Source organism: Aphelocoma coerulescens (genome assembly GCF_041296385.1).
Source record: "Aphelocoma coerulescens isolate FSJ_1873_10779 chromosome W unlocalized genomic scaffold, UR_Acoe_1.0 ChrW_unloc_scaf_1, whole genome shotgun sequence".
Lineage (NCBI taxonomy): Eukaryota > Metazoa > Chordata > Aves > Passeriformes > Corvidae > Aphelocoma > Aphelocoma coerulescens.
In genome coordinates this window covers 5,260,206-5,404,384 of record NW_027184080.1, presented here as the reverse complement: position 1 = coordinate 5,404,384, position 144,179 = coordinate 5,260,206, and the positions used below count along the sequence as shown (strand labels likewise).

At 46.5% G+C, this 144,179-nt stretch overlaps 1 long non-coding RNA gene across 1 annotated transcript; it reads right to left on the bottom strand.

Annotated features, from left to right (window-relative positions):
- Positions 1 to 43,726: 43,726 nt before the first annotated feature.
- LOC138102677 (uncharacterized) lies at positions 43,727 to 97,096 on the bottom strand. The gene is made up of 3 exons (XR_011147473.1): positions 96,899 to 97,096; positions 48,038 to 48,195; positions 43,727 to 45,616 (listed from the first exon to the last, which is right to left on the bottom strand). It is a non-coding gene; the product is annotated as an uncharacterized lncRNA (long non-coding RNA).
- Between the last annotated feature and the right edge of the window lie 47,083 nt (positions 97,097 to 144,179).

The following is a 144,179-nucleotide window of genomic DNA, read 5'->3' as shown; positions in this document are numbered from 1 at the left end:
TCGACCTGACCTACAGCGCCAGAGGCAGAACAGGCAACCACCAAATGATGACCAGAATGCCAATCATCCAAATGGCGACCAGGATGTCAACCATCAGGCAGATGGTCCTTCTACAAGCAGAGACTGAACTTTATATTTCTTGTTATGGAGACAGATAGTTAAAGCCTTAAGGACATATTAAGAATTAATAACTGATGGAGATTTCTATTTGGCATTAATAGTAGCGTTTTTATCTGATAAAACAAAAAGGGGGTATTGTAGATACAAAAATGCTGCTAGCAAGGATTTTCTTGCGATTTTCTTAGTCCGTGAGAGACTTTTCTCTCTCACAGAAGAGGTGGCAGGGAATGTAAACAACCAAGCCACCTGCAACCTTGAAAAGTCTTGTTTATGGTATAGTAGAAAAATATTTTGACAATGGATGTTTTAGGATTTTAGCCAATCACCCCCAAGGGGTGGCTGGTCCTTTGTCCAATTAGACTATGAAGAAAAAAGTCTATAAAAGAGTTTGTAAAATAATTAAAGAAATCAATCTTGCTGCACAAGTCCTGCCTGCTGGATCTTCTCCTCCTCCTCCTCCCTATGGCTGTGGGACATGGTGATATACCGTAGAAACCAGGCCTGCGGTAATAGGTACATAGCATGGCTCAATTTTGCCTCTTCAAAAACTTGGGGGAGCTTTGGTAAGTCGGCTGATAGAGAACTATGTCTGCTGGCATAGCCAGAGCATCAGCTCTACGATTACCTTCCGCAATAAATCCGGGCAGTTTTGTATGCGATCTCACATGCATAACAAAATAGGGATGCTCTCTGTGTGCTGAGTCTGTGACCAAATTAAAGGGTTCTTTGAACCTCTCAAAGGCTCTAATGACAGCTGCTAATTCAGTTACTTGTTTTGATCCCTGGATTACCTTGCTGTCAGATTCCCACTTTTGCATCTTTGGATTTTTCCATGTGACCACGGACTTCTTACTTTTCCCTGACGCATCAGTAAAAACGGTAATCGCATCGAGGGGTGTCCTGCTTTGAATCTCTCAAGGGATGAAAGAGAATGCCAGATTAAACATGCCATGTTTTGGGTAATGATTGGAGATTTGGCCTGAGTAACTATCTAATGCAAATTGTAAATTTATATTATTTTGGAGTAGGCGAACTAATGTGTCAGTTGTTACTGGTAAGTAGATGCATGCAAAGCCACATCCTGCCAGGGTGCGGAGCCTTGCTCTACCCTTCATGATAATTTTAGCCATTAGTTCTTGTGGCTGTCTGATGGTTTTAGGAGGTTGGAGTGGAAGGAAAACCCATTCAATTATGATGAGGGGTTCCTTCTGCTCCTTGTCCCACTGAAATATGAGGCCGTGAAAGCATGGTACCTTCTCTAGAATGACAAGCTTAAAGGGTAGGGAGGGCTGATACCTGTGTGCTTGTCTTGTGGAAATGAGCTCTTGTATCTTTTTGAGAGACTGCCTTGCCTCTTCTGTCAGGGATCATGGGGATGCTGGACCGCCTTCCCCTTTTACCAGGTTTGCAATAGGAGCTACATCCTCTGTGGTGAGTCCTAACAAGGACCTTAGATAGGTCAGTGTCCCACAGATTTGTTGCACTTCCTCTAATGTTTTTGGGTTATTGTTAATGGTGACAGGTGTTGGGGTGATAGAGGTTTCTGTGATTTTGAGTCCAAGGTATTTCCAAGGGCTTGTTCTCTGCATTTTTTCAGGTTGTAATTCAAAGCCCTTGGCCTCTAGGGCCTCAATCACCATGTTAAGTGTCTGCTCAAGATACTGATTATTGGGAGCACACACCAGCACATCATCCATGTAATGTAGGATGATGGCTTTCTCTGCTTTGGCACGGATGGGAGATTGAATTTTAGCAATATACTCTTGACAGAGTGTTGGGGAATTTTTCATACCTTGGGGAAGTACAAGCCAATGATAACGTTCCATGGGAGTTTCACGATTAAGAGATGGTACACTAAATGCAAATCAAGGGACATCTGCAGGGTGGAGTGGAATATGAAAGAAGCAGTCTTTAATGTCAAGAACAGCTAAATGCCAATGTTGTGGGAGCATTGAAGGTGATGGCATACCTGGTTGAAGGGGTCCCATGTCTTCAATAACCTTATTAACTTCTCTAAGATCTTGGAGTAGCCTATATTCGTTCTTTCCCGGTTTTTCTATTACAAACACGGGTGTGTTCCACGGGCTGTTAGTTGGAACTATATTTCCTTTAGATAACTGATTAGCTACTATTGTTTTGAGTGCCTCTATGTTTTTTTTTTTTAGCGACCACTGGTTAACCCACACTGTTTCATCTGTTTTCCAAGTAAATTTTCGTGGATGGCACTCAACTCCAGTGGCCGCAAGGGAAAATTTTGATGTCTAGGTGTGATATCAATTTTTGTTCCCCACTGAGACATGGCATCCCTTCCCCACAGGGTGAATTTTGTGTCTAGGACATATGGACGAAGTGTCACTATTTGTCCTTCAGGACCTTCAATTTGGATTGTGTGTTTGGATTGCTTTGCAATTTGGGTACCTCCAATCCCATGTATGATGCCCTGAGATTGCAACTCCTATTGCTCAGGCCACTTATCAAATGCAATGACAGACACATCAGCACCTGTGTCTATCATTCCCATGATACTGATTTTATGCTATTTGTGATGGAGCTTACATTCTATTACAGGTTTGTCGTTTCCCAAAACCTCAGTCCAACAGATGGCTGGGATATGACCATCTGTGGGCAGGTATTTGGGCAGTGGAATGGCCTGGGCAATGACTTGACCCTTTTGCATAAAGTACCGCAGATATATACATTGTACAATTAGGTTAGAACACCCCTTCTGATCCACTTTCATGAGTGTGGGTGTAACCTCTATCGCAGCAGGTGTTTCCCAAGTGTCCCCAATAACAAAAAGGTATGTAAAGTCTTGCATGTGGTCCGCATTCTGGAATGGGTATTACAGTCTGTTTGTTGTTGTTGAAATGGTGTGTTTCATCACAGGTTACCTTAAACCTGAGTCCAGAAGTCCAAGTTGCTCTGTCTGAAGTCCTATTTATGTGTGAACGCGGAGCTGTTAGGATGCGTTGGGTCGCAAGTTTCCCTGCTGTTGACCTGGGAAAACAGTCTTTGGAGAGTTTTTATCAGCAGTTATAATCGCTCTGCAATTGCCAGCTACATGTCCCATTTTCTGACAACGATAGCATATAAGGTTACCACGCGATTGAGTTTCCCCTGTACCCGTAGCATTCTCCACAACTTCCCCAACCATCCCCACTTTTCTCAAAAAGGGAGCAGCTGTGTTCAGCTGCACCTTCATTGTACAGACTTTGAGGATGGATTCGACAGTCGGAGGGGGATGAAGAGGAAGAGTGAGGATGACTTGTTTGCAAGCATCATTTGTATTAACTTGGAGAAGTTCGAGAAGGAGCGCTTGTTGGAGGTCAGGATTAGGGACCTGGGAAGAGAGAGCTTCGCACAAACGGTTATAAAAGTGAATAATATTTTCATTTGGCAATTTCTTGATGGTGGTATAATGAGAGTTAGGAGTCTGAGATGGTAGTAATGTTAAGGCCCTTTCCTCAGCACGTGTGATTTCAGTAAGATCTGGACAAGGGATAAGCATTGCTTGTTTTTGAGGATTTTCCATATTATTGTCACCAGATAAAAGGTCTAATGTGATATAATTATTCTCAAAGTCCAGGTAATTATCTGGAGTTTGCCACAAAATTTTTAATAAATCAGATAAAATTATTTTCCATTGCTTTTTCCACATCATAAAATCACCAGGTGTGAGAAGAGTTTGCATCAATGTAAGTAAACCATGAGGTACAAGTAAGTGAGTTGCAAAAGTAGCACTTAAAAGGCTCTTAAAATAATTACTATGCATCCCAAACTCCTTAATTGCCTTGCACAAATCCTTAATATTAGAATAAGGAAAGGGTTTCCAATCAGGGTTTGCTCCATTGCTAGTACGGGAAAGTGTATTAGAAGCAGTTGGAGTTACTTCCTGGTAGCCCTGGGTTCCCGGATTTAGAGAGGTATTTCACAGGATTGTGGGAACCTGGGGCAGGACAATGGGAAGCAGGGGCGGGGAGTGGAGGGGCAGGGGCGGTGAGTGGAGGCGGGGACATGGCTGGAGGAGGGGAGGGGTTGGGGGCGGGGTTGTGGGAGGCAAGGGCGGTACTTGAGTCATGGGCGGGAACAGAGGGAGGGGTGAAACACGACGCTGTGGGGGCGGGGTGGGAGGCGGGGTCAGGTTGTAACACAGGAGTGGGAGGGGATGGGGACAAGAAGGGATTTCTGGGGTGGGGGAGACAGGGATTGTGGGAGGTGTAGTTTGGAGAGGAAGGAACATTGCGTCCGCCATTATTGGAGGCAAACAAACTGGGAGAAAAGGGGTTGGGGGGAGGGGGTTTTTCCCGGGCTGCGAGCACATGGCAATGGCTGTCCCTGGGAACAAAGAGATCAGGGGAGAAGGGGTTTTTACGCGCGCTTTAAACATGAGGGCTAGAAACGGGGGACAAGGGAGTGGAGAAAAGGAGTTGGGAAGGTCCTGGGATGGGCTCCAGATTCCCGTCCAAGGCAGGGTGCTGAGGAAACACGGGTGAACCAGGAGGACGATAGCTCTCCTGTGCTAAAAAGCAATCTGCTCTAGCTATGTTTTCCAGGGTAGGGGAAGAGGGGTCTGGGACACAGGGGTTGGAAGAGGGTATAAGGGAATTAACAGGGGGTTTTTGTAGAGGCTTTTCATGTACTGCTTTTTTCTCCTGCAAAGTGTAACTTAGTAACAGGAGAGGAAAGAATTTTGAAACTGTTTCATCTCCTGCACGCCTAAGAGAGGAGAGTTTCCTCCCCACCTTATCCCAAAATTCAGCAGATCTTATGTCCTCGGAGGTCAGATTAGAAAAGTACTGAAAAAGCCATTGTACAAAAGATTGAACTAGATTTTTAGGGCATTTATGCCCAGTTAAAGAAAGGTAGCTTTGAACTTGGTGGTATATTTCTCTATGGTGTGCAGAAACTTCAGATCCCATTATGAATGCACTACCACTTTAAACCTCAACCCCGACTCGCAAAAAAGGAGGAAAAAAAGAGAAAGTTTGAACCAGCACTAGCTTAAGACAGGAGCCCCTAAACCAGCAGGCAAATACTCACCAGAATTCTGGATTTATCACAGGAAAGCAGGTCGGGAGAAAAAAAACATGCGAGAAGGGTCTTCTGCTTTCCAGCCGTTCCCTCGCCACGTGGTGTGGGGGAGGGTACAGGCTGAGCCTCTGGGCTCACTGTTACGCAAAAAGTAACAGCTCGCTACACAGAGCTGGCACAGCAGGACGTGCAGAGCTAACTCCAGCAGACACACAGCTGCCGGGACACCCTGAAAGTCTCTCAGAACCGGAGTTCAGAGATAGCATGTTAGGCGCCAAATGTGGAAGGTATCTTTTCAGCTTTATACCAGCTAGCGCTTGTATTTCAATGCCTTAGAAAGCCTCGAGCAGCCTAGAGATGCAGCACGGGCGATCTGGCACTTTAGTAGCTCTAAAATCGGTACCTGTATCAGCTGCAAAGCAAATACCATCAGCAGAAGAAAAGAGGGAGAAATATAGCTCCCTGCCCGCTCAATTTCCTGCAGTTAGAAGCTTTCAAAAAAGAGACAGACAACCAGAGATGTTCACAGGAAGATAGCTGAGCTGAGAGAGAGAGCGGAGCCTCCCCTCGACCATCTTTTATTCGGAGAAGGGGAAAGGGGAGGACTGAGGGGCAGACCTGGGGTGACCTGCCAATCAGACACTGCTAAAGAGTCTGAGTTACATTTGGTTTTTCCTGCACTTAGAACAAAGGAGCTCGGAGCACATGGGCAGGAGCACGTGTCTTTGGGAGGGGAAGGGGAAGCTCAGAACAGGCAGCAACATCACTACACTTGCTGAAATCACTTGTTGCCCAGGAAAGCCGGCCACCGCCCCTGGAAGAGTTGTTCCTTGCAGGACACTCTTTCTAGGAAGGTCGTGGCATACCGGCTTGCCCTTCCTCCAGCTCCCTTTGGAAGTAACATAACATCACATTGATAATCAATTATTTAACAAATTAGAAGATCTCAAAAGGATGTCTGGCTACTCCAACTTGTTTACCTAATAGTACTGGGAATATTCGTCAGTACTATTAAAGTACTAAGTTCATTAGTAATTGTAACATTTCTAACTGTGGTTGTTACTATGTATATTTATAAAAATTTATATTTTTTTTTTTACTGGTTGCCACAATGAGTGAAAAAGTTCCTCCCTCAATTTAGTTTTGGGAGCTCATATTGTTGCCCACCGACCACAAACACAAACCAACAGAGAGTCAGTTTATGCGGTGCTTTATTCAGGGCCCGGGGACCTGGGGACTAGTGTCCCAAATCAGGCTTCCCAAAGGCCTATCGTTTCACTCAGCTCTTTATACAGTTTCAAACATTGGCACACATACAAGATTTAATCTTCAAAGTAAAACATACATCACAAGGATTAACAATTGATAATCATACCCTAAGCCATATATCTTCATGGTTGTCTAGTCTTAGATAATGCTCAACGAGCTCCTACCACTGAAATCCCCCTTGCATGCAACATATATCAACCCAGAACAATTTACTTTTAGACAGGTTCACCATGCCCAGCTAATTCACTAACGGGTTCACCATGCCCAGCTAATTCACTATTCCTAACCTCCCCACCCAGTACATTCCATTCCTGTTTCCTCAGAGAACTATTTCTACACCTGAGGCCTTACAGCCTAGCAGAGCCTTAGCCTTACTACTTCTAAAATCCAATATCCTATCCTTTTTGTAACAAGTCCCCCCTTTTGAGCATCCTTCGAGCTTCTTCTGGGTTCGCAAGGATGCTCAACAATTCATGTCGCTGTTTCGCGATAAGCAGGAGGTGGAACGGCTGGTTCTGCCAGGACTTCTCTTCGCATTATCGCCTTCATTATTCGCCGAGTATGTTGACCTTCTTTGACAATCATTCCTAAAAGACACTTATATACTATTAAGGCAACTAAAATGATTATAACAATCATGATTCCATATTGTACAATTGAGGATATCCATCTGGACATCCAAATTCCCAGGGAGCTGAACAGTTCTCCAACCCAATTGTGTTCTGCCTCTTTCTGAATATCATTCACCTTTCCTTCAATCCGTTCTAATTGACTTATATCCTTTTCTACTTCTTGTGTAACATTCGGGATGTGAATGCAGCAATGGTCGTCTCTACCATGCAGATATCCACATACGCCATGCTCCTTCAACAATATCATATCTAGAGCCATCCGATTTTGAATTGTCATTCTAGACGTAGCTTGTAACTGCAGATTTAAGTCCTTGAATCCCTTCTTAGTCACAGCCGCTAACCTTTCTGTTTGTCCCAACAATTTGTACAACATTTCCCTGTTTCGATATGACGATATTTGTGCAAAGAGAGATTCTAATACCCACCCAAATTTAATTCCTGAAGAAGGTTCATGCCAATCTTCCCCTTCTTCTAACCCTATGTCCCCAATTTCCTGACTTATATCTCGCTTATGTCTTATTTGTATTTCTGAGGCCGTCAATTTTGTCGATTTCCAGAAAGGACAAAGAGTTGGAACTCCTAAAGTAATTTGTGTAGTTGGACCATCTACCGGCATATGAGTGGTCCAATGTCCATGACCCATTACCCAAACTAAATTTCCTGGAGCTCGGATTGATGTAGTTTTACAGTTTAACTCTCCTTCTGTATTTTTGTCTTTTATCGTGTGGTTATATCCCCTACATTCACAGCCAAATCTCAAAAGTACCTTTACCGGCAGTAGACTCACAGACTCACTTGGGCTGTCACAAGTGAAGACCTCAGTGCAATTCCAATCGGTCATCCTAGGTGCATCTTTCCTCCAACTATCCTGTCCTTGATAGGTCTTTGAGTAAGTTTGATTTTTCCGTCCCTTCCAATGAATACGCCATTGAACTGTTCCTATATAACTATAAGTTTCCAACAAACTAGGTCCCCAGATTGTCTGCCATTGTTCCATGGTAGTTGTGTTTGTAACATTCTGGCATATTATTTCAAAATATTGTTCAGTTGCCGGGACTTCTCGTGTTTGCCTCTCATCGTATTCACACCATCCTACTCCCTGGAATCTTCCGATTCTGGTAAATACAGCATTCGGAAGCTTGTAACAATCTGCTCGGGTCCTCGGGGTTTTCCTCCTTATCACATTTGTCCGATTAACCAATTTAGTTCGGATCCTAGTCTCCTTGGTACAACTTAAGGTAACTGTTCGATTAGATGCAGGCATGTCTGGAGCTGGTATAATTCCCCATGGTATAGGATCTCCTGCCGCATGGGGCAAAGGCAGACATGCAGTGATTGCTGATACATTTTGTGTTTGCCCAAAATCCCTAATTAAACCCACAATCAGATTCTCTGGTTTGGTTTGGATTTCATCCTCTGGTACCTGCCGAGTCACCCTTGTTCTTTCAACATAAACACTAATCATCCCGGCTGCCCACCAATCATCTCGAGCAACCCAACACCAGTATTGTCCATTATCTTGCTGTTCTAGGACCTCTTTAATTACTAACACTATTTCTTGGGGTTTTCTTCTAATTTGATATTTCCCTTGAGCCACCAAGCTTTGTCCTCCAAACCACCATTCATACTCAGTGTAGCTTTCGGTTGGTATCCTACATCTTAAAACCAAATCCTGCCCTTCCTTTGCGTTATATATTTCCTGTTCAGGCTTGATTCCTCGCTCCTGTTGTAATACCACTTCTACCTTCCTGACCCCATAACCTCCACTATTACCACAAATGATAACACAAAGGTATTTACCCTCCGATCTACCAATCTCTGAGTTCGTTATATTCAACCATCCTCTGCTCTCATTTCCCAGCGTCCACCAACTTGTCCCTTGTACCTGTGGATTCCACATTCCCTGTGTCGTGTTCCATTTCCACCATTTCATTCTAATCTGTTTCTGACACCCTGTCTTAAATCTATGAGTACATTTTATTCTGAGGGGAGGTCCGTCCCACATATCTACTTTCCCATTTGGGAGATTCACCTGGACCTTATTTTCCGATTCTGTTTGGGAGATATTTAAAATGTCAAGATTTACGAATCCATAATCATAACTCCCTTTTATCCAAACCACACAAGCGTATTTTCCTGTTCTGGCCTTTGTTATATTGGATATCTGCAGGGTAATCCTACCTTTTTGCTGCTTCTCATCCCAGACCGTTTCTACTCCTTTATCTGGAATTTGATCCTTGGTGATCCATTTCCATTGTGCCCTGACTCTGTCCCATCCAGCTCCCTGATCATCGACAAACAAACATGTAAGATTTACATTTGAATTCTCCGGTACCCACACCCTCGATTCAGGTATTGTGATTTTAACAAAGGTTTCAACAATTATTATTTTACTCAAGAGTAACAACGACAGCATTAATTTTCGGCTTTGAACACCATTCTGGTGGGAGATAGGGGTTCCACCGACCATCGGGAGGGGACCTTTTTGACCCGTGTGTAATGGATCCAGCTGTTGATCCCGTCGACCTTGACGGCGGTGTAAGTTGTCATTATCACTTGATGGGGGCCGTCCCATGTTTCCTTCAGAGGCTCCACCGACCAGTTCTTCACGTAAACTTGATCTCCTGGGTGAATATCGTGAGCAGGAGTGTCCAGAGGTAACGGTCGATTCCACTCCAGCGTGGATCTCAGTGCTGCAAGGGTCTTATTTAAAGACAAAACATAATTTACAATCATCTGATCCCCGATTACATGTGGGTCCCCTTGATAGGTTACAGCATGATATGGTTTGCCGTACAAAATTTCATACGGACTTACCCCTATCCTTTCTCGTGGCTTAATCCTAATCCTCAGAAGGGCTAGAGGCAATGCTTGGGGCCACGGTATTTTAGCTTCTTGACAAATCTTTTTAATTTGATTTTTCAGAGTTTGATTCATTCCTTCCACCTGACCACTAGATTGAGGTCTCCAGGGGGTGTGTAAGTGCCACTGAATTCCCAGAATAGTAGAAACTTCCTGCACGATCCCTGCAGTAAAATGTGGTCCTCTATCTGATGATATTCCTAAAGGAACCCCAAACCTTGGAATAATTTCCTTGAGAAGGGTTTTCACTACCTCCTTGGCCTGGTTCGTCCTGCAAGGGAAAGCTTCGGGCCATCCCGAAAAGGTGCACACATAAACTAGTAAGTACTTGTATGCCTGAGATTTTGGTAACTCGGAAAAATCTATTTGCCAATAATCCCCTGGTTGTGGCCCTACACGTATTTTCCCCATTTGGACCTGTCTTCTAACCAACGGGTTATTTTTAATGCAAATCGGGCAGGTGGCATTTATTCTTTTGGCCATTGTTATCATCGAATTAGAGAGTACTATTTTCTTTAGATATTCTACCAATGCTTCTGCACCACAGTGGAGTTTGTTATGTTCAGTTTCCATGACTACTTTCATCAATCCTACTGGCAGTATAACTTGTCCGACCGGTGTTACATACCATCCTACAACATTCCTTCTTGCTCCAGTGAATTGTGCCAACCGTTCATCCTCCGGAGAGTAGCACGGTTTCTCTTCTAAATAAGGTGCAGCGGGATTTTCTCTTGTCGGTATCAGAGCCATTTGAGTCCAGACCAATCTGGCTGCCCTTTTTGCAGCTTCATCTGCCATCCGATTCCCCTGAAATTCTTTCCCGGAGTCTGCTTGATGACCTTGGACATGCATGATCGCTACTGCTGTAGGTAAGTGTACAGCTTCCAACAACTGAATTATTACTTCCTTATGTTTGATCTGTGAGCCTTGAGAGGTCAAAAGTCCTCTTTCTTTCCACAAAGCCCCATGGATGTGAACCACACCAAATGCATACTTTGAATCAGTCCAAATGTTCACTTTCCTGTCTCTACTAAGGACCAATGCCCTTACCAACGCCCATACTTCTGCTTTTTGCGCTGAAGTTTCCGGGGGCAGTGCTTTAGCTTCCACTATTTCTTGGAGTGTCACCACAGCATACCCTGCATACCTGGTTCCATGCTCCATAAAACTGGATCCGTCCGTGAACAGCTCCACATCGGGATCTGCCATCGGGACATCTTTCAGATCTTCACGGCTGGCATACACTTGTTCGATCACCTCCACGCAGTCATGCTCCAGTTCTCCTTCCTCTTGGGTGGACCTGAGGAATTCTGCTGGATTGAGATGGTTGGTTATTTTTAATTCAACATCATCTTGTTCCCGCAACTGAGCCTGGTACTGCATCATTCTGCTGGAGGAGAGCCAATGCCCCCCTTTTTGTTCCAAGACGGCTATGACCATGTGAGGTACATATACCGTGATGTGTTTTCCCAGTGTCAGTTTCCGTGCCTCCTGAATTAGGATTACCGTAGCAGCCACTGCTCGCAAGCACCCTGGCCACCCTCCGCTCACCATGTCCAGCTGTTTCGAGAAGTACCCCACGGGCCTCTTCCATGACCCCAATCGCTGTGTGAGTACTCCTAAAGCTAATCTCTGCCTTTCATGCACATACAATTGAAAGTCTTTTGTCAAGTCAGGCAGACCCAGGGCGGGGGCCTCTTTGAGTGCTTGCTTTAATTCCTGGAAGGCCTTGTGCTGTGTCTTACCCCACTTGAATTCGGGTTCCTTGATTGTTTCGTACAGTGGTTTGGCCATGAGTCCGAAATTCGGAATCCACAGGCGACACCAGCCGACCATTCCTAGGAAAGATCTTAATTCCTGATTATTTCGTGGTACAGGGATTGCACAGATGGCTTGTATGCGATTCACCCCTATTCTCCTGACTCCTTGTGATATTTCACATCCCAGATAAATTACCTTCTGTCGCACCAGCTGCGCTTTTTCCTTGGATACTCGGTATCCTGCCTGACCCAACATGTTTAATAGTTCAATTGTTAACTTTGAGCACAGTCCCCGCTCCTCTGTTCCCAGGAGTATGTCATCCACATATTGTAAAACAACATAAGAAAAAGGAGACTCTTTTACCTTGGTAGTTTTCCATTCCTCTAACTCCTTTGCTAGCTGGTTTCCAAAAATGGTGGGTGAACACTTAAATCCTTGTGGCAACCTGGTCCATGTTAACTGTCGCTTGCGGCGAGTGTCTGGGCTTTCCCATTCAAAGGCGAAAATGTATCGACTCTCAGGGGCCAGTGGGATGCAGAAGAAGGCGTCTTTTAGATCAATTACTGTGAACCACTGAAAATTCTCAGAAATCGATGTTAACAATGTATATGGATTGGCCACCACCGGGTGTATATCTTTGGCAATTGCATTTACTGCTCTCAGGTCCTGCACCAACCTGTATTTCCCATTTGGTTTCCTTACCGGAAAGATTGGAGTATTAAATTCCGATTCGCATTCTTGTAAAATCCCTAATGCTATAAATTGCGTGATCATTGGGGCAATTCCTTTCCTGGCTTCCAAACTAATAGGGTACTGTCGGACTCTTACCGGGTGTGCCCCTTCCTTTAATTCAATTTTTACAGGAACGGCTACTCTGGATCTGCCCGGGGTCCCTGTTTCCCATACCCACGGGACTACTGCCTGCTCTATTTCCTGGGGTATCTCCTCTGTCTTTGTCTCTTTAATCACAAAAAGTTTTGCCAGATTCCCCTCCGGGATTTCTAGTTTAGCACGCCCTTTCTCGAATATGATTTTTGCATCCAGTGCCGATAATAAATCTCGCCCCAACAAGCATTCCGGGCTGCTTGGCATATATAAAAACTGGTGATCCAATTCTTTGTTTCCAAATTTGATTTCCAGTGGCCGCAAGAATGACCTCTCCACCACCTCCCCCGACACCCCTACTACTTTCACAACTGAATCACTTAACGGTCCTATTTGTTCATTGATTGCAGAGAAAGTGGCTCCTGTATCTACCCTAAATTCCCTGGGCCCCCCGTCAACTTCCAGGACCACTTTTAGATCTTTATCTAGTCAGCTCTGATTTTGATAGTTCCCCATCATAAAGGCTTGAGCGACACCTTGTGGTCCTGGCGCGAAAGGGTTTAACCCATCATTCGCATTCATTCCCTGATTCATGGGATTCCTTCCTGGAAAGTTACTCATCGGTGTCCCCATCCCCAAATTGAGGGGGCACTCATTCTTCCAATGACCTTCGGCGAAGCATCGGGCGCACTGATTGGGCCCCAATTTACCTCTACCCCTACCCATCATCTGGTTCCCTACATTCTGATTCACAAAACCTCCGAAACCACCTCTTCCCATGCCCCCGTTTCCTCTGCCTCGTCCCCTCCCCCGGCCTCTCACATTCATCTGACTTGCCTGTTGTAACACTGCCAACATGCTTGCTTGTTGCTTCTTCACTGCCTCTTTCTCTCTATTATTATACACTTTCCACGCTACTTCAAGCATTTTCTCCAAGTCCCGAGTGTCATTCCCTTCTAGCTTTTGTAGCTTCCTCCTAATATCCTCCTGTGACTGTCCCATAAATATCAAGGCCATTTGTAGTTTTCCTGCCTCCGATTCCACGTCTAAGTCTGTATACCTCCGTGCTATTTCTTTCAGCCTCTCCAAGAACGCAGATGGTGACTCTGCCTTATCCTGTCTTACCGCATACAACTTAGACCAATTTAAAGTCTTTGGGATTCCCCTCTGAATTCCTTCCACCAACAGCTCCTGATAAACCTGCAACCTATGATACTCTTCTGCCAAATTAGGGTTCCATTCTGGATCTTCCCTTGGTACTATTTCATTCACATTCCCTATTCCTTGTAGTGCTGGTGCTTGCAACTGAATCATGTCCCTTGCCCGATTAGACATAGCTTTAAATACCATCTCCTTTTCCGTAGAATCCATTATCGAGTCTAGCAACACCTGTAGGTCATTCCAGTCCGGATTCTGTGTCTTTATTACCATTTTCACCACCCGAGCCACCTTTTCAGGATTTTCTCTATAAGCTCCCGCAGATTGCTTCCAAATTATTAAATCATTGGGGGAAAACGGAACTTTCACTCTGACCCGATCCCCTGTTGGTCCAACTGCTTCTCGCAATGGGGCCATTAGATGTGCTCGAGAAGCGCTTTTTCCCCTGTCCAGACGCCCTCTGCGAGTACGCTGGGAGAGCGGAGTTCGGGATTGTTCCCTCCCTCTCTCCCTGGGTTCGGGAGTTCGGGATCGTTCCCTCTCTCCTTCCTCGGAGTCAGATTCCTCTTCCGAAGAATCTGAGTCCGGGAGGGGGAGGTTGATTGGGTCGGATGGTGATACCAACAAAGACACATCCTCCTCAGGCTCAGAGAACCGTACCCTTCGTTCTTTACAACCCACGCATTCTTCTGGTTCCGTTTCTAACACCATCATTCCACATTTCCTCTGCCAATCCTTTTTTCCTATTAGCTGATAGAACAAATCCAAATAGGGTATCTCATCCCACTTCTCATTTTCCCGTAGGTACCGCATCATGGGGGTTATAATTTCAGAATTAATAGTGCCATTCCACGGCCACTGCATCCCCCCAGTTTCATATTCAGGCCATACCTTATTACAATAATCAATCAATTCTCTTTTCCGCAGCTCCCGTCCCAATTTACCCTCCTTCCAATGACTTAGCAAACACCCGAGGGGAGATTCCTCCGGAATATCCTTATCTGAACTTGACAAAGCCCGAAACACCCGCAACGGCATCATTCCAGAGATATGCAACCACACAATAACACACACACACAGTAACACACAGATTAATACCAATACTAATTACCACAATGTCCAATTCCCTCCTTGCTTATCTCGTCGCCGCGAGAAGCAAGGGCTGGCTCTGCAAAGCTTTCGCTCTGTCTGACGGCCAGCGCCTAGGCTTTATAATCCAAACCAATGCCCCAACCCTGCGAGTAGAGACTCGTCTTACCGGGCAGGCTACCACCACCGGTTTAAAAGGAATAAAGCACCTTGTGGGCTTACCTCACGGTTGTCCGTCGGACGCGGGATCGGGCACGGGCTGATGTCTCCCCAGAAATCACCTGGTGCCGGCACGGAGCAGATCACCCCGCGAACCGCCCCTACGACCCCCGGAGTCCCACCTGGGTCGCCAGAAAACTGTTGCCCACCGACCACAAACACAAACCAACAGAGAGTCAGTTTATGCGGTGCTTTATTCAGGGCCCGGGGACCTGGGGACTAGTGTCCCAAATCAGGCTTCCCAAAGGCCTATCGTTTCACTCAGCTCTTTATACAGTTTCAAACATTGGCACACATACAAGATTTAATCTTCAAAGTAAAACATACATCACAAGGATTAACAATTGATAATCATACCCTAAGCCATATATCTTCATGGTTGTCTAGTCTTAGATAATGCTCAACGAGCTCCTACCACTGAAATCCCCCTTGCATGCAACATATATCAACCCAGAACAATTTACTTTTAGACAGGTTCACCATGCCCAGCTAATTCACTAACGGGTTCACCATGCCCAGCTAATTCACTATTCCTAACCTCCCCACCCAGTACATTCCATTCCTGTTTCCTCAGAGAACTATTTCTACACCTGAGGCCTTACAGCCTAGCAGAGCCTTAGCCTTACTACTTCTAAAATCCAATATCCTATCCTTTTTGTAACAATATACTTATGGAAATTAATCTATATACCTCTTCCTATCTCCTCAGGGCAAAGCATAAAATTACCAAGGGAAGGGCATGTAATAATAGTAAGAAATATGTAATCGTACAAAAGTGGCAGCTGGAAAGTTCTCTCACACTGTGAAAGCGACTAAAAGAAAAATTTGGGGTTGGAGAATGACTGAAGGTTTTCATTAAGTTGGAAAAATTTTTAGTCCGAAATCAGGACCCTGAAAATAGTATGCTGAGGAGATCGGAATGAGTGAGTATTGTTATACCCCCAACCCTAAGGCAATCCAGACCATTTTGAATAACAGAATTATGCTGTATGTTGTTCCCCATGATTTCCACTGACCTCTTCTCTTTCCCTGAGTACAAGTTCTGGGAATCCCTCTGAAACCTGGTTGGTAGGAACAAGTTTAATTTACCATTTTAGATTCGAAGATGCCTTTTTCTGCCTGCCTCTGGCTCCTAACAGTCAAAAGCTTTTTTGCTTTTGAGTGAAAAAATCCTGAAACATGACAAAAATCCCAGCTAACCTGGACCATGTTACCACAAGAATTCAAAAACAGCCCAACCCTCTTGGGAAATTGTAGTGGTTTGGTCCAAAATACTCATTACTATTTACCTTCTGTGAGATAAGAATTAGGAGAAAAGCAAAGCAGACACAAAACCTGAAAAAATATAAAGAAATTTATTAACAGACCTAAAAGAAGGGAAAAAGAAAAAAAAAAATCATACCACACTTTCAGAACACTTCTCCTCCCCCCACCTTTCCCCCTTCTCCCACTAACAATGTAAAAAGACAACCCTTGAGATGTTCATTCTGTTTACCACTTCCATAATAACCTTGTTCAGTTCATTTAGGAAGAGAAGTCTCTCTTGCTCATACCATGGAGACATTGTCACAACGAGACAGCCGCCGGGGTTGGTTCTCTGCTCGTATCATGTGAGAGTCCCCTCCCACGACTTGCAGCTTTTCCCATGTGCTAGTTTGAAAACAAACCAGTGGGAGGCACCAAGTCAGAATAACAATTTAATGGAAATTAAAGAAAAGGAAAAGAAAGTAAAAGAAAACACTGACTGAGTCAAGATACAACCTGAGTCCCTGTTAGGCAGGGTGGTGGTAGCAGTCCTCTGAAGTGGTGATCCTGTAGTAGAAGGGGTCTGCTCTTCCTCAGAAAGTCCAGTGGTGGCTGTGGGGCTCCTGTCCTCTGGAAATCCAGTGGAAAGAGTGTCTCTGGTGTTTAGAGCCCCAGATTATATCCACGATGGGATGCTTGGTTCCTCCCTCTGGGTGGAGCATCTCACAATAGGGTAATGAGTCATGAGGCCAAGTGTTGATTAGGCTCATTAACAGCAGATGGTCCGGAGGGAGTTATCTCTGAGTCATGCAGCAGGACAATGATGGGCCATTAACAGCAAGATAGTCTGGGGGGAGGAGGCAAGGAAACACTGCCCCACCTGATTTCAACAGCTCATGAGGATGGTAATAGAATACACCTCAACCCAGGATATCCCACAACTGCTTTCGAGGGTCCAATCTTGAGCTACTGGGCTACCATTTTAAGGTTGAGCCGTTCAGAAACAAAAGTTCTCTTCACCCATCTCTGGGAGCATTTTCATTTCTGAGAATAGAGGCCCTCCCCCTTCCCTGGGAGAAAAAGGGTCCTCATCATCTTCATCTCTAGGACTATCTCTGGGAGCATCTCTAGGAACTGAGGTCTTCTCCTTCCAATTTGGAGCAAGAGTCCTCATCCCTTCCATCTCTCCCTGTTCAAACTTCTCATCAAATTACAGTTGCTTCAGCATTTGCTTATTCCAGCACCGGTGCTTTTGCTCACAAGTACAGTTTGAACGCTCCACCCCCCATGCTTTCATGAAATTACAACGAGTACTCTGATATATCATAGTCTATCACCACCCTAGCTTTACAACAGAATTTCAGCTTTAAGCATCTCCTCTTTCTCCTTCCTCAGGTTTTCAGCTCTTCACAGCACTAAAAGGGTTAATCTCACCCAGGCCTTGCAGCTGGAATTTTGCTTATCACTGTTGGTCACATGATCTTTGCCAGGCATCGTTGGGCAGCTTCAGCTGAATTAGTCGACCGCATTGGAGAGGGGGGCCGCACCGTCTGCACGTAGGAGGACTGGGGGGACGTGGGTGGAACAGGGCTGCACGGCTCCAGGATGGCTGTAGCCCCACCTGGCCCGAGCAGGGCCTGGCCCAGGCCCTGTGGGCCTCATACAGGCCCTGCAGCTACATGTCCCAGCACCAGAAATGAGACAGAGCTCCCCCTAGCTTTGTCCATTCTTAAATGTGGACCACAGAGGCGGTCAAAATTTTAAGTGGCTTCAAAAATTGTCCATATTCAAACTAGCCAGCTGAACTAGCCAGCTGACAGGCTCTGTCAGGTCATAGAGAAGGTGTAAGCGCCCTTTTGCAAGAACATTACTTCCGGGACTATGCTTGCTAACCCATGACAACTAGCAAAAAATTTGGAAAAATGGACCTCACCAACAGAAACCAGATGAGACTCAACTACGTAGATGACCTTTTGATCACAGCAGAAACTGAAGAGGAGTGCAATGAATAGGCAGCAAGTTTACTCAATTTCTTAGGATTCAACAGATATAAAGTTTCTCAACAGAAAGTCCAAATCACAAGAAAGCAAGTGATATATCTAAGATATGTGATTTCAGGAGGGCAATGCGAGCTGGGACAAGACCAAAAAGAAACCATTTGTCGAACTCCTCAACCACAGACAGTGAAGGCACTTTGAACCTTTTTAGGTATAACAAGATGGTGTCGACTGTGGATTTATAACTTTGGACTGCTGGTAAGACCTTTATATAATACACTAAAAACTGAAAGTAAACATTTGGTCTGGACTGGAGAGGCCAAGAGAGCATTTACTCAACTTAAATATGAACTAATGAGGGCACCAGCTTTAGGCCTTCCAGATGTGACAAAGCCCTTCTGGTTGTTTTCTCATGAATGCCAAGGCATAGGTCTAGGGGTATTGGCCCAACAAATAGGTCCATACCTGAGAGCAGTAGCCTATTTCTCAAAACAACTGGGTGAGGTAAGCAAGGGTTGACCAGGGTGCCTCAGGGAAGTTGCTGCTCTAGTACTCAACATACCAGAAGCCTGAAAATTCAAGATGGGTCAAAAGATAACCATCTTAGTCTCACATACGGTATTGGAAGTGCTGAAGCAGAAAGGGGGACACTGGTTGTCTCCTTCTCGGTTCCTTAAGTACCAAGCCATACTGGTGGAACATGATGATGTGAACATCATCACAACTAACATTGTGAATCCAGCTTCTTTTCTTAGCGAAACATCAGCAACCTGGAACCCAGTGGTTCATGAACCATTTATTCCAGCCGACCAGACCTGAAAGAAACACCTCTGGAAGATGCTGAGGATACATGGTATACAGTTGGAAGCAGTTTCATTAAAAACGGGACCCAGAGGGCTGGATATGCAATCATTGCTACTAAAAAGGTAATTGAAGTTCATCCCCACCCAGCAGGAACCTCAGCTGAGAAAGCAGAAATCATAGCTCTGATCCAAGCACTAGAACTGGCAAAAGGGAAGATTATCAATATTTGGACTGATTTGAAATATGCATTCAGTGTGGTGCATGCTCATGGAGATGTGTGGAAAGAAAGAGGACTTCTGACAACACACAGAAAACAAATCAAACATGCGGAAGAAATTCTATGACTACTGGAGGCCATCAATCTACCCTTATGAGTGGCGATCATGCATTGTAAAGGGCATCGAAAGGGTAACATGGAACAGGAGATGGGAAACAGATTGGCAGATTCAGAAGCCAAAAAGGTGGCAGAAAAGGGACAGGTACAGCCATTGGCTCTGATACCAGATGGTAAGCCCATAACTTGGGACAAACTTATCTAGATGCTCAGTTGAAAAACAACTTTTACATTTTTTCTAGTAGGAAAACTGTAGTAGTGTTGAAGGTTAGGTTTTTTCCTTTTTTTTCTTTCTCTCAGCAAATTTCTCTCCCATTTGTTGCCTAAGAGATGGTGAATGACCATACTTAAGAGACAGAAGATGTGGCCGGAATGGGGAGGAAGAGGGAAGGGGTGCAGTTTGCTGCAGTCTCTTAGCTGGGGAGTGAGCTCGCTGGCTGAGGGGTTTTCTCTTGGGAAGTGCAGAGATACCACGATAGGTGGGGAGGTGGGGGCTGACCAAGACTTGGCTGGGGGTCAGGGGCTGGGCTCAGCCCTCTCTCTCTCTCTCAGATTGGAGGGGAGACAGTTGTGGTTTTGGTTTTGGACTGCTGCTGCAGAGAGGGTTCACTGCTACTGTGGAGTTTTGTCCTTCGCCGCTTCTCCTTTCTGTGGATGAGCCTCTGCTCACAAGACCAGCTGTTGAACTGGGACCTTTCAACACCTGACCTCACTGGGAGGATGCCCCATTCCACTATAAAAGAGGAAGCCGGGAAAGCTGCAGTACCGTCCCGAGCTAGTGCGTTGTCCTGGTACCAAGCAAACTGCTGCCTGCCTCGAGTGGGACAGATGGAGTCCGATCACGGCATGGAGGAAGCCGGTGAAGCACCTGCTTGTGTTTGCCTGGCCCCCCGATGGCTAGGTGCGCGAAGGAGGTAGGATAAAGCAGAGGGACTCCATGTGGGGGAAGAGAGATTATTGCAGGGTAAAAACCCACAAGGAGAGACAAACCAGGTGGCCGGGCAGGGTGGTTTTGTACCCTGACAAACAGGCATGGAAAACAGACAGTAACCAATGATATATCCAGGGCAGGGAGAAGGGGTTACAGCAAATGGGAAACGGGGTAGGCGGGGAGGAATAACAGAGACCAATCAGCTACCGAAGAACCTAGAGAAGAACCTAGATCACTCTGGGGAAGCGGCTGGATATGAGAAATATGAGGGAAGGCAGATCTGGGGCTAAAAGGTGTGGTGGTTTGGGCAGATTTGGAAATATATATCCTCTGAGAGAAGGCAGGTTACAACCAGCCCACCCCCACGAGGTTCGGGAAAAAATTAATTTTCCTCAAAGGAAAGTGAAAGAGATAAAAACGATTTATTTAACAAACACACAGGAAAAGGATAATGCTAAAAAATAAAACCTCTCGCTCTGCTGAGAGAAACCTGGGAAAATTTCAGAGTCCTTCCATAGTCTCTGTCTCCCCCTCCTTGGAGCTGGGATGGGGCAGTGGGCCCACCTCCAGGGCCAAGGCCTCGGTGGAAAGTCCTTCTGATGTATTCTGATGTTGAAACCGTCCAGCAGAGAAGAAGGGAAAAAATCGGAGTCCCAGGAAAACAAAGTTCAACTCTCCGGAGGAAAAGGAGCTGAAAAAATGGCCGAAAGCTGGCTGGAAAGAAGCAAGCTGGGTGCTTCCCTCCACTCTTGCTCTCCTGCTGCAGCTGAATGTAGAGAGCCATCTCTATCTCTGTGTGACCTTGAACAAGCTGCAAACTGCTTTGAGGAAGTTTTGCTCAGTTTTTCCTCCCCCCTCTCAGGCTCAGTTTAAAGGCATAGAAAGGCAAAAAATTAATTTCTGGGCATGGGGCAGTGATATGGGATACACATCACAAAGTCACGCCAAGACAAAAGGTAAGTCACAGATTTATGTATTTTTCACAGCCTTATGAATGCTCAAGGCTTTTGGGGCTGGTCCTGGGGTTAGTCATGGTTCACTGCAACACGGGAAGGATTCTTTTGATAGATTTTTCTGATGAAAAATCAAGCACAAACACGGCAATATTATATCTGAGAACCGTTTATTGAAAAAGAAAAAGACAAACAAAAAAACAAATAAGTAAGTGTTCTTATTAAAAAAGGGGGGGGGGGGGGAACAGAAAAAAGGAGCAGAGAGAGAGAAAAGAGCAAGAGTAGGAAAGAAACAGAAGACAGGGGACAGCGTTACCACAGAACCCTGGCTATCTGTCAGCATCGGTTTGGCAGATGGAGCATGCGTGTTGCAAACCGCGGGGCGTTTGCGTAGCTTCCGTGGCAGGCTGGATGCGATTTCCAAGTGGCGGTGGCAGCGTGCCTCCGACAATGGCTGCAGATTGCGGCTAGAAGCTGGGTGAGGGCAGTGGCTGCGGACGGAGGCCATGAGCAGCAGATGGCGGCTGCGGATGGCGGCTACGAGCTGTGGACGGCAGCTGCGGACGGCGGGCAAAAAACACAATGGCAACAGCAGTCACAGTCAAATGCCGAATGCAGGCAGCGGCGACTGCGGAGCACGAGATCGTCACGGCGACAAGCTAGTTCCCGGAATTGGCACAGCAGGGCAAAGCAGGCACGGGCAGGGAAATAGGACCACAGGGAAGAGGGCATGAAGGCGGGAGCAGAAGGGGCCAAGCTGACCCTCCAAGCAACCCAAAGCAAAAAGACCTTGTGGTGTTGCGGCTAGCTGCTTTTATGTGCCCCCAAACTCCTACCCCAACTCGGCTTCGCGGGCCCGTTTTTGGTGGGGATATTTTGCGGGCATTGTTTGCGGGCATCTGGGTACTTGCCTTCACCAGCAAGTGGAGGGCGGGAAGCTGCTTGCAGTCTAATCATGGAAGTTTTCTCTGCCCTGATTGGCTGCCAGATGAAGCCTCTCTGGGGACAGGGCAACACAGTTTTTTTTATAGGACTTTTCTTCACCTCATTTGTGACATATGTTGAGGCATATATATTGGTCCCGTTCACCACCCCGTGACTCAACATTGTTCACAATAACAGAGGTGGAAAAAATAGAAAGCTACTGAGAGAGAGAAAAAGAGACAGAGAGGGTAGGGGTATCTAATAACTTGGATATAACAACAGAATTATACAATTCACAGGTGAATTCAAGTTTTTGCACCGTTATTTAGGAAACTTGCTGGGCTTATGTGCCAAGTCTGAGTGCGTATTGTCCAAAAAGTTGTCTTACTTCCAAAACATAACAATAACAACAACAATAATAACTGTTATTAACTCTGCATACAGTTATCTTGTGATATAAGCAACCGGGTCCTCAATTCCTTCAAAGCCAGGATATAACTATAACTTCAGAACGAAGGAATAATCCACCTAGAGTTAATTTTATGTTCTTTCCAGTGGGCATCTTTTGCTTTCCAGGTGTATTCGTTTAAAGGGGTATCAAGAACTAATAGCACTTTCCCAATAGTTGGGAGTTCTACTAGCACCAGCTGTCCAGGGGAAAAAGTTGGATTAGTAGAGTGTTCTGGGCTGGTATAGACAGGCAGAGTTGTGGGTGCCTGGGGGCAAAAGGCAGTTACCTTGGGGCAACCATTCGCCCCCCACCTATTGTTCACAAACGCCACTGCCTCTCCAGTTGCGTTGCCCATTCTGATTTCTGGGGTTTCAGGTACCTTTTCAGTAGCCCATTTGTTCTTTCAACTACCCCATTGGCTTGGGGGTAAGAGGGTGTGTGAAACACCCACTTTATTCCTTCCTCAGTAGCCCACTCTTGTACTACTTTTGCTGCAAAGTGGGTACCATTGTCGGACTGGATAGTTTGGGGTTTGGGAAAGGTCCCAAACCACTCTTTCAGGGCTTTAACAGAGTTTTCATCTGTAGCTTGGGCAAAGGCCTTGGCTTGGGTGAGTCCTGAAACTATTTCCACTCCCACTAGTACATACTGTTTCCCTTCTGATTTCTTAAAGGGTCCAATATAATCAACTTGCCACGCCTCCCATAGACCTCGTCCTTCTCTTAGACATAACGGAGGTCCTTCTAAGGGGGGGGTCTCTCAAGTTGGACTCGACATTCTTCGCAAGCTGAAATGCATGTTTTGCAATTTTCTTTTGTTACAGGCCAGCCTCAGGCATGACCTTCTAGGTACAAGTCCTTTGCATCCCAAATACGGACCATCCAACTTATTATGGATTCGTCGGACCGTCGGGTGTAATCCTTTCTTAGGCTGTGAAGGTCCTTTATGGACATGGACTCAGTAATGGTTTCTGTGCCTGAGTCCGTTGGTGGTTTTGAGGTTCCTTCCCCTGCATCTTTTGAGGTCCCTTCCCCTGCATCATCATCATCTTTCACTGGGCGATCAGTTTTGGTGGTGTGCTTCTTCCTCGTGACAGGAGCCACTGTCAGTGGCTTAGACTCTCCATCTGGTGGAGAGTCTTGTGGCCTTGGTTTATATGCAGCCACTCTAGGAGATGCTGCCAGTCATCAGTTACTGCCTCTTGGTTTGATGGGGCAAGTCTGGTCAGTTCATCTACCTTGTTGTTCCATTTGGCTGTTGGATCATTCCCTGTCTGGTGAGCAGCTATCCATGCCACCGCAAAGTCATCCTTTTTCGCAAATGCTAAGATGTCTTGCCACTTCCCCTGCCAAACAGGAATCCCATTTACCTTCTGTGGGAGACAGGGGAGTAGAAACTCCTCTGAATTAAAGAAGGCTTTGATTTACAACCCTGGAAGAGACTAGGTCTGGCTTAATTGACAGAGATTTATAGATCTTAAGTAAAAGGATCACAAGCCTGTGTTCCTATAGTTATAAGTAAAAATGTGCACTGGGTGTTCTGGTGGAGGATTTTGAATATAATAGTGCGATTTTATATAGTTTAAGTTAAGAATGTAGATGATACAATAGAGACATCTGTGTGTATGTGACATGAGAAGTTATTGGTCAAGACATAGCTGCATTGCAGTGAGAAGTGCCACAGGTGATAGGTCATAAATCCAAAACAAAGTGTCGTTTTAAGTGTCTATTGGATTAGAAAGTTATAAATTATGATGTAACTCTAAATCTTGTGACTAGTCACCATTATTCGGAGGTATTGTAACATCTCACGCCTCGACTGATGTGTTTTGTTATTTTAAACAATAAATTTGTGTAATTGCATAGTCCCATTATTACCGCAGGCCTGGTTCCTACGGTATAGCACCGTGTCCCGCAGCCATAGGGAGGAGGAGGAGGAGAAGATCCAGCAGGCAGGACTTGTGCAGCAAGATTGATTTCTTTAATTATTTTACAAACTCTTTTATAGACTTTTTTCTTCATAGCCTAATTGGACAAAGGGCCAGCCACCCCTTGGGGGTGATTGGCTAAAATCCTAAAACATCCATTGTCAAAATATTTTTCTACTATACCATAAACAAGACTTTTCAAGGTTGCAGGTGGGTTGGTTGTTTACATTCCCTGCCACCTCTTCTGTGAGAGAGAAAAGTCTCTCACAGACTTAGAAAATAACAAGAAAATCCTCGCTAGCAGCATTTTTGTATCTACATCCCATCCCTGAAAGTTATTTCCTCTGACAAGTGAACACGTGGGAAATTTGACACCTAGAAATTGTACTTCTTCTGAGGGGGTTTGGATTTTCTCTGGAGGGACCTCTAGCCCTGAACTTTTGAGGTGAGTAATGATGTTGTCCTGGGTAGTCCCAACATCTTCCTTCTGATTGCCCCCTATAAGGATATCATCAATGTACTGATAAACTTTCACTCCCTCTTGTACCGGTATTTTCTCTAATTTTTTCCAGAGCATGGTGAGCTAAGGTAGGTGAATGCTTGTATCCCTGGGGAAGCCTAGTAAAGGTATGTTGTTGCCCCCCCCCCCCCCCCCCCCCCCCCCATGTAAAGGCTAACTGATCTTGATCTTCTGGCTGCAACAGCACCATAAAAAACGTCTTTAACATCAATAGTGGCCATGATCCTGTGTGCCTGTTCCTGGATGGTGGCTGTGAGTTCAGCAATGTTTGGTACAGCTGCTGTTAAAGGGTCTGTATTAGCATTGAGGCGGTGGTAGTCTACAGTGAATCGCCATTTGCCGTTCGGCTTTCGCACAGGCCATACTGGAGAATTGAAAGCTGAATGGGTAGGTGTCGCGGGTTGGGTTTGTAACCGGGCGGAAACACCAATTTAGTGTAGTGGTTTGGTCTAAAATACTCATTACTGTTTATCTTCTGTGAGATAAGAATTAGGAGAAATGCAAAGCAGGCCCCAACTTGAAAAGAGTATAAAGAAGTTTATTAACAGACCTAAAAGAGGAAAAGAGAAAAAAAAATTATACCACCTTCAGAACTCTCCTCCTCCCCCCACCTTCCTCCCTTCTCCCACTGACAATGTAAAAAGACAACCCTTAAGATGTTCAGTCTGTTTACCACTTCCATAATAACCTTGTTCAGTCCATTTAGAAAGAGAAGTCTCTTCTTGCTCGTGCTATGAAAAACAGTATCCACAACAAGACAGCCACCCACTTCCAAATATTGTTCAGTCCATTTAGGAAGGGGAGTCTCTCTGCTTGCAATGTGAGTCCCTTCCCCCGACTTGCAGCTTTTCCCGCAACTGCTTTTGAGGGTCCACTCTTGAAGTCTTTTGGGGTACAATTTTAAGGTTGAGCCGTTCAGAAACAAAAAAAAACAGAGGCCCTTCTCCTTCCCTGGGAGCAAAGGGTCTTCCTCATCTTCATCTTTAAGACTATCTCTGGGAGCATCTCTAGGAATTGAGGTTTTTCTCCTTTCCCATTTGGAGCAAAAGTCCTCATCTGGTTCATCTGGTTCATCTCTCTCTGTCCAAACTTCTCATGAAATTACAGCTGCGTCAGCATCTGCCTACTGCTTACGAGTTGAACACTCCACCCCCCATATCTCCATGAAATTACAACGGGATACTCTGATATATCATAGCTTCACAACAGAATTTCAGCTTTAAGCATCTCCTCTCTCTCTTCCCTCAGGTTTTCAGCTCTTCACAGCAATAAAAGGGTTAATTTCACCTCGGCCTTGCAGCTGGAATGTGGCTTATCGCTGTTGGTCACCTGACCTCTGCCGGACAGAGGTGCCGCTTTGCTGAAATCTTGGCCGCAGTGGAGGGGGGGGTTCCGAGCCGCCCTGGCCACCCACCGCAAGGCAATGGCGGGGGGGTTCCATGGCTGGAACAGGCTCATGGCTCCAGGCTGGCCATGGCCCGGCCCGGCCTGGCCCAAGCAGGGCCTGGCCGGGCCCGCTGGCCCCCGCACGGGGCCTGCAGCCACCTGTCCCAGCGCCGGAAACGAGAGAGAGCTTGGGGCGGAGTTTGTCTATTCTTAAGTGTGTATCACAGAGGCGGTCACAACTTTAAGTGGCTTAAAGAATTGTCCATATTCAAACTGGCCAGCTGATAGGTTCTATCAGGTCCCAGAGGAAGCTGTAAGCACCCCTTAGCAAGGATATCCCTTCCGGGACTATGCTTGCTAACCTATGACAGTAGGGATGACAATTTCCCGTTTTTTCAAATCCTCTAGGACCGAGGCAATTCCCTCCCGGGCCCCCAAGGGCAGTGAGTAGGGTTTGACATTTGTTAGTTTTGAAGGGGGAAGGTTTGGGGCCATCTGCAACAGTCTAATTTGGTGGTGGGTGGTTCCAAAGGAACACTGTCGCCCGAGATTGTCATGCCAAGTCCTCCCCTTCAAAACATCCAGTCCCAGCAAGCTCAAAGGGAAGTCCCCTATTGCCATATTAACAATTATGTTGCTCTCCTCACCTGGTAATATAAGACTAACTGCAGCAGTAGTCACTGGTTGTGACATGCCTAATGCATTTACTACAAGCAAGGGCCATGTGGATGGGACAACCCTCACAAGCGGCGGCATCTTGTTTAGTCAGAGCCGATATCTGAGCTCCAGTGTCCACCAAAAATGTTAGTAACTCTTTTTTAGGTCCGGCCACTACCGTCAGTAAGATAGTTCCATGTCCATTATCAGTGAGCTGTCTAACATAAATCCAGCCTCCACTTTCCCACCCACTCAGGGAAAGCGGAGCTTTTAGTTTCCCTGCTCAGGCTTGTTCATCATACTGTATTTCCCCATGCCTGTGCCCTTGGATGTTTTGTCTGGCCATTCTAGCACTATTTGTTCTAGTTTATCTGTGGGGACACCATCCATTAGGCTCTTTGGGATTCCCTTCTGACAACCTTGTGACCAAAGTGCCTGTCTTGTGAATGGACGGTGTTGCCCATTCTGATTGGAACACGGGGGAAATCTTGGGTGATGTTCCTGGACTAAGATACGTATGTCTCACCCGGCGAGTCTCTGACTTGCTCACTACTGGCTTTACTGGACCATACTTCTATCCAAAATTAATCAATTCCTGAGCTACGTCCCCCCAGGTCCATACTTTGCCTCCCCGGATAGTGGTATCTCCTGTGGGAGAGGGGGTGGTGTTGTCCAAGGCAGCAGCAACTCTCTCAAGTGGGGCAAATCTTGTATTTTTCCTTGTAATTGTATTGCCACCCGCTTTAGGGAGTCAGGGAGTTCTCTTATTAACGGGGTAATTCGGACAGGATCTACTTTTAACATCATAGGTGACTCTTGCAAAGGGGGACAGCTTACACTTGTACATCATCTGAATGCATGCCCCCTTCTGGACACTTTCTACTAACTCATCTGAGATGCTTTCTATGGCTAGAGGGTCACCTCTCTCTAAAGGGTTTAAACTTCCAGCCCAGAAGGCTGTTGTCTGGGTTAAGGATCACAGGGCTTGGTGGTTCCCAGTAGTAAGGAAAACTCTGGGACCCCAGTAACCCTCAGCCTCCTTTTCACTTAGAAGGATTTGGTCCCCCCCAGTCAAAGAAACTCTCCAAACAAATTCTGTTTCAGATTCTCAAGGATTACAGCTGAAATCCTTTTTTAATTTGGACAATTCAGTAGCAGTAAAGGGCACCTCTTTAGTTGTAATCACAAGGGCCTGATCTTGGTCATTTTCATATAAAAACTCAGTTTTCATTAGTGGGCAGAGATGGACAGCACTGTCAGCCCAGCTCTGTGAGCCTGTCAGCTCCCTTCTAGGTTCTGTGAGAGTGACTGCTCTGCCTGTGACATCATCCAGCTGTGCCCCAGCAGTAGCCAGTGTTCCGGGCTCCCGGACTAGTTCCTTTTGTAACACTTGAATTAGATTGCTGTTCTGTTTTTTTTCTTTTCTAACTGTCCTTCCAGGTCTGCCACTTGGGCTTGCAGGGACTGAACCATTGTCTGCAAAGATTTAATTGTGGCTGTCTCCTGATGTCTGCGGGCTGCTCTTTCTCACACAGCTGAAGCAAGTGCTGCTCCTAAGACTGCACAGACCACGGCCTCACCTTTCTTTGGTTTAAATTTCGCTTTCAATCGCATAACCATGGTATCATCTATCAGGCTTTGCATGCTGTGCCAGTGTTCTGCCACCCACTCTAGACCAGGCAAAGAGGGTCTAGCTTCAAAAGTTTCTAGAAATTCAAGTAAGGGGGCAGATGGATCCTCACTCTGCTTTTCTTGCTGGGCAACGATATTGATTGCTATGGCTTACTAATTCTCGGGCAGGCAACCTTTAGGGGAGGGTCACACTTTATTTCAATGCTCAAACCAAGCACTCCCCAAACACACACAGAGGTTTTCACTTAAGAGCACACCACGTCTGGGAAAAGGTAACACTGTTGCACCTTCTGGGATAAACACTGCAAGAGACCTCCTGACACACTGCAAAAAGGGGCAAAAAGGCTTCTCGAGTGGGGTCCCACTGTAAGATTTCCAAGTACCCCAAAAAGCACCACCCAAGAGAACACACCTTCAGGCACAATGGCAATTACACAAATAGCTACGGAAAGGGGGCAAGATACTTCTCAGAAAAGGCCACACTGTAACATGTTCAAAATTGCCCCTAGAGAAAGAACACTTTCTGAGAGGACACACCTTAAGTCAGTTGAGGGCCTCAAGTTTCAGGGAGGGCCACACAGGTTTATTTTCTTTCAAAGCCCAAGTACATCTCTCCCTAAAACACACACACTAAACAGTTGAAAGCAGATATAATATTTTTTTAGTCAGAAATAGCCACTTCTGACACCAATTTATGGTCCCATTCCACTATAAAAGGGGGAGCTGGGAAGGATTCTTTTGATAGATTTTTTCTGATGAAAAATCAAGCACAAACACAGCAATAGTATATCTGAAAACCGTTTATTGAAATAAAATAATAATAATTTAAAAAGACAAACAAACAAGCAAGTGTTCTTATTAAAAAGGGGGGGGGGGGGGGGGGGTGATGCCTTTTCCAGTCTTAAAATCAAGAGTCATACACGGTTAGAAGGGGAAAAGGGATTTTACCTTGGTGTTTATTTTAAGGATCCTTAGGTGTACACATCCAGGTCATATGCATCAAGATGCACCCTGCCGAGTCTATCTCTGTGTCTCCGTTTCTCATGAAGCTGCTCCCATCAGTGTACAATTCCCAGTCTGGATCTTTCAAAGGAACATCTTTCAGGTCTGGTCTGCTGGAATAAGTTTCCTCTATTGTCTGCAAACAATCATGCTCAGGCACACTGTCAAGTAATGTGGATGATAAAAACATTGCAGGGTTTATCACAGAAGTTGTCTTTAGAGTAACATCATCCTGTTCTAACAACACAGACTGGTATTTGAGCATCCTTCTAGGGGAGAGCCAGTGTCCCCCCTTTTGCTCCAGCACATTTATCACTGCATGGGGTACATACACAACAATGTGCTGCCCAAGGGTGAATTTACGGGCCTCTTGTATCAGAAGGACTGTTGCTGCCACAGCTTTCAAGCATCCTGGCCAACCCTGGGCTACATTGTCTAGTTGTTTTGAGAAATAGGCCACAGCTCTTCGCTGGTCTCCAAGGTGCTGTGCCAGTACCCCCAGAGCAACATTCACACACTCATGTGTAAAGATTTCAAAAGGTTTAGTCAAGTCCGGCAGCCCCAAAGCTGGGGCTGACATCAAGGAATGTTTCAGCTGTTTAAATGCAGCCCTGGCATTCTCTGTCCACATAATTGTCCCCTTTTCTGCTGCTTTAAGGACCTCATACAGAGGTCTTACCAAGAATCCATAGTTTGATATCCATAGGCGACACCAACCTACCATTCCCAGGAAGGCCTGCATCTCCCTTACGGTATGGGGCTCTGGAAGTCGGCAGATGGCTTCCTTCCGCTCTCTGCTGAGTTGTCAATGTCCACGGAAAATTTCCAGGCCCAGGTATACTACTGTTTCCCTGGCAATCTGTGCCTTCTCTTTCGAGACCCGATACCCACTTTGGCCTAAAAAGTTCAACAGACTTACAGTGAGCTGTATGCAGTCATTTTGTGTCTTGGCCACTATCAAGATGTCATCAACATACTGGAGAACCGATCCTCCTGGTTCTTGTTTCCTCCAGTCCTCAAGCTCCTTTGCCAGCTGTTTTCCGAATATGGTCGGGCTGTTTTTGAATCCTTGTGGTAAAACTGTCCAGGTGAGCTGGGTCTTCCTCCCTGTTTCTGGATTCTCCCACTCAAAAGCAAAGAGTTCTTGGCTATTCTTATGCACAGGAATGCAGAAAAAGGCATCCTTGAGATCTAAAACAGTGAACCACCCTAATTCATTTGTTAGTGTTGTCAAAAGTGTGTAAGGATTCGCTACCACTGGGTGTATGTCCTCTGTTATCTTGTTGATTTCTCTCAAATCCTGTACCAACCTGTAGCTTTTACCATCAGCTTTCTTTACTGGCAAGACTGGTGTGTTGTACCTGGATTCACATTCTACTAACAACCCAAATTTGAGAAACTTTTTAATCACAGGTACTAATCCCTTGCAAGCTTCTAATTTCAGAGGATATTGTCTTTGCCTTACTGGTGTAGCCCCTGCTTTGAGTGTGATACTCACAGGTTCAGCTTTTTTGGATCTACCAGGAGAATCATTGGCCCATACTATTTGAATGACAGCCTCTTCAACTTCTTTGGGAATTTTTCCATGGCATTCCTGTACAAGTATAGCAGCTGCTTCGATAATTTTAGATTCTGGAATTATAACTTTCACTCCCCCTTCCTTTGAAAACTTAATTTCTGCTTCCAATTTTTCCAATAAATCTCTGCCTAACAATGGCATTGGGAAATTTGGCATATACAGGAACTGGTGAGTGATCCAGATTTTTCCCAATTTAAATTTTAAAGGTGGGAAAAAAGGCCTTGTTTCACTTACCCCTGTAGCTCTGATCACATCCACTGTGTCTTGACTCAGTTTACCTTTTAAAGTATTTAACACAGAATATGTTGCCCCTGTATCAACCAAAAATTCAACATCATGATTCCCCAGCTTAGCTACAACCGAAAGCTCTGCTGGGGTAGTTACCTTCGGTCCCCATCAGTCATTTCCAGTGTTTTATTATCAGCTCTAATGGGCTGTTAGGAGGGATTTTTTCATTCACACCACCCATGTTTTCTCACAGACAGGAAAACTCTGCCAGAGGAAAGCTCTTAACTCCGGAATTCAGCCTGCAATCTGGCCTTGGAATTCTGATTTCCCAGGCAGTTTATCTAGGTTACTACACAAACACTTCAGAACAGCACTTTAAAACACTAAAAAGCAACTAGTTTCAGCAAGCAGTAAATGCGCGCGCGCGAAAATCTGGTCTCTACAGGATTCGAACCCTCAACTTCCCGTCGTCCCAACCAACCAACCAACCAACCTCTGAGCCACTCCTGCGGCTGCGTAGGGTGCAGCCTCTGGGCTCCTGTGGATTCCATGGAGGGCGTCCCCTCCTTTCCACAGTTCGCAGGTGAAAAGTTTAAGCTTTCCCCTTTTGTGGGCTTTTTTGCCCCCAGCCTTTCCAACCCCCTTGGAGATCTCCTCCCCTAGTGCTAGCACCGTCTCAGTAGTACTGATCCCCTTTTCACGCACCTCTTTCCGTGCTTCTGCCTTTCCGTGCTGGATCCTAAAGTCCTGGTCACAGTCTTAGATTGTTGCTCCGGCCCCTCTGTAATTTGCCGGCAGAGAGAGGGGCAAAGCAAGATGTGTTCCAACCCAAGACTGTGAGTTTCAAGGTCTTTAGGGTCCCTTCGTGGTCGCCAGCAACTGATGCCTTATCCTGGTCTTAAAATCCCTTTTCCCCCTCTAACCGTGTGTGACTCTTGACTTTAAGACCAGGATAAGGCATCAGGGGGAAACAGGAAAAAGGAGCAGAGAGAGAGAAAAGAGCAAGAGCGGGAAAGAAACAGAAGACAGGGGACAGCGTTACCACAGAACCCTGGCTATCTGTCAGCATCGGTTTGGCAGATGGAGCATGCGTGTTGCAAACCGCGGGGCGTTTGCGTAGCTTCCGTGGCAGGCTGGATGCGATTTCCAAGTGGCGGTGGCAGCGTGCCTCCGACAATGGCTGCAGATTGCGGCTAGAAGCTGGGTGAGGGCAGTGGCTGCGGACGGGGGCCATGAGCAGCAGATGGCGGCTGCGGATGGCGGCTACGAGCTGTGGACGGCAGCTGCGGACGGCGGGCAAAAAACACAATGGCAACAGCAGTCACAGTCAAATGCCGAATGCAGGCAGCGGCGACTGCGGAGCACGAGATCGTCACGGCGACAAGCTAGTTCCCGGAATTGGCACAGCAGGGCAAAGCAGGCACGGGCAGGGAAATAGGACCACAGGGAAGAGGGCATGAAGGCGGGAGCAGAAGGGGCCAAGCTGACCCTCCAAGCAACCCAAAGCAAAAAGACCTTGTGGTGTTGCGGCTAGCTGCTTTTATGTGCCCCCAAACTCCTACCCCAACTCGGCTTCGCGGGCCCGTTTTTGGTGGGGATATTTTGCGGGCATTGTTTGCGGGCATCTGGGTACTTGCCTTCACCAGCAAGTGGAGGGCGGGAAGCTGCTTGCAGTCTAATCATGGAAGTTTTCTCTGCCCTGATTGGCTGCCAGATGAAGCCTCTCTGGGGACAGGGCAACACAGTTTTTTTTATAGGACTTTTCTTCACCTCATTTGTGACATATGTTGAGGCATATATATTGGTCCCTTTCAGAGGGCCCCTCACCATCTGCTTGAGTGCCTCAGGGGAAACCCGGGACCCCCATCTCCTCTCTCTCTCTAGAGGGAGTACCTCCCAGCTGCTTGCAGGAGCCTGGCTGCTGCTGCCATCACCAGGACATCACACGGGACACATGAGAGCAAGGGGAAAACCTGAAACAACCACCCCCTCCACCTTCTCTGTCCTCCTGGGGCCACCCAGCCCCTGCTGTTTTCTGCCGCTGTTTTGGGGGTTTTTGCTACACTTTAACTCAACACCTTGGGTCCGCCCAGACCCCCTGCTGCTCCTGCCACCCCTTTGGGGTTTTTGCTACACTTTTTTTGCCACCCCGACTGTGCTTTCCTCTGCTGTTCCAGCCTGCCACTCCGAGGTTCCTGCTACAGTCCAGCTGGCCACCCAGAGTGGCAGTGAGACCCTCTGCTCCCTGTGAGTTTTGGAAGGGGAGCCATCTCCTCTCTCTTCCCGGTGGCCTGAGCCGCCATTGTCACATGTTGAGGCTCCTGAGCTCACGCCACAGCCCCCCCTGCAGCCGCGGGGGAATCATCGCACCTGCCCTGCCTGGCCAGGAGCCAACAGCACCCTCTGCCAGCTGTGGTCATAACTACACCTAAGGGGAGGTTGCTTGACAGCCAAGAGAAGGCTGTTATTGGGTTTCTGGTTTTGTTGTTGATGCTGTCGTTGTTTGTTTGTCTTGTTATATATATATTCTAGTAAAGAACTGTTATTCCTTTCCCTATATCTTTGTCTGAAAGACACATAATTTCAAAGTTATAATAATTTGAAGAGAAGGGGGTCATATCTTCCATTCCAGGACGGTCCCCACATTCCTTGGCAGATACCTGTCTTTTAAGCCAAGACAAGTACCAAGCAGAATATTGTGGAAAATTGCACAAGGGAAACACAACAAAACTCACTGGAGGTCAAATGCCTTATATAGTGACCTAACAAAAAGTGACAACAACAAAAAAATAGTAGGAAGATATTTATACACTACAGTACATCAGGTCACTAAGCAGTACAAAGTGTGTTTGCGAAACAGCCCGCAGACCACTAAAAAGGTACAGTTAGGAGCTATAGGAAAAGGTACACTCCCAAGACAACAGTGGCAAATTGATTTTTCAGAATTGCCTAGAAAATGGGAGTACTGCTACCTTTTGGTACTAACTGACACTTTCTCTGGTTGGGCAGAAGCTTTTCTGTGTTGAACCAATAAAGCAAGGGAAGTTACTAAAGTTTTACTAGACCAAATCATTCCTTGATTTGGAGTGCCTGCGACCATATCCTCTAATAGAGGATCACACTTTTGTGCAGTTGTCGTAAAAGAAATCAGTAATGTGCTTGGCATAGATTGGCAACTACACACCCCTTATAGACCACAAGCAAGTGGACAGTGTTATGAATGGAGACGAGAGCTTAGACAAGTCCTGCCTTTGACTCAGATTTATGGCAGTAGTTCTGTTTGAGGTGGCCTGCACCCCAAATGTCTCCTTGTTCCCAAATTCTTAATAATGGCCGATCAGTCTATTACAACATGAATTATTTATTGAACAGACACAAGGAAAAAACAGACATAAGACTTTAACAGACTTCTTACTACAGGGAATAAACAAAAGAAACACTACTAGTAGGTATATAAGACAGTGCATGAAAAAAAAGGTACCTATATTACAGCTAGGGAAGAAATAGTATAAGTTAGGAGCCAATGTAACTTACCAATGGATGATAGTGGTGTACAGCAGTCTCCTTTCACTCAACTTCCAGAAGAGTAACTCGAGGCTGACATCTCGACTTCGAGGAGAACTCCCCCCCACACAGTGTGAAAGAGATTTCTGATTTTATGAAAATTATAGTGGTCTTTTATAGTTTGTAAAAGTACTGTGTCTGTCAGTCACAAATTTTTGCTTATCCTTTCCCATGCATTGAGGGCAGGATGTTTATTGCTGGCTAAGGATGTTTTTCAGTCAAGATAATTCACCACAAGGCAAGCTTATTCCAGCTTGACTGAGTCATGGGGGGAAACCGATAAGCTTCTGCTGTATCGGGGTGAAAGGTCCTGTCACAGACAGGCAGAAAAGATGAATCATTTAATCAAATAACAACTGTATAAGATATGCCAAGAAACCAATTTATATTGGTACCAAGCTCTACCCCTTGCTGTATTGAGAATAAGAACTTGTACTAGTTTGAAAACAAACCAGTGGGAGGCACCAAGTCAGAATAACAATTTAATAGGGAAATAAAAGGAAAAGAAATAAAAATAAAGGCAGAAAAACACTGGGTTAAACTGACAGTCAGGATACAACCTGACACCCTGTTAGTCAGGGTGGCGGTGGCAGTCCGATAAAATGGTGGCTGCAGTCCTCCTGAAGTGATGGATGTGGTTCTGTTGAAGCAGTGATCCTGTAGAAAGGGCCTGCTCTTCCTCGGAAGGTCCAGTGGTGGCTATGTAGCTCTTGTCCTCTGGGAATCCAGTGGAAAGGGTGTCTGTAGTGTTCGGAATCTCAGATTATATCCAGGATGGAATGCGTGGTTGGAGCCTTTTGGGTGGAGCATCTCACAATTGGATGATGAGTCATGAGGGCAGGCGTTGATTGGGCTCATTAACAGAAGATAATCCGGAGGGAGTTATCTATGAGTCATGCGGCAGGGCATTGATGGGCTCATTAACAGAAAGATAGTCCAGGGGGAGGAGGCAAGGAAACACTGCCCCACCTGGTTTTTTACAGCTCATGAGGATGGTAATAGAATACACTGCAACCCAGGACAGAACTAAACCATGACAGAAAGAAGGATTCAGTCCCTTTACAATTCTGTACAGAAGGCCCTATTAAACTCAGTATTATGGTAAGAACCTTCACCAAATAGGGGAATGTAGGAACCCAGAGTGCAGGGAATATTTCTCTGCCTGTTTTGAAGGGTTCTACCCCCCTGGACAACACCTTTTTGGACCTTCATCCTTGGAGAAAATTGCCTACCCTCTGGGAAGAATTAGAATCTACACTGGTGTGAACTAGGTGATAGAATATTATGTGAGATTGTCACAGGGTGAAAAATTTAGAGGATTTGGGTTTGCTAATATAGTAAATAGATAAAAGCAAAAACCTTCAAAATGGAGGACTGTTGTTCTCCAGACCTTCTTCTTCTTTTCCTACTACTCCATATTCTGCAGTAGAAGTAGTTTGGGATGATTGGATAAAGAATTCTGCAGTTCCTGTCTATGTGACCAGACAATTTACTAGACATTGGAAGAAAAGTGAAAATATCTTTCGTTTTAAGTTTTCATTGGGTGATTTACCTTTAAAAGACTGTGTAAATCTTGATAATTTGGCATTCTCCTGCATTCTCTGCTCTGTGCTATGTCTGGGTCATGTTAAGTGGCCCTATTTCTCAGATAAGACTTAATAAACAACTATCTTAAAGCAGAGAAGGCTGAATGTCCGTTCGTCTCTCAGACTCGTGGCAAAGACTCTATATTTCTCCCTCATCAGGGGAGGTGTAATTACGGCACGGTCAGTGTCAGGGAAAAATTACCTAATAAATTCTTTACAGCAACAACTTTAGTAGTAGGTCAAAATAATTTATCTGTAGCTTTGGGATGCATCCAAGCACAGCAGTAAGTACAAACAGCAGTGTCTGGTGTTATTGGAGAAGGAAGATTGGGAGTTCTACCATATGAACTATGAGAAATAATTGCTAAAAATGTTACTAAATTTGAAAAACAATACCAGTCGTGGTGGAAACTAGTCAATTTTACCCATGAAGCACATAGTGAAAACACTACAGCTTACGTACTAACCATACAAAATGCTTCTGTCACCAACATTTTCCCTATTGCTGCTCTGAGAGCTGAACATAACAGAACCATAATAAGGCCTATAGGCCACAATGTCTGGGGAAAATAGAACAACAAAACTAGAAAATGGCAGACCATAAGCCCAAAAGGATGCATTCCTCATAATCACCTGGGCTTTATTTGCAAAAATGCAGTGCTAGAAAGAGAAAACATATCTAGATACACAAGGTAGCACATGTACCTTTGAAATGTTCCCTTCTGGGAAAAATAAATCCCAGGCGTATTATGTAGGAAATGGGTGTGCATGTGTTCGAACAAGTTGCCCTAATGTAACTGTAGATAATTGTGTTGAACCTACTAACCATACCAATTTTTATGTTTATAATTTCACAAAAATAGTAGGATGTGGCTTTATCAACTGATGCAAGATGAATATATATACTATCACAAAATCCCAACTTTGAAAATTGGAATGGACAATAGTGTATTGAAACAAATGCTGCAACATCTGAACCTGCATCTCATGGCAACATGTGTTAAAGAGACCAGTCAATGAGCAATATTGACTGTTAAACATGACCTGGAACAGATCAAAGAAATAATTTACTCAATCAGAAAAGCAGGAGAACACCATTGATGGGCTATTTTTCTTGGATGGTCACCCATAGCCACTCAACTCTTCAACCTTTTAATCCACCCAGTTTTGATTTTACGGCTGTAAATTTATGGATGTAGTATAAAATACAGACCTTAACAAAACAAGTATGGATGACATCACAATTGCAAAAGAATTTGCAAAAAAAAAGGAGGGACTTGAAACAGACCTCACTTGGCATAAGCACCTTAGCATAAGTTAATGATGCCTTAGCACCATCTGATGTTGATGTTCGGGTGGAGGGGCATTCACTGCGTTTTCCCTTGAAGCATCCCTGGCAAGAGATTGCTTAGGGTGCAGCTGTGTAGCACGCTAGCTAGCTTACTCCCTTCCCCTCTGTGTAGCTGTTTAGGCGCAGATCTCACACACACACACGCACACACTCAAGCCAGATAGCTCAATATTACCAGAGATAAGGAGTCAAGGAGGGCTCTCCCGCATGGTAATTCCATGGACTGGGTTTATTTCAGTCTCACTGTGAAGGGTGACCAGATAGGAAAGAGAAAGTAGCCTGCTCAGAAGCAGGCTTACATAGTGTTACAGAGCCAATGATCTGAGGCCACGGGGACAGTACAAAGGCAGGACTAGAGAAGGGAGCCAATGAGGAGAAGGAAGGGGCAGAGTGGGGAATCAGGCCAAGCATGCAGCCGCACAGGCAATTGGGAGATGTAGTTTTCCTTCTATCCAGTGTCTGGGGAGATATTTACACTTTGCTATCCCACCAGCAAGTGGTCTCACCAGAACTCTCTGGTTCTTCGACCTTCACTACAATATCTCCCCCTTCTCTGTTTAAAGGAAAAGCCTCTCCTATTTGCTTAGTCAGGCACTTCTTAAGGCAACCAAACAAGCTTAAAACAATAACACTTATTAGAATTACCCACAGTCCAGCTTTGACTAAAGATATCAACCATCCTCCAAGGCCCCATTGTGCAAAAGTTTTCTGAGCCAATCTGCGTCTCCTTCTACCTTCAGTTCTTTAATTTGGTCCTTCATTTTCTGTATTGTGGCGTGGATGCTTTGGCTATGAGATGACAGGTTAAAACAGCACAGACCTTCAAATTCCTCACAGCCATGTCCATGGGTCAATAAAAGAAAATCGATTGCTGCTCTGTTTTGCAGTGTGGCGTACCTGGTGGTTTCTTCATCCTCAAGTAGTTGAGAGAGGGTACTCGATCTTACGTTAGCATGCTTTCCCAGCCAGCACTCAAGGTGGGTGAGTTCACCCAGGGCCTTTGCTGCTTCTACCCATGGCAGAAAAAATGATGCAGCGATCCTTTTAGACAATGACCAATTAACAATTTCACTATCACAATTTGGGTCTAATTGCTGTATTCCCCTCTTTTGGCGGGCCAATTGAGTATGGTTTCTCCAATACAAAATTTGGGTCTTATTGGGTGCTAGTGCAGAAAGCCTGGCGAGAGTGCACGGTCCCCCCCGAAACCAGGATAGAATTCCAGACCATGCCCGATTCCTGCAAATCAGGAACCTACCCGTAGGAAGTGCTTTGGGATATATGGGTGACTCAGCTGGGATGAGGTGCTCATCTCGTCACCAATTGTTAATGGAATATCCTTTATCACGAGGTGTCACATCTCTATTATAACTCAATTTCTGGTGGTTTGGCCGAGATAATGCCACTCCATTCAGGTTGAAGAAAAACCTGAGGCAGTGGGTAGCCTGTGAGGACCCCAGTAGTACCAATTTGTGGGGTTCCTCTGGTGCTGTCACCAGCATGTTCATCCATTTGTCCCAAGCGTCCACCAGGTAGGGTACCTGACCTGAGAAGGGCGGTTCATCCCCATGGAGAGGGATACCCACCAGGCACGACGAAAGTGGGTCATCTACACTGCCTGTGGACAGGCACATGTGGTCTTGCTGGAGTGCTTTTGCCAGCGTGACCCCCACATTGACCTTTGGCTGTGGGACAATCCACGCGATGACCTCTGATGGTAACAGGATCCAGGAGACCAGGAGAAAGCGGAGGTAGGCAGTTACGGGCATGGTGGTGAGTGAGGTATGGGTAGTCCTTTTTCTGTGGGATTTCAAGCAAAAAGTATTAAGGAAGGGTTTTTCATTATTTTTTCTTTTTCCCTCTCACCCCCCCCCCCCTTTTTTTTTTCTTATATTCATGAGGTAGTTAACACATGGGTAAGGGGGTTGTGGGGTAGGGAAACACAAAAGGGTAACATATAAGGGGTCTTGGGGTTTCAGATTTTTGGGGAACAGCTTGGAGGTAGCACAACTTGATGTTCACGTGTCCAGTATCTTGCGTCGATGTCTTCTCCAAGCGGCACTTGTTTTCTTGTCTGGGGTTTCTTTGTCACAGTCTGGGGCGTTGTCTGTTGTCTCCACAGGAGCTGTCAGTGATGGTCCAAGGTAGGGCTTGACATTCTTTCCAGGTATCCACTTGGGTCCTGAAGGTGTGGAAACACAGGCGTATCCCCTCCCCCATACAATTAACGGGAAAGGGCCCAAAATTTGATGGCTTTTCAGGTCTTTGATCAACACCGGTGGTTGTTCTTTTAATTTGGCTTGGGTTGAATTAGTGAAGTGCCAGAATATGGGGGGGGGGGGGGGGTAGGCTCCGAGAACAAATTATTCAATAAATTTATTGTGAACAGGGCCTTACAGAGTCTCACAATGGGAAAATTGACCTCTGTCCCTCCCCGCTGTTGGTCCAGGACTCTTTTAATAGTTTGATGGCCTCTCTCAACTATAGATTGACCTGTGGGGGAGTGGGGAATGCCTGTGGTGTGCTAGATACCCCACAAGCTAAAGAATTCCTTAAGTTTGCTGGAGATGTAAGCTGGGCCATTATCAGTTTTTATTTCTGCAGGGACACTCAGGGTAGAAAAAGCAAGGACAAAATGTTTCATAACATCCTTTGCCTTTTCTCCTGTATGGGGGAACGCGAACACAGCTCCGGAAAATGTATCCACAGAGACGAGTACATATTTTGATCTTCCAAATTGAGGGACATGGGTTACATCTGTTTGCCAGATTTCACAGCTACCTAGGCCCCAGGGGTTAACCTTGGAACCTAACGATGGCACCTGGTAGCTCTGGCAGTTGGGACAGGTTGCCACAATTGCCCTTGCCTGGTCTCTAGGTAGTTTAAACATTCTCACAAGGGCTAGAGCATTTTGATGGCAAAACTGACAGCTCAGCTTTGCTTGAGCGAATGTGACTGGTATGTTGGAAACTTGTACCAGCATTGCAAGATCGTCTGCCCTCTGACTCCCTTTGGCAACAGGCCCGGGGATATCAGTGTGTGATCTCACATGCATCACGTGGAATGGATGCTTTGGGTGGGAGAGTAGAAAAGCAAGCTTCAAAAGCAAGCTATACAATTTAGGGTTAGACACCTCCTTTAACAAAGAGTGTTCTGCTCTGGCAATTACTACAGCTACATAAGCTGAATCTGTCACCAAATTAATAGGTTCCTCAAACCTCTCGAAAGCTCTAACTACGGCTGCCAGTTCTGCAATCTGTGGGGAACCATCCACTACCTGGACGTCAGACTCCCACATTTGTGTCCTGGGATCTTTCCAAGTCATCACAGATATATGAGAACTCCCTGAACCATCTGTAAAGACTGTTAGAGCCTTGAGAGGGGTTCGACTTTGAAGTTCTTTTGGAGCCAAATGAAATGCTGAATTGAACAATTTATGTTTTGGGTTGTGAATTGAGACTTTGCCTGGGTAGCTATCCAGAGCAAACTGGAGGTGTTCATTCGTCTGGAGCAAGTGCTCCAGGACACCAGTTTTCAATGGCAAATAAATGCATGTGAAATCACACCCCGCAAGGGTACGGAGGCATGCTCTGGCTTTCATAATCACTTGTGCCATCAGTTCCTGTGGTGTGGTGATAGTTTTGAACGGCTGATGCGACAAGAAGATCCACTCTATTATAAGAAGAGGGTCTTTTTGTGTGGCATCCCACTGAAAAATCAGCCCACGCAACTTGGGCAACTTACCCAAGATGATGAAACTAAAGGGCAGTTCAGGGCTGGTCTGGTGGGCCTGGTGAGAAGACAGGGCAAGCTGTACCTTTTCAATGAACCCTCAGGCTTCCTTCGTGATGGCTCGGGGGTGCAGCGGTACCGTCTCAGCACTAGTGCTTGTCCTGGTACCGTGCAAACTGCTGCTTGCTCCAAGCGGGACAGATGGAGTCCAATCATGGGGGTGCAGGAGGGCGGGCAAATCTCCGGCTCAGGTTCACCTCACACCCCAATGGCTGATGCACGCGGAGCAGGTAGGAAAAAGCGGGGGACCTCTCATGGGGGAAGAGAGTTTATTCCAGGGTGAGAGCCCATGAGGAGATCCAGACAGAGAGAGAGAGAGCGAGAGAGACCACGTGGCCGGGCGAGGCAGTTTGTACCCCGACAAGCAGGTGTGGAAAACACACAGTAACCAATGGTACATCAGTTAGGGGGTGTTACTGGGGCAGGGAGAGGGGGTTACAACCAATGGAGGAAGGGGTAGGCAGGGAGGAGTAACATGGGCCAATTAGCTGCTCAAGACTTAGAGCTTGCCCTGGGTCACTCTGGGAAAGCAGCAGGATATCGGGGAAAGGAGATATGCAGCTAAAAGGTAAGGCACGGATTTATGTATTTTTCCCAGTCTTATGAATGCTCAGGGCTTTTGGGGCTGGCCCTGGGGTTGGTCATAGTTCACTGCAACACGGGGGGAGTCCAGGTCCTCGCAGCCTTTCAGGAGGTTAAACAGCGGAGCCAGATTGTCTGTCGTTAGTCCCAGCAGAGGATGAAACCAGTTAATAGAGCCACACAGCTGGTGCAGGTCCCTGAGAGTCTTTGGGTTGTCCTTGATGGGAAGCTGCTGGGTGTCATGGGTTAGCAAGCATAGCCCCAGAAGTGAGTCTTTTGCAAAGAGGTGCTTAGAGCTTCCTCTATGACCTGACAGAACCTATCAACTGGCTAGTTTGAATATTGACAAATTTTTAAGCCACTTAGAATTTTGCTGCCTCTGTGGTCCACATTTAAGAATGGACAAACCCTGGGAAGCTGCTCTCTCTTGCTTCCAGCCGGGGGACAGGTAACTGGGCTGGGCCCATACAGGGCCCAGTGGGCCCTGCCGGCTCTGGGCCAGGACCTGCTCAGGCCGGGCCTGGGCCGAGACACACCCATCCTGGAGCTGTGCAGCCCTGTTCCACCTGTGCCCCCCCCCCCCAGCCCTACTATGTGCAGACGGTGCGGCCCAGCTTTCCCCCTCTCCAGTACAGTCGAAGATTCAGCTGAAGCTGCCCTGCTGTCCGGCAAAGTTCATGTGACCAAAAGCAATAAGCGAAATTCCAGCTGCAAGGCCCGGGTGAGATTAACCCTTTTAGTGCTGTAAGTTTCCTCCAGAACAGATGGAGCCTGCAGACATTAAGTAAAGAAAGAAGAGCTGAAATCCTGAGGGGGGAGAAAGAGGAGATGCTTAAAGCTGAAATTCTGTTGTAAAGCTAGGGTGGTGATAGACTATGATATATCAGAGTACCCGTTGTAATTTCATGAAAGCATGGGGGGTGGAGCGTTCAAACTGTACTTGTGAACAAAAGCACCTGTGCTGGAATAAGCAAATGCTGAAGCAACTGTAATTTGATGAGAAGTTTGAACAGGGAGAGATGGCAGCGAGGACTCTTGCTCCAAATTGGAAGGAGAAGACCTCAGTTCCTAGAGATGCTCCCAGAGATAGTCCTAGAGATGAAGATGATGAGGACCCTTTTTCTCCCAGGGAAGGGGGAGGGCCTCTATTCTCAGAAATGAAAATGCTCCCAGAGATGGGTGAAGAGAACTTTTGTTTCTGAACGGCTCAACCTTAAAATGGTAGCCCAGTAGCTCAAGATTGGACCCTCGAAAGCAGCTGTGGGAAAAGCTGTAAGTCGGGGGGGGGGGGGGGGGGGGGTAAGGGACTCTCACATGCGAGTAGAGAACCAACCCGGGCGGCTGTCTTGTTGTGATACTGAGCCATGAGAGAACCTCTTGTGGAGATGTCTCCATAGCATGAGCAAGAGAGACTCCTCTCCCGTGAACTGAACAAGGCTATTATGAAAGTGGTAAACAGACTGAACATCTCAAGGGTTGTCTTTTTACAGTGGGAGAAGGGGGAAAGGTGGGGGGAGGAGAAGAGTTCTGAAGGTGTGGTATGGGGGGGGTTTTTTCCCTTCTTTTAGGTCTGTTAATAAACTTCTTTATATTCTTTCAAGTTTTTGCCTGCTTTGCTTTTCTCCTAATTCTTATCTCACAGAAGGTAAATAGTAATGAGTATTTTAGACCAAACCACTACACTGGGGCACGATGGTCTGTTTGCTGATGCGGAGTCCCAGGTAAGTCCATGGGCAGATACGCTGGATCTTTTCCTGCTGTATTTCAAACCCTGCCTTTTTGATTTCCCGAACAGCTTTTTCTAGGGTCAAGTCCAGGTAAGCATTGTCCGGTGCACAGATTAATACATCATCCATATAGTGGAGGATAATGGACTTTGAGAATTCTTTGTGGACAGGGGACAGGACACGGGCAACATACCATTGACAGATTGTGAGCGAGTTCTTCATTCCCTGGGGAAGAACCCACCGTTGGTACCTGCGCAACAGGGCTTGCCGGTTGAGAGATGGGACAGAGAAGGCAAACCTGGGAGCATCACGGGGATGCAGGTGTATATTGAAAAAACAATCTTTGATGTCTAAGACAGCGAGCTTCCATTCTCAGGGAAGCATAGAGGGCGAGGGCAACCCTGGTTGCAGGGGACCCATGTCCTCGATTACTTCGTTAATTTTTCTGAGGTCATGGAGAAGCCTCCACCTCTCTTTGCCTGGCTTTTTTATTACAAAAACAAGGGAGTTCCAAGGGCTATTGATGGAAACTATGTGGCCTTTGGCAAGCTGCTCTTCCATGAGGGACTCGAGAGCGCATAATTTTTCTGCTGACTGGGGCCACTGTTCGATCCAGATCGCCTTATCTGTCTTCCAGGTAAGACGTGGGGTGGCGCTCTCTACAGTGGCCCCTGCCAGAAATCCCATGGTGTTGGGATTTCCAGCCCAGTTCCCCAATGGGATAGAAGGTCTCTGCCCCAGAGTGTGAAGCCCAAGTCAATTACAAAGGGTCAGACTGTGGCTACATGACCATCAGGTCCTTCTACCACGATGTTATTAGCACTCCTCATGGAAGTAGCTGATCCCCCTGTTCCGGGGATCCTCCCGTTCATCTGTTTGACTTTCCATTCTCTGGGCCACTTAGCCTGAGAAATGATAGTTACATCTGCTCCTGTGTCTACCATCCCCATCAAGTAAACAGTGGCTTTCCCCTTGCGCAGTTTACAATGTAACATGGGTTTGTCCCTGCCCACAACCTCTGCCCACCATATGGATGGTGGTCTGTGGCACCGTGGGAATTCTTGGGGGAGTAGGATGGCCTGTGCGATAGTAGCCCCTTTGTTCATGAACCGTGGAGGGTTGTTACAGGAAACAGTAACAGTAATTTCACTGTTTATGTCCACAGTCTATACTTCGGGACAGATAAAAAGTTCAGGTGGTCCATGCACAGGGTCTCCCCTGATCAGAATGTCTGTAGTCCTGTCCAGAAATCCAATCTGTTCCACAGTTATTGTGTGTGGTGTATTGTCCTCAAAGAGAAAAGAAATCTCACTCACCAAGACCTGATGAGTCTCTGCTTACAGTTCTGAGGTCTGTCCTTGAGGCTGGAAGCGTGGTGGGGGAAAACAGCTCGATGCTTGGTGTTGCCACACAGGGCTGTTCCGCGCTTCATCGCCCGTTTCCCGACTGTTTCTGGTGGTGCTTGCATTTGGGACAGTCTGGGGGGACAGGTTTGGAATTCTTGTTATTATCCTTAGGTTCAGGACAATTTTTAACCAGGCGTTTAAAGCTTCCACAATTGAAGCACCTTGGCTTCTCTCTTTGCATCTTATTTGAAACTGCCAGTGCCTCTACCACCCCTTTTGAAACAGCCTGGGCTATTGTCACCTCAAGAGATGTCAATTTGGTGCAGGCTTCGACCATTTGCTCAATTGTAGGAGCAGGGTCGAGCGGTAGAGCCTGAAGGATTTTTTTACAATTTTCATTGGCATTTGCCATAGCCAATACACATAACAGCTCTTTCTGGGCTTCTAAATTTTCAACCTGCTTTTCAATTGACTCTTTAAGTCTGTCTATAAACTTCATGAAGGGTTCCTCTACTGCCTGCTTTATGGTGGAGAAATTATGAGAGGGGGTGGAGCCACAAGGCATTAGCAGCAAAGCTCTCTCAGCTAGTCTTTTAATATCTTCCAGGACCAATTCAGAAAGTATTCTGGCTTGATCCTGAGGCTTTTCCAAATTACCCTGGCCACAAAGCTGGTCTAATGTCAGATTAGGTCTGTTTGGGTCTCTTAGATAACCTTGGAGGAGGTCTTGCAACAACCTCTTCCAAGTTCTTTCCCATAACATGTACTCTGCAGGGGAAAGAAGGCATGACATAATGTTTTTTATGTCATGAGGGACCAAAGTATTTGCAGCAAAGGTAGCTTGGATTAGGTTTTTAAAATAAGGAGAATTCCACCCAAAATCTTTTCCTGCTTTGCACAGCTCTTTTAACTGTTCATAAGGAATTGGTTCCCACCTCGGGTTCCCCTCCCTCTGTCGTACCGGACTGCGGCTGCTTTTACCTCAATCCTGCTTGCCAGCTCCCATTCTTCCCCCCCTCGCCGCTTTTTTCCTTATTTTTGCCCAATAATCTTCAGCGTCTTAGAGGTCGCTGTCTCTCTCCTCCGAGGAAGATGGGTGTGGAATTCCCGGTGTGGAATGCGGAGGGCCGCGCGGCTCTGCCACTGCGGCCCGGTGGGGGCCGGGGCCTCTCCTGCTGGGCCGGCGCTGCTCCCACTTCTGGGTTCAGGAGCGAGGAAGCCGGCGGGGGCGGCTGGCCAGGGGCGGCAGCAGGGATGGGTTGGCCCGGGGCAGGACAGCCGGTGGAGGGAGCTTGAACATGGGCAGGACCCATGGCCGAGTGGGGAGGGGCCCACGGCTGGAAGAGGACACCCAGTGGCGAGGGGAGGGGCCACTGCGGGCACACGCGCTGCTGGGGGGGGGGAGGGGTCTGACGCAAAGGCACGCCCTATCCCTGGGGGGGGACCGACGCAGGGCCACACAGCGACACAGTGGGCGGGGTTAGGGAGGGGCCAGGGGTTCCCGTGGGAGCGGGCAAATTCAAAGAAGAAGGCAACATGGTGGAGCTGAACACGCGGCAGCTGCCATCTTGTGAACTAACTAGGGTCGACACTGTGGGTCTTTGGGGGGTCTTAAGGAGGGTTAGGGGTTTCTCCGAGGTGGGGTGATCAATCCCGACCTGAGGAGAGACTAGGAGGGACCCAGAAAGATCAGGGGGCTGGTGGTTCCCCTGCACCGTGTGGTGGCTTGTACTTTCTGGTGTCCCTTGAGGGTCGGAGGCGGGGAACACAGGGAGAGGGAAGGAACAAAGAGGCACCATCACCAAAGGGACCCGGATTCCCCGGCACTGCTGATTCAGTCTCTGAATTTTTAACTGATTTATAAATAGCAACTAACAAAGGGAAACACCTTGCAACTGAGGTATCTCTGCTTTGTCTGAGAAGGGTTAGCTTCTCCCCAACTTTATCCCAGAACCCCAGAGACTGGACAGAAGCCTTAGGCAAACCCGGGAAAAATTCAAACAACCACCGGACAAAACTTTTCAGGTTTCTCTTAGAAAAAGGGAATTTTCCTGCCTTAAGATAAATCTTAACTTGGGTATATACCTCTGTGGATACAATATTGCTGCTAGCAAGAATTTTTCTTGCTTCTTTCCAGTCCCGTGAGATACTTTTCTCTCTCACAGAAGATATTAGCAGAGTTCTATAAAGTATGGACACCTGCAACCTTGCAGAGCTTTGTTTGTGGTACAGTAGAAAAATATTTTGACAATGGATGTTTTAGGATTTTAGCCAATCACCCCAAGGGGTGGCTGATCCTTTGACCAATTAGACTGTGGAGAAAAAAGTCTATAAAAGAGTTTTTAAAATAATTAAATAAATCAATCTTGCTGCACAATTCCTGCCTGTTAGATCTCTTTTCTCCTCCCTACCACTGCGGGATACCATAATATACCTCCTTTTGGGGAAGGGCTACTTTCCCACCCATCCTTCCCCAGAAAACTCTTCCAAACACTGAGAGGAAAAGGTAAAACAAAAGTGTGCAAAAAGGGACCCAAATGGAATGCCACTTACACAGCTCTGGTGTTCCGGGGGTCAAATAAAACTCCCAGCATGGTCTTCTGGTGTTTGGCTGGTCCTCCTGTATCTGGAAGGGTCGCAGCCACGCTTCGAAGCAGGCCTAGTAAAACTTAAATCTGTTCCTCGGGAGCAGCAGCATCACAACACGACTCCTGATAGTGTTACAAAAAGGATAGGATATTGGATTTTAGAAGTAGTAAGGCTAAGGCTCTGCTAGGCTGTAAGGCCTCAGGTGTAGGAATAGTTCTCTGAGGAGACAGGAATGGAATGTACTGGGTGGGGAGGTTAGGAATAGTGAATTAGCTGGGCATGGTGAACCCGTTAGTGAATTAGCTGGGCATGGTGAACCTGTCTAAAAGTAAATTGTTCTGGGTTGATATATGTTGCATGCAAGGGGGATTTCAGTGGTAGGAGCTCGTTGAGCATTATCTAAGACTAGACAACCATGAAGATATATGGCTTAGGGTATGATTATCAATTGTTAATCCTTGTGATGTATGTTTTACTTTGAAGATTAAATCTTGTATGTGTGCCAATGTTTGAAACTGTATAAAGAGCTGAGTGAAACGATAGGCCTTTGGGAAGCCTGATTTGGGACACTAGTCCCCAGGTCCCCGGGCCCTGAATAAAGCACCGCATAAACTGACTCTCTGTTGGTTTGTGTTTGTGGTCGGTGGGCAACAGTTTTCTGGCGACCCAGGTGGGACTCCGGGGGTCGTAGGGGCGGTTCGCGGGGTGATCTGCTCCGTGCCGGCACTAGGTGATTTCTGGGGAGACATCAGCCCGTGCCCGATCCCGCGTCCGACGGACAACCGTGAGGTAAGCCCACAAGGTGCTTTATTCCTTTTAAACCGGTGGTGGTAGCCTGCCCGGTAAGACGAGTCTCTACTCGCAGGGTTGGGGCATTGGTTTGGATTATAAAGCCTAGGCGCTGGCCGTCAGACAGAGCGAAAGCTTTGCAGAGCCAGCCCTTGCTTCTCGCGGCGACGAGATAAGCAAGGAGGGAATTGGACATTGTGGTAATTAGTATTGGTATTAATCTGTGTGTTACTGTGTGTGTGTGTTATTGTGTGGTTGCATATCTCTGGAATGATGCCGTTGCGGGTGTTTCGGGCTTTGTCAAGTTCAGATAAGGATATTCCGGAGGAATCTCCCCTCGGGTGTTTGCTAAGTCATTGGAAGGAGGGTAAATTGGGACGGGAGCTGCGGAAAAGAGAATTGATTGATTATTGTAATAAGGTATGGCCTGAATATGAAACTGGGGGGATGCAGTGGCCGTGGAATGGCACTATTAATTCTGAAATTATAACCCCCATGATGCGGTACCTACGGGAAAATGAGAAGTGGGATGAGATACCCTATTTGGATTTGTTCTATCAGCTAATAGGAAAAAAGGATTGGCAGAGGAAATGTGGAATGATGGTGTTAGAAACGGAACCAGAAGAATGCGTGGGTTGTAAAGAACGAAGGGTACGGTTCTCTGAGCCTGAGGAGGATGTGTCTTTGTTGGTATCACCATCCGACCCAATCAACCTCCCCCTCCCGGACTCAGATTCTTCGGAAGAGGAATCTGACTCCGAGGAAGGAGAGAGGGAACGATCCCGAACTCCCGAACCCAGGGAGAGAGGGAGGGAACAATCCCGAACTCCGCTCTCCCAGCGTACTCGCAGAGGGCGTCTGGACAGGGGAAAAAGCGCTTCTCGAGCACATCTAATGGCCCCATTGCGAGAAGCAGTTGGACCAACAGGGGATCGGGTCAGAGTGAAAGTTCCGTTTTCCCCCAATGATTTAATAATTTGGAAGCAATCTGCGGGAGCTTATAGAGAAAATCCTGAAAAGGTGGCTCGGGTGGTGAAAATGGTAATAAAGACACAGAATCCGGACTGGAATGACCTACAGGTGTTGCTAGACTCGATAATGGATTCTACGGAAAAGGAGATGGTATTTAAAGCTATGTCTAATCGGGCAAGGGACATGATTCAGTTGCAAGCACCAGCACTACAAGGAATAGGGAATGTGAATGAAATAGTACCAAGGGAAGATCCAGAATGGAACCCTAATTTGGCAGAAGAGTATCATAGGTTGCAGGTTTATCAGGAGCTGTTGGTGGAAGGAATTCAGAGGGGAATCCCAAAGACTTTAAATTGGTCTAAGTTGTATGCGGTAAGACAGGATAAGGCAGAGTCACCATCTGCGTTCTTGGAGAGGCTGAAAGAAATAGCACGGAGGTATACAGACTTAGACGTGGAATCGGAGGCAGGAAAACTACAAATGGCCTTGATATTTATGGGACAGTCACAGGAGGATATTAGGAGGAAGCTACAAAAGCTAGAAGGGAATGACACTCGGGACTTGGAGAAAATGCTTGAAGTAGCGTGGAAAGTGTATAATAATAGAGAGAAAGAGGCAGTGAAGAAGCAACAAGCAAGCATGTTGGCAGTGTTACAACAGGCAAGTCAGATGAATGTGAGAGGCCGGGGGAGGGGACGAGGCAGAGGAAACAGGGGCATGGGAAGAGGTGGTTTCGGAGGTTTTGTGAATCAGAATGTAGGGAACCAGATGATGGGTAGGGGTAGAGGTAAATTGGGGCCCAATCAGTGCGCCCGATGCTTCGCCGAAGGTCATTGGAAGAATGAGTGCCCCCTCAATTTGGGGATGGGGACACCGATGAGTAACTTTCCAGGAAGGAATCCCATGAATCAGGGAATGAATGCGAATGATGGGTTAAACCCTTTCGCGCCAGGACCACAAGGTGTCGCTCAAGCCTTTATGATGGGGAACTATCAAAATCAGAGCTGACTAGATAAAGATCTAAAAGTGGTCCTGGAAGTTGACGGGGGGCCCAGGGAATTTAGGGTAGATACAGGAGCCACTTTCTCTGCAATCAATGAACAAATAGGACCGTTAAGTGATTCAGTTGTGAAAGTAGTAGGGGTGTCGGGGGAGGTGGTGGAGAGGTCATTCTTGCGGCCACTGGAAATCAAATTTGGAAACAAAGAATTGGATCACCAGTTTTTATATATGCCAAGCAGCCCGGAATGCTTGTTGGGGCGAGATTTATTATCGGCACTGGATGCAAAAATCATATTCGAGAAAGGGCGTGCTAAACTAGAAATCCCGGAGGGGAATCTGGCAAAACTTTTTGTGATTAAAGAGACAAAGACAGAGGAGATACCCCAGGAAATAGAGCAGGCAGTAGTCCCGTGGGTATGGGAAACAGGGACCCCGGGCAGATCCAGAGTAGCCGTTCCTGTAAAAATTGAATTAAAGGAAGGGGCACACCCGGTAAGAGTCCGACAGTACCCTATTAGTTTGGAAGCCAGGAAAGGAATTGCCCCAATGATCACGCAATTTATAGCATTAGGGATTTTACAAGAATGCGAATCGGAATTTAATACTCCAATCTTTCCGGTAAGGAAACCAAATGGGAAATACAGGTTGGTGCAGGACCTGAGAGCAGTAAATGCAATTGCCAAAGATATACACCCGGTGGTGGCCAATCCATATACATTGTTAACATCGATTTCTGAGAATTTTCAGTGGTTCACAGTAATTGATCTAAAAGACGCCTTCTTCTGCATCCCACTGGCCCCTGAGAGTCGATACATTTTCGCCTTTGAATGGGAAAGCCCAGACACTCGCCGCAAGCGACAGTTAACATGGACCAGGTTGCCACAAGGATTTAAGTGTTCACCCACCATTTTTGGAAACCAGCTAGCAAAGGAGTTAGAGGAATGGAAAACTACCAAGGTAAAAGAGTCTCCTTTTTCTTATGTTGTTTTACAATATGTGGATGACATACTCCTGGGAACAGAGGAGCGGGGACTGTGCTCAAAGTTAACAATTGAACTATTAAACATGTTGGGTCAGGCAGGATACCGAGTATCCAAGGAAAAAGCGCAGCTGGTGCGACAGAAGGTAATTTATCTGGGATGTGAAATATCACAAGGAGTCAGGAGAATAGGGGTGAATCGCATACAAGCCATCTGTGCAATCCCTGTACCACGAAATAATCAGGAATTAAGATCTTTCCTAGGAATGGTCGGCTGGTGTCGCCTGTGGATTCCGAATTTCGGACTCATGGCCAAACCACTGTACGAAACAATCAAGGAACCCGAATTCAAGTGGGGTAAGACACAGCACAAGGCCTTCCAGGAATTAAAGCAAGCACTCAAAGAGGCCCCCGCCCTGGGTCTGCCTGACTTGACAAAAGACTTTCAATTGTATGTGCATGAAAGGCAGAGATTAGCTTTAGGAGTACTCACACAGCGATTGGGGTCATGGAAGAGGCCCGTGGGGTACTTCTCGAAACAGCTGGACATGGTGAGCGGAGGGTGGCCAGGGTGCTTGCGAGCAGTGGCTGCTACGGTAATCCTAATTCAGGAGGCACGGAAACTGACACTGGGAAAACACATCACGGTATATGTACCTCACATGGTCATAGCCGTCTTGGAACAAAAAGGGGGGCATTGGCTCTCCTCCAGCAGAATGATGCAGTACCAGGCTCAGTTGCGGGAACAAGATGATGTTGAATTAAAAATAACCAACCATCTCAATCCAGCAGAATTCCTCAGGTCCACCCAAGAGGAAGGAGAACTGGAGCATGACTGCGTGGAGGTGATCGAACAAGTGTATGCCAGCCGTGAAGATCTGAAAGATGTCCCGATGGCAGATCCCGATGTGGAGCTGTTCACGGACGGATCCAGTTTTATGGAGCATGGAACCAGGTATGCAGGGTATGCTGTGGTGACACTCCAAGAAATAGTGGAAGCTAAAGCACTGCCCCCGGAAACTTCAGCGCAAAAAGCAGAAGTATGGGCGTTGGTAAGGGCATTGGTCCTTAGTAGAGACAGGAAAGTGAACATTTGGACTGATTCAAAGTATGCATTTGGTGTGGTTCACATCCATGGGGCTTTGTGGAAAGAAAGAGGACTTTTGACCTCTCAAGGCTCACAGATCAAACATAAGGAAGTAATAATTCAGTTGTTGGAAGCTGTACACTTACCTACAGCAGTAGCGATCATGCATGTCCAAGGTCATCAAGCAGACTCCGGGAAAGAATTTCAGGGGAATCGGATGGCAGATGAAGCTGCAAAAAGGGCAGCCAGATTGGTCTGGACTCAAATGGCTCTGATACCGACAAGAGAAAATCCCGCTGCACCTTATTTAGAAGAGAAACCGTGCTACTCTCCGGAGGATGAACGGTTGGCACAATTCACTGGAGCAAGAAGGAATGTTGTAGGATGGTATGTAACACCGGTCGGACAAGTTATACTGCCAGTAGGATTGATGAAAGTAGTCATGGAAACTGAACATAACAAACTCCACTGTGGTGCAGAAGCATTGGTAGAATATCTAAAGAAAATAGTACTCTCTAATTCGATGATAACAATGGCCAAAAGAATAAATGCCACCTGCCCGATTTGCATTAAAAATAACCCGTTGGTTAGAAGACAGGTCCAAATGGGGAAAATACGTGTAGGGCCACAACCAGGGGATTATTGGCAAATAGATTTTTCCGAGTTACCAAAATCTCAGGCATACAAGTACTTACTAGTTTATGTGTGCACCTTTTCGGGATGGCCCGAAGCTTTCCCTTGCAGGACGAACCAGGCCAAGGAGGTAGTGAAAACCCTTCTCAAGGAAATTATTCCAAGGTTTGGGGTTCCTTTAGGAATATCATCAGATAGAGGACCACATTTTACTGCAGGGATCGTGCAGGAAGTTTCTACTATTCTGGGAATTCAGTGGCACTTACACACCCCCTGGAGACCTCAATCTAGTGGTCAGGTGGAAGGAATGAATCAAACTCTGAAAAATCAAATTAAAAAGATTTGTCAAGAAGCTAAAATACCGTGGCCCCAAGCATTGCCTCTAGCCCTTCTGAGGATTAGGATTAAGCCACGAGAAAGGATAGGGGTAAGTCCGTATGAAATTTTGTACGGCAAACCATATCATGCTGTAACCTATCAAGGGGACCCACATGTAATCGGGGATCAGATGATTGTAAATTATGTTTTGTCTTTAAATAAGACCCTTGCAGCACTGAGATCCACGCTGGAGTGGAATCGACCGTTACCTCTGGACACTCCTGCTCACGATATTCACCCAGGAGATCAAGTTTACGTGAAGAACTGGTCGGTGGAGCCTCTGAAGGAAACATGGGACGGCCCCCATCAAGTGATAATGACAACTTACACCGCCGTCAAGGTCGACGGGATCAACAGCTGGATCCATTACACACGGGTCAAAAAGGTCCCCTCCCGATGGTCGGTGGAACCCCTATCTCCCACCAGAATGGTGTTCAAAGCCGAAAATTAATGCTGTCGTTGTTACTCTTGAGTAAAATAATAATTGTTGAAACCTTTGTTAAAATCACAATACCTGAATCGAGGGTGTGGGTACCGGAGAATTCAAATGTAAATCTTACATGTTTGTTTGTCGATGATCAGGGAGCTGGATGGGACAGAGTCAGGGCACAATGGAAATGGATCACCAAGGATCAAATTCCAGATAAAGGAGTAGAAACGGTCTGGGATGAGAAGCAGCAAAAAGGTAGGATTACCCTGCAGATATCCAATATAACAAAGGCCAGAACAGGAAAATACGCTTGTGTGGTTTGGATAAAAGGGAGTTATGATTATGGATTCGTAAATCTTGACATTTTAAATATCTCCCAAACAGAATCGGAAAATAAGGTCCAGGTGAATCTCCCAAATGGGAAAGTAGATATGTGGGACGGACCTCCCCTCAGAATAAAATGTACTCATAGATTTAAGACAGGGTGTCAGAAACAGATTAGAATGAAATGGTGGAAATGGAACACGACACAGGGAATGTGGAATCCACAGGTACAAGGGACAAGTTGGTGGACGCTGGGAAATGAGAGCAGAGGATGGTTGAATATAACGAACTCAGAGATTGGTAGATCGGAGGGTAAATACCTTTGTGTTATCATTTGTGGTAATAGTGGAGGTTATGGGGTCAGGAAGGTAGAAGTGGTATTACAACAGGAGCGAGGAATCAAGCCTGAACAGGAAATATATAACGCAAAGGAAGGGCAGGATTTGGTTTTAAGATGTAGGATACCAACCGAAAGCTACACTGAGTATGAATGGTGGTTTGGAGGACAAAGCTTGGTGGCTCAAGGGAAATATCAAATTAGAAGAAAACCCCAAGAAATAGTGTTAGTAATTAAAGAGGTCCTAGAACAGCAAGATAATGGACAATACTGGTGTTGGGTTGCTCGAGATGATTGGTGGGCAGCCGGGATGATTAGTGTTTATGTTGAAAGAACAAGGGTGACTCGGCAGGTACCAGAGGATGAAATCCAAACCAAACCAGAGAATCTGATTGTGGGTTTAATTAGGGATTTTGGGCAAACACAAAATGTATCAGCAATCACTGCATGTCTGCCTTTGCCCCATGCGGCAGGAGATCCTATACCATGGGGAATTATACCAGCTCCAGACATGCCTGCATCTAATCGAACAGTTACCTTAAGTTGTACCAAGGAGACTAGGATCCGAACTAAATTGGTTAATCGGACAAATGTGATAAGGAGGAAAACCCCGAGGACCCGAGCAGATTGTTACAAGCTTCCGAATGCTGTATTTACCAGAATCGGAAGATTCCAGGGAGTAGGATGGTGTGAATACGATGAGAGGCAAACACGAGAAGTCCCGGCAACTGAACAATATTTTGAAATAATATGCCAGAATGTTACAAACACAACTACCATGGAACAATGGCAGACAATCTGGGGACCTAGTTTGTTGGAAACTTATAGTTATATAGGAACAGTTCAATGGTGTATTCATTGGAAGGGACGGAAAAATCAAACTTACTCAAAGACCTATCAAGGACAGGATAGTTGGAGGAAAGATGCACCTAGGATGACCGATTGGAATTGCACTGAGGTCTTCACTTGTGACAGCCCAAGTGAGTCTGTGAGTCTACTGCCGGTAAAGGTACTTTTGAGATTTGGCTGTGAATGTAGGGGATATAACCACACGATAAAAGACAAAAATACAGAAGGAGAGTTAAACTGTAAAACTACATCAATCCGAGCTCCAGGAAATTTAGTTTGGGTAATGGGTCATGGACATTGGACCACTCATATGCCGGTAGATGGTCCAACTACACAAATTACTTTAGGAGTTCCAACTCTTTGTCCTTTCTGGAAATCGACAAAATTGACGGCCTCAGAAATACAAATAAGACATAAGCGAGATATAAGTCAGGAAATTGGGGACATAGGGTTAGAAGAAGGGGAAGATTGGCATGAACCTTCTTCAGGAATTAAATTTGGGTGGGTATTAGAATCTCTCTTTGCACAAATATCGTCATATCGAAACAGGGAAATGTTGTACAAATTGTTGGGACAAACAGAAAGGTTAGCGGCTGTGACTAAGAAGGGATTCAAGGACTTAAATCTGCAGTTACAAGCTACGTCTAGAATGACAATTCAAAATCGGATGGCTCTAGATATGATATTGTTGAAGGAGCATGGCGTATGTGGATATCTGCATGGTAGAGACGACCATTGCTGCATTCACATCCCGAATGTTACACAAGAAGTAGAAAAGGATATAAGTCAATTAGAACGGATTGAAGGAAAGGTGAATGATATTCAGAAAGAGGCAGAACACAATTGGGTTGGAGAACTGTTCAGCTCCCTGGGAATTCGGATGTCCAGATGGATATCCTCAATTGTACAATATGGAATCATGATTGTTATAATCATTTTAGTTGCCTTAATAGTATATAAGTGTCTTTTAGGAATGATTGTCAAAGAAGGTCAACATACTCGGCGAATAATGAAGGCGATAATGCGAAGAGAAGTCCTGGCAGAACCAGCCGTTCCACCTCCTGCTTATCGCGAAACAGCGACATGAATTGTTGAGCATCCTTGCGAACCCAGAAGAAGCTCGAAGGATGCTCAAAAGGGGGGACTTGTTACAAAAAGGATAGGATATTGGATTTTAGAAGTAGTAAGGCTAAGGCTCTGCTAGGCTGTAAGGCCTCAGGTGTAGAAATAGTTCTCTGAGGAAACAGGAATGGAATGTACTGGGTGGGGAGGTTAGGAATAGTGAATTAGCTGGGCATGGTGAACCCGTTAGTGAATTAGCTGGGCATGGTGAACCTGTCTAAAAGTAAATTGTTCTGGGTTGATATATGTTGCATGCAAGGGGGATTTCAGTGGTAGGAGCTCGTTGAGCATTATCTAGGACTAGACAACCATAAAGATATATGGCTTAGGGTATGATTATCAATTGTTAATCCTTGTGATGTATGTTTTACTTTGAAGATTAAATCTTGTATGTGTGCCAATGTTTGAAACTGTATAAAGAGCTGAGTGAAACGATAGGCCTTTGGGAAGCCTGATTTGGGACACTAGTCCCCAGGTCCCCGGGCCCTGAATAAAGCACCGCATAAACTGACTCTCTGTTGGTTTGTGTTTGTGGTCGGTGGGCAACAATAGGCCAGAGGCCCCAGAGATGTTTCCAGGGACTTTTTTAGCAAAAGTCCAAGTTTGGGCAGCCACTTTGCCGTGTGGTGATGTTCGGGTGGAGGGGAGTTCACTGTATTTTCCCCTGAAGCATTCCTGGCAAGAGATTGCTTAGGGTGTAGCTGTGTAGCACGCTAGCTAGCTTACTCCCTTCCCCTCTGTGCAGCTGTTTAGGCGCAGATCTCTCACACATATTCACGCCAGATAGCTCAGTATTACTAGAGATAAGGCGTCAAGGAGGGCTCTCCCGCATGGTAGATCCACGGACTGGGTTTATTTCAGTCTCACTGTGAAGGGTGACCGGATAGGAAAAATAAAGTAGCCTGCTCAGAAGCAGGCTTACATAGTGTTACAGAGCCAATGATCTGAGGTACAAAGGCAGGACTAGAGAAGGGAGCCAATGAGGAGAAGGAAGGGGCAGAGTGGGGAATCAGGCCAAGCATGCAGCCGCACAGGCAATTGGGAGATGTAGTTTTCCTTCTATCCAGTGTCTGAAGAGATATTTACACTTTGCTATCCCACCAGCGAGTGGTCTCACCAGAACTCTCTGGTTTTTCGACCTTCACTACAACACCTTAGCTTTTAACTTTTATATTTTTCAAATCCTGTACTGCTTATTAGGTAACTCTGAAGTTTCGTGTGGCCTGTTAACTACTGTTCTCTCATGCTGGTTAAACATAAGCCTCTCTAGGTTTGCTCTTCAAGGACACCTTGATTGTCCCAGGCCCCAAAATGTATAAACTAAAAGCCTCTGAAGAGGAGGGGCAAACTTGGGTTAATTACATCATTAACTGAGGTTATAATTGGAGAATTAACCCTGATATGCAAATGGACCAAACTTATAAAACTGTGAAGAACCTGTGACCCAGCATTCATCTTGGGTATAGGCTTTTGACTGCCCAGGGTGTACCTTTGAAGGCCCTTCAAATAAATACCTACTTTTATGATAGGGGCCAGAGAGTGACGAAAGCTGATAGCTGTGCAGACCTTCTAGCCTTGGTGCTGCAGAAGCCATGGGACAGATAGAAACTCAAGGCAAGAACAAGAAGCAGAGACAAAACAAAGCCCAAGGCAAGAACTAGAGGCAAAACACGGGGCAAACAGGATGACATGACCTGAGCCTCTGGTGCAAAAGGATGATTAGCCAGGACACCGCTGTCACAAGAGGGAATCTGCAAGGACTTGACAGTGTTGGTATGGGAATGGGGCAGGGGGGTTTGAGCCTATGGATCTACCCAGAAGTAGTAAACTATAAAATGCTGGTAACTTGTACAATAAACTGGCTTTGCTTGCAACACCCAGCAGAGTCCGTGCCTCTTCAATCTCCGCACTTTTATTCTCTTATTTTTGTCTAGCCTCTGCTTTTAGGTGGCCAACTCAAGGCATCAGTGTTTGGCACCCCCAGAAGGGACAATGAGGCTTCTGGAAATCTTCTGGACTGAGAAGGATCCAGCTCAGCTTCCCCCCTCCCTCTGCCGGCACTTCAGGGAGGGGAAGTTGCCACAGTCCAGGAGGCAGCAGAGCCCAAAAATTCCCCAGATTCAGCACAGAGGCACATGAGTAAGTGAATAAAGGCGGTATTTTGTTATTAGCACCTGGGTTGGGTGTTAAGAGATCTCTTATAGGTTTTTTTTGGGGACTCGAGAGGGTCTAAGGGGATTTTAGTTCGTTTGTGGATTCCCCCTTTTGTTTGCTGTCAGCTCGTGAGAACTTAGCACTGCAGTGACTTTTGCTGTTAGCTCGTGAGAGCTTAGTGCTGTAGTAACCACATTTTGGCCTGGAGCCAGTGGTGGCGCAGTGGTTTCACCTGCCACTAGCCGCCGTGTAGTAAATCCCAGCTTGCGGGTTCAAGGCCTACCTCCTTGTTCTCTCGGCTTCTTAGTGTGTTATTAGATTGCTTTGCTTTATTTCTGTGAACTTTTCTGTTTATAAGCATAAACAATGGGCTGTAATTTTTCTAGTACCAGTGGGATTGAAGTACCGGATAACATGCCTTTGAGCTTAGTATTAGAAAACTGGCAAAAATTGACCAGCCAATATCGATTTCTTACAAAATCAGAATTGATTCGGTTCTCCAGAATAATCTGGCCATCTTATAAATTAGACAACAATCAGAGGTGGCCTGAGTTTGGTAGTCTAGATGAAGAATTTATACTGAATTTGATGTCTCGCCTTCGTAAAGACCGCTGTTTCTTAGAACTTGATTATGCGAGGCTTTTTTATGGTTATATCACAGAATAAGCAGCTACAACGGTCTAAAGGGCATATACTGCTTTTAAAGAAAAAAGAGAAAAAGAATGGGAAAAGGGATCCGTTGTGGGAGGGCAGGGAAGAGGTGGAGGCGGACCTAGTGGCCCCTGAGAAAAATGAATTCAAGTGCTAAATTTTTAGCAATATAATAGTGAACATTTATTAGTATAGCAAAGTCATATCACAGAGCTGGGGGGCTTGGCAATATTGCCAGAGGTGCACCTCAATTCATTTTACTGTGGACTTAAGTACTCTCTTAAACTGTTACATATTCATTAAGCCCAGAAAGTAATTTACACTTCACTCAACTTTCCCTCCTCTCCGATTTCTGCCCCTTCCGCCAGCACACCGCCGCCTCGGTCCCCTGGATAGCTTCAGAATTGAAGACAGGCACCCTGTCTCTGGTGCCTCCCCAGTCTCTAGCCTAATTTGTAGCTGACAGTTTGCTTGGGAGGTGTGAGTTTTGATGAGATAACAGTCCTCCTGGGATACATGCGGTTTATCTTCTTTGTTTCTCTAAGATATCTTGGTTCCTGGCTCTGTAGTTTCTCAGCTCAAAAGACGTTTAATACCATGTGTTTATTAATACATTTCTTAACATATTACAACTAATTCGAAGTTACAATTTACCTTAATCTCGTTTCTACTTAACTACATTTTACCTTAACACTATTTCTACATAATACATCATCACTTATAAATGTTAAAATCATATATGCGAAAGACAACATTTATCATTCACTCATTTATCACACCCCCGCTCTGAGGCCTGGGCCACCGACTGCGCAGGCCCCTCCTCCGCTGCCCACAGCCCCGGCCCCTCCCCCGCCACCCGGGGCCCTGGCAGAGGTTCCGGCCCTGGCTCTAGTGCCTCTGCCGCCAGTGGCAGCTCCGGCCCCTACTCCACAGCCGCTGCGGCAGACGGGGGCGGGGGCAGCTGGGGTGGAGGGCGCAACTTTAGCAGGGCCCCTGCCCATAAAAGAAGCAGGGGGGGTGGCCCTGGCAACCGTGGATGGTGCAGGTGTCCCCGTTGGCTTCCGGTTGGACGCCCCCCTTGTCTCTCCTTCCTTTCCTCTGGTCTCTCCTGGGCGGGAGGGACAGAGGGGAAAAGACAGCCAGAGTGTGCAGCCCACAGCACCGCCCCTAGGGGTAGAGCCAGAGGGCAGAACCTTCCACCGAAGGGGCGGGGAGGGGACCTCCCACAAAGGGAGTGGTGCCCCTCCTGCTCTCAGCCCCTTGAGTCTCCATGACAACACTGTGCGCCGGGGGGCTGCTTAGGAAGATGATGCCATCAAAGCGAGCAGGGCCAGGGACACAGTCCAGCTCCTACAACGAAGCAAGTCCTGGTCAGTGATTCCTAGTACCAGGACTGGCCAAGGCAGATCTAACACAGTAGATTCAACAGAATCAGATAGCTCTCACTCAGGTAGCTCTTCTGAAGGGGAAGATGAAATAATAGCTGCTTTAAGCAGGCGAAAGAGAGGAAAGATAGCTAGAAGGGCCATAAGAGAATGTAGTCCAATAGCCAAACGTACTAGGTCAAAAAGGGAAGAACCAGTGCTTGCAAGGCCCTTCAAGGCAAGCAGTCGGCAATCAAGGACCCATCTATATAAAAGTTCCGTACTCTCTTATAGAGTTAGAACAATGGAAGGCCACCGTTGGAAAATATAAAGAAAATCCAGATAAAGTAGCTAATTTGGTAGATAGGGCAATTAACACACAAAACCCTGACTGGAGTGATTTGAAATCTATGATGGACACATTCCTTGATCCCACTGAGACACAGATGGTTAACTGTTGCAAAATGATTAAAGGATCAGGGGCATGGGTCATTGATAGAATTATGGGATCAATAAAAGAACTGTGCAAAGCAAAGGCCTGCAAGCAAAAACCTCCATGAGAAAATCCCTGTGTGAGAAACAGGCCTGAGAAACAAAAAGGGAGTTTTGAAGAGATGCAGCTGTGCAGATAAGATGTGCTTACCAGGAGAAGGGAGGGTGAACTCTGAATTCTTTTAATCATAACATAACTAGTAGAAGCTTGCCAATGTTGTCTAATTATGTAGAAGCAGAATGCGCTTTGATAGGTTTTAAGCCACTTAAGAGTTAACAAGCTGAGATACTATATAAGTGCCTCTGGATTGCTAATAAATGGAGCTTGCTTTTATCAGCCATATTGGCTGGTCTGCAATTTCTCCCCCGCTGGAGTCCACGGACCTTTTCCAACATTTGGTGCCCAAACTCGGACTGGCATTTCGTTCCTTTTGACTCGGCGGGAGGCCAACTGAGGCCCTGGAGCAGTGCCGGCAGGCATACAGATCAGCAGCTGCGGGCCGGCGCCTGATCCCAGCCTGGACCGCCCGAACAGCGGGGTCCGCCGTTTGGCTGACAAGGGCTAAACCTGAAAGGCTGCACGACCTTGACAGCAGGGACAGCGCAGTAAGACGCAGGATTGCAGTTAGACACAGACATTGCGGTGGGACGCAGACATTGTGGTGGGACGCAGACATTGCGGTGGGACGCAGACATTGCGGTGAGACGCAGATTGTGGTGGGACGCAGATTGCGGTAGGACGCAGATATGGAACCAGAGGTGGCCCTTGGTTTATTCTTACGCTTTTTAGAAAAGTGGGGACTTAAGGAAGTAAACCTTTATAAGGAACTAGCTAATCCAAGATCGTTTAAAAAGAAAGCTAAAGAAGCAAAAGCCCTCAAATTCACCTGGAGAGCAGTAACTGGCACTCTCGCAGAGATGAAAACAGAAAAGACAGTGGTCGCAGCCATCATAGAGACTTTAGAGAGTGGCAGCGCTGGCTGTAGCAGCTCCGAGAAAGGAACAGACAGGGGTCTTACGGAGCGGGGGACAGAGACTGGAGAGGAGCCAAACTCAGCAGGGCCAGAAGTTACCCCTCCGACGTCTGAGGGAGAAATGGCCATGAACGCGGCAGCAGAGCCACCAGACCCAGGGGGCGGGGCACAGGCAGGCCAAAGAGACACAGGCAGTCCTGGTGTCCTGCCGAAAGCAGCAGAGCAACCCAGAGGTCCTAAAACCCAGCCAAAAGCGGCAGAGAGCAACCCCCCCCCCCCCCCGCCGAACAGCAGAACGTCCGGCAGCAGAGCAGCTTCTGCGGTTTCGTCGCCTGCAAAGCCAAAGCCAGCCAGAGCTGCCGGAGCTCAGCCCCAAAAGAGGGAGAAACACCAACAAATGATGCAAAAAGTAATCAAAAAGCTTGCTGATTTATCTACACAAAGCATTTTGCAGTTTATCTTTACAGCAGATGTCTGCCGTTGTGTCCTCTGGGAACAGTTCCCACTCAGCCCGGCCAGCTCGGGACACAGCAGGCAACGGGGGCCAGCCTCTGATATCGGAGGAATTGGAGGTCTGGCTCGTGGGTCCTTCCAAGGGACCGCGGCGATAAAGGCAGACGGCGGAGGAAAGGGGGCAGGCTCAGAGTTGGGTTAAATCCAGAAAGTTTATTGGTCCTCCGAACGGGGGGACCTCAACCACCAGGGGTGCCCAACCCAGAGCACCTGCAGATTGCGCGCCGGGGCATTTTATGGCGGGGGGGGGCATGGGGGGGGTGTACAGAACAACCAACCAGGGAAGGGAAGGGTATGGCATACAGAACGAGGGACACATAAGGGAACCAACTATAACAGGGGAAGGGAGGGACTCCTTTCCCAGGACTAATCACCTGGCCCCCTGGCTAGAACTTTCCAGAAGCCTGGGAGGGGTGGCAGAGTGACAGACAGGGTCCTGGGAGGAGATAAAAATGACAGACAGGGTGATTTAAATAAAACAGGGGGGGGTGCCAACTGGGGTACACCAAACTTACAGAACATAGGGGGGAGACCCGGACTGAACTAAGCTAACACACTCCCACATCTCCTCCTTTTTTGGTTTTTTTTTTGGTTTGTTTTTTTTTTTTTTTTTTAAATGACATGGATCCGGGTTGGGGACAGTACTCTGAGTCTGGGTACAGGTCCCCGAACCACGTCATCTCCGGTGTCTCCAAACTAAAACACAACTTAGAAAAATAATGTTAAAACTGGGGATAGCAACTGGGATAAACTTGGGGCTTAGGGGTCAGAGAGGCACACGACTAACCTACCCCGGTCTTGGGGGGTATTTGATCTCCCTTCCTGACGGTCTGGGAGATACACGGTTTCACCCACTTTCATGGGATCCACCTAGGGCCCTCGGGGGTGGATACACATGCGTACCCTTTCCCCCAGGTAACTAGTTCATAGGGCCCTTGTATCTCCCTAGTCTCCGGGTCTTTAACCCACACCGGAGGCCTTTCTTTCACTTGCAACTGCTGAGACCGCCCAAAGTGCCGCACGATTGGTGGGTTTAGGTTCTCAAAGGCACAGTTGAGGAAATTCAGGGTGAACAATGCCTTTGAGAGCCTGACAGCAGGTGACTAGCTTTTTGGAGGAGCACTGGCTCTGGAGCATTCTTTTGATGTTTTGGTGGGCCCTCTCTACAATGGCTTGACCTGTCGGGGAATAGGGGATGCCAGTCTTGTGTTCTATTCCCCATTGCTGCAGGAAGCTCCTGAACTCCTTGGAGGTATACGCTGGGCCATTGTCCATTTTGATGACTTTGGGGATGCCCAGGGTAGCGAATGCCTGCACTAAGTGCTTTTGGACATCGCTAGCCTTTTCCCCTGTGTGGGCAGAGGCAAAAACTGCTCCCGAGAAGGCGTCAACTGACACATGTACGTACTTCATTCTGCTGAATGAAGCAACATGTGTCACGTCCATCTGCCAGACTTCGCAGCTGTTAAGTCCACGGGGGTTTGCGCCAGTACTAATGGCAGGAAGAGCTAGCTGGTGGCATTCTGGAAATGCAGCCACAATCGCCCTGGCCTGGTCGTGCTTTAGATTGAATTGACGAACCAGGGCAGGAGCGTTTTGATGGAACAGCTGATGGCTGATTTTGGCCTGCTCAAACACGTTTGGAGTCGGGGCCATCGCAGCTGGCGCAGCGAGGGCATCTGCCCTCCTGTTGCCTTCTGCGATGAACCCGGGCAGGTCCATGTGTGACCTGACGTGCATCACGTAAAATGGTTGCTCTCGGTGGGAGACTAGATTTATTAACTTTGAGAGCAACTCATATAAGGCCATGTTGGAGACCTCACGCAAAATGGCGTGCTCGGCTCTGGAGACGACCCCTGCAACATATGCAGAGTCTGTTACCAAATTTAGGGGTTCGGGGAACCTTTCGAAAGCCCTGATGACTGCGTCCAACTCAGCAACCTGAGGCGATCCTTCCACCTCTTTGATGTCAGCCTCCCACCGCTGAGTTTGGGCGTTTTTCCAAGTCACCATGGACTTATGGGACCCGGACGCATCAGTAAAAACTGTCAAGGCCTTTAGAGGTTCTTTGCTCCGAACACTTTTTGTATTTAATTCGAATTGAATCTCCGAATTGAAAATTTTGTGGGCTGGCCGATGCAAGGAAATTTGGCCTGTGTAGCCCTCCAGAGCAAACTGCAATGCTTCACAATCTCGAAGCAGGCTCTCCAACATTGCCTTAGTAATTTGGCCTGTTTTTGTCCTAATTGGCACGTGGATGCAGTCGAAGTCACATCCTGATAACTCTCTGATCCGGATCCTAGCCTTCCGGATCAGTTCAGCCATCAGCTCTTGTGGCTGTGTCATCCTCTTGGACCGATGATGGCTGAGAAATACCCACTCTATGATTAAGAGGGGATCCCTCCGGTCCTGGTCCTTTTTGCTCTTCTTTTTGTTGTCTTCCCATTGGAAGACAACCCTGTGCAAGTGTGGCAGATTACCCAGGATGATGAATTTGAATGGCAAGTCAGGCCTATACCTGCTTGCCTGCCTGGTGGACATTAGATGTTGCACCCTCTCCAGAGCTGTTTGGGCCTCTGGGGTGAGTGTCCGGGGAGAACTAAGCTCCTCTCCTCCTTTTAGTAAATTAAAAAGGGGGGCTAGGTCTTCGGTGGACAGACCCAGCCACGGCCTCACCCAATTTAAAGACCCACACAGCTGGTGGACATCTGCCAGAGTCTTGATGTTGGTATTGATAGCCAATTTTTGCGGCACAATGGTCCGCTTTGTTATTTCCAGGCCCAGGTACTTCCAAGGTGGCATCCGTTGAATCTTTTCCTCTTGGAGCTCGAACCCTGCAGCAACCAATGCATTGATTGTCAGGTCGAGCACACTGGCAAGCATGTCATTGTCGGGGGCACACACGAGGACATCATCCATATAATGGAAGACGATGGCCTCTTTTGCTGCTGCGCGAACTGGGGCAAGCAAGGAAGAGACGTATCATTGGCAGATGGTCGGGCTGTTCTTCATACCCTGTGGCAACACCTTCCAATGGTATCTTTTCCTTGGGGCTTCTCGATTGATAACAGGAATCGAGAAGGCAAAACGCGGGGCATCATCAGGGTGCAGGGGAATTTGGAAAAAGCAGTCTTTGATGTCAATTACTGCCAGATTCCAATTTTGAGGGAGCATCGTTGGGGATGGCATCCCTGGTTGGAGAGAGCCCATGTCTTCTATAACATTGTTAATTTGACGAAGGTCCTGGAGGAGCCGCCATTTGTCTTTGTTAGGTTTTTTGATAACAAAGACAGGGGAATTCCAGGGGCTGTTGGATTCCACGATATTCCCCTTTTTAAGTTGCTCCTCCACGAGCTTCTCGAGCGCCTTCAACTTCTCACCATGGAGCGACCACTGCTCCACCCAAATGGGGTGATCAGTTTTCCAATTTAGTTTTTGAGTAGGGCACTCTTCAGTGGCCGCAACCCAAAAAATTTTCTGGGGGTCAGGTAGGTCAATTGTGACTCCCCACTGCTGCATGAGGTCTCTCCCCAAGAGGGGTTCCTTGTAGTCTAATATGAACGGACGTATGTTTGCCAATTGTCCGCTCGGTCCCTTGATTTGCACGATGCTCTTAGATTGTCTAGCCAATTGGATGCCCCCAACACCTTGCACGTGTCCAGCCACGCTCTGCAGTTCCCAATGTGCTGGCCATTCCCGTGTGGGAATGATCGTCACATCTGCCCCTGTGTCCAGAAGCCCTCTGAGGTGCAGGACTTCCTCCCCTCTGTTGACCTCGCAGCCTACCCGAGGCTTCTCTGTCCCTATAACATGTGTGGCACACACCGTTGGGGGTGGCCTTTCCACAGGGATAGCCTGGGCGACTGTCTGCCCTCTGGGCAGGAACAGAAGTGGGTGGACACAGCGCAGCCAGAGAACGGGTCCTTCGGGACTAGATGTCATTAGTCCCGGAGCGACTTCGATCTCTTGTGGTGTGCAGGTAACACTTCCGACTATGACATACCTGTCAGGGCCTTGGTCTTCTGCCCACAGCTCACCACCAGTGCTTACGGGTGCGGTATGCCACTCTTTGGTTCTTAGGTGGAGCGGTGTCAACAGCTGCAACCTGAAAGAACCATCAGAAAAAGAAGTCAAATCCAGTTTTAAGGTCGTGTCCAGTTTAAAAGTCACGTCCGATAGTTTTTCCTCTCTAAGTTTCCCCTCCCCCTCGCGTCCCGTCCCTTTTTTGTCTTCACGCGGGGCGGGCGCGCGCTCCCCATTCAGTTTTTTTGGTGTAGTTGGCCCTCCTGTCCCCCAGGTTCATGTTCTTTTTTAAATCGCTGGAACTGCCGCTTGAGCGGGCAGTCCCTTGTCCAATGTCCAGGCTGGTCACATAGGAAGCAGGTGCTCCTGGCCTGCGGGGTTCGCCTGTGGCTGTTCATGGTTGGAGGTGGTTTGGTGTTCAGGCCCGTAGTCCTCCTCTGGTCCGCTGCAGAGCGATGCGTTGCTGTTCCCACTGAGGCCATTCCTCTGGGCCGCTGTGTCTCCGAGCTGGCAGGTTGCAGGTGTGGTGCCTTCACAGCACAAGCTTCTAACATGGTCTGTATGGTCGGCGGGGGGTCCAGGGGGAGGCTCAGGATGGCTGCCTTGCATTGAGGGTTAGCATTCACCATGGCCATCTCTGCAATGACCTCTTCCCTGGCCGCCGGCTGCTTAACCTGCAACTCTACAGCTCGGGTTAGTCTTTCCACAAACTTCAGGAATGACTCAGTGTGTTCCTGCCGGACTTGCGAGTAAGATTCTACGGGCATATCAGGCCTCAGACCAAGGAATGCCTCACTGGCTGCTTCCTTGATCTGTTGCAGAACCTCCAAAGGCAAGCCTTGAGCCTGCTTTGGTGCCAGAGCCCAATCCCCTTCGCCGCTCAGATGGTCCAATGTAAGTGCCTCATTGTCGGCATCAACGGCCGTATCAGACCCTTGCAAGAGCGCTGGAAGGAGTCTGCGGAGCTCCCTTTCCCACGCTGCCTTCCAGAGCAGAAACTCTGCTGAGGAAAGCAGGCATGAGAAAAGCTGACGCAGATCGAAAGGTGTCATTACTGCTCCGGAGAGATTTGCCTTTAAAAGGCCACGGAAATATCCGCTTTCTCTCCCAAACTCCTTCTGCGCTTTGCAGAGTTCCTTTATTGTTTGGTGGGAGAGGGGTTCCCAGCTGACGTGGGTTGTTCCTCCTCTCCGGGACCTCTGATAATAAACCGGCGTGGCTGAGGCAATGGGATCCAGTTCCCGGTTCCGGTCCTCCAGCCTTCCCCCTTCCGGCCAGACACCGTGGGAACCGGAAGGACAGGCGTGAGAACCGGAAGCAGGAAGTGGGTGGCAGCCAGGCATGGAGCCGCGATTTCTGGGGGCGGAGCACGGGGGCGCGCACTGGTGGCAGGTAGGAGGGGTAAGAGGGGTGGATCCAACTTGGGAGTAGGAGGGGTCGGGGCGAAAGGGGTTGGGACTCGGGAGAAAGGGATTTCAGGTGGAAAAGCGGGAGGGAAGGCAAGAGGGGGTTCTTTCCACATGGCGCCCGCCATCTTGTCTTCTTCGGGCAGGGAGGGCATTTTCTAAACTCTCTGGATCACTAAACCGAACTCGGGGTCTGATAACTGGGGAAGTCAGGGAACAGGATAAGCCTCGGGCAGTCTGGCCGGGACTGTCCGAGCGGGGACTCCGAGAACCCCGAGGAGAGCCAGGGAGACGGTAGCAGCCCTGCGTATCACGGGTTGCTCTCCTCAGGATGCCCGTTTGAGGGGACATGGGTTCAGGAGACGGGTTAGGGGTAACAACTGGGGAATTCGGGGCTGTTTGTCCTTCCCTCCCTTTTTTTAGCTAACGCCGATCGAATCTGCAAATACAGAAAAGAGAAATCTTTCTCTTTGGCAGAATTCGATCGAGGTAGTGTCTCTCCCACGGCGTTCCAGAAGGGAACGGTCAAAACCGAACTCTGAGAGCACTGAGGGAAGTGCAGAAACAGCCACCGAACAAACCATTTTAAACATCCCTTTGAAAAACTTATCCCCCCACCCTGAAGGAGTCCCGCAACTTGGAGAAATGCCTCCTTCTGCGCTGTGGACAGTCTGATGCCCATAGCCAACAGCACAGCGTCTGGAGCTGAATCTTTAAAGCCTAGAACACCGGTCTCCCAAAACCCAACCGGAGACAAGCGAACCGCGCTTGTTCTGGGGCTGCGCAGCCTCCGTTCGGCTCTTCGAGAGCCGGGGACCGTACTGGTCTGAAAGAAAAGCCTTTACCGGCTTTGAGGCAAGTTTCCCCCCCCGGGGAAAAATACTTACCTGACTGGCATCCAGGCACGCTCCAGGCGTTCGATTCCTCCGCCAAGAACGACTTCGCAGCGCGGGGGAAGCTACCGTTCTCACCCCCAGTAACGCCGCTCACTAAAACGGAGCGTGCTGCAGCTGGGGTAGCTTGACATCCCGAGGACGCACTTGCCGAAACAATCAGTCCCTTCCGTGGGGTCCGAGGGAAGCGGGGCCCCACGCCCGGGCGCCAAACTGCCTATGCTGAGGACGCCCCTTCCGTGGGGGTCCGATAGAACGAGGAACCCCACGCTCGGGCGCCACGCTGTTTTTGCGGTCCGATGGAACGGCAGCCCCACGCTTGGGCGCCAAATTGCCGTTGTGTCCTCTGGGAACAGTTCCCACTCAGCCCGGTCAGCTCGGGACACAGCAGGCAACGGGGGCCAGCCTCTGATATCGGAGGGATCGGAGGTCTGTCTCGTGGGTCCTTCCGAGGGACCGGGCGATAAAGGCAGACGGCGGAGGAAAGGAGGCAGGCTCAGAGTTGGGTTAAATCCAGAAAGTTTATTGGTCCTCCGAACGGGGGGACCTCAACCACCAGGGGTGCCCAACCCAGAGCACCTGCAGATTGCGCGCCGGGGCATTTTATGGCGGGGGGGGCATGGGGGGGGGTGTACAGAACAACCAACCAGGGAAGGGAAGGGTATGGCATACAGAACGAGGGACACATAAGGGAACCAACTATAACAGGGGAAGGGAGGGACTCCTTTCCCAGGACTAATCACCTGGCCCCCTGGCTAGAACTTTCCAGAAGCCTGGGAGGGGTGGCAGAGTGACAGACAGGGTCCTGGGAGGAGATAAAAATGACAGACAGGGTGATTTAAATAAAACGGGGGGGGTGCCAACTGGGGTACACCAAACTTACAGAACATGGGGGGGAGACCCGGACTGAACTAAGCTAACACACTCCCACAGATGTCCTGTGTCCAAATGATTGCATCAGCATGGCACAGTTGTTATTAACCCCTTCACAGTTCCTGCTCTTGGAACGAATGTGGACTGCAATGCTGCAGAATGTCCTGCAACAACAGGGACAAGTCATCGCTGCATCACTAACCAGAGAGATGCCCAGCAAGTGCTGCCATGCTACAGAACCCCGAAGCAAGAAGGCACAGTCAGCATCAGCTCCTGAGGAAAGTGATGCCACTACTTCAACAGCTGGAACTCTGAGACCTCTGTCCCGAGAAGCCTTGGGAGAGGCTGCAGACGTGGCTGAGTGAAGGAGCTGAGGACTTGCCAGGTCCACCACTCTCCATAGCAGGAGAAATAGCGAGACTCTGGGGCAAATGTGACAACTGCCCTAGGTGGTTGCTAGTGACTTGTGGTGGGTGTCGGGGAACTCTCTCCAAAGGCAAAACTAAGAAAGAGAATTGCATAAATTTTTGGGTATAACACCAAACACAGAAGTAGAGTGAAAAATTTTTTGACTGTCTTGAGACAAGAGCATTAGCGGACATTTTCAATCAGCTGTCCACCCATTTAGATTGACTGAAAGCAGTTAATTTAGCTAGCATTTATGTTTTTACCTGGTACTTTAGCAGCCAGGGTTTACGCTATTTTGCATAAACTTGCTTGCTGGGAGAGGGATAAGTATAATATATCTTTGCAAATGCTTAATGAGTTAAATGCAAATGTTATTAGTGTTAGTCATATAATATTACAAAATCAAGTAGCCATTGATTTTCTACTATTAGCTCACAGCCACGGCTGTGAAGAGTTCTAAGGTATGTGCTGTATGAATCTTTCTAACCACTCTGTCCTAATTTACAAGCAGATAAGTGAGTTACATCAATTAACCACCCAATTACAGAAAGAAGATGGTCTCAGCTTAGAAAGATGGTTAAAGTTACTAGGTTTAAAATCATGGCTAGTTTTATTTGTGTAGCATTTGATTACTGTAGGACTAGTAATATTATTAATAATAGTGTGCTTACCTTGCCTATGCCAATGCTTGCAGAAGATGATATACAAAGTCACTACATCTGTGACCAATCAAGTATTGCTTGCACAAAAAGAAAAAGGGGGAATTTGTTGCAAAATGATTAAAGGATCAGGGGCATGGGTCATTGATAGAATTATGGGATCAATAAAAGAACTGTGCAAAGCAAAGGCCTGCAAGCAAAAACCTCCATGAGAAAATCCCTGTGTGAGAAACAGGCCTGAGAAACAAAAAGGGAGTTTTGAAGAGATGCAGCTGTGCAGATAAGATGTGCTTACCAGGAGAAGGGAGGGTGAACTCTGAATTCTTTTAATCATAACATAACTAGTAGAAGCTTGCCAATGTAATCTAATTATGTAGAAGCAGAAATGCGCTTTGATAGGTTTTAAGCCACTTAAGAGTTAACAAGCTGGGATACTATATAAGTGCCTCTGGATTGCTAATAAACGGAGCTTGCTTTTATCAGCCATATTGGCTGGTCTGCAATTTCTCCCCCCGCTGGAGTCCACGGACCTTTTCCAACAGTTAACAAAGCTATTATAGATTCTGTGGAAGCAAATATAGCAAGCGGGGCGATACAAGGTACGGTTGTGGAAATTTTTCCAACAGATAATCCAGGGTGGGCCCCAAATGTGCCAGAACACATGGCAGGACTAAAACGATATCAAAATCTCATAGTATATGGGTTAAAACGTGGTGTCCCTAAGCTCTTAATTGGTCAAAACTCTACGAAGTAAAGCAAAATTATGATGAATCTCCCACTGATTTTTTAAAAAGGTTAAGAGAAGCTGCTATCAAATATACAAACCTAGATCCTGACTCAGCTGAGGGGAAAACAAACCTAGTTCTCGTGTTTATGGGTGTCATAGGCTAGCAAGCATAGTCCTGGAAGGGTTGTCCTTGCTAAGGGGTGCTTACAGCTTCCTCTGGGACCTGATACAACCTATCAGCTGGCCAGTCTGAATATGGACAATTCTTTAAGCCACTTAAAATTGTGACCACCTCTGTGATACACACTTAAGAATAGACAAACTCCCCCCCCAAGATCTCTCTCTCGTTTCCAGCGCTGGGACAGGTGGCTGCGGGGCCCGAGTGGGGACCAGTGGGCCCGGCCAGGCCCTGCTCAGGACAGGCCGGGCCGGGCCACGGCTCCAGTATGACCCCCCCCAGCAGGGCTGTGGGCAGCCAGAGCAGCTCGGAAGCCCCCCCCCCCCCCCCCCCGTCCACTCCCCACCCCTTCTTCCCATTGTCCCACCCCAAGTTCCCACAGTCATGTGACTACTCCCTTAAATCCAGGAACCCACAGCTACCAGGCAGTAACTCCGGCTGCTACTACATTCTCTCCTATTAGCAATGGAGCAAACCCTGGCTGGACGCCCTTTCCTTATTCTAATATTAAGGATTTGTGCAAGGCAATTAAGGAGTTTGGGATGCATAGTAATTATTTTAAGAGCCTTTTAAGTGCTACTTTTGCAACTCACTTACTTGTACCTCATGATTTAACTACAATTATGCAAACTCTTCTCACACCTGGTGATTTTGTGTTGTGGAAACAACAATGGAAAATAATTTTATCTGATCTATTGAAAATTTTGTGGCAAACTCCAGATAATTACCTGGACTTTGAGAATAACTATATCAGATTAGACCTTTTATCTGGTGACAATAATATGGCAAATCCCCAAAAACAAGCAATGCTTATCCCTCGTCCAGATCTTACTGAAATCACACGTGCTGCTGAAAAGGCCTTAACATTACTACCATCTCAGACTCCTAACTCTCATTATACCACCATCAAGCAATTGCCAAATGAAAATATTATTCACTTTTATAACCATTTGTGCAAAGCTATCTTTTCCCAGGTCCCTAATCCTGGCCTCCAACAAGCGCTCCTACTTGAACTTCTCCAAGTTAATACAAATGATGCTTGCAAACAAGTCATCCTCACTCTTCCTCTTCATCCCCCTCCTACTGTCGAATCCATCCTCAAAGTCTGTACAAAGAAGGTGCAGCTGAACACAGCTGCTCCCTTTTTGAAAAAAGTGGGGATGGTTGGGGAAGTTGTGGAGAATGCTACGGGTACAGGGGAAACTCAATCGCGTGGTAACCTTATATGCTATCGTTGTCAGAAAATGGGACATGTAGCTGGCAATTGCAGAATGATTATAACTGCTGATAAAAACTCTCCAAAGACTGTTTCCCCCGGTCAACAGCAGGGAAACTAGCAACTCAATGCATCCTAACAGCTCCGTGTTCCGACATAAATAGAGCTGCAGACAAAGCAACTTGGACTTGTGGACTCAGGTTTAAGGTAACCTGTGCTGAAACACACCATTTCAACAACAACAAACAGACTGTAATACCCATCTCATTCCAGAACGTGGACCACATGTCAGACTTTACATACCTTTTTGTTATTGGGCGTCATAGGTTAGCAAGCATAGTCCCAGAAGTGATGTCCTTGCAAAGGGGTGCTTACAGCTTCCTCTATGACTGAACAGAACCATCCTGGAGCCGATGGGCCCTGTTCCACCTGTGGAAACCCCCTCCCAGCGGCTCAGTTCCCCCCCCCTCCACTGCGATAAGCCACATTCCAGCGTCAAGGCCTAGGTGAGATTAATGCTTTTAGTGCTGTGAAGAGCTGAAAACCGCAGGGAAGAGAAAGAGGAGATGCTTAAAGCCGAAATTCTGTTGTAAAGCTATGATATATCAGAGTATCCGTTGTAATTTCATGAAGATATGGGAGGTGAAGTGTTCAGTTCAACTTGTAAGCAAAAGCACCTGCGCTGAGATAGGCAGATGCTGAAGCAGCTGTAATTTCATGAGAAGTTGAACAGGGAGAGATGGAAGCGATGAGGACTTTTGCTCCAAATGGGAAAGGAGAAAACCTCAGTTCCTAGAGATGCTCCCAAAGTTTTCTTAGAGATGAAATGCTCCCAGAGATGGGTGAAGAGAACTTTTGTTGGCAGCGAAAGCCATCATCCTACATTACATGGACGATGTGCTGGTATGTGCTCCCAATAATCAGTATCTCAAGCAGACACTTAACATGGTGATTGAGGCCCTAGAGGCCAAGGGCTTTGAATTACAACCTGAAAAAATGCAGAGAACAAGCCCTTGGAAATACCTCAGACTCAAAATCACAGAAACCTCTATCACCCCAACACCCGTCACCATTAATAATAACACAAAAACACTAGAGGAAGTGCAACAGATCTGTGGGACACTGATGTATTTAAGGTCCTTGTTAAGACTCACCACAGAGGATATAGCTCCTATTGCAAACCTGGTAAAAGGGGAAGGCGGTCCAGCATCCCCATGATCCCTGACAGAAGAGGCAAGGCAGTCTCTCAAAAAGATACAAGAGTTCATTTCCACCAGACAAGCACACAGGTATCAGCCCTCCCTACCCTTTAAGCTTGTCATTCTAGGGAAGGTACCATGCTTTCACGGCCTCATATTTCAGTGGGACAAAGAGCAGAAGGAACCCCTCATCATAATTGAATGGGTATTTCTTCCACTCTAACTGCCTAAGACCATCACACAGCCACAAAGAACTAATGGCTAAAATTATCATGAAGGGTAGATCAAGGCTCCGCACCCTGGCAGGATGTGACTTTGCATGCATCTACTTACCAGTAACAACTGACACATTAGATCACCTACTTCAAAATAATATAAATTTACAATTTGCATTAGATAGTTACGCAGGCCAAATCTCCAATCATTACCCAAAACATGGCATGTTTAATCTGGCATTCTCTTTCATCCCTTGAGAGATTCAAAGTAGAAAACCCCTCAATGCCATTACCATTTTTACTGATACTTCAAGAAAGAGTAAAAAAATCAGTGATCACATGGAAAAATCCAAAGACACAAAAATGGGAATCTGACGTCAAGGTAATCCAGGGATCACCACAAGTAGCTGAACTAGCAGCTGTCATTAGAGCCTTTGAGAGGTTCAAAGAACCCTTTAATTTGGTCACAGACTCAGCATATGTAGCTGGAATAACTGTTAGAGCTGAGCATGCTCTCCTAAAAGAAATCTCAAACAAAAAAATTTATGATTTGCTCTCAAAGCTAATTTATCTGGTTTCCCACAGAGAGCATCCCTATTTTGTCATGCATGTGAGGTCACATACAAACCTGCCAGGATTTATTGCGGAAGGTAATCGTAGAGCTGATGCTCTGGCTATGCCAGCAGATATAGTTCTATCAGCTGACTTACCAAAGCTCCCCCAAGCTTTTGAACAGGAAAAAATTGAGCCATGCCATGTACCATCAAAATATTCCTTCTTTTATCCGCATGTTCCACTTATTGCGGACACAGGCAGAAGAAATAATGGCAACATGTCCCAACTGCCAGAAGCTACAGCTTCCATCACTGGGCATGGGGGTCAATCCCAGAGGCATTAATAGCAGTGAAGTGTGGCAGATGGACGTCACACTTTTCCCTGAATTTGGGAGATTAAAATACCTTCATGTTTCTATTGATACCTTCTCTGGTGCTATGTATGCCTCTGCACATGCAGGTGAGAAAGCTAAGGACGTTGAAAAACATCTTGTCCAAGCTTTCTCTGTGCTCGGTGTACCTGAAGAGATAAAGACTGATAATGGGCCTGCTCACACCTCTCAGGAGTTTAAAAACTTTCATCAGCAGTGGGGATTTCGACATGTTACAGCTATCCCTCACTCCCCAACTGGACAAGGCATTGTTGAACGTGCCCATCAAACCCTCAAGCGAATGCTGCTACAACAATCAGGGACCACTAAACTCAACTCACCTGTCCTCAGACTCAGCAAAGCACTGTTTACCATAAACTTCCTGAATGGCACCTTTGAGGATCCAAACCCTCCCATCTATCGTCATTTCCAGAACACCGGGAGACAGAAACTGAAGGAGAATCCAGAAGTCCTGATCCGGGACCCAGAGACTCAAAAAATCCAAGGACCATACAAACTTGTAACTTGGGGACGTGGGTATGCCAGTGTATCTACCCCTCAAAGACTGAGATGGATTCCAGGGAAATGGGTAAAACCTTATGTCACTTCCTCAAAAGTCAAGGAGGTTAAAACTGCCTCCTGGAGGAGACGCCGAAAAAAGGATCCTGATTTTGCACCCTCATGTAAACCCCCTACTGCAGATTTTGATGTTAATCCCTTAAGTTAAGTTGCATTGTTTTGCACTCACATTTTGCACTGTATTTTGTAAATCTTCGTCCTGATACCCCACACCATAGATGTCCTGACTAACCCCCAGAGTTTTAACTGGGGAACTAGTTTAAAGACATCCTAGGTACTGTCGAGTTGTAGAGACGATAGATTCCAATTATGTTTTGCACTGTTGTTTTGTTACTGTTCTATGCACTTTAAGTTACTAAGAGTTACAACCCAGCTTTAAAGAAAAAAAAGTAGGGAAGTGTTGCTGCCTGTTCCGAGCTTCCCTTCCATGACACACTCCTCTTCCATGTGCTCTTGACCCCTTTGTTCTAAAGTGCGGGCAAAACCAAATGTAACTCAAACTCTTTAGCAGTGTCTGATTGGCCAGTCACCCCGGGTCTGCCCCCAGTCCTCCCCTTTCCCCTTCTCCCAATAAAAGAAGGGCCCAAGGGCGGCCCGCCCTCTTTGGCTTGCATCCCTTCTGCGGACATCGTCTCTGTCTCTGTTTGAAAGCTTCTAATTGCAGGAATGGGCAACCAAAGGCTATATTTCTCCCTCTTTGCTTCTGCTGGTGGTATCAGCTTTGCAGCTACTATTGCCGCTTTTAGAGCTACTGAAGTGCTAGATTGACCGTGCTACCTCTAGGCTGCCTGAGGTTTTCTAAGGCATTGAACTATCAGCGCTAGCTGGCAAAAAGCTGTAAGTATCTCCACAATCTTCTCCTCCTTAAATGGGTCTGTACTTTGTTGATGAAAATGTGTCTTGAAAAGCTGTGTTTTGTCCTTGGTTTCTAAGGAGTACTGATAGCATAAGTGCCCTGGAATCTGTTTTGTCTTCTTGCCTAAGAAAATGCTGAAGCTAAGCTACAATAAGAAACTACAAAGCTACAAATATATGTGTAAAGAATACAACGAATATATAAAAGAAAAAAGGTAAAAACCAGAACAGTATCAGATGAACTGACCATAACCCCTATTCCTTGTCTCCCTGCACCACTGAGGGAGAGGAATTAGAGCTTGGAAAGGAGGGAGGGGTGAGGGGAAGGTGTTTTTAAGATTTATTTTACTTGTCATTATCCTGCTCTGATTTTGTTAGCAATAAATTCAATCAATATCTCCAATTATAGTCTGTTTTGCCCATTACAGTATTTGATGAGTGATCGCTCCCGGTCCTTATCTCAGCCCATGAACCCCTCATTGCATTTTATCTCCCCTGTCCAGTTCTTGAGAGGAGTGATAAATCAGCTTTGGTGGGTGCCTGGCATCCGGCCAGCATCAACCCACCACATTTTCAGTGTTGAGTGGCTGCCTCCTCCAGCAGCTCTGGCCCAGGACTCCTTCCTGTCTGTCTGTTGGAGCCCAGTCCAGTGTGTCCTGGACTCAGGGTCTCTACTCAGGCTGAGGGACATGGCTGCCACTTTCCCATTTTCAGGTTTCATCAGTAGTGGAGCTGAGCACATATCACTGAGACACACATTCACAGACATGCACATAGATACACAAAGGACATTGACACAGCCAGTCACACAGACTGTCACAGACAAGGTGCTTTCAACAGCACCTACATCCAGGACCCACATAAAACTGAAGTATAGACGGCCACATCCCCTTCATCCTCTTTGACTGGCAGAGATAGTGATGCCTTAGGTTTTAACTTTTATATTTTTCAAATCCTGTACCTTTGAAGGCCCTTCAAATAAATACCCACTTGTATTCTCTTATTCTTGTCTAGCCTCTGTTTTAAGGTAGACACTTCAAGGCATCAATAGAAGTTCACTAGTGAAGGCACATACGCAACACTATAGATTCACAGGAACACATACATTTAGGGATCCCCCGAGTACTGGCACAGCCCCTCTGTCTGCCAGGTACCCCTGCTCAAATCCTGGGCTCTCTTACCCACTTTGTAGATCCCCTAAGCACTGGCTAGCCCAGATTGATGCTTGCTAACAAACACACACATACTCACACACTTGTCCCACAGGCACTCCACCTTCCTAAGTCCCCTTAAATGCCAGCATGGGCCCCTCACTACAAGAAAGGCATTGATGAGCTGGAGCATGTCCAGAGAAGAGCAACAAAACTGGTGAAGGATCTGGAGCACAAGTCTTATAAGGAGCAGCTGAGGGAGCTGGGGTTGTTTAGCCTGGAGAAAAGGAGACTGAGGTGAATCCTTATTGCTCTCTACAACTACCTTAAAGGAGGTTGTAGTGAGGTGGATGTCAGTCTCTTGTCCCAGGTACCAAGTGACAGGACAAAAGGAAATGGCCTCAGGTTGTGCCAGGAGAGGTTTAGAATGGATATTAGGAAAAATTTCTTTACGGAAAGGGTTGTCAAGCATTGGAACAGTCTACCCAGGGAAATGGTGGAGTCACCATCCCTGGAAGTGTTCAAAAATGTGTAGATATGGCATTCGAGGACATGGTTTAGTGGTGAACATGGTGGTGGTGCTAGGTTGATGGTTGGACTTGATGATCTTGGAGGTCTTTTCCAACCTTAATGATTCTGTGATTCTCTGGACCCTCTGCTCACCTGATACCTCTGTCTGGATCCAGGGTCTCATACTTGCTGACTAGTCCAGCTGGAAGCTTGCTAGAGAATTACACCTGCACACCCCTATGCACACAAGGTTTGGAGAAGACACAGCCACTCAGTCCCCTGCCAACAACTGTCACCAGGCACACAGGTGTTACAGTACGGATACTGCAACATGTGTATCAAACAACGAGGCCTGTGGGAAAGAAATATATATGGACCGATTCTTGATAGATGTTTCAGAGAGATGTTTATTTCCCCAGCCACATGGCTGAAGATCTGCTGAGGAACTGTGGCAATCACGGGACCCGAGGGCCCTTGCCCGTGCAGGGGGACACAAAACAACCAATGGGGAACTGGGCTGACCAGGGGCTAGGGAAACCCCATGTCTCTCCCCCAGGGCCCCTCTCCCAGGACCCCATGGCAGGGGGGAGGGCCCACACATCTCACCTGTTTATTTTTAACAAAAAGAGATTTAAAACTTAACATTGAAAATAACAAGGACAGTTTCAAAACAAAACAAGCCACCCTCCTGAGTCTTTAAATGTCCAAACAGATTCTCTGGAACATCTTAAGGCTGACACAAGGGAGACAGAACTCTCTGAGCATGCTTTGTGGGGAAACTGAGGCAGGAGAGGGTTTAATTTCTTCCTTCCCCCTTTCATCTCCCACTCAGCATTGGAAAGGGATTTTTGGGGAAACAATTGGCAAAGGCATGGTTTTGTGAGGGAAACCATGGATGAAAAAACAGATTGGGAATACACTGGGGGTAATAGGATATAGGGTAAAAGGGAAAGGTGGGATTAGGAAAGGGAGACTGTAGGGGGGGCTTATAATGGAGATATTGTCTAACATGACTACGATTTTTAGCATATATACTGCCTTTTACAGGAACACCATCAGGCCCAGTGACCTCTGATGCTTGTAACCCTTTTCTACCTTGTACAATTTTGAATTCTACCACCTCTCCATCTCCCAAGCTTGGGATGCATTTTTCAGGGTTATTCTTTTTAATAGCAGTTGTATGAACGAATATGTCTTCTTGGTTGTCACATCTTGTTATAAAACCATAATTTTGTTTAACATTATACCATTTTACTATTCCTAAAACCTTAGCTACGGTGATCTTTTCCTTTTTCCCAGTGGCTGCTGTTTTCTGTCTCGCTGTGTTTTTGCTTTCTCTTTCGCTTTCGCTCGCTCCTGTGTTGGAATTGTCGAGGCTGCTGGTGCCTGCACGCTCTTCCCAGGGTCACATTCGGGGCTGCATGGGCCAGGACGGGCCGCGCTGCTCAGCTCCCTGCGCACTGTCTCCTCTGCTCTCAGCTGTGCTGCCGCTGCCAGGCGCTGCACCCATGTCTCAGCTGGGCCCTCGAGCAACAGCCCCCCTGCAGCCTGCTCCAGCATGCGTTTCGGCTAGGTGCGGCTTTGCTCCACTGCCACTGCCGCCAGCCGCAGCCCACGTGCCGCCCCTCTCGGTCGGGGGTTCATGGGGCTCGCTCCACCATGCTCTGCGTGGGGCCGGGCGGGCTCCCGCCGTGCCTTGCTCCGCCGCCAACACTGCAGCTGGCGTTGCTCCACCCACGCAGGGGAACTGCCTCACTGCTGCTTGGAGAGGGCTCGGTCCACGTGGTCTGGGTCGCACAGACTCTGCGGCATGCTTCCCTTCACCAAGACAAAGCTGACATTGCTCAACAGTCTCGGTAATTAAATAATATTCATGAAAATATTCTTCCATCGGCATATATTTTGACTCAGAAATTAACTGTCTCCAACAGTCTTCCAAAAGTCTTTGGTAAGAATTAAATCCCAAGAAACATAGAAAAAGTTCTTAAACAACCATTCCAGGAATTGTTTCAGATCCTTTTGAGCTTGAATTAAGCTAAAATTTACAAATTGTTGTTCAAGAATCTTTTCAAGTTTAAGATAAATGTCCATATGCGGCTCTGAGAGCCAAGAGTCTTTCCACGGTTCCTCCATAATTTAGAGAGAATATCCAAACCAAGGCGAGGAGAGATCTAGAGTGGTTTTTACTCACGAATTTTCTGTCCTTAGGGATCAGTGTCTTGCCAGCATTTTACCACCATTTGTTACAGTATGGATACTGCAACACACGTATCAAACAACAAGGCCCGTGGGAAAGAAATATATATGGACCGATTCTTGATAGATGTTTCAGAGAGATGTTTATTTCTCCAGCCACATGGTAGAAGATCTGCCGAGGAACTGCTGCAATCACGGGACCCGAGGGTCCTTGCCCGCGCAAGGGAACACAAAACAACCAATGGGGAACGGGGCTGACCAGGGGCTAGGGAAACCCCATGTCTCTCCCCCAGGGCCCCTCTCCCAGGACCCCACAGCAGGGGGGAGGGCCCCAACACACAGGCTGTTACCTGCAGTCCCACTCTAGCCTCTGGTGCTGAGCCACTCACTTGCCTCACTGATGTCAGTCCTCCCCAATAGCTGGTTTTCAGGACACACATTTGTTGTGGTTTAGGAATGGTATTCCCCAATTTAGAGTTCCCATTGAAATTTTCCAAACCGTGTACCACTCACGCTCTTCCCCCTCCCCCTGCAGCAAGCTGGAGAGGAGAATTTGAGGCACAAAAGGTAAAGATCACAGGTTGAGATAAGAACAATTTACTGGAAACAGCAATGAAACTAATAGTAACAGCAACAATATTTATTAAAAAGGTATACAAGAAAGGCGAATGATTCACATGCAAAAAACACGCCTCACCATATGGAAACCCCTGACAATACCCCACTGTGCTGCCATGCTACCCTACCCAAAAGCCACTCCCTTCCCCCCTGCCACTGGCAATGACATGAGGTGAGGTAGTATAGAATAACTGCCCCTCCTGGCTACTATTACCACAAGCCTGGGCCCTAGGGTATATCATCGTGTCCCGCAGCCATAGGTAGGAGGAGGAGAGATGATCCAGCAGGCAGGAATTGTGCAGCAAGATTGATTTATTTAATTATTTTACAAACTCTTTTATAGACTTTTTTCTTCATAGTCTAATTGGAAAAAGGATCAGCCACCCCTTGGGGGTGATTGGCTAAAATCCTAAAACATCCATTGTCAAAATATTTTTCTACTATACCATAAACAAGACTTTTCAAGGTTGCAGGTGTCTTGGTTGTTTACATTCCCTGCCACCTCTTCTGTGAGAGAGAAAAGTCTCTCACAGAAACTAGCAAGAAAATCCTTGCTAGCAGCATTTTTGTATCTACAATTCCCGCTTTTTGTTTTATAAGATAACAACTCTACTATTAATGCCAAATAGAAATCGACATCAGTTATTAATTCTAAATATGTCCTTAAGGCTTTAACTATCTGACTCCATAACAAGAAATTTAAAGTTCAGTCTCTGCTTGTGGAAGGACCATCCCAGTCTCTGCTTGTAGAAGGACCATCTGCCTGATGGTTGACATCTTGGTCATCATCAGACAAGTCATTAGGCTGATGATCTACATTCTGGTCGCCATTTGGATGATTGGCATTCTGGCCATCATTTGGAGGTTGCCTGTTCTGCCTCTGGTGCCGTAGGTCAGGGCGAATGCATTTTGAAGGTAGCCACCATACCCCAGTATCTGTGGAAACGCAAGCATACCCATGACCCCAAACGATAAGCTCATGAGGGTCTTCCCACTGGTTAGTGAGTAAATTCCATACCCAGACTTTTGCCCGGGGCAGTTGTCTCTCACCTGCAGACTGCAATGAGAGAAAATGATTCAGAATAACAGGATTATTTGAATTTTGTGGTACTGTAAGGTGATTAATTGTATACAAAGCTTTTGCTAGTCGGCTCTGTGGGGTTTCTTCATGCACTCCCCTTTTCTGTTTGTCCAAAACACGCTTCAAGGTACCATGAGTGCATTCGACAATGGCTTGGCCAGTAGGAGAATGTGGGATACCAAAGGTATGGTCTACACCCCATAGGTGTAAAAACTGCCGCGTCTTCTCCGAGGCGTAGGCAGGACCATTATCGGTTTTCACAGAAGCTGGCACGCCCAGGACTGAGAAAGCCAATTTCCAATGGGCAATGACATCACAGCCCTTCTCTCCAGTGTGAGCAGTAGCCCACATAGCTGAGGAGAAAGTGTCAATAGACACGTGCACATATTTCAGCCGACCAAATTCTGGGATGTGAGTTATATCCGTTTGCCAAATCTGAAAGGCTTTTAGCCCTCTGGGGTTTACCCCCGCTGGCAAAGACGCAGCGAGTCCGCGACAGTCAGCACAAGCACTGACAATCTCACGCGCTTCAGTTGGCGTTAAATGAAACTGCTTCTGCAGGGTATGTGCACTTTGATGGAAGAAACCGTGTGATGCCTTGGCTTGTGCCATTTTGTCAGGCTGAGGCCCTACCCACGCAGGCTTGGCCAGCATGTCAGCCCTGGCATTGCCTTCTGTTAGAAACCCTGGTAAATTGGTGTGGCTTTGAATGTGCAGAATGTAATACGGATGCACTCGAGCCTGAATTGCAGACCACAAGGTTTGCAACAGTGAAAACAGAGCCGCATTGTTCACCTCCTTCAGAAGGGAACAATCTAAGTGTTGTGTGATATCTGCTACATAAGCAGAGTCAGTAACCAAATTCAAAGGTTCCTGTGAGAATCATTGAAAAGCCATGGTAACAGCCCTTAATTCAACTAACTGAGCAGAGTCTGACTCGTGTTCCTTCAGCACCTGCCATTCCGATCCCTCCTTCCAGGTAACAATGGCTTTCCCAGTTTTCCCTGAACCATCCGTAAAGACGGTGGGTCCTTGCAGCGGCACTCGGCTGTTTCTCAGCCACAAGGAAATTACGGTCGATTTTGCCAACTGCAGGAATTTATGACTGGGCACATGGTAAGTGATCTGCCCTGAAAAGTTTTGCAGTGTGCTTTGCAAAGGAGCACTATGGATAAGGCTCCACTCAAAGTATTCCTTTGAGATCGGAATGACAATTACTGCAGGATCCGCAGCCATCAGTTGCAAACATCATTGATGGCATTTGATTATCAGAGAAGCGACCAATTCAAACACTGTGGTCACAGTCCTTTTTGGCTGATGAGGCAAAAAGACCCATTCTAGGATATGCAAAGGATCGGGCCATTGAGCATTCCACTGGCCAATGATACCTGTAGGATGGAGGTCTGGAATAGTAATGAAAACAGTGATAGCAATGGAGGGATCTACTCGATAAACCTGACGAGCGGAAACAGCCCGTTGGACCTCCTGCAGCGCTCGTTGCGCTTCCGGAGTCAACTCCCGAGGCGAATTCAGATCAGGATCCCCTTTTAATGTATTAAAAATCTGGGAAAGTTGTGCTTTGCGGTTAGACCTAGATAAGGTCGTAACCAATTGATGACACCCAGCAGTTTCTGAGCATCATTCAAGGTTTTAATCGAATCCGGAAATCGCACCTCTTGTCGTTGGATAGTTTGGTTCAAAATTTTCACTCCTAAATATTTCCAAGGAGGATGCTGTTGAACTTTCTCCAGAGCTACCTCTAATCCATAGGCATGCAGAGCAGTGAGCAGCTGTGGCTGTATTCTCAGCAGCTCGTCCTGCGTGGATGCTGCCACCAGGATATCATCCATGTAATGGTAGCAGCGTGCATCAGGAAACTGATTGCAAACTCCAGCTAAAGCTTGGGCAACACACCACTGACAGATAATTGGGCTGTTCCTCATCCTTTGAGGGAGGACCTTCCTTTGGTATCTCTTAGCAGGTTCAGTATTGTTAATGGCAGGCACAGTAAAGGCAAATTTCGGTTTGTCATCAGGATGCAAAGGAATTGTGAAAAAACAATCCTTTAAATCAATTATGAGGATGTCCCACCCCGTAGGAATCATGGTGGGAGAGGGCATGCCAGGCTGCAATGCCCCCATACCTTCCATTACTGCATTAACTTACCAGAGGTCCTGCAATAATCTCCATTTCCCCGATTTCTTCTTAATTACGAAAAGAGGAGTGTTCCAGGGGCTAGTAGAAGGTTCAAGGTGCCCCTGTTGTAACTGTTCCTGAACCAGCTGATAAAGGCCATCTAACTTCTCTTTTGGTAGGGGCCACTGCGGCTCAAAGATTGGTGTGTTAGTCAACCACTGCAAAGGCAGTGTAGGATACTGTGTGCCCTTACGCACAGTGACCCCTGCTAAAAATTTGTCCCAATCTGTACGCCCCAAGCTGCCAACATGTCCCGTCCCCAAAGGTTAAGGGAAGTGGTAGTAACATAAGGCCTAATTGTAGCTGTGTGCCCCTCTGAGTCCTTCACCACCACAGGCCGTTCGCTTAAATAGCTCTGTGTGGTTCCTCCTACTCCTGCGATGGCCGATCCCACAGGGGCTAAAGGCCATGAGGGGGGCCATACAGAGAAGGAGATGATAGTTACATCAGCACCCGTGTCAATCAAACCTCGAAGCTGAGTCCGGAGCGGATGGGCGTTTGGCAGGATCAGGGTACATGTCATCTGTGGCCTTTGGTCAGAGATGTCTGCAGTCCAGAATGCCTGCAGAAGTCCCATAGATCCACTGCCGTTATCTTCCTGAGTTTGTTGTTCTATCCTGGTGACACAAGACTTAAAAGGCACTAATTTAGCAAGGCAGGTCTTTTCAGGAATAGTTACGGGGGGTTTTTGCTTGGAGACCATAGCGCAAATCTGACCTTTAAAGTCAGCATCAATAACTCCTGAGAGCACTAAGATTCCTTGATGGGCAACGTCAGGTTTTCCCACCAACACTGCACGGGATTTCTGGGCTAAGGGTCCATATGCATCCAAGGAAACTTTATAAATACCACTAGAGTCTAAGACGACTGTGGCTGAGGTATGGACGTCAAAACCATCTGATCCCTGGGTGCTGTCTCTAGAGTGGCTTGGTAGGCCTGTGCCTGTACCTGTGCCACCCTCTGGGGGAGCGACTGCATCGGAGAGCAATTCCCCCTCCTTGCACCCCGGCCGAAGTTTCCTGACAAAGGCCGACCATCGACATGAGTCTGGGATCTACAATAGTCCGAGCAATGCCCTGGCCTGCCACACCTCTTGCACTGAGGGATCGATGTGTTCTCTTTTTGGCTCGGCTTAGGCCATTTCCGTTTCTTCACCTGTTTTGGTTGCTTTGGTTCATTATCAGAAGATGTGTGAACAGGCTGCAGGAATGCAGCCAAAGCAGACCTTTTCTGGTTCCCAGCTCCCACCTTAGCACAGGCTTCGACCATGTCTGTTACCTCAGGGTCACCTGGTAAGGCATCTATGATTTTTCTGCACTCCTCGTTTGCGTTATCTCTCACTAACTGCCTTAACAACATCTGTCTTAACCCATCATCCTCAACCTGCTTCTCGAGAGAAGCAGCGACTTTCTCTACAAAAGAGAGGAATGACTGATTTCCCTTGAACTATTTCAGTATATCGCTTTCTAGGTGCAGATATCTCTATGGTTTTCAACAGGGCAGCCATACCGACCTGTTGAGCTTGCTGCAGAACACTAGAGACAAAGTACCCTGTAGGCTGGGATCAGAGAAGGGACCAGTCCCCATAAGAGCATCCATTCCCACTGTCCGTCTAGGATTGGCAGCAGGGAGCTGCAAATTTGCTATATGTAGCCTTGTTGGCCAGCTTTCTCCAGGTTTTCTCAAAAACTGTAAATTCTACAGGTTGAAATAGAATTTGACCTAAGTGTCTGATATCAAATGGAGAAAGCAAATCTGTATTTATCACCCTTATTATTTGCATAACCTCAGCAGAACCTAGCCCATATTGTGCCACCTTGGATTGGAGGTCCTGGGCAACCTTCCAAGCAATCACCTCATGCTTATCACGCTTGCCTGAATTTGGGAGAGCCTTATACACTGGGAAAGCTTGGATCTCCCCTTTTGGGGAGTCACTACCATCCTGAACTTCTGGCACAGCCTGTGGATGAAGTGTAACAGCTTCTCGATTATCCCCAGAATCCTCAAATCTATTTGGCATTCCAAGTGTTTCCAATAACCTCAAGTCACCCTCCTCCAATGCTCGCATTTTAGCTGACTCTAAGAAGCGACTATAGTGGGTTGGGCGCACTGTTACCGTGCAGTCCTGAAAGGTCCAGGGGTGAGGCCGGCGCAGCCTTTTCCTTCGCCGTGCGGCTACAGCTGCCTGACGATCTGGGGCCAGAACCTCATCTGCCTCACTTCCTGACAATGAGTCATCAGGCAAAGGCAACTCTGAGACACTGGGAGCGAACAGAGGTGGATGGAGAGGGGCACTTTGGCTAAGTTCGCTAGAGCCAGAACAGAAAGCACAGACGACAGCTGGCTGCGCTGCAGTTTGAACAGCAGCTTCTTTTCAGGATGCCATCTCGGCCAGTTCCGACCGAACCGGTACTGGAGCTGCTGCCGCCATCTCTGGGGCTACAGCCGCGCTCGGCGCCGCGCTCATCTCTTGCTCCGCGGCAGTGTTTGGTGCCGTCGCTGGCCCTTGCGCTGCAGCCGCATCCGGCGCGTTCGGGTTTTCTCGCGGCAGCGCTACTTCCGGGTTCGCTGGCCACGCCGCTCCTTGGTTTGGAGCCACGGCTCCCGCGGGCGGCGCGGGCGGTGCTGGCAGCGCGGGCCCGGTGGAGCCCGCACGGCAGGGTGCCTCTGTTATCTGCAGCAGCTGTTTTTGCAGGCTGAGCAATTCTCCCAGCTGCTGGGATATGTTCGATAACTCTTTCAGCAAAGGCAGATGCTGTATTAAAAGGTCGATGGCTCAGTTCTGCAGCGATGCAGAACAGTCCAGCACCAAGGAGTGTGGTGAGCTTATCTGAGGAATGGCTGCGCAGTAGAGGACATGATAAGATAGAGCCTTGCAGGATGTAGAAGTCAGCCTGTCGTGGGAAAAGGGGTTTCTTATCAACAGGATGTCCAACAGGACACAAGCCAGAGAAGACTGGAATGAGGAAACCATCGCCGCGGGGCGTGTTGTTCCCACGAGAGAAGATGACCAATCATGAGCTCAGCTTTTGCAATATGTATGAGCTGTTTAAGTGTTGTATAAATAAGAGATGAAAAGACAATAAAATCGAGGCTTGCCGATCATGAAATCATGAGCTCGTCTCCCGCACCTTTCCCGACATCTGACGCCCGAACAGAAGGCACATCATTGACCCCCCCCACCCCCATTTCCACAAGGAAAGGTGCGTTGGGTTCAGGTCCCGCAGCTAGATGGACGGCAATAAGAGCGGAGGACAACTGTGTTCCCGTCTCCGTGCCCGAACGACCACACCGGTGGGTTCGCTGATACGTGCTGCCGAAGCCTGGAGGGCTAGCAACGGTACCGTAAGTATGGATAGGCAAGCAGCACAGGATTTATTTAAAGCTTTTCTTCTTAAGCGTCACTTTAAAGCTTTTAACTTAGAAAAAGACCTCCCTTCCCTACTAACTCACGCGCGTTCCTATGGTTTCTTTAACGACCCTCACAGCATTCACGAATTAGCAGAATGGCGGAGGTACGGGGATGAACTTTTTAGCCTTGTTTTAGACGATGATAAGTCAGCCAAGAAAATAAGCAAACTTTGGAAAGCAGTTCATAATGAGCTACTGTTAGTGCAGGCAGAGAAGCGAGCAGTCGTAGGTATTAAGGCGGCACATTCCCGTAACCAAGATAATGACTCCTCAGTCTATTCCAACGCTCCCAACCCCCCTGCCTTTGCCACTATTGAGATTCCGCCAGAGCCACCCCCCACTGACAGTCAATCCCCCGCGCTGCCTACCCCCCTGCCTGCTCCCCCGCCTTCCGCTTCAATCGCCGCTTCTGCATTAACCCCCTCACGCCCGCTGCTGCTGCCCGACCCCTCTAATGCCACGAAGCCTGTCCCTGGGGCAGAATCTGACCCGGCAGAGGCTATGGCAGCAAGGAGGAGAGAGTTGTGGCAGGCGCTTGCCCGAGACGGCATGGAAAGGGGAGATTCCGAGCTCCTAGCAGCAGCACAAGAAGCGATGGCTTTCCCTGTTGTTTTCACTACTAATGCGCAAGGGGGTCAGAACGCGCAGTTTGCCCATCTCGACTGGAAACTCCTGTCCCAGCTGAGAGCAACAGTCAGTAACTTTGGGGTGTCTAGTGAACCAGCTAAGCAGATGTTAGATTATCTTTTTAATGCCCACATTCTTCTGCCTGCCGATATCCTGGCCATCACGAAACTCATTTACACCCCCTCTCAGAGATTGCTTTTTGAGGCAAGGTGGAGAGAGGAAGCGGCAAGTAGCGCTAATCTCCCCAGACCCCAGGGGGACCCCTTAACAGGCCTTACTGTAGATCAGCTTATGGGACAGGGCCCGTATCTCAGAGTTGAAGCTCAAGCTGGACTAGGGCCACATAAACTTAGGGAGGCAATGGCAGTAGCTAAGAGAGCAATAGATAAAGTCAGGACATCGGGAGGGACCCCCCTATATATGAGCATCAAGCAGGGTCGTGATGAATCGTTAAGCTCCTTTGTTGATAAGGTTATGGATGCTATCTCTAGGGCAGGGATACCCGACCATATGCAAGATGCCATTTTAAGACAGTGCATTTTGCAAAATAGCAACCCTACCACCAGATCTTTGATTACCTCTATACCTGGTGATTGGACCACTCAGGCAGTACTAGATAAAGCTGCGACCTTGCCCACAGGTGCTCAAGCCTTTTTAGTCCACGCGTTAGAAAAGCCGGGGGAGGGATTGAAGGAACAAGCAGCTAGTGCTCAGATGCAGGTAATGGCAGCCCTTGCTCCCCTCCAAGCAGCAGCTACGCGCCCCCGGTTGCCTCCAGAGGGAAACAGAATGAGATGCTATCGATGTGGCCAGTCGGGCCACATTCGTCGGGAGTGCTCAGCATCCGGAGTTTGGTGCAACAAATGCCAATCCAACACGCATAACTCGAATGCCTGCCGTAACAAGAAGCAGGGAAACTCCCGGAGCAGCGCGTCCAGCAGCCACGCAGGGACACAAGTAGCAGCTGCAAACCCTTGCCCTGCCTCCAGCCAGCAACAGGTGGCAGCCTCGGCCTGGACTTGGCAGCCTCAGTAGACTGTGATCTCCTGACGTCTGAAATCCATAACATCCCTACAGGACTAACAGGACCCATCTGCCTCAATGGTACACCAGTAGGAGGCTTGATTCTTGGCCGATCATCTGCCACTGCCCTAGGACTGTTCGTTCAACCAGGCGTGGTGGACGCTGACTCACAGGGTGATATCTTCATACTGGCTTATACTGTTCATCCACCTGTAAGGATTCCTAAAGGCCAAAGACTAGCTCAATTTGTACCTTTGCCTCAAGCCACACAAGGCATGCAACCCTTGCAGGCTCAACCAAACGCTCATACAGGCTGCGGCTCAACTGGGGAACTAACCTTGCTCACCATCGATCTTAATAGCCGTCCACGGAAGCCGTGTGCCCTAACCTATAAAGGAGAAACAATCACGTTACAGAGCCTCCTAGACACAGGGGCAGACTCCAGCATTGTCGATGTGAACACATGGCCCTCACATTGGCCTCTTCTGCCAGCAATGACAGCCATCACTGGTGTCGGAGGAATGAAACTAGCACACAAATCTCCGCTGATAACTGTAGAAATTGAGGGCAAGAAAACTACCGCAACTTTTTCTATCGCCCCTCTACCCCCCACAGTTGACTGCCTCCTCGGAAGAGATGTATTGGCCCAAATGAGTTTTGTGCTTACCGATGATCGCCATTTCTGCTAAGGGCCGTTGCTTGGAATTTCCCACTGCCACTAAGATGGACTGACAACGACCCTGTGGTGGTTAAGCAATGGCCTTTAAAACGGGAAAATCTGCTTCAAGCACACGCTCTAGTCAATGAGCAGCTTCAACAAGGACATCTTAAGCCGTCGACAAGCCCATGGAACACCCCAATTTTTGTCATCCAAAAGAAAAATGGCACGTTTCGTCTGCTACAAGACCTTCGAACTGTCAATGCTCGTATGGAGCCTATGGGAGTGCTGCAGCCAGGACTCCCTAATCCAGCAATGTTGCCACAAGATTGGCCTCTTCTTATTATTGACTTGAAAGATTGCTTTTTCACAATTCCACTACATCCAGATGATACGAAGCGATTTGCCTTTTCATTGCCTGCTCTTAATCGTGGTGAACCAGACAAACGTTTTGAGTGGACCGTATTGCCGCAGGGAATGCGCAACTCTCCCACCATATGTCAATTGTATGTCGATGCAGCATTGCAGCCACTGCGACAAAAGTTACCTCAGACCATCATTTATCATTATATGGATGATATTTTGTTTGCGCAGAAGGAGCCTTTTGACCAAACAGAAATTCAGCTCATTACCTCCTCTCTTCAAGAATGGTCTTTAGTAATAGCTGCTAACAAAATTCAAATATCCTCCCCGTGGAAGTATTTAGGATGGGTCATCACCAATCAAAGAGTGAAGCCTCAAAAACTGCATATCCAAGCCTCAATCACCACTTTAAATGACGCTCAAAAACTGTTAGGTGATCTGCAGTGGTTGAAGCCAATAGTAGGAATCCCTAATGTTCTTTTAGACCAGCTCCGTCCCTTACTAAAAGGATCAGACCCATGCGCACCGGTACACCTAACGCCGCAGCAGCAAGAAGCTCTACAACAAATCACCACCTGTATCACAGACGGTTTTGTTTCGCGTCTTAATCCAGACATCCCCCTCTCTCTTACTATTTGGAATTCTGAAACTCACCTCCTCGGCGCAATTACACAGCTAAAGAAAACGGGGGAGCTGGCGGTTTTAGAATGGATATCACCACAGTTGCAGCAACGAAAAACTATTACCACAAAACTTGAAAATTTGGCTAATTTAATTAAGAAAGGACGTTTGCGCATTTTGGAAATTGGAGGACAAGAACCTGAGTGCATCAATCTCCCAATGGAAAAACCTGCCTTGGACTGGTACTTGCTAAATTCTTCATTACTCACGGAAGCCCTGTTGTCCTCAGGAGCCAAAATTCAGACCGGTCCCCTGTTTCCCAAGGCATTACAGTGGATAGGAGCATGGAACTGGATTTCAAAACCCTTGCGAGAAGAAAAGCCTATCCACAATGCCATTACTGCATTCACAGACACCGGAAAAAAGACAAGGAAAGCAGCCGTCGTATGGAAACAAGACCAGCAATGGCATCAGCATTTAATAAACGCCTCGTCAGATGATACCCTGCAAACCTTAGAATTACTTGCAGTCGTTTGGGCAGTAACCCACCTCACAGGACCCTTAAACGTAGTTTCGGACTCACTGTATGTAGTGGGCGTCGCCTCAAGAATTGAGGATGCAGTCATTAAGGAAGTACAAAACAAAAGGCTTTATGAACTCTTTCTGCAACTAAAACGCGCCCTAAGAGAACGGTCACACCCCTATTCCATTCTCCATATTCGCAGCCACACGTGGAATGAAGGCCTGGGTGAAGGAAACGAAAGAGCAGATAAACTTGTCTCGCTTGCCCAAAACATTCTCCCGAAACAAACAATGGCGTGAGAAAGCCATGCTATTTTTCATCAGAATTCCAAAGGCTTGTCAAGGGAATTCGGTATCCCAATCGAAGAGGCAAAAGCCATAGTTAAAGCGTGTCCCGTGTGCAGTTTCCACAATAAGGGGCTAGGTTTGGGAGCAGGCGTTAACCCCAGGGGCCTAAAGGCTAACGAAATTTGGCAAATGGATGTCACTCATGTCGCTAGCTTTGGACGGCTAAAATATGTTCATGTTACTATAGACACCTATAGTCATTTTATGTGGGCAACTGCTCAAGCAGGAGAAACAGCCAAACATTGAATGCCACATGAATAGCTGTATTGCTATTATGGGAGTCCCTATAACAGTTAAAACAGACAATGGGCCCGCCTATTGCAGTATGCGGATAGCCAGATATATGACCCAATGGAATATTGTCCACAAAAGGGGAATTCCTCACTCCCCCACGGGTCAAGCAATTGTGGAAAGAGCACACGGTACATTAAAGCAATATCTAGAAAAATATCCTGACACTCCTAATACCCAAGACAAGCTACTGAAATGCTTATTTGTTTTAAATCATCTTTGCATTTTTGGAGATAGACAGTCTCCTCCTGCCATAATCCATTTTACCCCACCTTCTAATCCGCAACCAGAAGTGTGGGTCAGATATAAAGACCCCCAGTCAGGATTATGGCAGGATCCAGCCAAAGTTTTGTACTGGGGCAGAGGTTATGTTTGTGTTTCTACCCCGACAGGACCGCAGTGGATCCCTGCAAAATGGACTAAGCCAGCTTATACGCAGGGACAGTCCGCGACAGAGGAAGAAAAGATGACTCCAACAGGTGGTCTCACAAGTGCTACATAACACCGAAGAGGAATTCCATACTAAATTTCTAATAGACTCTGAACGGGAAATTGAAGAGTCCCTCATTCCCCGATTATACGCGGACTTTTTGCCACATTGCCAACGCTCATGCATTGTTATAGTCGTTGCCATTTAGCTTGGGTTAGAATTCATTGCAGAGGTTGTAATTTACAGTGGTGGATCTTTCAGCGACAAGTGTCCACAGAGTTAAGGTGCCTCAATTGTGAGTCTCAGTGGAATCGAGCATCAGCTCAGGAAAATCTTGGTAAACTAACGGGAGTACCTCTAGATCAGAGTTTAGCGTTACTAGAAAATATTGAAGACCTCCACCTAAGAGAATTAAAGCACATTGCGGAGAAAATACTAGCTAACAAACGTTCCGCTATCCTAGAAGCCCGTCGCAAGACAGGCCTTGATGTCCCAGAGCTGTGGCAGGTTAAACCCCGTGACTGGGACAATGTGTACCGCCGGTATACTCGCCGTATTGGGTCTTCTAAGCGTCCCAGGCACTTTGGCCCTCAAGCATAGTTACCCTCCTAAGCTATTCGATCCAAGGCAAAATGTCTGGGTATCTTTAGCACGCGAATTAAATACAACTACGTTCTGTGCCAGCTTAGCTACCCCAAGTACTCCTTTTCTTACGTGCCTAATAGGAGTCCCCCTAACAAATACAGCTTGGCTCCATTTCAGGTCAGCCGCCAATGATACAGGGTTCCAGTCAGGCCGAATTACTGGCAATAACATCATTGAAAGTTTCGAGCAGAATGACGTTTGGGATGACCGCCTTCCATTTGGGCCTGAGCCGCAAGAGATTGAATTGATTGATTCTTTAAACGCCACTAGTTGCTTTTATATAGATAGCAGAAATTCACACTGCTCTGAGGGCACGCATACCAACTGCTGGAAAAATGTATCTACTCCTACTTGGTTGTCTCCCATAGGGAACAGTTCAGAATGGGAAAAATCGTGGTGCAACCACACTGGTAGGACACAGGAAAAACCTGCACCAGGCACAGTCATACCCAGAAGGCTGCCGCCTGGATATTTTCTAATTTGCGGAAATCGTGCTTGGTCCGGCATCCCTACCTTGCCCGTTGGCGGTCCGTGTACAATCGGACAGCTTAGTTTAGCCCTTCCACAGCACCACCCAAATAAAACCCACCCCACCAGATGGGGCAGAGATCTATCCCAGACCCTCCAATCAAATTGTGATGATGAATTGACCTTGTGGAACAAGTGGGAGGTAATTTTTTCATCACTATTTTTGCCTGGAGGGGCAGCAGCTCGAGCTCATCGCAATATAGAGAGATTAAGCTGCTGGGTAGTGAAGCAAGCAAATGGAACAAGTAGAGTACTGTCCGCGCTTGCAGATGATTTAAGCACAGTCCAACATGCTGTATTACAAAATAGAGCTGCTATTGATTTTCTGTTGTTAGCTCATGGACACGGGTGTGAAGAATTTGAGGGACTATGCTGCATGGATCTAAATGATCATTCTCGCTCTATTCATGCAGAGATTCAACAGCTTATAAATCACTCTCAAAAAATTAAGGAAGATACAGGTTTCTTTGGCCTAGATGGGCTGGTCAGTGAACTGGGATTGGGTGGTTGGGTAAGAAGCATGGTAAAAACATTGTTTCTCTTATTGATCATGGTTTTGGTAGGATTAGTCCTGTTCAGCTGCGCTCTAACTTGTATCAAGAGGGTACTGCTAAAAACAACAACTCTGAGCATGATAGCACATAAAGAAAACGGGGGAAGTGTGGTGAGCTTATCTGAGGAATGGCTGCGCAGTAGAGGACATGATAAGATAGAGCCTTGCAGGATGTAGAAGTCAGCCTGTCGTGGGAAAAGGGGTTTCTTATCAACAGGATGTCCAACAGGACACAAGCCAGAGCAGACTGGAATGAGGAAACCATCGCCGCGGGGCATGTTGTTCCCACGAGAGAAGATGACCAATCATGAGCTCAGCTTTTGCAATATGTATGAGCTGTTTAAGTGTTGTATAAATAAGAGATGAAAAGACAATAAAATCGAGGCTTGCCGATCATGAAATCATGAGCTCGTCTCCCGCGCCTTTCCCTACAAAGGAGGGCAGCAGACCACACCCAGGCAGTCTCGGTGCATTCACGCCTGGCGCTACACCAGCTAAGAAGTTAGATCCAGGCGATTTTGGCTCTGTTGGTGCATACACAAACCACTCTAGGGGTCCAATTCGCTAAGCCGCTAATTCGCGGCCCTGGATAAGCCGTGGCCACCGCCAAGCCGAGCAGCAAAGCATACTGCGTGCCCTTCCGCTGCCCCGACACCCCCGCCTCTGCCGGCGCGGGGTCCCTGGGGGCCACGGAGTCCTGGCTCTGTTCCTCTGATAAGACTTAATAAACAACTATCTGGAAGAATTAAAACTAGAGGAGACGTCTCAGTTTATCTCTCATACTCCTTGCAAGGACTTTCAGCAAATTCTCTCCCATCAGGAGAGACTTGATTTAAGGCACGGTAAAGTGTCAAATGGTGCTCCGTGTTCGGCCTCATCGAAACGACACAACCCAGAACATTTTGGACAGCAGCGCGCAACCAGAAACAGAAGAAAAGAAAACCCCGGGGTCGGCTTTGAAACTCCAGGATCTCCTAACCTCGGTTGACAGGGGGGAGGAGGAGCCGTAGTATGCTGGACAGAACTCGGACTGGAATTTCACGAGCTGATAACATCTATCAAAAACAAGGTAAGCTGTCCAAAACTAGACCAAGAAAAAAATTATGGGTGCAGTTCCGTCCCATGCGGAGGCAAATGTGGTCCGTAGTTTTGAAAACTTAGTTCAAAACCACCCCTTACCAGCATCTAAAAAAGAAATACGATGCTTGCTGTCCTGGATAAAGAGAGAATTTCCTGATGCAGTTATTGGAGATTTATATTTACCATCTTTTTGGGAGAATATTAATTCTATTCTATATCATTACGCCAGTCTAAGAGATGAAACGGCTCAGAAATTCATATCACCAGCTAGAGTAATTTATGAAACGCTTTTAGAGGTGGCACCTCCTGCTTCTGATGAAGAGGAGATGTTTAAAACTCCCGCAGAGACTGCGCTGACACCCGTAAAAGCAGCGGGAGATTTTAAAACCCCGCTCGAACCCTCCCCACCCTCAGAGACGGGCGGAGAACGCGATGTTCGTGGGAAAGTCCCCGAGTCTCTTGGCAAAAGCGGTTATGAGTCCCTGCAGGCACCGCAGGCGGCGGGGGGGGGGGGGGGGGGGGGGGGGGAGCGCGGCCATTCCGGAGACCGAACGGAAATTTTTGGCCGGAACCGAAATTAAAACTTTTGATCGGTCCAACGGAGGAGCATGATACGGCAATTTTAGAGTTGCCTTCGCGCGCGCAGGCCCGGGGGGGAGACGGGGGGCCCCCGACCACCTCCCTAAAAATGGAGCCTGCCTCGGAGGGCGTGGTTTCCATCTCGCCCGAACCACACGTTACGGCGCAAGGCAGGGACAGGTCCGTACCTCCCGGGTCTGGGGTCCTCCCATCAGACGAACCATACGCGCGGCCAGGGGCGGTCCCGGAGCTTCCATCTAGCCCTCCCGCTACCCCCACGCGGCGCGAGTTCGCGGCCGCTTCCGCGTTCGAACGGCCCGCGGCGGCGGCGGCGGCGGCGCCTGCCACTGCCGACCCAGCTTTACTTCCACGTTCGGGAGACCTCGCTTCCACGCCTGCGCGGCGCGGCATACGTCACCCGTCCTCAGACACCGCGGTTACCCCGGCAACGCCGCTCGAGGCTCAAGCCGCTCCTGGCCCTACCCCCAGCCCTGGCCGGGGCGTCAGCCACGTCCCCGGCTCCAGCCAAGCCACGCCCCCACTGCCCGGCACCAGCGCTTCTCGGACCACCCCGGCCCCACCCCCGGTCCCAGCTCCTCGCTCCGCACGGCTGCCACGCACCGACGCCTCAGCTGGTACGCCGGCACAGCCAGTCCGCACAGCGCCTCCAGCCAGCTCTGCAATTCCATCGGCTGCGGCAGTTCCATCGTACAAGCTTTCAGCAGCTACACCTCCTACCAGCTCTGTGTCAACACAGCCCCCGTCTGCACCGCAGCCACGGCCGAGGACACACAGCAGAAGCATGTCAGGAACTACCGTGTCATCATCGCATTTACCATCCCTCATCCCTCCGACAACGCCACTCAGAGAATTATTACAACAATCACACGATGCTGAACCACATCTCCCATACGATTTCGACGAAACAAAAACGATTTTATCTCCAGAAGAGAGAGAGTACTTTCTCAGCTGTATACTATTACATGGTCCATCACAACAGGGCCAAGCACGTGTTATTCATATTAAAAGTGAAGTCTCGCATCGAGACATTCCATGTCATGCACATTCTTCTCGAACTTCTCAGGGATATGCAGCCGATTTTATGGGACTTTATCATTGTCAAATGCCTATTCAGGACCTCAGTGGAGAGGATATGGTTACCATCACAGCTTCAGAAGGCATTCCTCTATCTTCTCGAGCTTCATCTCATTTTTTTACAACGTGCACTAGAGCTCCAACTTCTCGTATGCCTTCTTCACAGCTTCAAATTCCACAACAACAGGCATCTGATCCCTCATTTTTCCAAGGTCACTTTCGGCTTTCAGATGACTTTGTTCGTCATCTTTCCTTCCGACTGAGAGAATGTGCAAGAGATTATCTACCTCAAGAAGCTGCTGCACTGGGTCCCCACCCCTCACCCATCCCGCATGGTGGCAGCACCCTATCCAGATCCACTGTACCCTCTCCTTCAGTATCCAGATCAAAGCCACCTGCGATAGCAGGTTCAGCCACTCCTCGTTTATTACCTTACAGTGCACAGCCGCGAATACCGCCCCTATTCCTCATCCAGGAGGGGGAGAAGAAGATGGAATGCATGAATTCTTCGGTGAAGAAGAACCTGCATCCTTGCAGTCCAATCAAGCTGCAAGTTCACGAGATGCTGGTATGGACATGGTTTCGCCTAACCAATATGTTTCAAGAGATATGTCTGCTACAACAGACTGGTCAAGTATTAGGAAAAAAGGACTGAAAGACAGAGATTTTACTATGGCCAAAACAGATAGTATTGTAATGCCAGTTACGTATACCAGACACAATCAAAATCCTCCTGTATGGCAACCTATGGATCATCAAGTTATCAAAGATTTAATGGATGCAGTAAAGAATCATGGACTGGGAAGTCCATACTTCAAACAGCTTTTGAGAGGCACATTTAACAATTATGATTTGGTACCTTTTGACTGTAGAAGTATTGCCTCAACAATACTTACAGATGCACAACTCCTGCTATGGGATGCAAGATGGAGAAAAGCACTTCGTGAGCTGAGAGAAAAATATGCAAGAGGACCACATGCAGCTCTCACATTAGAGCAATTGGCTGGTAATGAACCTCATGCTAGACCTGAAGATCAGGCAGTGGTTTTGCCTCAAAATGTGCTTATAGATCTCAAAGAAGTAGCACAAACAGCAATCTTACAAATTCCACCTACTGGAACCCCAGAAGGCATTTACACAGAAGTAAAGCAAGGTCTTGCTGAAAGTTTTACCTCATTCGTCGATCGTCTAAAGCAAGCCTTGGACAGACAAGTCAGTGATGAAGCAGCAAAACCATATCTGCTACAAAGTCTTGCTTTTGCAAACGCTAATGCAGAGTGCAAATGTATAATCAGTGCTATACCTGGTCATGCAACCACAACTGAAATTATAGAAGCTTGCAGTAAGGTGGGCACACCTCAGCATGTTGCAGCAGTCCAAGCAAATGATTTTGGACAAGAACTTGGAAGACTTCTTAAAGAGCAAATAGCAGCGCTTTGCTCAGATCTGCAACGAAGTAACTCCACAGAAGTGATGGCAGTAAAACTCTCAAGAAGGCCATGTTTCAGGTGTAGAAAATTTGGATACATCAAGAGATTTTGCCCTGAGTCTGCAGAGGATACAAGAGTACCGAATCACTGCGCAAGATACAGCGCTTAGAACCTGCTTCAACAATCTGCAGGATCTACAGTAGCTCTTAGGAACAATAAATTGACAGGACAATTTTGGAGAACACCGATGATGGACTTGCTTCAGTTTTTGATTTGCTAAGAGGAGACTGTGACATCATGTCTCCCAGGACACTTACTCCTGAGGCTCAAAAGGCTCTTGACAGAGTGGCAAATGCCAAATGCTCATTTTTTGGAAAATATAAAAATATCCATCTGCCAGTAGATATACTTCCCAATGTGGTATTTGCTTCCCTGCATAGGGGAGAGACATTAGAACATGCCTGTCAGCATTTTCAACAAGCATTTACATCATTAGGTATACTTTAAAAGATAAAAACAAACAATAGTCTAGCTTATACAGCAAAAGAGCTACATTAATTCTTAATGAATCAGGGTGCACATCACTCCTTTGGTATTCCTCATTCTCCTACAGGGTAAACAATTATTGAAAGAACACACCAAACTTTAAAATCCCCTTTTGGTTAAACAAAAAAAGGGGGGAGGCAGAGGCTATGCCTCAAATGCACTTGAATAAAGCACTGTATGTTTTAAATTTTTTAAACAGTTTTTTTGCAGAATTAAATTCACTTATAATTAGACAATTTTCAACACCATATAGACAAAGTTAAGGGCAAACCCTTTGGTTTAGATCAGAAATCCAGAGACAGGGAAAATTGAAAGTCCATTTCAGCTAATAACTTGGGGCAAAGGGTATGCTTGTGTCTCAACAGGTGCAGGTCCAAAGTGGATTCCAGCAAAAAATGTGAAACCTTATCAAGTCCAGAAACAAGCAGTAATCGACTCCGGGAACAAGGAGGCGAGCACGCAGACGTGAATCAGTGTCAACACTACTGTCGATGCTACAGACGTCAGTTGTCTTTTTGTGCAAGAACTGTGGACTGAGTCTTATACAAAAAGTGGGAAAGTTAATGGTGTAAATTTTGTATGTAAGAGTGTGTTAGAAGTTGTGTTATAGATCAGAGATTCCTATGTGGGATAAAACTGTTGAGAATGAAGCTCAATCAGGTATTACATTTGTGCCTTATCATCTCACTGATTGCCTTAAGCAATGCAGCTTTCCCAGTGAAACAACCAAAAGAAAATGTCTGGGAGACTCTGGCCAATGCATCAGGCTTAGATACCATCTGTCTAACTCATTCAAGGCCAAAGAAGCCATTTTCAACATGTTTAGTTGGTTTACCAGCAGACAAATGGCCACCTTCCAAACATGCTAATCTAAAACTTTCACAATTTGGTTTGAATCCAGTGGAAAGTTGGGATGTTTGGACCAAATCCCTTCTGGAGGCTCCTTATGAACCTCAGGAATTGGAAATTCTTGGTTCAATAAAAATGGAGTTTTGTGTAATATTTAGTTCTCCAGGGTTGAAACAAAATAAAGACAAGATAACAGATGTCACTCCAAATTACGAAATATATAGAAATGCAACATCTTGGTGCAATTCAACAGTAAAGATGAGCATATCGTTCAACCAGGATCCATTGCAATTTCCACGAGGGATGTTTCTCATTTGTGGAGACAGAATTTGACTTGCAATTCCCTCAAATGTCAAGGGCGGTCCATGCAGCTTTGGAAAGCTTTCTTTGCTAACGCCTAATGAAAAAATGATAAAAGAACATAAGAGAAGGGAGAAAAGATTTGTTGAGCAATATAAATCTGATTGTAATGACAAGTTTGTAGCTTGGAATTTTAGACAAAGGCTGGAGCGGCAGGCACAAACACAAATCCCCGGTGGCAGACGAGATGTATGCAAAAAAGGGGAACCCCCCGGAGGTCCAGGCAGGCAGGGTGAGCACGGCTACAATGCAGTGAAGGCTCGAAGCAGCAGCGGGGCAGGGCGGCCACAGCCCGGCCTCCAGCAGGGCAGGGAAAGCAGCTTTGGGATCCCAGCGTTGTTTCCAGCAGAAAGAAAAAACAGCCGAAAACGGGAACCAGCAGCTCCCTTCTCTGCAGCTTCTCTCTCCAGACGCTGAGAGCGAACTGAACTCACACCCAGATGAAAAACAAAAGCCTGGACAGGCCCTTTTGTCTTTCTTAAGTACGGCCATCTTCTCTTAAGTACAGCCATTTATCTCCTAGCAACATGCATCTGGGAAAAATTCCTTTAACAGAAAAAAAAACTAGGACTAAACTAAAACCCCAACAGTAGGTTTGTATGTTTTAACTATTGTTGTAATTCTTTTCGTATTTGTACCTTGTATACTCCACTGTGCTAGAAGAACCACGGATAAAGCTGCCAAGGAAGTGTTTTTGGTTCAAACAGGAGGGGGAGATGTAGGAACCCAGAGTGCTGAGAATATTTCTCTGCCTGTTTTTAAGGGTTTTAACCCCCCTGAACAACAATGTTTTAGCTTCAAACCTTGGAAAAAATTACCAACAGTCAGACAAGAACTAGAAAATACAGTGGTGTGAATTAGGTGATAGACTGCTATGTAAGACTGTCACAGGGTGAAAAACTTAGAGGTTTTAGGCTTCTCTTTGTAGTAAATAGATAAGAGTAAAAAATACCAAAATGGAGGATTGTTGTTGTTCTATAAACCTTCTTCTCCTTCTCCATATTCTGCAGTAAAAGTGGTTTGGAATGATTGGATAGAAAATTCCACAGTTCCTAGTCGTGTTTCTGAATAATTGGTAGGAAAGTGAAAATAATGTACGTTTTTAGTAACTATTGGTTAAAATATCTTTAAAAGGCTGTGTAAATCTTGATAATTGGACTCACTCCTACTTTTCTTCCTTCTATGCTGTACCTGGGTCACGCTAGTGGCTCTGTTCCTCTGATAAGACTTAATAAACAACTATCAGGAAGCATTAAAACTAGAGGAGACGTCTCAGTTTATCTCTCAAACTCCTTGCAAGGACTTTCAGCAAATTCTCTCCCATCAGGAGAGACTTGATTTAAGGCACAGAAAAGTGTCAGAAGGTATACCAGAACAGAGACTTAGCAGACAAAGATAAACATCATAAACCCCACCACAAGAAGAAGTATGATAAGGAAAAGTCAGATGAGACATCAAAAAGGGGTCCCCCTTTTCCCCTATCTGAGGACCAATGCGCAATTTGCAAAAAACGGGGGCACTGGAAAAATGAGTGTCCATCACAAACAGAAAAGAAGCACCCAGTTTCGGAATGAACTGTAAATACGGACTGATGGGGACCGAAGGTAACTACCCCAGCAGAGCCTTCAGTTGTAGCTAAGCTGGGGAATGATGATGTTGAATTTCTGGTTGACACAGGGGCAATGTATTCTGTGTTAAATACTTTAAAAGGTAAACTAAGTCAAGACACAGTGGATGTGATCAGAGCTACAGGGGTAAGTGAAACACGGCCTTTTTTCCAACCTTAAAAATTTAAATTGGGAAAACACTGGGTCACTCAACAGTTCCTGTATATGCCAAACTCCTCAATGCCATTATTGGGCAGAGATTTATTGGAAAAATTGGAAGTAGAAATTAAGTTTTCCAAGGAAGGGGGAGTGAAAGTTATGATCCCAGAATCTAAAATTATCGAAGCAGCTGCTATACTTGTACAGGAATGCCATGGAAAAATTCCCAAAGAAGTTGAAGAGGCTGTCATTCAAATAGTGTGGGCCAATGATTCTCCTGGGAGATCCAAAAAAGCTGAACCTGTGAGTTTCACACTCAAAGCAGGGGCTACACCAGTAAGGCAAAGACAATATCCTCTGAAATTAGAAGCTTGCAAGGGATTAGTACCTGTGATTGAAAAGTTTCTCAAATTTGGGGTGTTAGTGGAATGTGAATCCAGGTACAACACACCAATCTTGCCAGTAAAGAAAGCTGATGGTAAAAGCTACAGGCTGGTACAGGATTTGAGGGAAATCAACAAGATAACAGAGGACATACACCCAGTGGTAGCGAATCCTTACACACTTCTGACAACACTAACAAATGAATTAGGGTGGTTCACTGCTTTAGATCTTAAGGATGCCTTTTTCTGCATTCCTGTGCATAAGAATAGCCAAGAACTCTTTGCTTTTGAGTGGGATAATCCAGAAACAGGGAGGAAGACCCAGCTCACCTGGACAGTTTTACCACAAGGATTCAAAAACAGCCCGACCATATTCGGAAAACAGCTGGCAAAGGAGCTTGAGGACTGGAGGAAACAAGAACCAGGAGGATCGGTTCTCCAGTATGTTGATGACATCTTGATAGTGGCCAAGACACAAAATGACTGCATACAGCTCACTGTAAGTCTGTTGAACTTTTTAGACAAAAGTGGGTATCAGGTCTCGAAAGAGAAGGCACAGGTTGCCAGGGACACAGTAGTATACCTGGGCCTGGAAATTTTCCATGGACATCGACAACTCAGCAGAGAGCGGAAGGAAGCCATCTGCCGACTTCCAGAGCCCCATACCGTAAGGGAGATGCAGGCCTTCCTGGGAATGGTAGGGTGGTGTCGCCTGTGGATATCAAACTACGGTATACTGGTGAGACCTTTATATGAAGTCCTTAAAGCAGCAGAAAAGGGGACAATTATGTGGACAGAGAATGCCAGGGCTGCATTTAAACAGCTGAAACATTCCTTGATGTCAGCCCCAGCTCTGGGGCTGCTGGACTTGACTAAACCTTTTGAACTCTTTACACATGAGTGTGTGAATGTTGCTCTGGGGGTACTGGCACAGCACCTTGGAGACCAGCGAAGAGCTGTGGCCTATTTCTCAAAACAACTAGACAATGTAGCCCAGGGTTGGCCCGAATGCTTGAAAGCTGTGGCAGCAACAGTCCTTCTGATACAGGAGGCCATAAATTCACCCTTGGGCAGCACATTGTCGTGTATGTACCCCATGCAGTGATAAATGTGCTGGAGCAAAAGGGGGGACACTGGCTCTCCCCTAGAAGAATGCTTAAATACCAATCTGTGTTATTAGAACAGGATGATGTTATTCTAAAGACAACTTTTGTGGTAAACCCTGCAATGTTTTTATCGTCCACGTTACTTGACAGTGTGCCTGAGCATGATTGTTTGCAGACAATAGAGGAAACTTATTCCAGCAGACCAGACCTGAAAGATGTTCCTTTGAAAGATCCAGACTAGGAATTGTACACTGATGGGAGCAGCTTCATGAGAAACGGTAGGAGGATGACCGGTTATGCCGTAATGACCTCAGATAAAATCATTGAGGCAAAAGCCTTGCCTCCAGATGTATCATCACAGAAAGCTGAACTCATTGCACTAACGAGAGCTCTAGAACTGAGCGAGGGGAAGAAGGTGAACATATGGACTGATTCCAATTATGCCTTCAGTGTTGTTCATGCCCACGGAGCTATTTGGAAGGAACATGGCCTGTTGACTGCTCAAGGTAATGAAGTTAAGCATGCTAAACAAACTCTTGCACTTCTACAGAGCATTTGGGAACCTACGGAAGTAGCTATCATGCATTGCAAGGGTCATCAAAAAGGGAAAACAGCCCCTGAACTGGGAAATTGTTTTGCTGACGAAACAGCCAGGGGAATTGCAGAAAAAGTCATTTTTGCAGTGGTACCACAGAAAGAGATAGATTTGTCATCATTTACCCCAAAATACGATCAGAGGGATCACAAATTAATTAAGTTCCTTAAGGCTGAAATCAAAGAAGGTGGGTGGGCTGTTACCCCGGTAGGACAAGTCGTAGTTCCACCCCTGTTCCTTTGGGAAATAGCCCAACGAGAGCATGAAAGTGCCCACTGGGGAACAGAAAATCTTTTAAAACATTTGAGGAAAGTACTGATAGGGAGAGGGATGACTGATATTGTACAATCTGTTACAAGTAAGTGTGAAAACTGCTGTAAAAACAACCCTGACACAAGCAAGAGAGTTGTGTTAGGAGTGATCAGGAGATCTCCCAGGAGATTATTAGCAAATAGATTTTGCTGAGATGCCACACAAAGAGGGATGCAGGTATAGTACTGGTTGACACCTTCAGTGGATGGCCTGAGGCTTTCCCCTGTCGCACCAACACAGCAAAAGAAGTAGTGAAAGCTTTGCTCAACCATTTAATACCAAGATTTGGGGTTCCTTGGGGAATGTCATCAGATAGGGGACCACATTTTGTTGCAACGGTGGTTGGGGAAGTTAGCAGTATTCTGGGACTTACCTGGAACCTGCACACACCATACAGGCCCCAGGCAAGTGGCAAAGTTGAACGCATGAACGGGACTCTCAAAACCCAGATTTGCAAGATTTGTCAAGAGACATCCATGACGTGGGTTCAAGCCCTGCCTATAGCCTTGCTGAGAGTCCGCATACAGCCAAAGCGAAGGGACAACATCAGTCCCTATGAACTATTATATGGCAGGCCATACCAGGTTCCACATATCCCAGGGGAAATTCATATGAGAGGTAAAAATGATTTGCAAAAGTATTTAATGGCTCTGAGTTCCACTTTGCAGAAGCTCCAGAGATTCGTTGCATTATCCAAACCAATAGGATTGGACACACTTGCTCATCCATTCCAGCCTGGAGACTGGGTCTACATCAAGTGGTGGGACAGCGACCCTTTGCAAGCCAAGTGTAAGGGACCATTCCAAGTTTTGTTGACCACTATTTCTGCAGTCAAGGTTGCTGCCAAGGGACAGTGGATTCACTACTCCAGGGTGAAGAAAGCTTCTGCTCCCGAAATCACCAAGAAGACAGAGACTGATACAAATCAGAAAGATGCAGTTTAAACTGTTTTTTACATGTTTGCTGTTTGCCCAACTGATAACCATGGTTCAGGGTTCACCCCATGATTTGCATAAGACTGTGGTCCAAAATGTGTCCAAAATTCTTAATAAGAGCAATTGCTGGATCTGTACTCAGTTACCACCCCTGGATGGGAGGGGTCACTGGCCACTGATTGGCATTTTAATGGAAGAGAACTGCACTGAAACGTGGGAACCAATTAATAGCACCTTTCTGCCCCCCATTACCCTGAGTGGCCTGGTAGAGCGTGCAAACTATAAGGTTTCTTGTGCAATTGTAAATGACACAGGAAAAGCCGTTCTTCCTTCATATTGTCATCAGACCCATTTCAGGGAAATAATAGACCCAAGAATTGCCACAAAGATGAAATTGACAGGGTGGAGACTTGTTACAGTGGGGATACTGTAACACCTATACCAAACAAGGAGTCCCGTGGGAAAGAAATATATATGGACAGATTCTTGCTAGATGTTTCAGAGATGTTTATTTCCCCAGCCGCATGGCCGGGCTCTGCCGAGGAACTGCTTCAGTCAGGACCGGAGGTCCTTTTTGCCCGCGCAGGAAACACAATCCAACCAATGGGGAACGAGGCTGACCAGGGGCAGGGAAACCCCGTGTCTCCCCTCAGGGCCCCTCTTCTCAGGGCTACATGGCGGGGGGAGGAGACCCCGACATTTCACCCGTTTTATTTTAATAAAAGGAGAATGAAGACAACTGGATAAACATAACAAGAACCATTTCAAAACAAAACAAGCCACCCTTCTGAGTCTTTAAATGTCCAAACAGATTCTCTGGAACATCTTAGGGCTGACAGAAGGGAGACAGAACTCTCTGAGCATGCTTTGTGGGGAAACTGAGGCAGGAGAGGGTTTAATTTCTTCCCTCCCCCTTTTCATCCCCCCATTGGCATCAGAAAGGGATTTTTGGGGAAACAATTGGCAAAGGCATGGTTTTGTGAGGGAAACAATGGATGGAAAAACGGATTGGGAATACACTGGGGGTAATAGGACATAGGGTAAAAGGGAAAGGTGGGATTAGGAAAGGGAGACTGTAGGGGGGCTTACAATGGAGATATTGTCTAACAGGACTATAAGCTAACTAATAGCAGTTCTATGCACAAATATGTCTTGCTGGTTATCACATCTTGTTATAAAACCATAATTTTGTTTAACATTATACCATTTCACTATCCCTAAGATCTTAGCTACTATGGTCTTTTCCTTTTTCCGAGTGGCTGCTGTTTTCTGTCTCGCTGAGTCTTTGCTCTCTCTTTCGGTCGCTCCTGTGTTGGAATTGTCGGGGCTGCTGGTTCCGGTGCGCTCTTCCCAGGGTCGCGTTTGGGGCCACGCCGCTCCGTTCTCTGTGCGTCGCCTCCTCTGCTCTCAGCTGCGTTGCCACTGCCTGGGGCTGCATCTTGGCCAGGCCCCCAAGCGATGACCCCCCCGCGCCCTGCTCCAGCACGCGTCTCAGCTAGGCGTGGCTCCACTCTGCCACCGCTGCCAGCCGCCGCCTGTGCATCGCCCCTCTGGTTCGGGCGTTCACGGGGCTCGCTCCACCACGCGCTGAGCGGGGCCGGGTGGGCACTGCCGGGTCCCGCCGCTCCTGCCGCGCCTCGCTCCACCGCCGACACTGCGGCTCGAGTGGCTCCGCCGGCGCAAGGGAATTGTCTCGCTGCTGCTCGCAGAGCGCTCGGTGCACGTGGCCGAGGCCGCACGGTCCCTAAGCCAGGCTTTCCTTCACCAGGACACAGCTGACATTGCTCAACAGTCTCGGTAATTAAATAATATTCACGAAAATATTCTTCCATCGGCATATATTTTGACTCAAATATTAACTGGGTCCAAACGGTCTTCCAAAAGCCCTTGGTAAGAATTAAATCCCAAGAAACATAGAAAAAGTTCTTAAACAACCATGCCAGGGAGTGTTTCAATTCTTTCTGAGCTTGAATCAAGCTAAAATTTACAAATCGTTGTTCAAGAATCTTTTTAAGTTTAAGATAAATGTCCATATGCGGCTCTGAAAGCCAAGAGTCTTCCCACGGTTCCTCCATAGTTTAGATATAGAATAGCAAAACAAAACCAAGAAGAGGAATCCAAAGTTTCCAGGGTTTAATCACACAAATCAGTCGCTTAGGGATCGGAGATCGTTCTGCTCGCAATTTACCACCATTATGTTACAGTGGAGATACTGTAACACGCCTATATCAAACCAGGAGTCCCGTGGAAAAGAAATATATATAGACGGACAGATTCTTGCTAGATGTTTCAGAGATGTTTATTTCCCCAGCCGCATGGCCGGCATCTGCCGAGGAACTGTTACAGTCAGGGGGACCCGAGGTCCTTTTTGCCCGCGCAGGAAACATAAACCAACCAATGGGGAACGAGGCTGACCAGGGGCAGGGAAACCCCGTGTCTCCCCTCAGGGCCCCTCTTCTCAGGGCTACATGGCGGGGGGAGGAGACCCCTACAGAGACTGGCTCAGCCATTTGGGACGGGGTTGTATTGGTTATGTGGTGATAAGGCCTGGAAAGTTATGCCCGTGAACAAAGACCAGGCTTGTGCTATTGGGGCTGTGGTCCCAAATATAACAATATTTGACCGTCTTGAGAAACCAAATGAGAGGAGAAAAAGATCTCTTAATCCCCTCATTGAACGTCCCACACTTTTCCATAGCATAATCAGAGCCCTTGTACCCGCTTACAGAGTAGTTGAACTGGAGAGAACAATTGTAAACATCTCAGCTGACATTGAACGTATTAAGCAGCATACTGCAGATGCAATTTCAGCCTTACAGGAGGAAGTTGACAGTCTGTCCCGTGCAGTTAAGCAAAACAGGATAGCTCTCAATTTCATACTTGCTGCACAAGGAGGTGTATGGGCTATTGTCAATACCACCTGTTGTTCTTATGTGGACCAAAATGGAAGAATTAAGAAAGATTTGGATGAAATTTGGAAGGGAACTCAAATTCTACATCAAGTAGCTTCTAGAAATAACACCTTAAAATTTGATCATATTTTTGATACCCTCACCTCATGGTTACCAAACTGGGCCTGGGTAAAAGAAATATTCATAATAGCTGTGATTGTAGTTATTATCTGTGTAATTGCCTGTGGAGCAGCCGGTTGTGTAAACCGGTTCTGCAGGTAAAGAATAGAGTAGAGTAGAGACTAGACAAGGTAGAGTTTTGTTAGTCTCTAAAAGGGGGGAAATAATGCCATGAAGATTTTTTGCCTTTTCTTTTATACCCCTGTTATACCTTTTTACAACTTCTGTATTCCTAGTGCTTTTTGCCTACATTCTTGGACTTGTTTGTCAAGCTAAGAGACTAAACATTTTAGAAGCTTCGTAGCTAGGGATCAGTGTGCCCCAGACCCCAAGGTTCTCTCCAGAACACATTCTGTAAACCAAGATAGAACCATCCAGGGGAAGGTTCCTTGGGGAGGGGGGCTCACTCGAGCCTCTCATTGGGGAATCTTTGATAGATATGCTAATTAGTAAAACCTATAATGTTATACCCGATCTTTTGGGGTATATTCGGCAGGGTGCATCTCGATGCATATGACCTGGACGTGTGCACCTAAGGATCCTTAAAATAAATACCAAGGTAAAATCCCTTTTCCCTTTCTAACTGTGTATGACTCTTGATTTTAAAAACAGGAAAAGGCATCATCCCCATTGTTCCTAGTTTAAAGTTCTCCTCACAAGGATGGCCAGTCTCTTGGAAAAGATATTTTTGCCTCACTTGATCAGGTGGATCCTGTCTCTCCCTATCAGTTCTCAAACTCCTCAGCATCCTTTGGTTCTAAATGCCAAATTCCTGTTGTTACCATCTGTGAAACTCATGGTTGACCTGCAGGGTCTGTCCCTTTCTCCTCAAATCCTCACCCCTCATTGGCAAAATTGAGAAGTAAACCATGTAGGCCCTAATGCCCTTGCCCCCAGAGCCATGTGATCACTCTTGATATGCAGTATTATTGGTGCCCACATGGACGAGCAGCAGGGTTTAATAGTTCAAAGGCTTCACAAGTCTCAGCACTGTCTCCATATTATCCTTAATCTGAGCTCCTGGCAAGCAACAAACCTTCCTGGACAGCAGTCAAAGTCAGCAGATGGGAGCATCTAACCCCTGCAGGAGGGAGTCGCCCACTACTATTGGTTGCTGCTTCCTTTTGTTGCTACTGCTTGGTTCAGGCTCAGCTAGCTCTGATGCTCTGTTGGACAGAACTTCCATCCCTCCATTTACAGTTAGGGTACTGATGCTATCCCGCAGTTGCAGATCTATGGGTAGAGCAGAAGCCTTTCTCCTGGTGCCAGAAGTCACAAGTTTCCAACATTTGCCAACATGGGAGTGTCTTTTTCCCACCCCAATAAACACAGAATCTGGCTGCCCTTCCTTCAGTGCAGTTGGGGATTCAGGCCTTTGTATCTGCAGGGTCTTGAAAAAGACAGAATTGGATTGTCCTTTGTCATCTCTGATGCTATGTAGTCTGCTAAACTCTTCTCACAGCTCCTTTGCTTGTCAACACAGATCTTCTACCAGCACACAGATGCAGGCAAAGAGACCATCTTTCCTTGCCCCATTCCCAACAAAAGACCCGAGGCGTTCCCTAGGGCTTGAGACCTAGAGAGTTACAGCCTCCCTCTGAAGCCTCTGATGTTCCAGGGACAGTTGCTTCACCGGGTGCTGGGAACCTTGCCCTATGGTACATCAGAACCATTGCTGAGCATGTGTACACTTCCCTTAGAGTTGCTGGCCCCCTTCTATGCAAACTACTATATGAATCATTGCATCTGTTGCCTGTAATCTGGGCCTAGCAATTACATAGGCCTCTCCCTAGCACATGCTGAAAGGGTACTTTACCCTCCCTAATCAGGAGTTGGCTGGGGAAAAAAAGCTCAAACCACCCTTGGATCAGGAATAGCTGACAGAACTTGTTAGAAGCTGCTAAAGCTTGCTAGAAGTCACAGCCCCCTGTAGCTGTCTTTTCCCTTCAGTATCAGACACTCTGGAGTTCCTTGAAGAGGTTCCAGAAGTCTTTTGACAATCCCCTAAGATCTAGAAGCAGATCTTATTAACTGCTATCTGTTGGCTGCCTGTGTTAGCTGTTCATTATGGTGTTTCCATTACTGTAGGTGTACTGATTAATGTTGTAGAGGAAGACAATGGAAGTCACTGTTTGGAATTTCTGTCCCATAAGTGGAGAAGGCTGTGAATATTGTAGGTTGAAAAAGGAAATTGTATTGCTGTGAAAATTATGGTGTCAGAGACTGAAATATTATATTTTATGACTTAAGCATTTTCTTAAAGGACTTTTAAAGCTGCATTACAAAAGCTGCAGAGAGGACTATCGCACCCTGAATGGGGCCCTGAGGCCTGACACTGCTCGATGATGAAGATAAGATAAAGTAACAACTCAGGGCTGGGGACATTCATGGAGCACAAGCTTAACACCTCCAAAGTGGAGAGACCACCGCCCCAGGGCTATCAGCTGCCAGGCTCGAACAGACCGACACCAAAGGGCAGGGGGAAGAGAGGCTCTGGGTATCTTGGAAAAGCCTGTGGTCAGAGGTGCAGTGACTGCCTATCCTCCACTGTGCAGTGCCCAGCTGAGGGGTCCTCACCGGGGGGGCTTATCCACAGCAGAAGGGGGTGACATGGCCCATCACAGGGGCCCCCAGACCCTGCACCAGAGCCCCTGAGATGATGCAACAGACCTTCAGTGTTGCAAGGGACAGTGTGTCAAGCTAGCCCCTGCAAGAAAGACACGTGGGCATTCTCACCTGGCCCAAAGTGTATATTAATCCACGGAGTTCTGCACTCTTTGGCGTGTGGTGTGGTGGCATGTGGTGTAGTGGCATGACATGGCATGTGGCAGCATGTAGTGGCGTGGCCACAGCGGCGACGGGGGACCCTCACCACGAGCAGACCAGATGGAGGGGAGCAACGAGATGTCGTTCGGACCCTCAGATGGGTGATATGCTTCCACCTAACCCCTGTCACCTCTCCCTGTTCCCCTACCCCCCATGCACACTTCTTTTTTCCATTTCTTTCTCTCTTTCTTTTCTCTTCCCTTCTCTTTGCCTCTTTTACTATTAAATAAAATACATCCATTTTTTGGCAACAACATCTAACCTCGTTTGGTTTTAATCTCGATCCTGGGAATATTTTGAACCTTCTAAGTTCTTTCCGGTTTATGCTCAGAGACTTAGCTTGCTTTGCTTTCCTGGGTCTAAACTGGATTGTAACATATGGTTGTTATAAATAAAGTATGTAATTCGTGCTATTATATATAACTAGAATGTAATCAGACCATGTAGAGACAAAGTTTCAAACCTCCCCCCCACCGGCTTGGCTGAGAAAAAAATTTCACAACACCAAAAGAAGTTCTCTCACAATAAGTGAGGATTCGACCTAGGTGGGGTTGGATCTTATCACCGGGACATTTGCACTATGACGATTTGATTACCACCTTCTGGTATCTACATCTCATCTGATAAGGAATCGGACTTTCCGGGAACTAAAAATAACTGTTCCAGGAACCCAAGACGGCCCATCCATCAGCAGAAATGACCCACTCATCACCCAGGATGGACGATTCATCAGACTCAGGAAAGGCTTTGTGCAGCCCGACTCCGGGACAAGAAAACTTCATGAATACGAGAAGAATAGGATTAATTCGGACTTCACCCAAAAACTGTATAAGAAGGGACCAGCCAAAGCAGCAGCCGTGAACTTGGGAGGTCTGGTGCGATAGAGATCAGATCTGTGCGTGTTCACCCAGCTCCGACCCCGGGCTCGGTGCTGCTTTTCTCGATCGTGGCTTTTGAAAGCGATATTTCGGTCGCATAATAAATGTCATTTCTTTATAAATTTTGATTGGCCATTTTATTCCTATCATGGTGATTCATTTTTATCAAGGTAAAGACCAAGAGTAGATGATCCTTGTCCTTTTCCTCTGGGTAATGCTTGACTCAAGCCAGGCTAATGCTTGGACAAGAATTGGTCTAATGACATTTGTATTACAGGTTCTGTTTCAGTTCACAATAGGGAACCGGGTAAAAAAAAGTGGGATCGAGCCCGGAAAATAATAGTGTGAACTTTGGAAAGGGTGATTTTGCAATTTAATTTTGCATAGATCACATATGTACCCCCTGATTTCCTAATGAGAGGAAATTTTATGACTGTTGTCTATATCAAACCTGATGGTAACAAAAGCACAATTCCAAAAGTGTCTCACTACATGCTCAGGATAGTAGAGTTTGTCATACCTTGTGCCTCTCTCATCCAAGTTAATTTTGGAAAGCAGTGTTTTTCTGAATGCTTCCTCGCATTGGTTTAACTTTTGACATTGCAGATTCTTTATATAGTTTCTTACTTGTTGTTTTTTTTTTCATCTACATTGTGCTTTCTTCTGATTTTTGGTATATGAAAACAATTATGCACCTAATTCTGTTTCTTCATCAACACTGTGTCTGTGTCACTGTTAGGATTAAATGCTTGCATAGTGCTAGTGGTCAAAGTTAAATTATATTATCTAGCGACATTCACTTAAATAATCAAATGCTCATTATTTAGGCTACAGATGGGGACCAGTTATGACTATTGTTTCAATTTCTGAAATGTGGGCTAGGTGTAGTCCAGATATTAGGATATTTCTTACAAAATTTAAAATAGTTTTGCTTATACTAAATAATCTTTAGTTGGGTTATATACTGGGGCAGTATTAATTTCACAGGAAGTTCATTAGGCATCTTCTCAAGCAATAACTGTTTGTTAACATGGCATGCATCCTTGCTAAATATGCATTTTCTCTCATACTTCAGAGCACCAAAGATGGGCACATTCTTGTTTTGGCAACTGTTTTGGCCTACTGTGATAATATCACTCAAATAATTAGACTGATTTTGGAGGCCCACAGTTTGACCTTTGATATTTTACTAGGTAGTTGTTAGAGATCAAATTATTATGTAGCAATTAATGCATGTGTTTAGTCTGTCCTGACCTAAATCACAACATTAATAAAAATTGTACCAGAAGTAGGATTAGAAGGAAGTTTTGGACAGCAAAAAGAGAGTTGTACAGCTGTATTGTTGGGAAATAGAATTATTGGGATCAATAAAAGAACTGTGCAAGCAATAGGCCTGAAAGCTAAAGGCTTGTGTGTGAGAAAACTCTCCATGGGAAAGTCCCTGCGTGAAAAATAACAAGCAGGGCTGGGAACAAAGAGGGAGTTTTGAAATGGTGCAGCTGTACTATCCGGGAGTGACCGAGGGAGATAGACACTGAATTCTTTTAATTATAACAAGACTATGGAAGCTTGCCAATGTAAGTCCAATTATGTAGAAATAGAAATGTGTTTTGATCACCTTTAAGCCACTTAGGAGTTAACAAGCTGGTATACTATACAAGTGCCTTTGGATTGCTAATAAACGGAGTTTGCTCTTATCAACCATATTGGTTGGACTGCTTCTCTCTCCCCCCGCCAGGGGCCCGGGCTTCTCCTCTTGCTAAGCTTCTAACACTGTATCATCTTTCAACATGCCCACAAGGCCAAGACCACTTACAGCTGCCAAATTAGCTTGCCCAGTTATAATCTTGTAGGATGTCAGGGTGGGAACTCAGGGTTTGGAGTCTGATAGGAAACACGCTTTGTACTCCTACTTGAGGAAGTGTGTTAATAATATGTATAGGAAAACACTAACTTGTATATAAGGTAATATTCATTCCTACTTGGTAAAACATGTCAATAGTGTATGTAGGATAATATTTTGAAACGCGTTCAGAGAGGCCCCTCAGAGAGACCTAGACAAATTATAGAGATGTGCAATCATCAACCATACAAAGTTTAACAAGGGCAAGTGCTGGATTCTACAATTAAATGTGGCAACCTTGGTTGTGTGTATAGACTGAGGAATGAGAAGCTGGAGAGCAGAACTGCAGCAAGGGACCTGGGGGCCCTGGTCGATATCAAGCTGGATGAGTCACCTGTGCTCTGGCAGCCAGGAAGGCCAACCATGTCCTGGGGTGCATCAAGCAAAGCATCACCAGCCGGTCAAAGGAGGGGATTGTCCCACTCTACTCTGCACTGGTGCAGCCTCACCTTGAGTATTGTGTGCAGTTTTGGGCACCATAATATAAAAAAGACATTAAGCTATTAGACAGTGTCCAGAGGAGAGCCATGAGGATGGTGAAGTGTCTGGAGGGGAAACCTGATGAGTAGTGGCTGTGCTCTGAGTAGCATATCTTTATTCTTCCACTCCTAGCATCCATGTTGTAGCAGGACAACTCCCCCTGCCACAGGAGGGCCTATCTGTTCTGCCTATCAGCTGGTGCGATAACTCAGGGCATCTTCTCCCTGTGTTGGTTTTGCATGGCCTGGTTTTTGGTAGTGTGGGGGCCACAGAGGTGGCTTCTGTGAGAAGATGCTAGAAGCTTCCACCATGTCCAGCAGAGCCAATCCCTGATGGCTCTGAAGATGGACATCCCACTGGCCAAAGCTGGGCAAATTAGAGATTATGGTAATTCCTCTGTGATAATATATTTAAGAAGAAATCAAAACTAAGTGAGGCACATGCAGTGTTAATTCCAGCTAGAGAAGAGGATGAGGTGAGAACGTGTAAGGGGAACAACATAGAGACACCAAGGTCAGCGAAGGAGGAGGGGGAGGAGGTGCTCCAGGCGCCAGAGCCAAGATTCCTCTGCAGGCTGTGGTGCAGACTATGGTGAAGCAGGCTGTCCCTCTGCAGTCCATGGGGTCCACGGAGGATGCAGAGATCCACTTGCAGCCCATGGGGGAGGTGCCCACGCTGGAGGGGGCGGATGCCTGGAGGAGGCTGTAATCCAGTGGGAGACCCAGTGGAGAGAGGGGGCCCCTGCTCCCAGGCTGGAGCAGCCTGTCCTTGGAGGACTGCACCCTGTGGAAGAGTGACCCATGATGCAGCAGTTTTGGGAGGACTGCTACTTGTGAGATTGGAGCCATGCTGGAGAAGTTCATGGAGAACTCTCTCCCATGGGAAGTTGTGGCAGGACATTTCCCCCTACCACATAAGAGCTTATCTGTTGAATCAGCTGGTGTGATAGTTCTGGGAATTTTCCCCTCACATGAATTGGTGAGATAACCCAGACTGGAAGTGTCCAGTAGTGAGTTATCTCTGGCTAGTGAGTTATCTCTCTCTCTGGCACTAGAGGTGGAACTCCCAGTTGACATTAAACATCTTGCCTTGAGAACAAGCTGGGATTTATGACTGACAGACACTTCACTTTACAAACTATAAAAGCTACACCAAACTTTCACAAAGTCATGTCTCCTACACATACCCTGGAAATGTGTAGGACTTCTCTCCGAAGTTTGGACACACCTTCATGGTTACTTTTCCGGAAATTGAGTGAAAGGAGTTTATGTGTACTCCATCATCAATTTGGTGGTAAGCAACATTGACTCTTAATCTATACTATTTCTTCACTAGCTGTAATACAGGTACCTCTATTGTGCACTGTATTTTTTATCTACTAGTAGTTCTTTTTGCTTATTCTGTGTAGTAAGCAGTCTGTTTAAAGTCTTATGTCTGTTAATCTTGTGTCTATTCAATAAATAATTCATTTTATAATAGACCTGATCTGCCATTCTTGAGAACTTGCAAGCCAGAGCAATTTAGGTGCAGGTCACCTGAGTAGAGCTGCTACCAAAAATCTGAGCCTAAGGCAGGGCTTGTCTAAAGCTATCACTCGATCCTTAACACATGTGAAGAGGTTTTTTGTTGCAGCAGTTTCTGCCAGGTTGGGAGAGGGGATGAGAATAGTCACAGAAAACACTACTGACACAGCAAACTGAAACCACTTGACCCTTGCTGAATTGTGAAACCTAAATACTAATTCTTCAATGAGGAATAGAGGAAAACCTCTTAACTTAGCTATTGGGATGCTGGAATGTGGGCACCATTAGCTTATCGATAACTGAGGAAGATGGCTGGCATCTCTATCCAATGATGGAGCTGTGGATAGTACAATTACCAAGGAGCTGGCCAACTTGGGTACATGAACTCAAGTATCAATGAAGGCCATCTGCTAAGCCATGGCAGGTTGAGAAAGGCCTCACACCATCAGCTCCACCAGCAGAAAATTCCTCCTACTCTCCTCTCCTGGTAGAACTAACTTTGGTAAAAGTCACATAAGGAAGCCCTATCCCTAGCCAAGTGGGGTAAAGGGATAATGAAGATGTTACAGAGGATAACAGGATTTACTGGACTATCCAGGTCTCGTGGCCTGACACACTGATCCATAGAACATTGAGCCTTGGTAGACACAGGAGTTCAATGTACCCACCTCCCTTCTACCCTCAGTAGAAAGATTCCAGTTATTATCAAAGGCCAGAGGCCAGTGGATATCGCATGCAGTAGAAGTCAAACTCACTCATACTGAAGGAAACTGTAAACCCCATAGGGTAGTGGGACAGGGTGCTCCTTGCTTCTCAGGTGTTAGCTTTTTAAGGAATGAACATTTTAAGGACCCACAGAGGAAATCAATGGGCATTTGGCATCACCACTGACTGGGGGAACAAATGAGGACACCCCTTTGATATCTCAGCTACCTGTTATCTTAAAAGGTGAGCCAGTAGTAGGACTACTACATATGTCACCTCAATCGGTGCCAGTTGCACCTGAAGCAGTGCATCAATGACACCATTGAACCAACACAGATTTCCTTGGTTATATACACAGTCATATCAAAGAGCTGGAAAGTCAAGGGGTGGTTGCTTGAACCCATTCACCCTTCAACAGCTCCATCTGGCCAGTGCAAAAACCCAATTGACAGGAGCCAGAGAGCAACGAAAGCTGATAGTTGTGCAGACCTTCTAGCCTTGGTACCGTGAAAGCCATGGGACAGATAAAAACTCAAGGCAAGAACAAAAAGCAGAGACAAAACAAAGTCCAAGGCAAGAACAAGAGGCAAACACGGGGCGAACAGGACACCATGACCTGAGCCTCTGGCGCAAAAGGATGATTATCCAGGACACCACTGTCACAAGAGGGAATCTGCAAGGACTTGATAGTGTTGCTATGGGAATGGGGCAGGGGGGGTTGAGCCTATGGATGTACCCAGAAGTAGTAAACTATTGTGCCGGTTTGGACAAATTTGGAGGAAAAATATCCTCTGATAGAAGGCAGGTTACAACCATCCCTCCCCCACCAAGTTCGGGAAAAAAAAAAGAAATTTTCCTCATAGGAAAGTGAAAGAGATAAAAACTATTTATTTAACAAACACACAGGAAAAGGATTATAATGCTAAATAATAAAACCTCTCGCTGTGGAGAGAAACCTGGGAAGATGTCAGAGCCCTTCTGTAGATGTGGTCTCTCTCCTCCTCCTTGGAGCTGGGTGGTGGGCCTACCTCCAGGGCCTTGGTGGAAAATTCTCCCAATGTGTTCTGATGTTGAAACAGTCCAGAAGAGAAGAAGGGAAAAAACCCCCCGAAGTCCCAGGAAAACAACATTCAACTCTCTGTCTCCCTCTGGAGAAAAGGAGCCGAAAGCTGGCTGAAAAGCAAGAAGGGTGCTTCCTTCGCTCTTGCTGCTGCAGCAGGAGAACACAGAGGAGTGTGTATCTGTGTCCTTGAACAACTGCTTTGAAAAGTTCGCTCAGCTTTTTCCTCTCCCCCCTCTCAGGCTCAGTTTAAAGGCACAGAAAGGCACAGGATTGATTTCTGGGCATAGAGCAGAGATAGGGGATACACATCACAAAGTCACCCCAAGACATGCTGGTAACTTGTACAATAAACTGGCTTTGCTTGCTACACCCAGCAGAGTCCGTGCCTCTTCAATCTCCACACCCAATGGGGACTGGAGATTAACCACAAACTATCGAGGTGTGAATGAGGTAACACTACCTTTGAGCACAGCAGTACCACATAGGCTGGAGCTATAATATGAACTTTAAGCAAAGAATGCTGACTGGCATGCAACCAGTGACACAGCCAGTTCTGTTTTTCTGAAGTCCTCTGACCATCTGAGTGTAAACCACAGTTTGCCTTTACCTGGACAGGAGTACAGTACCCTGGAACCATCTGCCACAAGGATGGAAGCATAACCCTGCCATCTGTCACAGACATACAAAAGGTTTTGGAGGAGGCCAATGTCCCAGATCACTTACAGTACATTGATGAAATTCTAGTATGGGAAAATATCACTGAAGTGGTGCATAACAAAGGCAAATTAGAAACTGTTTGGAACTGTCCAAGTACAACAAAGGCAAACTGGAATTTTACTAAGTGCAGGATTTGCGGTCAAGAAGGATAAAGTGAATGAATCTGCATAAGAAATGGGCACCATCGCATTTCTACTCACGTGACTGACAAGATCATGGGCAATGGCACCACTAAACAATTGTCCTGTTTTTGGCTGGGATAGAGTTTTCTTCTTAGTAGCTGGTACAGTGCTGTGTTTTGAATTTAGCATGAGAATAATGTTGATAACACAGCAATGTTTTGGCTGTTGTTAAGTAGTGCTTACTCTAAGTCAAGGGCTTTTCAGTGTCCCATGCTCTGCCAGTGAGCAGGTGCACAGAAAGCTGGAAGGGCACATAGCTGGGACACCTGACCCGAAGTTGCCAAGGGGATATTCCACATCACAGAACGTCATGCTTAGTATATAAACTGCTGAGAGATGGGTTGGGCATCAGTCAGTGGGTGGTGAGCAGTTGTATTGTGAATCACTTGTTTTTCTTGTGTTTTGTTTTTCTTTCTCTCTCCTTTTCATTACTTTTATCATTATAATTAGCATTATTAATATATTTTACTTTATTTAGAATATTAAACTGTTCTTATCTCAATCCATGGGTTTTACCTTTTTTTTGATTCTCCTCTCCATCCCACTGGAGGTGGGGGCTGGTAGTGAGGAGCAGCTGTGTGATACCTAGTTGCCGGCTGAAGTTAAACCACACCACCAATAAAAAGGAAACATAAGGGTTTTTTTTGAATGGTGGGATTTTGGCAAATGCACGTGCCCATGTACAGTCAGCTCATGAACCCACTGTCCCAAGTCACCAGGAGAAAGAGCTCATTTAAGTGGGAACCTGACCACCAACAAGCCTTTGACTAGGTAAAACAAAAAGTAGCATGTGCAGTTTCTCTAGACCTCATGAGAACTAGTCCAAATGTCTAAAATGTACTATTACACATCAACGAGGGACCAATCAGTCCAATGGCATTTATGGTAGAAAGCACCAGGAGAGACCAGAGGAAAACTCCTTGTATTCTGGAGCTGAGGCTACTGAGGATAAAAGGAAAAATATATACCAACAGAAAAAGAAGTATTAGCTGCATATGAAGAAATCTGGGAAGCATCTTAAATGGTGGGAGCAGAATCACAACTACTCCTAGCACCTCTCTGAATGCTGAAAGAAAAAATACCCTTGACTAATCAAGTGACAAGTGCTATCTGGAGTAAATGGACAGTCCTGATTACCCAGCAGGCTCAGGTGAGGAAACAGGGATATCCTGGTGTGAGAAAAGAGACAACTCTTAGTTAAATAAAAAATTAAAATAATTTATTGAAAACGGAAAAATGGAAAAATTTGGGATCCTATGGCTCGATAGATGGTATGCCCCAGGAGCGCAGGGATTTGAGATCCTCTGGCTGAGACAGCACTGGACCTCAGGTAGAGAAAAAGGACTTGCAGTGCTGGGCTGAGATTTAGCTGGTCCAAAAGTCAGAAAAAAAAATTATTAAAGTCTCCTTAATAGGAGTAAGGCTTTTAATGCCCAGCACTGACATCCACCACAGCTAGCCTGCAGCGAGAGAGCGAGGGTGTGTCTCTGTCTGTCTCGTTGTTTTATAGTGCCTTTGCTCCGCCCCAGTCCACCCACAGCCCGCCCACAGCCCACCCCTTCAGTTTAAAGTGATTGGTGCTTTCCCTTTGACAGATCATCTCCGTCCACCAATGGCTCGTTGTTGTCAGAGGGGTGGTATCAGTTGAGATAAGGGTGCTAAAATGCCTTCATTAAAATTCAGGTTGCCATGGAGCTTGCCTACAGGGTAACGGCTATGGGGCTAAAAATAGCTGCTGGCTGTTAGAACTGGGGTTTTTGGAGTTAGCCTTGGAACCAAAGTGCAAGTAAAAACACCTAAAAAAAAGTATTAAAATACATCCAACACATCTTAAAACACTTGTAAAAGTATACAGTAAATACAGGAAAGATAACTCTTATGGTGTACAGGTGGTTTGAAGTTTGAAAAGGGAACATAAGTTGGGATTTTTAACTGGGGAATTTTTACCTGGGAAGGGTGCAACTCTCTTAATAAACTACTTTGAACAATTGAAAACACTGATAATGGAACTTGGTTTTTGTACCTGGGCTGATGGGTTAAGTTTAACATTCAATTTAAAAATATTTAACTCAAAATTAATTAATTAAAGCACTTAATATGCAAAGACCAAGCACAAATAGGGATTTCATGTATGACACTGGTCTGGTAGAAGAGCTGATGGAATGGCCAGAAAATTGTGAATTGTGAAATTCTGAAAATTGTGAATTTGGGGCCTCATTCAAGGTATTAAACCTCCAGAATATGACAAACTATATGAAGAACTGTAGAGGGATTCCTTGTGGAATATAGGATACCCCAGGAGAGCTTGGGCATCCCAGGGCTGTTGCAGAAGTACCCCTGATGGGGCCTCAGGCTGAAAATAGGCTTGCAAGGCACCTGCTAGCCAGCAGCCTTGAACAGCCTTGGGAAAAGGTATACACTGGTCAGCTGCCCCGCTGCTTAGAGGCTTCCTCATGGGAAAGGGGCGTGAACTTTGGAAAAAGTATAACTTGGGGTAACCGAACAATAAAACTGGAGCACGATGCTCAAATCGTATCAGTGTTCATATCGTGACTCTGGCTGGATTCTCCTGCTCACGGGACCCCCCCCGCTACAAAGAACAGTGACAAAACACCCCTACTGGGATATTGACACACTCAAATACCTCTATAAAGTGCCCGTACAGCAACATACACAGCATGGGGAACAAACAGGAGGAACTAGAGATCTGTGTGCAGTCACAGGGCTTTGATCTCATTGCAATTATGGAGACTTGGTGGGATAGCCTGCATGACTGGAATATTGTCATGAAGGGCTACATGCTGTTTAGGAGAGACAGATCAGAAAGGTGCAGTGGTGGACTTGCCCTCTATGTGAGGCAACACTTGGAATGTATCAAGCTCTGTCTTGGGGTGGATGACGAGCGAGTCGAGAGCTTATGGGTTAGGATAAAAGGGCAGACTAGTAAGGGTGACACTGTTGTGGGTGTTATCTACAGGCCACCTGAGCAGGAGGAGGAAGCAGATGAGGCCTTCTACAGGCAGCTAGAAGCAGCCTCACAGTCACAGGTGCTGGTTCTTGCAGGGGACTTGAACTACCCTGACATCTGCTGGAGAAGCAACACAGTGAAGCACAGACAGTCCAGGAGGTTCCTGGAACACATTGATGACAACTTTCTGCCACAGGTACTGGAGGATCCCACAAAGAATAGTTTGCTGCTTGACCTCATACTAACAAACAGGGCAGACCTTGTTGGAGATACGAAGGCCCCTGCAGTGAAGAGGGGTCCAAGAGAGATGGTCAATATTCAAGCACCACTTCCTCCAGGCTCAAGAATGACACATTCCAATGAGCAATAGTTGGGCAAAGGGGGCAACAGACCTGCATGGATGAATAAAGAACTCCTGTCATTACTCAAGTGTAAGCAGGAAACACACAGGAGATGGAAGCAGGGTCAGGCCACTTGGAACAAATATAGAAGGGTTGTCAAAGTAAGTAGAAATGAGACAAGAAAGGCCAAGGCCCATCTGGAATTAAATATGGCCAAGGATTGGTGGTGGTTTGATTTTTATACTTTATGTTGGGCTGAGACACATATACCCTTCCCCCGTTGGTCTGACTTAAGAAGATACATTATTCTTTGAGCTTCTTGAGCACATCACCCTTGCCTATCTTCTCTGAGCCTTCTTCCATTGTAGGGGCTTGTTGATGGTCACACCTAGGTGTTTTTGGTTTTCTCCAGTAAATGTCCCCTGCAGCCAAACAAGGGATAAATTAAGTAATTAAACATTTAGAACAGAGAGGCATTATATTTAGGATGCATTCTACTTACAATTCTCCTGTTTGGCCAGTGAAAAAAGCAGATGGGAGCTGGTGCTTAACAGTTGATTATCAAAGGCTTAATGCTAATACAGGACCATTGACCGCAGCTATTCTGAATATTGCAAATCTCTGCCAAAATGCAGGTATCTGCACATAAATGGATGGCAGTTTTGGATATAAAAGACATGTTTTTTATGGTCCCAATTTAGGAGGAAGATAAACCCACATTTACATTTGCCTGGGAAAGAACACAATACACCTTCAATCTCCTGGCCCAAGGGTATAAGCACTCACCCACCATAGCACACAATGCTTTAGCTGAACTCCTTCAGCAAATAAAAATCCAGGAAGGAGTGCAGATTTACCAATACATTGATGATGTGTTGGTAGGAGGTGAGGAGGAGAGTACAGTAAGAACAGCACAAGACATATGGAATAGATTAAATTAGGAGGAGATAGAAGTGCCTTCAGCTTAGTGCCAAGGTCCCTCTAAGGAGGTAAAATTCTTAGGTGCTTGGTGAGAAGCTGTAATTCCAGATGAAACCATTACAAAATTAGATGCTATAGCTACCCCCAGTACTAAAAAGGAACTTCAAAAGATCATGGGTACTCTGGGATACTGGAGAAATCATGCTCCTGGATTTTCCATAACAGTAAGACCCTTGTACACACTAATGAGAAAAAACAAAATTGGGAATGGCTTGACAACCACAAACAGGCTTTGCAAACGCTAATAAAAGAAATGAAAACATATCAATCACTTGGGCCAGTTCATCCCAGTGATCTTATAATAGCTGAATGGGGTTTTGCTGAACATGGAACTTACTGTAATATGTTTCAGAAAGGGCCACATGGACCAAAATGACCATTAGGATTCAGTTCCACAGCATTAAAAGATACTGAAAAGAGATACACTGATTGGGAAAAGGGATTATTATCTCTGACCTGAGCTCTTAAACAAGTAGAAAAAATTCAACAGCAGCAACCTGTAAAAATCCAAGGACCTTTCAATCTGCTAGCCAGCATTAAGGTGGTGCTCCCCCAGAGGGAATTGCAAGATGACCAATGGTATGCACATGGTTCACAAATGGTATGCATATGTCTCAGGGTTTACAGATCAGATGAAGGTTACTGAAGGGCCAACAAAGCCTACAAAGTTACAGATTACTGTGACTCCAGGCATGTTAGCTCTACAACCGCCATTTAAACCTAGTCCTATAATGGATGCTCCTGCATTTACTTCAGAGTCTGAAGTTAAAGGTGTCTGGTTCTCTGATGCCTCAGCCAAATGCATTGATGGTAAATGGAAGTATGTAGTTACAAAAATGCTGCTAGCGAGGATTTTCTTGTTATTTTCTAAGTCCGTGAGAGACTTTTCTCTCTCACAAAAGATCCAGCAGGCAGGAGTTGTGCAGCAAGATTGATTTCTTTAATTATTTTACAAACTCTTTTATAGACTTTTTTCTTCATAGCCTAATTGGACAAAGGGCCAGCCACCCCTTGGGGGTGATTGGCTAAAATCCTAAAACATCCATTGTCAAAATATTTTTCTACTATACCATAAACAAGACTTTTCAAGGTTGCAGGTGTCTGGGTTGTTTACATTCCCTGCTACCTCTTCTGTGAGAGAGAAAAGTCTCTCACGGACTTAGAAAATAACAAGAAAATCCTCGCTAGCAGTATTTTTGTAACTACAGAAGTACAGAGCAGTTTCTCTTAACATTGAAAGAGAAATGGAAGTAGTAGAAGAAGGAATGGGAAGTGCACAGGTTGGAGAGCTGAAAGCTGTATTACTGGCAGTAAAAGAGAAAGCAAGGATGGTGTATGTTGGTTCATATGCCGTATGGGCTGGTGCCACACAGTGGTTGTGTCAGTGGGAAGTGTTAGATTGTCAAGTGAATGGAAAGGAGTGTTGGGGAGGATGAAAGTTTGGTAAGAAAGTTTCACAGGTATGTAGGCTTGGCAGAAAGATCTCTGTAGAAACTGGGGATGAGATAGAAATGAAAGCAAGTTTTGATATAGAGTAAAAGATGTTTTGCTGAAACACTGATGGCTGAGTAACTGAGAAGGCAAAGGTTGGAGATGAGTTGGAAGGAGATTTTTAGGAATAGGACAAAGGTATGTGACTACAAACAAAGACATGTTTTTCACCAAGTAAATAAGTCTCAAGAAGAGCATAAGTAAATAGAAAACATGTCTTTACCAAAAAGAGAGATATTGCAGGCAAACAAGAAATGTTGATGTAGGAAGAAGAAGAGAGGTCTGAGAATTTTCCACTGTAAGCTTAACTTGTAACTTACTTACTCTTGTGATTGGATAATAATGACTATAATATGGTAATGGTAGTAGTTATGATAGGCTATAGGCAAATGTAACGGTATTGTGTATGGTGCTTATTAGTTGATATGTATTAAGATACTCTGCAAAGAAAAGTATAAAATGCTTTGTAACTTGAACAGAAAGCGGCTTCAGGTATGCCTACAGCTGGAGCTGGCAGCTGTAGGGCTGGCTCTGGATACCCACTCCCTGAAATGCTGTAACTTCACCTATGCAATAAACAGCTTTCAAGAGAGCCGCCTGAAGTCCAGACATCCTTCGTGAAACTTTCTCCTATAAAGGAGGTTTGGCAAAAGGAAGATTGGAAGTGGTTGCTGTTACAGGCTCAGTCCCAACAAATCCACATAGGATGGGTTAAAGCTTTTGCAAATGACCAAGCTTTACAAACTTATTGGAACAACAAGGTGGATCAGCTGACAAAAATCAGGAAAATGAAATTGATCAGTTGGAAGATCCACAACATTGGTATCGATTGGGTGAATAGTTACATTGTAAATTAGGGCATACTGGACAGGAAGCTCTACTTTTTGCAGCACAAAGCAGAAGCTGGTCATTGACCAGGAAGATGTGTAAAGGCATTCTCACACAGTGTCCCCAGCACTGAGACTTGAACAAAATCACCCAGACCTGGCACTGCCTTTACAGATCAAAAGTAACAAAGCACTCTGGTCAACTTGGCAAATAGATTATATTGGACCGCTGAAGACATCTAATGGTTACAAGTACATACTAACAGGTGTGGAAGTGGTATCTGGACTGTTAACTGCCACTAAAAGCAGGCATGGTGATGCAAAAACTACTATTTCAGGACTCAGTGACTGGTTTTCCAGTCTCCCTGCCTCAGACTATACAGAGTGACAATGGATCACACTTCACCAGTGTGATAGTACAAGATTGGGCCAAAAAGGAAGTTATTAAATGGGTTTTCCATACACCTTATTATCCCCAAGCAAATGGGATAGTAGTGTGCCAATGGTTTGCTAAAGCGCTACCTTAGGCCACACGAATCTGGATGGGATAAAAGGTTACCCTCTGTGTTATACCAGATAAATAACTGATATGGGCCAATGGGTAGTCCTGTTTCACAAGCTTTCCTCAGCCCTATGTCTCTTGAAACAGCTCCAGATAATAAAATTGATATTTTTCAGGATAACTTAAAGATGGGCCAACCAGTCATGGTAAAGTTATCTCAAATTGGGATGGTACCTATGACTTTGATGGACATTCAAGGACCAGTGGCCTGGATGGCTATTGGTTCTATTGGCCACCAACACAGAATCAGCTCTCGATGGGTATTCCCTACATTTTAATCTGCTCTTGTCTCTGTACAAGTTTGGGTTTGCTCTGAACAAAAGTTTCTCAATGAAGCCTCGCAAACCACTCCTACACTGCCCCCGTGTGGCAGCAGTGAGTATAGCTCTGTGTTTGCAACTAGAGGCCAGAGATGGAACTGCTGCCTTAACTCTCAGTGAGAAAAACATGTCTATTATTGCTTAAGTTCTATTGTTTTAGTTTATGTTCAAGTATATCCTCACCAGAAAAAAAGACCAGGTGTGTATACAGATGTGAGACAAGGAGCTGCTCAAGCAGGGGTGGGAAGGACTGTTGACTACCTGTTGACACATCTGTGAAGGCTACTGACAGAGACTCCTGGATTTCTATAAGTAAATAAAGCCAGTTCCAGACACAGAGGAACCATACTGGACTGCACAGTAACTAGTAAATCTGCTGTAGCCAAAAATGTTAATTGTGCTATTGTTTACATTTTTATGTTTACAGGTCAGTGTTTTCAATAACTCAGCATGGCTAATCAGCCATCCCAACAAAACCTTGCAACTAACAATTGTAAAGGGAAAGAAGAGGGCAATGTCACTTTTCCTAACAGCCACTCCAACATAACACATAAAACAAATGCTACCTGACCCTTGGAAAAGAAACTCCCACCTAAAACTAATGCAAGCTGTGACACTGTATACTAGTTTGAAAACAAATCAGTGGGAGGCACCAAGTCAGAATAACAATTTAATGGGGAAATTAAAGAAAAGGAAAAAAAAAAAAAGAACACTGTTTCAAACTGACAGAGTCGAGATACAACCTGACTCCCTGTTGTAGCAGTCTGGTAGAATGTTGGCTGCAGTCCTCTGAAGCGGTGATCCTGTAGAAAAGGGTTTGCTCTTCCTCAGGAGGTCCAATGGTGGCTATGTAGCTCCTGTCCTCTGGAAATCCAGTGGAAAAGGGTTGTCTCTGGTGTTCAGCATCTCAGATTATATCCATGATGGGATTCTTGGTTCCTCCCTCTGGGTGGAGCATCTCACAATGGGGTAATGAGTCCAAGTGTTGATTTGGCTCATTAACAGAAGATAGTCCGGAGGGAGTTATCTCTGAGTCATGCTGCAGGACAATGATGGGCCATTAACAGAAAGATAGTCTGAGGGGAGGAGGCAAGGAAACACTGCCCCACCTGTTTTTTTACAGCTCATGAGGATGGTAATAGAATACACTGCAACCCAGGACACACTGATAACAAACTGCAGCAACTGCTGGATTTGTTCTCAGTTTCCCACTCATTCAGATGAAAGTATTTGGATGATGGGAATCACAACGTCAAACATATTTTCCAATGCTGTTCCTCCAGCTGGAGTGATGCTCCTTCTGGAAGGAAAGAGAGCCCAAACCCCCATAGATCAACAAATCCTGACAGTAGATATAGTAGTCGTTGAAACCCCCTGTGTTCACAGATGCCTAAAGGGACCAGGAGTGGCTTCACACCAAAAAATGAAGTTACCTGAATGTAACCAAGGGATAATAGTAGGGGTTTATCTCAAGTGTCACTCATATTTAGATGCAACAGGGAAGGGCATTTTAAATACACATTGGTGGCCTATTTCAGATAATAGGGGATACTATCAGCTTTTCAGCTTTATGGAAATCAAGACAGGAAAGCTCTACCCCCTAAATGGCAAGGAATATGCACCATTAGAACTGTAGTCCCAGAAATAGACATTGATAAATCAGTGTCTTGGGGTGACTTTGTGATGTGTATCCCCTATCTCTGCTCTATGCCCAGAAATCAATCCTGTGCCTTTCTGTGCCTTTAAACTGAGACCAAGGGGGGGGGAGAGAAAAAAACCGAGCGAACTTTTCAAAGCAGTTGTTCAAGGACACAGATACACACTCCTCTGTGTTCTCCTGCTGCAGCAGCAAGAGCGAAGGAAGCACCCTTCTTGCTTTTCAGCCAGCTTTCGGCTCCTTTTCTCCAGAGGGAGATGGAGAGTTGAACGTTTTTTTCCTGGGACTTTGGTTTTTCCCTTCTTCTCTTCTGGACTGTTTCAACATCAGAACACATTGGGAGAATTTTCCACCAAGGCCCTGGAGGTGGGCCCACACTGACCCAGCTCCAAGGAGGAGGAGAGAGACCACACGTACAGAAGGGCTCTGACATCTTCCCAGGTTTCTCTCCACAGCAAGAGGTTTTATTATTCGGCATTATAATTATTTTCCTGTGTGTTTGTTAAATAAATAGTTTTTTTCTCTCTTTCACTTTCCTCCGAGGAAAATTTCTTTTTTCCTGAACCTGGTGGGGAGGGATGGTTGTAACCTGCCTTCTATCAGAGGATATTTTCCTTAAATTTGTCCAAGCTAGCACAATCAGAATTCCCCAGAGGACACCTATGATCTTTTATAAAAAAACACAAACAAAATTTAAATATCTTAGTTGAGAGATCCTCTGGATTCCACTGATTTGTGAGAGGATTCTTACAATGGTTAGGAGTGCCTGAATTAGAAAAGGCAATAGTGAATATATCCAGAGTTATTGAACAAATAGAAAATTGGACAAACCATGCAATCAGTGCCCTACAGCAAGAAATTACCAGCCTCTCAAAGGTAGTCAAGCAAAACCAAATGGCTTTGGATTTGCTTTTGGCTTCCAAAGGTGGTGTGTGCACAGTTATCAACACCAGTTGCTGTGTATATGTAGATCAGACTCTGAGAATACAGACTGATTTGGAAGAAATTAGAAAGAACACTAGAATCTTACATGAAATACAAAAAAAAAAAAAAATCAAGGGGAAGATATATTTGATTGGTTAACTTAATGGATTCCAAATTTAAATGTGACTGTGAGAAAACTGATTGGCGTAATTACCATAGTTCTGACATTAATGTTTGGTACGCGGATTCTATTCCAAATTTGCAAAATTGGATCTAACAAGATGTGTAAATCCGACAATAGCCATTTCTTCTAAAGGGTCTCAGAAGGATGGATGACTATTCTATTTAAGTTTGTTTACATAGTATTAAAATACTAATTAGTATTTGTATATTTATTAGGGTTGTTCTATTGTCTAACACTTGACATGTTGAGCAAGAATATGTGAAATACTGAGCCTCACTGAAAAAGAACACCGAACTAAGAAGCGTGAATAGAAGTGAAAGGAGTCGCTGACCATCCATTGAACTCCTCCAATCACTGTAACCAAGAAACTACCTCCACAAGCTTTTCTTTGTTCCTGATTTGCATCTCATCTTTCTCTGATTTTAACACTCAAGGGGTGGAGAGCATCCTGCCCTACACAGACTGATAACAACACAAGTAAAGTGACTTATTGGATTGTCCCCAACTACCATGAATACTCTGAATTTAATGTTATATCTTGCCATTATAATTTCTTTGTTTATCAGTAATCATTTTATATATATATATAATGTGTGTTACATAATCTAATACATGAAATACAGACTGAAGCAATAGCAGGTGCTTCTTATAAAAATCAATATCCTGTGCATATATGTAATTTGCTAGCAAACATCAAGCTGAACTAGTCAGCAAGTAGAAGACCTGCATCTGGAAAGGCTTGTGGTCTTTGACAGTGGCTTGGCAAGGGAAGGCAGAGGAGAGGCAGGCATGGACATTAGGTGAACTCAAAACCTGTGCTAATATACAAGGGCTCCATGACTGTGGGGGTGTTTGTGAAACAAGTGTTTGAGTGCATGCATCTGTTTGCTATTGAGTATCAAGCTGGGGTAGTTGGTCAAAGGAGACCCTGCACATAAGGTAAGGGGACCAGGCATGATATTGGATGGACTTATAGCCTATGCTGATATTCAAGGTATCCATGAATGTGCATGTGCTTCTGAGTCGAGAGTGAGAATGTGTGTGTTTTCATTAGTGAATTTCAGTCCTGATCAGCCAGAGATGAACAGGATTTGACACTCTATACTTAATATTTTTTGTGTGTTCTGGTAGTGTTTGAGTGCTGCTAAAGGCACTGCTCCATCTACTATACTGTATGGCCACCTGTGTTAGTATCACATGAATGTGTATGTGTCTCTCTGGAATACATGCTCAACCTCACTACTGGCCAGACCTGCAAACAGAAACAGCAACCACATCCATCCGACTGGGACAGAAAGACCTCCCAAGTCTTAGAGTATACCAGGCTGGCCTTCAGGGACCAGGAAGGAGAAATGCATTGGTCTGTCTGTTGGTGTAAGAAGCGATGCAGAGTCCTTAGGCAAGTGCAAAAGGGAGCTCGTTTATTGCCAAAATCAGGCCTTTTTAAGCAATTAGGCCTTTATCAGTAATATTCCATTAAAGCCAAATATAATTCAACCAACCATCATAAACCACAATGTAAACATGTGATGGTTATAGAACTTGCTTTCTACAGTTATGTAACTTGTTTTCCACCTCTATTCCATCTGAGTCATTACCCAGAATCCTTTTCTACTTAGCTGAAGTAACAGAAGTGAACCATGATTTTACAAGGGTAAGAAGGCCTTCATTTTATAAGATTTTACCTATCTGCAACAGTCTGTCTACTGGATTCAGCACTTTTAAAATATCCTTAGCAGTGCTCTCAAACCAAATTTAGGTACTGAAAAAATGGAGACTATCTGTTGCATGCTTATTCTGTCTTGCAACTACTCAGTGATGCTTAACAGGATTCCAGCTTTGTGTCCTAGCAAAGAAAAATACCAGGATTGTTCAGGAGGCTATGAAAGTATGCTGCATTTCTCATTTGAAGTTGTTTTATAACAATTGCAACAGTTTGCAAAAATCTCTAAGATTGCCCTTTGAATGCTTTAAAAGCTATGCAGTACTTCCTTTTTTTTTTTTTTTTTTTTTTTTTTTTTGAGGGATTGCAGGAATGGAAATAGAGGAGTCAGCCTCCAATCCATGAACAAGGCACATGCCTTTCATAACCACTGTCTACAGTCCCTGAACTAGAGAACAGGCTCTATTTGTACTCTGACTTCACCTGAGTTTTCCCTAACTTGCCTTCATAGTTGCCCCACTGCCAGCACACAGGAATCAAATTAATTTATTTTTGATTTTCTTATACTTTCCCTCCATCACTAATAGTTTTGAGGATTTATTTGTGTAATTAAAATGTAAGTAAAACTCAGAGTGTTCTTGTGAAATATTCTACAGAGGAACATTACAGAGGCATGTGCTTACAATGTGTGTTTGCTGGCTTATGACCCCAAATCCCACTAATCGACTATCCAGGGTATTTTCCTTGCTCAGAGAACATGAGATCCTAGCATTTAGCTTTTATGAATGTGATTTGCTAGTCTAACTACTGCATTGCACCTGGTCAGTTAGACAGCAACTTCAAGGAAAAATATAAAAAAAAACCCCAACAATTATTTAGAATCATAGAATAATAGAACCATTAAGGTTGGAAAAAACCTTCAAGATCATCAAGTCCAACCTTTGACTGAATACCACCATGCCCACTAAACCATATCGCCAAGTGTCATGCCTACTCATTTTTTTAACACTTCCAGGGATGGTGACTCCACCACTTCCCTGGGGACCTTGTTCCAATGCTTAACCACCCTTTCAGTGAAGAAATTCTTCCTGATGTCAAACCTGAGCCTCCCCTGTTACAACTTGAGGCCATTTTGCCTTGTCCTATTGCTGGATGCCTGGGAGAAGAGGCTGACCCCCGCCTGGCCACAGCCTCCTTTCAGGGAGTTATAGAGAGAGATAAGGTCTCCCCTGAGCCTTATCTTCTCCAGACTGAACAACCCTTGTACCATCAACCGCTCCTCATAGGATTAATCTTCCAGACCCTTCCCCAGCTCTGTTGCCCTTCTCTGGACACACTCTAGCACCTCAATATCTTGTCATGAAGGGCCCAGAACTGGGCACAGGACTCTAGGTGCGGCCTCACCAGTGCAGAGTACAGGGGGACAATCACTGACCTAGTCCTGCTGGCCTCACTATTGCTGACATAGGCCAGGATGCCATTGGCCTTCTTGGCCACCTGGGCACACTCTGGCTCATGTTCAGTTGCTGTCAACCAGCACCACCAGGTCTTTCTCTGCCAGGCAGCTTTCCTGCCGCTCTGGCTCAAGCCTGTAGCACTGCATGGGACAAAATGGTCAAGCTGGCTTTAAAGATGCTGAGATGTTAGAAACATATTACCAAAATATAATTTACTTTTTCCCCCATAAAGAAAATTAAATATATGAAAAAGTAGAGGGCATAACAGAAGCATGAGCATATATGGTTCTTGAGATGGAAGAATAAAACAGACAAAAAAAGAAATACCAGGTAAAAAAAATTCTCTGTACATAGTTACACGTCTAGAGGTATATACATTGACTATGATGTGTACTGTGCATATTTTCACATTATTTATTTTTTAAAAGGACTAATCAAATAAGCCTGATGTAACCAGAATGTAAGCACTTTGACAGCTTATCTTCATTGAAAATTATAAGCTTAATTTCTTCCCCGTTTTTAAAAGCACCACCTGATATAGGAATTCTTTTACTACTGAGCTGATTTATAGTACAGCACTGAAAAAACATCTTTCAAGTGTTTCAAAATGCAGAATAAAATAAACCATTTATAACACAAAAAGTATGATCTCACCTCGAAAAATTACCAACCTAATAGCAGTAATAAACATGATTTTTAGTTGTACAATATTTAAATTATTTCAATACAATATTGAAATTACTAAACCCTTCAGAAATTATTTTGTAATTTTATTTATTCACATATCCTTGAATCACAGAATCAGAATAGTTGAGTTGAAATGGACAGCTGGAGATACTCTAGTTCAACCCCTCCTGCTAAAACCAGGATCAACTAAAGAAGACTGCTCAGGGTCTTTTCCAGTCAGGTTTTGAATATCTTCAAGGAAAGAGACTCCGTGACCCTTTTGAACAACCTAGTCTAGAATTAAACCATCTTCATAATGAACTTTAAGTCAAGTTTCTCTCTTACTATGTCTCACATGCTTTCACTCTCATTCTCACTCTCTCGCTCTCATTTTGTTACTTGCTCTCGTGCTATCTCGTGCTTTCAGTCTCACTCTTGAACTCATGCTCTCTCACTCTCTGACCCACCCATGAGCACACTCATATTCCCTCCCTCTACACTTGTTCTCTCTTGCACACAAATACTCTTGTGCTCTCAGTCACTCTCTTGTGAGCTCCCCTTGCTTGTGCTCTCTGTCATGCTCTTGCTCGCTTGCTCAATCTTGCTCTTATTCTCTCACTCTTTCTTGTTCATACTCTCTTGCTTTCATTTGTGATCTCTCCCTCTCATGCTCCCTCAGTCATGCTTTTGCTTGCATTCACTAAGTCTCCCTAACTTGTCCTCAGGCTTGCTTGCAATCACATTTGTCGTCTTACTGACATTCTCTCACTTATGCGCACTTTCTTGTTCTCTCCTGCTCAGTCACAGCCTCAAGCTTGTTCTTACTTGCTCTCACATTCTTGCTTGCTTTCTTGCTTCCATGCTTTTCCAGTCATACTCTGGCTCACATATAGTCTTTTGCTCACTCACACTGTCATGACCTCTCCCACGTCCATCTTACGCTTTCTCCCTTGTACTCTTGCTTGTGTTAATTCGATCTTGATCACTCACACTCCTCCTCATACTATCTCAGTCATGGTCTTGCTTGTGCTGCTTCACTCATGCTATCTTGCTCTCGCTTTCTGTCTCTTGCTCACTTGAAGTCCCTTACTCTCACTTACTCTTGCATTTTTCCTCCTTGTCTTGATCATGCTCTGGCTCACTGTCATGAGTTGGCCACAGCTAGCACCCACACAGGCACTCACTCACCCACCTCCCATCAGCAGGAGAGGAATTAGGAAAAACAGGAGCAAGAAAACTAATCGGTCAAAATGAAGACAGGGAAAACACCCATCAATTACTGTCATGGGCAAAACAGATTCGATTTGGAGAATTTAAGTTAATTTGGTTTACAGAAAATAGTGAATTCAATTTATTTTGCAGAATGTGGATACTGATGCCCTACCCGATAAGTCTTACTGTTGCACTAGCCTGGAATTGACTGTAAGGGTATGTGGAAGGAGAGTGCCTGCTCCTTTAAAGGTATCTGGTCAAAGGAGCCTTAAACAAGAACACACAGACACAAACCTGACCAACAAATAAGGGAGGCAGTGATGAGAAGAAACCCAATCAATCAATTGGTAAGGTTAGGTGGAGTGTGACAAGTGTTTAATTTTTTAGGCAAGATTATCTGACTAAGAATTTTGCCAAATTGGGATGATAAGAAAAGGGAGGGAGAGAGACAAACAAACAGACATAAAACTTGACCAATTAGTCTTAACAAAGATAATAACCAGAAAAAACATGGTTTAATTGATGGGCTATCAAGAAATTGCAGGCAAATTCTGACTTTGCAACTGATAAGGCTTCAAACCTGAGATTTCAGCATGTTGGACGGGGAGGTCAGTGGAACTATGCAAACCAATGTCAATGTGCAGAAGAAAATTGGGGAGGAACAAACATGGGGTAGAAACAAAAGTATAAAAGAGGCTGGTCACATGTAAAATAAGGCTGGTCAGTACACTTGTCTGAGCCACACAACCTAATCACAGCACTCTATCCTATCTTCTTATTAAATGCTGTTACAGTGGAGATTCTGTAACATGATGTCTCAAACAACGAGGCCCGTGGGAAAGAAATATATATGGACCGATTCTTGATAGATGTTTCAGAGAGATGTTTATTTCTCCAGCCGCATGGCCGGAGAGCTGACGAGGAGCTCTTACAATCACAGGACTCGAGGGTCCTTGCCCACGCAGGGGAACACAAAACAACCAATGGGGAAGAAGGCTGACCAGGGGCTAGGGAAACCCCATGCCTCCCCCCCAGGGCCCCCCTCCCAGGGGTACATGGCAGGGGGAGGGACCCCGACAAAATACTTTCTTAACTAGTTCTCTGTGCAATCTTACTCTATCCTGTGTGTGTGTCTCCTGTGAGAACTAAGTGCCAGCTAATGGTGAGGCATGTGTGAATGGAATTGTGGCCATCTACTGGAGTCAGACAGAGGTGTGGGCACCCTGTGGGATGTGGTGTCAACTATTCGAGTGAATGGGGATTTGGGCCAGAAGCCACTGGATCAAGAAGAGTGTTGTCCACGGTCCAGCCAGAACAGGGTTAATTTTTGCAGTAGCCTGTAGATACAAAAATGCTGCTAGCAAGGATTTTCTTGCTATTGTCTAAGTCTGTGAGAGACTTTTCTCTCTCACAGAAGAGGTAGCAGGGAATGTAAACAACCAAGACACCTGCAACCTTGAAAAGTCTTGTTTATGCTATAGTAGAAAAATATTTTGACAATGGATGTTTTAGGATTTTAGCCAATCACCCCCAAGGGGTGGCTGGTCCTTTGTCCAATTAGACTAGGAAGAAAAAAGTCTATAAAAGAGTTTGTAAAATAATTAAATGGATCAATCTTGCTGCACAATTCCTGCCTGCTGGATCTTCTCTCCTCCTCCTCCCTATGGCTGCAGGACATGGTGATATACCGTAGGGCCCAGGCATGCGGTAATATTTGGTGCTACCCGACGTGTTCTGCACTCTCTGATGTGTTCTGCACGCTGCAAGCCAAGCCGAATTTCTCTAGAGGTATGCTGTTCCCCTTCCTCCCCTGGGACCGGGAGGTCTGACAGAACTGAGAAATGGCGAACAGCTGCTCACAAACTGACGCTGTGCTAATGTTCTGGAAAGGTGTGTTTAGCATATTGCACACCTCCATTCATGAAAACTCAGTTCGGGAATTATTAGACTGGGCTACCTTAAAAGGGATTTCCATGGACAGAGATACTGCCCTGGACCTTGCCTTATGGCAGGAACTTGGCTGTGCTGTCCGGCACGAACTCCCATCTGGGGACCCATCAGTATTAGAATTATACAAAACCTGGCGTTCGTTATTTATGCTGCTGACAGACCTTGACTGTAGCAGCCGAGCTGGCTCACCTATTTCGGTGATGAGTGATGGAGGAATGTCGGATGGGGCAAATGATGGTGAATCCGAAAAAACACCCCCTGCTCCACAGGCAGAGCCTGGGCTGCCTCACCCTGCACAGCATGAACCAGGTACAGCATAGAAGGAAGAAAAGTAGGAGTGAGTCCAATTATCAAGATTTACACAGCCTCTTAAAGATATTTTAACCAGTAGTTACTAAAAACGTACATTATTTTCACTTTCCTACCAATCATTCAGAAACACGACTAGGAACTGCGAAATTTTCTATCCAATCATTCCAAACCACTTTTACTGCAGAATATGGAGTAGTAGAAGAAGGAGAAGAAGGTTTATAGAACAACAACAATCCTCCATTTTGGTATTTTTTACTCTTATCTATTTACTACAAACAGAAGCCCAAAACCTCTAAATTTTTCACCCTGTGACAGTCTTACATAGCAGTCTATCACCTAATTCACACCACTGTATTTTCTAGTTCTTGTCTGACTGTTGGTAATTTTTTCCAAGGTTTGAAGCTAAAACATTGTTGTTCACAGGGGTTAAAACCCTTAAAAACAGGCAGAGAAATATTCTCGGCACTCTGGGTTCCTATACCTTCCAGGCTACATTCAACAATTTACTTATGTCTGGTGGCCCATCTATCTTTTGCAGCTTTTTCTTTATGTCATTAGCAGATTGACCTGTAAACAGGTAGGCCAAGTGGATCTGCTGCTCAGGTGAGTCAGGGTCTAAAGTAGTGTATTTTTGTGCAGCCTCTTTAAGCCTATTTAGAAACTCTGTGGGGGTCTCATTTGGATTTTGTTTGATCTCATACAACTTAGCCCAATTCACTGCTTTAGGAACGGCACATTTTAACCCAACAACCACCGATTTTTGGTATCGCTTCAGCTTCTCCATCTGTTCTGGGACATTGGGATCCCAGCCAGGGTTTGCTAGGGGATAGATATCATTAGCTGACCCTTGGAGACTCCCAGTTGCAATTTGAGTTTCTATAGCAGATATAGCAGCTTTGTTGACCATTTCTCTCTCTGTTTTATCCAATAATTCATCTAGCATAACATTTAGATGACCGCAATCTGGGTTTTGGGATTTTATGGCCATTTCTACACGCATAGCTACTCTCTCTGGGTTGTCCCTGTACTTCCCAATTGAGTTTTTTTCACTGCTGTAATTCTCCAAGGGAAAACAGTGTCTTTATATAAATGACTCCTTGATTTCCCCACAGCCTATCTCAGAGGTGCTTCTAATGCAAGTTCTTCTTCCCCCCCTTTATCTGTTTTAGGACCTTGTGTGTTTAGCGACGGGACTGACTGCTTTCATAGCTTCTCGGGCTATCCTGCCCCTTCTTCTCCCACCCTCCCCGTGAGAACCATCTGTATCAGAATCATCCCATTTGCTTTTAATTGTAATTGATTCATTGGTTTTAAAGATTGTTCCAGCCTAATGTTGATCAGGAACTGTCTTGCTTTTTGCGGCAGTGGAGGGGTAGGGAGGCAGGGGCTGCAAGCAGGTTTTTCTGTCCCTAGCTCTGCAAGAGCCGCCTGGGTCGGGGCCATCCCGTCTGCCCTCAGCTTTACCATTGTCCGCGCCGCAGGGTGGGGAGAGCGAGCGGCTCTTCCTGTCTCTGGTTTGGAAACTTGCGGTTCTCTGTATTGGGGAATGCTGCCGCAATTGCCCATGTCCATTTCTGCCTTCACTTCCGTGTTCTGGGTACTCGGGGAAAGGCGGCCAGCCTGCCTTTTCCCCTCCCCCTTCCTCGTCTCTGCCTCTGGAAAAGTCAGGGGGTGGTGGCCAGTCTGCACCTTCTCTGCCAATGGGGCGGTCAGGAGGCAGTGGACAATCCACCCCTTATCTGCCTCTGGAAAGGTCAGGGGGTGGTGGCCAGTCCACCCCTTCTCCGCCTCTAGGGTGGTCAGGGGGTGGTGGCCAGTCCACCCCTTCTCCGCCTCTGGGGCCATCAGGGGGCGGTGGCATACCTGCATCTCTCCCACCTCCGCTCCCACCCTCCGCCCCTGACAAGGCTGGGGGCAGGGAGGCCCTGTGCCGCTCCTCTGGCTTGGAACTGTCTGCTTTCCCCCTCCCCTGCCCCCGCTTGGACAGCGGCGGCGACAGCGGAGGCGGCGACGGCAGGGGCGGCCGAGCCACCCCCACGCCCACTTGTGCAGGCTGCCCCGGGTGGGGAGACCTCCCCCGCCATCGCCCAAAGCTGGGTCCGTCATATCTAGATCTGTCATATTGATTTCTCTCTCCGTATTAGTATACGAGTGTAGGTACAAAAATGCTGTTAGCGAGGATTTTCTTGCTATTGTCTAAGTCTGTGAGAGACTTTTCTCTCTCACAGAAGAGGTAGCAGGGAATGTAAACAACCAAGACACCTGCAACCTTGAAAAGTCTTGTTTATGCTATAGTAGAAAAATATTTTGACAATGGATGTTTTGGGATTTTAGCCAATCACCCCCAAGGGGTGGCTGGTCCTTTGTCCAATTAGACTATGAAGAAAAAAGTCTATAAAAGAGTTTGTAAAATAATTAAAGAAATCAATCTTGCTGCACAAATCCTGCCTGCTGGATCTTCTCCTCCTCCTCCCTATGGCTGCGGGACACGGTGATATACCGTAGGAACCAGGCCTGCGGTAATATTAGGTGCTGTCCGACGTGATCTGCACTCTCTGACATGTCCTGCTGCTGCGAGCCAAGCCGAATTCCTCTAGAGGTACGCTGTTCCCCTTCCCCCCCGGGACCGGGAGGTCTGACAGAACTGAGAAATGGCAAACAGAGGCTCACAAATCGAAGCTGCGGTGCAGGTCTGGGAAGGTGTGTTTAGCATAATGCATACCTCCATTCATGAAAACTCAGTTCGGGAATTATTAGACTGGGCTACTTTAAAAGGGATTTCCATGGACAGAGATAGTGCCCTGGACTTTGCCTTATGGCAGGAACTCGGATGCGCTGTCCGACAGGAGCTCCCGACTGGGAACCCAACAGCGTTAGAATTATACAAAACCTGGCATTCATTATTTTTCCTGCTGACAGACCTTGACTGTGATAGCAGGGCTGGCTCGCCTATCTAGGTGATGAGTGACCGAGGAATGTCCGAGGGGGGCCCCGCTGACTGGGCTTCCGGGGCAAATGATGGTGGATTCGGAACTCCCCCCCCCGGCTCCACAGGCAGAGCCTGCGACGGCTCACCCTGCACAATCGCAGGATTCCACAGCCTCCAGGAACCCCGCGCTGATAGAGGCGGGGGGGTCGGGGCAGCGGCAGGGCGCACAGCCAGCCTTGCCGTTTGGCTGGGCGGCGGCCACGGCTTATCCAGGGCCGCAGATCAGCGGCTTAGCCACTTGTATGCCCAGAGAGGCTCCTAGCTCGGTTCCATATGGACCTGGATCTAACTTCTTAGCCGGCGTAGCGCCGGGCGTGCCTGCACCTAGACTCCCTGGGTGTGGTCCGCTGCCCTCCCTGGCGCTGGACTGTTCTGTGCTGTCGCAGAACCAAGCCATCGACCTCTTAATGCAGCATTTGCCTTTGCTGATGGAGCTGCCAAACCTATTCCGAAGGATGGAGGAACTCCTCAGCCTGCTGGAACGGTGGATGCCTGAGCCCGTGCCGGCCGTGTCGGCAGCGCCGGCAGCGCTGCCGGCGCCGGCAGCACCGCCGGCGCCGCCCGCGCCCCCCCGCCGGCACAGCCTGCACCGCCGGCGCCGCCTGCACAACCGCCCGCGCGGGCACAGCCAGCACAGCCCAGGCCGCCCGCGCCCTCCCTGCCATCTGCGGGAGACGCAGCTCCGAGCCGAGAAGTGGCAGCAGCTGCGGAGGCACCGCCAGAGACGGTGGCTGCGGAGCAGCGGGCAGGGGCAGCAGCGCCCGGCACGAACCCCAAAAATGGGCCAGTGGTGGCAGCGCCGGGCGCGGCTGGGGAGCGCGAAACAGCAGCGGAAGCGGCGACCGCGCCGAACGCAGCTGCTGTGCCAGAGGTGACGGCACCGAGAGCAGCTGCAATCTGTCCTGTCTATTCTGCCTCTAGCGAACTTAGCCAAAGTGCCCCTCCACGTACATTTCTGTTCACTTCCAGCACCCCAAAGTTGCCTTTGCCTGATGATTCCTGGTCAGGCAGTGAGGCAGATGAGGTGCTGGCCCCAGGTCGTCAGGCGGCTGTAGCCGCGCGGCGAAGAAAACGGCTGCGCCAGTCTCGCCCCTGGACCTTTCAGGACTGCACAGTAACAGTGCGTCCAACGCATTGTAATCGCTTCCTAGAGTCCCTTAAGATGCGAGCATTGGAGGAGGGTGACTGGAGGTTGTTAGAAATCCTTGGACTGCCAAATGGATCTGAGGATTCTGGGGGTAACCGGGGAGCTGTTACACTCCATCCGCAGGCAGTGCCAGAAGTTCAGGATGGTAGTGCTTCCCCTAAAGGGGAGATCCAAGCTTTCCCAGTGTATAAGGCTCTCCCAGATTCAGGGGAGCATGACAAGCATGAGGTAATTGCTTGGAAAGTTGCCCAGGACCTCCAATCCAAGGTGGCACAATATGGACTAGGTTCTGCTGAGGTTATGCAGATAATAAGGGTGATAAATACAGATTTGCTTTCTCCATTTGATATCAGACACTTAGGTCAAATTCTATTTCAACCTGCAGAATTTACAGTTTTTGAGAAAACCTGGAGAAAGCTGGCCGGCAAGACTGCCTGAGCAAATTTGCAGCTCCCTGCTGCTGATCCTAGACAGACAGCAGGAGTGGATGCTTTGATGGGGACTGGTCCCTTCTCTGATCCCAGTCTACAGGGTAACTTGTCCTCTAGCGTCCTGCAGCAAGCTCAACAGGTCGGCATGGCTGCCCTGTTGAAAACCATAGAGTTGTCAGCGCCCAGAAAGCGATATACTGAAATAGTTCAAGGCAAATCAGAGTCATTCCTCTCTTTTGTAGAGAAACTCGCTGCTTCTCTCGAGAAGCAGGTTGAGGATGACGGGTTAAGGCAGTTGTTGTTAAGGCAGTTAGTGAGAGATAACGCAAACGAGGAGTGCAGAAAAATCATAGATGCCTTACCAGGGGATCCTGAGGTAACAGACATGGTCGAGGCCTGTGCTAAGGTGGCATCTGGGAACCAGAAAAGGTCTGCTTTGGCTGCTTTCCTGCAGCCTGTTCACACATCTTCTGGTCTTGAACCAAAGGCACCAAAACAGGTGAAGAAATGGAAGCAGCCTAAGCCGAGCAAAAAAGAAAACACACCGATCCACCAGTGCAAGAGGTGTGGCAGGCCAGGCCATTGTACGGGCTACTGTAGATCCCAGACTCATGCCGAAGGTCGGCCTTTGTTGGGAAACTTCCGCCGGGGTGCAAGGAGGGGGAATTGCTCCCCGATGCAGTCGCTCCCCCAGAGAGTGGCACAGGTACAGGCACAGGCCTACCCAGCCACCCTAGAGACAGCACCCAGGGATCAGACTGCACCCAGGGATCAGATGGGTTTGACGTCCACACCTCAGCTGCAGTTGTCTTAGACTCGAACAGTATTTATAAGGTTCCCTTGGATGCATATGGACCCTTAGCCCAGGGATCCACTGCGATGCTGGTGGGAAAACCTGATGTTGCCCATCAAGGAATCTTAGTGCACTCAGGAGTTATTGATGCTGACTTTAAAGGTCAGATTTGCGCTATGGTCTCCAAGCAAAAACCCCCTGTAACTATTCCTGAAAAGACCTGCCTTGCTAAATTAGTGCCTTTTAAGTCTTGTGTCCCCAGGGTAGAACAAACTCAGGAAGATAACGGCAGTGGATCTACGGGACTTCTGCAGGCCTTCTGGACTGCAGACATCTCTGACCAAAGGCCACAGATGACATGTACCCTGGTCGTACCGAACGCCCGTCCACCTCGGATTCAGCTTCGAGGTTTGATTGATACGGGTGCTGATGTAACTATTATCTCCTTCTCTGCGGGGCCTCCCTCATGGCCTTTAGCCCCGGTGGGATCGGCCATTGCAGGATTAGGAGGAACCACACAGAGCTATTTAAGCGAACGGCCTGTGGTGGTGAAGGACTCAGAGGGGCACCTAGCTGTGATTAGGCCTTATGTTGCTACCACTTCCCATAATCTTTGGGGACGGGATGTGTTGGCAGCCTGGGGCGTACGGATTGGGACAAATTTTTAGCAGGGGTCACTGTGTGTAAGAGCGCACAGTATCCTACTCTGCCTTTGAGGTGGTTGATTAACACACCAATCTGAGTCAGACTCTGCTCAGTTAGTTGAATTAAGGGCTGTTACCATGGCTTTTCAGCGATTCTCACAGGAACCTTTGAATTTGGTTACTGACTGCTTATGTAGCAGATCTCACCCAACGCTTAGATTGTTCCCTTCTGAAGGAGGTGGACAATGTGGCTCTGTTTTCGCTGTTGCAAACCTTGTGGTCTGCAATTCAAGCTCGAGTGCATCCGTATTACATTCTGCACATTCGAAGCCACACCAATATACCAGGTTTTCTAACGGAAGGCAATGCCAGGGCTGACATGCTGGTCAACCCTGCGTGGGTAGGGCCTCAGCCTGACAAAATTGCACAAGCCAAGGCATCGCACGGTTTCTTCCATCAAAGTGCACATACCCTGCAGAAGCAGTTTCATTTAACGCCAACCGAGGCGCCCGTCATTGTCAGCGCTTGTGCTGACTGTCACGGACTCGCTGCGCCTTTTCCAGCGGGGGTAAACCCCAGAGGGCTAAAAGCCTTTCAGATTTGGCAAACGGATGTAACTCACATCCCAGAATTTGGTCGGCTGAAATATGTGCACGTGTCTATTGACACTTTCTCCTCGGCTATGTGGGCTACTGCTCACACTGGAGAGAAGGGCTGTGATGTCATTGCCCATTGGAAATTGGCTTTCTCAGTCCTGGGCGTGCCAGCTTCTGTGAAAACCGATAATGGTCCTGCCTATGCCTCGGAGAAGACGCGGCAGTTTTTACACCTATGGGGTGTAGACCATACCTTTGGTATCCCACATTCTCCTACTGGCCAAGCCATTGTTGAACGCGCTCATGGTACCTTGAAGCATGTTTTGGGCAAGCAGAAAAGGGGAATGCATGGAGAAACCCCACAGAGCCGACTAGCAAAAGCTTTGTATACAATTAATCACCTTACAGTACCACAAAATTCAAATAATCCTGTTATTCTGAATCATTTTCTCTCATTGCAGTCTGCAGGTGAGAGCCAACTGCCCCGGGAAAAAGTCTGGGTGCAAAATTTACTCACTAACCAGTGGGAAGGCCCTCATGAGCTCTCATCGTTTGGGGTCGTGGGTATGCTTGCGTTCCCACAGATACCGGGATACGGTGACTACCTTCAAAATGCATTCGCCCTGACCT